Source organism: Motacilla alba, chromosome 2 (assembly GCF_015832195.1).
Source record: "Motacilla alba alba isolate MOTALB_02 chromosome 2, Motacilla_alba_V1.0_pri, whole genome shotgun sequence".
NCBI lineage: Eukaryota > Metazoa > Chordata > Aves > Passeriformes > Motacillidae > Motacilla > Motacilla alba.
Genome location: NC_052017.1, coordinates 51,469,501 through 51,605,155, shown reverse-complemented (window position 1 = coordinate 51,605,155; position 135,655 = coordinate 51,469,501). Strand labels below are relative to the sequence as shown.

General features: G+C 42.3%; 2 protein-coding genes across 2 annotated transcripts; one reads left to right on the top strand and one right to left on the bottom strand.

The window, feature by feature from the left end:
• The first annotated feature begins 32,013 nt into the window (after nt 1-32,013).
• Nucleotides 32,014-93,838, top strand: VOPP1 (VOPP1 WW domain binding protein). Its single transcript, XM_038125941.1, has 5 exons — nt 32,014-32,470; nt 75,715-75,773; nt 88,876-88,953; nt 90,951-91,087; nt 93,358-93,838. The coding sequence occupies exons 1-5, from the start codon at nt 32,420-32,422 to the stop codon at nt 93,537-93,539; spliced, it is 507 nt and encodes a 168-aa protein (XP_037981869.1). The 5' UTR covers nt 32,014-32,419; the 3' UTR covers nt 93,540-93,838.
• Nucleotides 93,839-98,234: 4,396 nt separating this feature from the next.
• Nucleotides 98,235-131,420, bottom strand: LANCL2 (LanC like 2). Its single transcript, XM_038125929.1, has 9 exons — nt 130,427-131,420; nt 120,246-120,363; nt 115,686-115,893; nt 113,321-113,468; nt 112,557-112,703; nt 108,739-108,921; nt 106,303-106,479; nt 102,933-103,005; nt 98,235-101,192 (listed from the first exon to the last, which is right to left on the bottom strand). The coding sequence occupies exons 1-9, from the start codon at nt 130,625-130,627 to the stop codon at nt 101,077-101,079; spliced, it is 1,371 nt and encodes a 456-aa protein (XP_037981857.1). The 5' UTR covers nt 130,628-131,420; the 3' UTR covers nt 98,235-101,076.
• Between the last annotated feature and the right edge of the window lie 4,235 nt (nt 131,421-135,655).

Here is a 135,655-nt window from a genome sequence, read left to right as displayed (position 1 = left end):
AAGAAGGCTTGAAAGCTGTTCAGAATGCAAGTAGCAAGACATCCAGTCAAGAAGCATTAAATAGCTTCTAGGAGCATTGTGTGCCAGGCTAAATCATGTGAACAGATTCCTGCACATTATGCAGCACATAACTCAGTCCCATGGTTACAAGCAGGATATAGAGAAGCCCAGCATGGGGATAGGGAGGGAGGAAAGCATTTGAGTCCATAAACCACAATGGGCTGAAACCAGGCAAAACAACTAACATGAACTGAGGGAGGAAAAAGGAGTGCTTGGTGGTCCACCCTACCCAGGAGGAAGGTGGGCCCAAGGACTCATCACCATGCTCGTGGCAGTGCTGGGTACTCTGCATGTTTACAGACTGTGGAAGTACATCCAGGCTGTATTGTACAGGTTATGTCCTCCACACATGAGAGCAGAAATGCACCATGGAGTTTGGGAAGCTCTGGATGCCTTGTATTCACAGAGGGGTGGTACCTGGACATGGTACTCTAAGGTGCTGGAGAGTGCATTGCTGGCAAGTGATTTACCTTGGTGAAGAGGCCCCAAAGCATCTGCTGGATGCAGGATGATGCCTGGGCTACAAGGGTTGAAGAAGGCAACAACAAGGTAACCTGAGGTGCAGAGTGTGTCCAGTGTGTGGCATAAGCCTGCTGACTTGGCTGCTGGGGGTTTTGTTCAGCAATCAAACAAGTAACACAGGTGGTAGACAGAGTCCTTGGTCACAAGGTCACACAGTGTTCAGCTGTTGACCTTTTGCTATTTCTGCTCTGGAAGCTGCAGGTCAGCAGAAGTGAGTTCTCCCTCATCTCTGGTAGGATGTGACAAGTTAATGAGCAGACAGCTAAAGCAGTTGATAGCCTAAGGAGTCTACATCTCCACAGAGATGCTACGAAATTCTGCTGGTTAGAGCTACCCCACACATGCTCAGAGTATCTACTGTGTGCAGTCATTTAGGGAGCTTTTTCTAATAAAATGACATTATAATATTGTTGGTCATTCTCATGCACAAAGCTGAAGGCTTAGAAGAAAACCTGAAGAAATGTATGGAAAGCAGAGATCTTGAATCCCCTGAAGGGATTTGGAAGTTCCAAAACACTGAGCATTATGTACAAGAGCTTGTTGGACAGTTATGAAAAAACAGGAATGAATATTAGCAAGGTTTCAGAAGACTGATGTACAGAGAGAAAGTGGATCATAGAGGTGAGGACGAAGAAAAGATGGAAGACTCAGGAGGAACACTTAGAAAATTAGCTGAAGACTGATGCAAACTAGGAAGGATTTTTAATTAACAAAAAACAACAGTAAAAGTAGGGAAATAAGGGATTTCAAGAAAGGAGGTATAAAGGAGGGCTGTCATGTTAAGGAGGTATCAATTACAGAGGGAAACCCTGAGACTGATCCCAGAGGACTGTGCTCCTACTGTCAGCTTGTACTTTTGGGTTACTTTACCTAATCAATTAAAATGTTACCCGTACCTCATTTTCGCAGTGAACTTTATTCCAAAAACTGTCCCTCCTGCTCTTGAAATAGCACCTGCAGGCTTGCCAAAGCATAGTTTCTTTTCACAGGCCAAGTTCACCCAAGTTTGTCCTCCAGTTGCAGCTGGCTGTTTCACCTCCAAAGCAGCTCAGCAGGGTTGCATCCACTTATTATACCTGAGCACCCTCCTGGCCTGAAAGTGCAACACCCACACCTTAGTGCATCAGGACAGTGCTACAGAAAACACTGCTGGAGAATGTTTGGAGAGAGATTTTCGTAGAGAGGCTTCATGAGCCTTTGGTCTCCTCCATGCCGTCTGTCTCACGTGTTCCAATGGGAAAGAGTGCCTCCAGATAAGCTCTTTGCTCCTCTGGGAGAGGCAGAAACTGCTTTGTGACTCCTTGGTGGTTCACCCATTAATGGAAAAAACATGAAAAAACATGACCTGGTCAGTCAAAACTCTGACCAAAGCTCAGTAATTTCTGTTTGTACACTAGCAGCTACCAGGGAAGGAACTAAGGCAAATGTAACAATTCAGGGTATGTTTTTCACCCTAGCAGCATGGACTTAGCTTCTTTTCCTGGGTTTATGGCTCTGAGAAATAAATTTCAGGCCACTCTTCATTTCTATTTAATGCTATTTGTGTGAAGACTCTCTCTGGAGTCTTGTATTAGCTTAACAGATGGAGCCAGGGCAGAGATTCATACTGCGATGCTTATTTATTAATACAGCTTTTCCTGAGACAGGGAAAAAATATGTTTTTGTAGGAAACCTTTTCCCCTTTTCCCGGAATGGAAAAAGAGTGACATCTGGACCTCTCCTATTCAGCTGTGCTTGGGATACATATTTTCACCAGATATGTATTTCTGAGTCTCATGACGATCTGGTTGCTTAGAAGTAGCTCCAGTAGCCAGCTTCTTTTTCCCACAGAAATCCGTTTGAATAAAACAGCACTTTTGTTCTATGTCAGTGCCCTGTTTCTTTTTTGATCTCAAGAAACTACTGCTCTGGTTTATCTATCCAAAAAATAAAGAAAAACACAGAAGAGTAAAAAATGTGTCAGGGGCAGTTTTTGCTCAATGGGTGCAAATTTGACTTTGTGAGGAAAGGGTTTGAAGTAGGTGGAGGAACATTTAGATAGGCAAGTGATTCAAATTATGACATTCATTTCTTAATGTCTGTTTTAAGAAAGGCAGAATGAAGGAACATTGCTGCAAGAGCCACTGTGAACTCACCCTTCCACTCATCAGGCCCTGTGAAAAAGATGGAAATGTCCTCTTTGGCTCTTTTTTTTTTTCTCCAGGCAACCAACCCTCCCCCTTCTGACTGGTGTTCTGCATCAGTGAGGTTTAAAATAAGCCAGAGGGGTAAAGCCCAGAGTCAGGGGACACTGAAAGGGTAGGGAATAGGGAAAGAAGGACAACACAGAGGCTGCATTTATGGGTAAAAATCAGATGAAAGGCAAACCTGGAAATTTTTTGATATTTTGCTCCCCTCGGGGCCCAATTTACCAGCTTGGTACCACTGTAGAAAGAAAATGATTAATCAGGAGCAAGGTATCTAACAGACCCCATGGAGCACAAATCCTGGGCTAATGACTAAGCCAGTAACTTGACTTTGCAAAGAGCACCAACAACCATTTTACCAGCCCCCAAAATTTTTGGCCTGTAGAATAGTAGAATTTTGGCATTCAAGGCCAAGTGTACTAGCAGGCTTCAGACATGAAACAGCCCTCACTGTCTTATGCTTTGCATCCTCATTTTAGACTGTGGGCCAGCATGGCCCTGAATCTCCTCTTGGGCCTGCGGGAGTTCAGATCCTGATGCATAAAAACCCATTTTAAAAAACCAATTATAGGGTTGGCAGATGACAGTTATTGAATTGGCATGTAGAAAACAAAGGTGCTACACTGTGGAAGCCCAGCTGGCTCCATCTCACTGCAATTTACAACTGAGATTAATGGAAATACTTTCATTACTACTAAAAACTGGTGACCCATTCTGCTCTGTTAGTTGTTCCAGCCAGGCATTGTGTGTACACACGGAGCAGACTGCTCCTTGGATTGCTGCTGACTTCAGATGCTACTTTAATGACCCTCTTGTCCCAGTTTGATTGTTCTTTTCCTTTTTTTTCCCCTGGGGAGAAGGGAAGGGGAATCAGGGGAACTGCACAATGCAGGAAAACCAGCTTTTCCTCTTCCCTATCACATGCAACATTTCACAGGTGCATTTTTTCTCTTCTGAATGTGTTCAATATCTGAGTCTCCAAAGTACAGAAATCAGAATCAAAAATCAGAAAACATTTTTGAAAAGCCAATTGTATGCAAAGAAATGCTGAGGTATTTCCTTGCTGTCACCTATGTAATGTTGTATTTCAAAATGCGGCAAAGTGTTTTGAAATCAGAGTGGTCTAGAAAATCTGTGAGGCCAATACTAGGCTGATGAGAGAATCAGAACAACATCCTGAATGCCAGGGAATCATGTAAGGGTCCATAGCTTTCTTTGCACCTCTAAAGATCTCAGGCAGGTTAGGGCTGATCTCAGTGGCCTCTCTCTGTGCTCCTCTGTGAGACAACTAAAGCACAAGTCTTGAATTCTCAGCTGAGTAAAGTGTCATTTGGACAATCTCAGGTCAGCAGGTGAAGCCTTCATTAGTCTGTGCAGTTAGAGATTTGCTTCTGTCTGTCTCAAACTGTGCCCTTTCCTGGTGTTGGTTAAGGTGATCCTGGACCCCTTAGAGTGGTGAGACGTATTTCTGCAGGTTTTAAACAAAATACTCTTGACCCTATCAGCAGGATATACTCTCAGTTATTCAGGGTTCTGCAGGAAAAGAGCATAAGTCAGAGGAGGGAGTGACATGCATAATGCAAATAATAAATGATTTAGGCCAAAAGAACAAATCTGGTGTGTTAATCTTTGAAGGACACATAAGAAGATCTCTTCTGTGGTTGAGACCACAGGAGGGTTGAAAGGGCAGCAGGCTTACTAAGGCCTGGCCTAGCTCTGCATCAGATCTCTCCAGGACACTCTGTCACAGCTGCAGGCAGCTGGGGAGAACTGGTGGTTGCACCATCCAAGAAATAAACCTGATGGTCCAGAACAATCCATGAGGACAGAGGCCATTGCTAAGGGATGTAGTGAGCCTATAGCATACCAATTGTTTTTCCTCCTCTCATGCACTGCAGTATCTCATGGTAATTGCTTATCCTACAGGAAAATGTTATAATACCACGGATGTGCAGCATCCAGAAACCTGATGGTATTGATGACAGAATCCGTGTAGAAACAAGTGGCTTTGAGAAGAGGAACAATACCTGTCTTGTGCCTACGCTCAGCAACGTAGATTTTGTCTGAAAGCCTGGCATTCTTCCAGGGCATGCTCAGCAGCCCTTAATTCTTTTAGAATAATTTTCTCCACTTTTCTGGGATATGAATATAAATGGCATTTCTTGCTTCAGGGCATTGGGACAGCTCCACATCGATTCAAAACACAAATCCATTGTAAACAGTATGTCTGCCAGAGCTCATGAGTGGAAGTTCCTCTTGGCTGCACCTGGCTTTTCACTGTTTTATGTTAGGAGGGTTGACAGAGGAGTGTGTGTGCCCTTAGCAAGATGAGGACCATGCTGCAAAGCAGCCTGGCAATTCATGTAGCAGCACTCATGCAACATTTCCACTACCTCCAGGAACCATCATAAAAAATGGTTCACTAGGTGTTCTTTTATCATATTTTTGGGGAAAAAAACCCTAATGCCTTAATTAAGTTTTAACAAGAATCAGTTTTGTTTTCTATCAACACAAACCTAAGGATGAAATCAACCAAAAGCAACAGAAGTCTTTTAAGGGCCTCCCTAATTATTTCCAACTATTTGAAACACAAGCCAGCAAACAAAATAGTGTTGAGGCCTAAAATGAGGAAAGTTGTGAGAAGTAGCACTTACTGTATTGCATATTCTGCGAGTATTCTTTATAGGAAAAAAAAAAGGGAGAAAATAAAGTGCCAACTCACATGATCAATACAAACTGTTAAAACTGCCCTATTTTTCTCTTTCAGCCCCTTTGAAAGGCAATTATTTTCTTCACTTTCACAGTTGATTTCCTTACCTAAGCTATCTTTTGGATTCTTTTATGTAACAGCAAGATAAAAATATCCCAATATTCAAAATGGTTGTAGAGCATGATTTTACGTGTCAGATAACATGTAACTGAACAGCCGCTAAGCCTCCCCATCTTAATCTCAGACTTTTTGTTGAACTGAAGGTGTCATTATCCGCTGGATAATTGCCCAGTGTCAAATACAAGTTGTTCTATGAGCAGCAGAGCTAATAAAGCCTGCTTTACCGCAATGTTTGTGCCTTTTGTTCCTTAATTCCCTCTTATGCATGAAAAGTTCATTGTAAAATGCTTCCCACAAGAGAGGCCAAGCGTGCTGCGCTCTTCAGTTTCTTTAGCCCACTGCTGTTCTCCAAAACTTGTAGGACTCCAGATACGTATGAAGTGATTTCCTCTCCTTTTCAAATGAAGAGGCTCAATGGCCCACAAAAGCATTGGGGTTGCCAGGAAACACTAGGCAGAGGCTCATCCCCAGACATCATCCCCAGACTAGCCCGTTCCTGTTGGTGCAAAGTGCTCTCCTGGCACCACCCAAGATGCATTCTGCTGAGGCAGAGAGCTGGGTGGGCCCTGATATTTGCCTGATGGCCAATTATTTATGTCCTGAAAAACTATGTGAATTTTCATTCACATCAGCAAGGATGACATACTTGTTACTTCAGATTCACTTTTTTTTCTTCCTAATACAAGAATTAAAACTACATGCAGCGTGAAAGCAGCTCTCAGGATTTTAGAAGATGTAAGTTTCAGTATTAAGAAGATCCGAGTTTCAAATTTGTTTAAAAACATGAACAATATGTTAATTGGGAAAAATACCAGCTGACTGGAAATAAGAAAAATAATAAGAAAAAATTAATCTCCTGGATAATTTAGGGTCTAGGGTCTTTTAAGCTAGAGAGAATTAACATGTTTTGAATTTCTTTTCCTGGGTTTTGATGCTTTTAGAAAGACTTGCCTGGAGCTCTTTGTTTGAGAAAGCACAAGCAGTTGCCCTTTCATTTCTTCTATTTGTGAATATTGAAGGGTTACTTGGAGAAACTGTGCACCTGCCAATGCCACGGCCAGGGCTGCTGGGTCCTTCTGTGGTCTCAGGCATGAGGAACACCTGCAGATTTTGGAGCAGGAGAGAGGGACTGAATTGCTCTGACAGGCACAGCAAAGGCCTTATCTCACAGAGGGTTAGCACAGTGGTGCTCAGCTTCTTCAGGCTGAGTTTTGGGATCCAGCTGTGAAGTAGGGGCTGAGTTTTTAAATAGCAGCCTGATGCAGTCCTGGCTTCTCTAGCAGCCTGGCAGCTGGCTGCAGCAAAGGAAAAGGAACTTTGGCCACATCACTTGTATGCTGCTGATATACAGTGAACTCATTTAAAGCCAGAGGAGAAATTCTGCTTAAAGAGCCTGAGACAGAAGATGGTGGCCTTCGTATGATTTGACTGAAACAGAAAATATTTTTTTTTAAATGATAGTGCCTTTTGTGTACAAGAGTGCTTGTAAGTCCCCTGGGACTTGGAGGATCAATGTCTACAAGTTGTTCTACTGGAGGCCACCTGAGAAGAAGTTTGAGGTGCATTGACCAGGTGATAAATACAAGACAGGCAGAGATATTAGGCACCGAGAAACGATCAGTTTACAGGATGCAGAAATCCAAACATTTCTCCCAAAGTTAGAATAAAAGGAAATACTTAATTCTGCAGTCACTAACTTGGCTTTCCTGTCTGGGAATAAATCCCAGGTCTTCCCAGCAATCAGGAGGGAGCCGCTGCCAGGGGTGAGGAGGCTGCAGAGGCAGACATATAAACCAGACATGGAAACCAAGCTTTGCTAGTGCTGGAAGGGGTGAGCCATGTAAAATGCTCACAAACAGAAAATCACCAGGTCAGGCCTGACTTCTACTAAGCATCAGAGCCCTGTGTGAGGAAAAAAAAACCTTTGCTAAGCCTCTCCCTTGGGTAGTTAACTCTGAGCCACACATATGACAGGTAAACCATGGGGTTATATATCATGTAGGCATGCCAGCTACATCTTCAGTGCCACCCTGGAAAATAGTATTCTGAAGACCACCACGAAGAAAGCAGCAATGTGTGCAGTAATCAATATCCTGAAGATCAAACTCTATACAGTATCTTGTTGTGTTGGTGAGGGGCTATCATGTTTACAAATAGAAACTTTTGGATTATTGAAATGACTTTCTACTATGTATGCTACCAAGATGCTACACTAATCAAAAATTTTTCCTCAAAAAATAACCCTCTCAAAAGATTTTATCCTAACCTTGAAAATAGTGGTTCAGACCACTGTGTGCTGGAGAGGTGGGTGCTGTTACTTTGGCATCATGTGTGCCTCTGTGCAAGCACACTCAAGCCAGTGAGAGTGCATCTCAGCAATGGCAGAGGGAATCTCGCTGGTGGGGAGCAAGACATGGGAATGATACAGGACATTCTGCTCGCATCTGCTCAGCTGGCACATATAAACAAACAGGGCTCCCTGCCTGCAGTATGAAGACCTTGACAGAAACCATAATGCTCCACTATTTTACAGTGGAACTACAACTGAATTGTGGCTGTGAGTCGAACATATTTACGTACTATAAATATATTAATGCTTTTTATTTTAAGGATCTTGACTCCCCATGCTGCTTCCTTCTCTGTCTTATCCATTTTCTTCAATTCTTGCTTTATTTTTTGCCTCTCCATACTTTGCAGGTCCCTTCTTTCTAGTGTGCTTTCCATCACAACTTCCAGAACAGATTTCACCAGTATCCTTCCCCTTTCTCTGTTTTAGAGGATAAAAAGTTAAATCATATTGCACATAGTGTTTCCATTTGAGACCTGCAGTGCAAAGCAGCAATGAGAAGCTACTCAACCCACAGGGAAGGTACTGTTTAGAGCCCATGACCAAGTTGTGTTACTGTGCTGGAGATACTTGCCATGTTCTCTGAAGATATTTCATTTTCTGTAGTATTCTCACTCGGTAGCAGCATGCTATTTTGAAATAATTTCAGGTTCTTCTTGTTGCACTGTTTAACAATAGCAAAAATGTTTTTCAACCATCTAGAAACTACCAAAGGTTATAATAATGATGGATCTATGCTCCCAAATGTAAACCCGGATCTTAATCATTCAAATACTTACCTTAGTAGTGTGAAATTTATCAAAGACAGGTTTTCCTTCTCTTGTGTATATTTTAATTCAAGCTGTGGACTTAAATATACTTTTTAATTAATTACAAAAATTCTGTAAGATTTTCTTTCAGCCTTATGGTCTCCTTAGTATAACATACCTAATTAACAGCCAATTGCAGGATGGAAGTAAGCTCCCTCATGCACAAGTTCATTTGGAAGTAGAGTCTGATCTGCTACATTTTTATGTTATTGACAAAAGAATCACCAAGAGTCAGGCTGCTCTTAGATTACAGAGTGCATTTGTTATGCTTGCAGCCAAAGGAAACATGTTAGTTGTAAATGGAGATCTTGCCTGAGAAACTGCTAACATAATAAATATGGAACTTTGTGTCACCATTTATGAAATTATTTATCTAAAGTTGTTTGTTCCTTATGGTTCCGAAAAGAAAATACAACATTTTGTATTAAACAATGTAGGTAAAAGTCCTAGAGAAGAGATCTTCCAAGCATTTGGATTGATTGGCATTGGTCCATTTGAAGTAAAATCTGGCAGGATGGGGAGGGAGCAGAGTCTTGAAAAGTCCATCTGACATCACATATTGTCACTATAGAAAGAGAGGGTTTTACTTCACCTGCTTTTATAGAGTAAAAAAGACGATTAAAAGAAAAAAATATGAAAAAACATTGCTTAAAAGGTTGAAAAGCTTATATGATTATCCCACTAGGCATAATGTAATAATAGGATTGGTTACCAGAAATACTTTCTCTTTTAATGCAAGCAAAACACCTGTCAAATTCTTTTAGCATCTTATACAAACACTCATGAAATTTTCAATAAGAAGACAAGGAGAATGAAGAGGATAAAATATATATGTAATATAGGTAGGGCTTGTTTCGCAGTGGGAGAAGCTGGAAGAATAGGAGTTGAGCTGGGAATATTTGTTATTTGGGGTTAGAGAGAGGCAGACATCTATTGATTGAATGTGGTGTGATTATAACTGATTGATTAAAAGTTGTGAGTGTGTATCTGGCATGCAGATGGAGGAAAACCCTCATATGGAAGATGCAGACAAAGAAAGAGCTGTTATTTGGACTGGAAAATGTAGGTTTCTCAAGCTACAACACTGAGTTTGGAGTGGAACAAAGTACAATAATGAAGTATTTGATGTGCCTGCTACAGGTTTTAGCATAGCAGCCCAAGATTAATGTCTCAAACAACATGAAGCTGGAATTAGTTCTGACAAGCTTACCAAACTGCCTGCCAGTGGCCAGGTGGGGTTTTTAAAAATTATTTTATTGGGGTTTTTTTCAGGATGATGACATTTGGAGTTTGGACAAAAATACTTAGAACTGAGAGACCATTAAATGTCCTGTATAGAAAAGGAAGCTGTCACTGGCAGAAGGTGGGGAGACAGCTCTGACAGAGGCTACACACAGAAGGCTTCAACACTGAAATGTCACAGGCTTCATGAAGGGCTCTGCAAGAGCATTTCAGATACAAAAAAAGTTGGTTAGGATATGGGTCAAGATATTCTAACGGCTCCCAAAGAGTGGAAGAAACCATGCTATTTCAGAGTTGGAGCTTCGCACTGAAGAACTTTGATAGCGTTTTTAGGAAAAGCTGCAGTGCAGAGCAGCTGGCTCAAGTTTGGGATTGACCCTGTTTAGTACTCAGCTAAGACATGAAAACAGAGATGCTTGACAGAAGAGTGTTTCTTGGCTAAAAAGGTACAGCATTGCTCCCTGGAGCCATATGTGTACAAAGAGGGACAATGTGCCTATGTGTCACAAACACGAGGATTCACAGTATGGTGTTCAAAATGGAGGCAGATGTAGGAGCAGCAAAGCTCTTGACTTTCAAGGATCCAGAAGGCAGTGGACAAAGACTCTAGGTCAAGCTTTAAGTAAATGAGCATGATTTTACAGCACCAGAGCAAAAAGCAAAGCTTAAGCAGCCTTTTTGTAACATAACTTATCCAAGGGTATTTAGACGTAAAGGTAATGAAATATAAATTGGATTCAAACAAATATGCTGGACATGAGGAACGCTGAAAAGAAAAATGTGGAGCTATATTTAGGGCAGCCACATACAGATAAACTAATTTTTGAATTCCTCAAATCTGAGTTTGAGGTACATGTGCTGCAAAAGTCTGGCAAAAAGTATTTGGATAAATTGTAAAAGCGGAGCATAATTGCATCTGCGGCATTTATGAAAAGGGCTGCACTGATTGCAGGTACTCCAAAGAGTAATGGCAGCTTAAGGTGCTGTGGGTGCAATAAAACCACTGTAAATCCCAGCTGAAATGAATCAATATCTTCTTCCTAAATCTATTCATTTGCAGGACCTGGTGGCTGGGCAGAGCTTACTAAACTATGCTCACTTTGTGTGTCTTTAGAGGGAGAATTGGAACTAGAACTGAACGCATTTCTAAGAGCGAATGCTCATGAGCGACTATTTCAGTGTGAGCAATTACCCTATAGCATAGTCGGCGCATTTCCTCATATCTAAGAGTAATGGATTCGTGACTTCCAGTATAACATTGCTGCCTGGTGTTTCATGGCATTGGAGTAAAGGAGTCTGACTTTTATGAAATTGAGATGGAAGTCCTGCATTTTGCCTCACCTCAGGAAAATATAAAGTGTGTGTGGATAGAAAAGGAAAATACGATGCTTGAAGAAGTGCTGTTGCAGGGAAGAATAAGCAATTGTACCAGGTGCTGGATGTTGGATATTCTTGCTAGCCAGAAATGGCACATATTATAAAGGAAGTTTTCCTCTAAAATTAGCTGAAGCAGTATCAGTTATGAGTTGCCAGCACAGTTGCTTTTGCTTGAAGGTCTACAAAATACCTTTGAAGTGTGACAGATATTTATACAGCATGGGATATTTAAATTGGCCTCACGTTGGATAAGAAAGTGCTTTGTACATGCTCTGAGAAGGGCATTATACAAAGGCAATAGGAATCCATCAGTCCCAGAGACTATTCCAGCAAAGAGATGCTTATACAGTGGGAAAGGGTTTGATTTCCTTCAAGTAGACTTAGCAAAGGACTCAAGGTGAAAATGGCAAATAGAAAAGAAAAAAAAAAAAAAAGACTCATCTCCCCTCGTTTTGCTGCACAGAGCAGATATGCTGATACATGACTGAAAGGAGGGAGAGAGAGGTAGTAAGCCAGCATGGTAGAGCAGATACTGGAATGGGTGACATATTTAGAAGTGGAGGAAAGGAGAGATAAGAAAGAGGCAGTTTAATAACTGCCTGCAGATAAAACCAGAGGATAGTTACAGAATATGCACGCTGACATTATTAAAAAATGGTCACAAGCTTTCATAAGCTGCATGATGGAACAAGGATGTGGCACTGGGAAGTAATAAGCATGACGAGATGAGAAAGCATGTTTGCAATCATCGCAGGAGCCAGAGAAAGCAGCCTCATGCTTATCACACCTCCCAGCACAGCTCCACAGATTTCTGTGCTTAGCACAGGCACATTGGGCAGGCAGGGCTCTGGTTGGGAATACATTCCCTCTGCCTTCCTAGGGAAGGTCCTACAGTGTATGGAAGTGCAGGTGGGATGCGGATGTGTGTCTTGAAAGGGGAAATATGGCCAGCCACTCTGCCAGGCAGTGCCACGCAGAAAGGAATGAGCTTGGGTCCTTCTAAAGGGTGGCTGTGGGGCCTGGCATTCCCCAAAAGCTACAGCTCTTTTCATATAATATGGATGTGAGGAGGACTTGAACACAGACATTGTGAGTATATTTTTCATTTTAGATGCAGAACTAGATGAAGAGAGGGACACTTGAAAGTAATGGCCTCAATAAAAAAGCAATAGTAAGCAGTTGAAAGAGCAGTTTCTCCTCTGACCAAGTGTCCCACAGTAGTTCTGTACAGCTAACCTGTGGGGTTTTGCAGGCAATAAAGTTTTCTTGAGAGACGATCACCAGCAAATGCTGTGTTAAGCCCCAGACTGCTTGCTCTGCCCTTGCATTTTGGCAGAAGCCTTTCTGCTAGATGAATGATTTGCAGAGCAGCTTTATGGACTGGATTTGTGAGGATGATCTGGTTTAAAAAAAAAATAGCTGAGGGAAAATAGAAAGTTATTTTTAACCCAAACCGGTTCATTATTCATGCTTAACAGGAGAGCTTTACCAAGCCAGGAACGCACTGCAGGCAGGAAGCACGCTGCAGAGCAGAGTATGGTCTCAGCTGCTTCAGGTGGGGCTGTGGGGCCTGGGTTTTAGCCTCTGCTGGGAGCTGAGCCTCTGCAAACATGGCAGGTTTCACTCTGCTCCAGGGCTTTTATTTTTACAACTCATTGTTATGGATTTGAACTGGAAAAGGTAGCTGTTTAAGGCTGCTGCTTTTCCAGGAAAAGTACTCCTCCTCCCTCCCTCCCTCCCTCCATCCCTCCTCCCACCAAGGGAGGCCATTGTAGGAGTAGAAGGTAATGGCATTCTGCATTCTGACCCTCTCACAGCTGCCTGGGGTAGGCTAGGCTCAAGGCTTATAGGGTAAACAGCAGAAAGATCATGCACAAGTAAAATCCTGGCTTTGAAATCAATAATTACCATGTTTCTTTATAATTTAGGGTGTCACCATTGTGCCACAACATCTCCTTGTAGCAGTGGGATGACCAAGCGCAACAGGGACAGTGCCCATCTTGGAAGGAAACAATGAAAACGATGGATTTGCTACCACAAAGGCACTAACCAAGGCAGGCTGAGGCACATCTTGACTAAGGCCAGTCATCCTCCTGCCCATGGATGTCTTTTGTAGGAGCTGAGAAAGCAGTCCATGTTTTCTCAAGCCTTGCAGCAACTCCGGAAGTACATAAATTACTTTCTCCTCTTCTTTCCTTGATTTCTTTTATTCTGTGAGATTACTGAACTGAGAGTCTGCCTTCTCATAATGAGGCCAGAGTACACTGGAATTATCTGTGGGCATCGGTTAATAAATAGCAGCAGTAAAGGCAAAGAGCTGGCAGGGCTGATGCGTGCCAGGCCGGCGCAGGGCAGCAGTCCTTTCTGGGCAGGGCAGGATGAGCGGGGGCAGGAGGGTGCAGCTCCTCTGTGTGCCTACTGCAATTAAACTAAATTGCCTGTCTCTCCTATCCTCCCCCTGCCTCAAAAAGCCAGGGTATAAATTGCTGTCAGGATGTGGCTGCTAATGAGACGGCGCTGCACAGTGTCCCCTCTGCTGTGCTGGAGGAGGGTGAAGTGAGAGAGGGGGCGTCCATCCGTGTGGACAACAAAATCTCACAACTCACTCACAACTGACTAAGGGAAAGCCACCGGTTCTTATTTATTGCTTGACTAGCTGCAGCAAGGCATTAAACAGTTAACACTCATCATCTCAGGAGGAGATAGGACCAATGTAAACAGAAGCATTATTTACTCGGTATTCCTTTTTTTATTATTATTTCATGCAGAACTTTTGAGGTCACTTATCAGTAAGGTTGCCCAACATTTTCCTTTGGGAAAATCTGTTTGCAATTGCTTCTAGCAATTCTTAACTATTTGGACTGTAATTTCCCACACCAGATACTCGGCTCAGGCCAAGTAGGCTTGGAATATTTCCAAGACATTGTGGTTTATGGGGTTTTTGTCCTTTTGTTGTTTTTTTTTTTCTTTGAGGCATTACCTGGGGAACATGCATTCTTTTGCCCATGATAAAATTTAAAATCTTAAAATGTGTTGAAGTGGGAAGTGGGAAGGTAATTTTTGCTCTCCTAAGATGATCTGCCGAGATCTGGCAATATTATAAAACTATGAAAAAAATATTTTTAAAAATTAGAACTGAGCACCGTCCTTCCCCTGCCAGCTCAAGGGTAATGGGATGTTGTGCTCTGAGAGTAATTGAGCGAATAATTATGTGCTGTTTGTTTGCTGAGTCTGCAGTTCAGTTTTCAGGACAAAGCTTGAGGATTTCTGTGTTTCTACACGTGCATGTGTGGCAAAGGTGAGACCAGCTTATTAGATTCTACTCCAAATGCAATAACAAAATATTTTCCTTTGAATAAGAACTGTAGGGTTTGGCCTTTGAGTGTGTAATTCAAACCTCTCTGTCTCTAATACAGGATTGTATTTATTTTTGACAGACCTTGGGCAGGAAATAAAAACATGGAAATCACCTTTCACTCTTCCAGAAAAACACAGCAATTAGACAAAAATAATTTCTATAGAATGTCACATATCCAGGTATTCCTCTAGTTGCAATCTTGTGACATTAGCAATGCAAGTAAAATCTTGGCTTTTCTTCTATTTGGATCAAGGAACCTAGAAACAGTGACAGTCTATTTATTTTTTTATGGTTACTGAACCTCTATTAAGAGGTATTATTCATGGTGTTTGATTTTTCTGCCTTTACATCTTCACATCCCCATGGTTACTGTTTGATTAAACTTTGATCAAAGAAAAGACAAATTATGTTGTTAGTTATTTGACCCTGTGTGGAAAGGGCTCTGTGGGTAAATAAGTCAATTCTAATTCATACAGGCAAATTCTGAAATATTTTTGAAGTAGAATTCCCACTCATAGAAGAAAAATTAAAGTAGTTTTTAGCAGACTATGCATGATATGGTCTTTTATTTTGTTCCTGGTAAAAACTTGTCATTGCTTGTTTGTTCATCTTTTGACTAGAGCTGCCGGCTTGAAAAATGAAAGAACACTCTAAGGCTGAAAAAATACCCTTGCATTCAATGTTAGTGACATTAGGCAATCAATGCTTGATTAGAAAATCAAAGCCACTTCCTTTTCATTCTTTGAAAATGTTTGCTTATTTGCATCTGTTCAGACTGAACATCAAAGGTGGGATAGGTTGGTTATGTACCTGCAATGCTGAGCAACTTCAGTGTGATAGAACAGGGAGAAGAAACCCCCTGGTAAGAACAGAGCGTGTGAGCAGCCCTGCATGTGGCCATATATATATACACAGAGTCCATATTGGGCATCTCAGATTGGACCAGCTGAGAAATGCTCAGATGGATTTGAGCAGCAGCAGCATATTTTTCTGATCCATGAGGAGCCAGCTCAGGTTCAGTGTTTTGCACTGTTTGCAAGGCTTCATTGAGCAGCTGCACATGTGTCCAACAGCGCCAAGTACAGGGTCAGGGAGAGATTCCCTGGGGGCTTGGCCTCTGAGGAGACCAGTTTGAGTGTTTGACTGAGCCTTTAGAAGTACATCTTACAGTGGGACACGGCTGGTTCTTCTCTGTACTGGGATGAGTGGGGCAGTTAGACCAGCCTAGGGAGTGACAGAGGGATTGCATGTAGTTTAACAGGCAAGTGTAGCTGGAGACAGGCTGTGGAGCTCAGTGTGGAAGTCATGACAAGTTTGGTTTTAGAAGCCTGGGATATTCATCACAGTATTTTCACTGGCAAGAGGAGAGGAAACTCCTGTAAAAGTAAAGCATATAGGACCCCATTACAGTCAACGCTGTAAGCGCAGGGCTGTGCCAAGCTGGGTGGAAAAGAGGGATTCTCATTTGTTTAATGGTGCCTGAGGAGGCTAGAAAGAAGTGTTAAAATTGGTTAAAACCAGGAAGCTGGCACTCAGAAAAAGCAGAAATAAGAAATTGAGGTAAATGCTTCTACTGTGACAAAATTAGTCACAGTCAGGAGGATTGCTTGAAATATAAAGTAGTCCTGGAATAAGCATCACAAGCAATTAGGGAGAAGTCCTTCAAAATAATATGGAAAATGGGACAGAGACAGAAAGTAAGGTCTTGCTTAAGCTGAAGCAGGTAACAAACTTGATAGCAACCCAGCTAGAACTTGGAGCCACGAAATGCACAGGAGTTTTGGAGTTTTATACACATAGATTAATGTGACAGTACTAGGAGAACTAGAAACAAACAACCTATTTATCTGCAAGAGGAAAGAGTGAGTGGGGATTTTGAGTCTGCTGAAAAAAAGGAAATTGAACTAGGACAGTAGGCCTGTGTCAAGTGAGAGAGAACATTTGACAGACAAACAGTCGATCTGGACTTCATTAAAAGTGAAAAATGTACAAGATAGAAATGCACTTGAGAACCATATGGTTTGTGGCAAGTTATGATAGCTCCCTTAGTCCTTACACAAATCAGGAAACAAATTCTTTATTCACTTTTACATAACCAGCTGAGATTCATTAATCATCTTCTCCAACAGCAATTGAAGACAAAAGTATGTGGGAGGTGTCTCAGATGAATTACAGCTAAAATTTGCTATGAATTCAAACACAAGAAAGTTGTTAAGATATGATTTTGATAGAGGTGACTCTCAATCTTTCTTCTTTGCTCCTCTGTCCAGATCAGCTATGGATTACTTCCCAGGAATGATAGAAAATGGCATTTAATTGCTTAAGAACTAACTTGTGGGATGATTCAAAAAATTAATCAAGCAGGGCCAAGCCCTCTAGCACCCTCAAACCATTAAGTTTTAACACCACATGGGATATAGTATGCAGTTGTCTGCATGATGAATTTCTCTCTTCATGCCACCAGAGGCAGCGCATTAGGAGGAAGAAGAATACTGCAGTCTTTAAAAGGGGGAAAGCCCCCATCAAGAGGCCATTTTAGACTAACTCCAGAATACAAATTGAAGTGAGTGGAACTTCATAATGCTCAGCTAAAGACACAAATGTATCATACCAGTTCTTTCTCTGGTTCTTACTGATCCATTAGAGTCATGCTTTTTTCCTCTCTTCCTCCTTTTCCCAAATCTAAGGGCATAAACTTGCTGAACTAACGAAAATGCTGCTCAGTCAAAAGTGTGTCAGAAAGATGTCTGGATTATCTGTGTAGCTACTCACCAGTTCTGGTCATCAGGAACTGAAAGAGGAACAATAGGATATAATTTTAGAGACTTTGATTGATATTAGAACTTCTTGAAATTTATGTAACTGCAAAGTATTTTATTACTCCTCTAAGCTTCCTACCCAGGTGTCATGCAGTTCAGTTGCAGATTCTTACCAGATGGATTTGCAAGTGTTTCTTGTTGGTTAGCCAAAGGAAAATGACAGAACAAGTCATAAAAATGGCTTAGGCTGATTGTGCTCTTCCTTTCACACCATTGCTGGAAAAATGTGGGAGAGAGAACAACTGAGAAGCAGACAGCAAAGGATTGTCAATGTTAAAAAAAGAAGTTGAAATAAAGATAATGAGAATTCTTGGTAATTATTATCCTCTCCTCCAAGAGTTTGATGCACCTGGACCACAAAATATGTACATTCAAAATACACTTACAAGGGCTACTCTTGGCTTTCTGGAACATGGCCTCCTCCTGCTTCATTGCTCATCCACTTTTCTCCATCCTCCTAGGAAACTTTTGCAAGTTCCTCCACTTCTCTCTGCCATATCCTGATTCATCCATGCTCTGACACTGCACTTGGGTCTCTGCTTCTTTCCAGAGTCCAGAAAAGATTTTGGTTCTTCTTTCCAAACTCAACACTTGGATATGCTGCTAAAAATACAAGAATGGTCCTTAAGGGGACATTGCCAACAGCTCCACAGCAGAATCAAAATGCTTTCTTTCTACCTATATCCTAGCTCATGCTACAGATGTGAGTAGGAATATATATATTTACAAATGGTGAAAAAAAGTAATAGAATTCTGCAGAAAATTTGATCAGACACATGAGAGCTGGGACAGTAAAAGTTGTGTATCACCCATGATCAGTAAAGAGAGACTTTCCACCATTAGAAAAAAATGCAAAAATGCATGACTTGCACCAACTCCCCAGACACTCACAGCATATACGCACAGGGCTCACATCTTATCATAAGACCTTTGCCAGTATTGTAAAGAACATTGTAATGGGTTACAAAAAAAAAAAAAAAAAAAAAAAGGGAACCCAGAATTTACCACAGTGAAAAAAAGCCTCTTGAGAAAGTTTTCATTTTAGCTTACCCACAGTGAAAACTACTGGGTGAAGATTTTAGAAAGAAAACACATAACAGACTGTGGGAAATCTCAATGCAAGACCTCAAACACTTCCAGAGAATGGAAAATGCTTCAGCTTCCTGCAAATGAAAACTGATAATGCAGTGATGGCAGCTCAGATTGAAAGTGGGTATGATAATAAGGAATTCTTTTGGTGAATCCTGAAAGAAACCTTGAAAGAAACCCTGAAAATAGTGGATGTGAATGAAGAACTCAGAAAGGCATCTCCTCTCAGTTATCTGTAGCAATGTTACATGTAACTGCTGTAAGCTACTGGGTAGTGCTAAAACAGGTATGTTCTGGACTGTGGACTACAGCCCACTCATCCCCACCTTGGCTGAAACACAGGTTGGTAAAATCACAAAAAGTTGCAGGATGTTAGTTTGGAAAGATAATTAAGATTTGAGGCGACTTTCCCAATAGATACATATCAAGTGATGAGTTTGTACAAGGTTTTTAAATTAAATTTCTTCCCTGTTTTTCAACATAATTTGATTAGAGGAAAGATGTATTTTGGTAAATGTGTGGTTGAACTGAGTGAGAGTCTTGAAAAAGCAAGAAATTAGGTTTGGTGATTCAGGAGATCCCTTTTAGATTAATGGTTGTAGCCCATGCATACTGGTAAACCATAGCATTTAAATACATAAATGACTTCTGGTTGATGTATGAAGCCATGCTAAACCAGACAGTGAGTTGTCTTGAGAGCTCCTTCATTTGGGTGGATGATGCACCCTGAAGACCTGTGAGGGCAGACAGCAGGTCTGCTGATGTTTAAAGTGTAAGAGCTGCAGCTTATTTGCCTCATTTGGGGCTAATGTGGGGTGCTGTATGTGGCAATGGAGACCTTAGATCCAGAGGCCAAATGATTGCTCTTTCAGGCCAAACAAGTCTCTTCATGCAGAAAAAACAGCAGGGACTGGGAGAATACCAGCTAAAAGCTGACCTAACCAAAGCCACCTGGGGCTGAGCATGGCTGGATGCAGGTGAGTGTGATGGAGAACAAAGGGCAAGGAAGGTGTGACCTTGAGAGGGAGCAGAGACAATTTCTTGGTCTCAGCACTGATGGAGGGATAATCAGTAGTGAGAGCAAGCACACTAGAGGAGGCAACTTTTTTTGCTTTGCTCTGGAAAGCAATCTCTGCACGCAGGGGTGCAATAAGACTAGATTGGGAATACTTCTGCCCAGTGTCAGGTAGAAAGCTGTTCCTTCATGTACATCCCCGTGACACCCATATGGAGTGGCTAATCACATTCAGGTGAAATGAGGCAACAGTGCTTTCCATGTGTACCCAGACTACAAGACTATATGCTTTCTGATGACTCTGTTTCTTTGTTAGAGATGAAAATCTAAAAAGTGCGTCACATACTGTGTGTGGCTGCCAGGACATGGAGGAATTTTCCTTGTAGTGCCCCTCATGTGCTTTCCACATAATTTCTCTGGAGAGTGTGTCCCCCTCCCAGAGACAGTACTATTGCAGGAGCTGAATACCTTATGAAGCCTCAGCAGAGCACCAAACATCTTTCTAATTACTTCACTGCATACACAATAATTATTGAAAAGAAGAATGAAAGCCTAAATGAAGTAGAGAGGCCCTTGAAAAAATTCCACCAGGTAAAACACTGCTGCCATCTCCTTTTCCTGTTGACCTGTCCTTTCATCTCAGCATTAAATGCTCACTTCCTTTAAACAGCTTTTTATCCTAACCAACTCTCATAATTCACAAAGCTTCTTGAAATTCACTTTTGCTGACTGCCTGCAACAGAAAGCTTTAATGTTTCATTCCTTGTAGCTAAGTAAGCTTTCTGTACTCTGCTTGTGTTGCTTCAAGCAGTCAGGCAATGGTCACCTGCCCTGACAATGCTAAATTGGCATCTTCAGCCAGAAACAAAACAGACTCTCCATGGGTTTTGGGTGTAAGAAGTGTGAAGAATAGTCACAGTAAGTAAGACATGGTCTGCAGGGGAGAGGGCATTTCAGTAAACACAAACAGGGAGAATTTTGCCTCATTTACCTCAGACTGAGAAAGCTGCTTGATATTCTCCCTCCTCGGCAACAAATGACAGCACAAAAAGTGATCATGTTATTAATTCAGATGAATAGCACCACACATCCCGGCATTATAGAATTATTTCATTGAAGTGAAGGATCAGTTTAAAACATCATTAAAATCTAACCAGCCGAAAATAATATGATTCCACTGACATTTGATTTAATTAAAATCTGAAAGTTAGGAATATTGCAATAAGTATTAGCTCCAGAGAGTCTCTGGAAGAAGCAGCATCAGGTACCTTACACGTGCTTCTCAGAGAGCAGGGAGTAGAAGAAGAAGCCAGGAGTTCTTGGGGATCCCAACTCAGTAAAGATCAGCAAAGCCACCATTAGAGATGAGCTGTACACAGTTTTTCTAAACATCCTCGAGTCAGTCAAGCAGGCTTTCCAGATTATCAGAATAAGTGTTACTCGTTCAATTCAGTCTCAAGAGTCAAAGAACCAAATTGATTCTCTGAACTGCGAGAAACAACCGCTCCAAGCCAAGCCCGCTGAAACCAAGACAAAGATCCCCTGCCGAGTTCAATAGCTTGCTGGATCTCACCCAATTCAAGTAATTCCCTTTTTCTTTCGAAAGTGAGTTTCTTTTTCCCGTGGCAGCTTCACACAACATTTCCTTTGTGGCTAGCTTTATTCAAACACTGCTCTTCTCTTACTTACAAGTTTAGATTTGTATTGTTTCCAATGCTTAATAAGTTTGCATTGTCAGGATACTTTTCTCCATGGTTTTAGAGAGTGGACTGACCTAGTTAAAAGTAAAGGTTGCCTGCATAAATAAGGATGGTCTAGTGGTCTGAAAAAGTGCTGTAACATGCTGTGCTTGTCTTCGTTTCCTTCAGTAAGAATAGCTGGGTGAAAAGAGTTATTAGAGTTACTTGGTTTACACTGTAAAAATTGCAGGTCTGATGATATCCTATTAGGATGCAACAAGACCAAATTATCAGCCATTTCAACTAGAAATATAATAATTTTGTTTTATTTTTAGCTATCAGATTTCACATTTCATTTGAAATGCGTACGAATCTAGTTAGTTATAAAGTAATGTTGCTTACTAGCAGCAAGGATATTTCTACCTTCTTATGACTGTTTATACTGGAAACTCTCAAGCCTGAGATAAAAAAAATCTTATCCCAAGCTTTGGAGATTGCAAGAAGTGGATAACTTGCTCACCATATCTTAGCACAGGCCCAAGGTCTCTGTCAATGAGCTACGAGTAGAGCAGACATCCGAAAATGTCTGTTCTACCAGCCTCATCTCCCAAAAACATCTTAAGTCTGACTCTTTCTAGGCACAGTGCAAACACTTTGATGCTGGAGTACCATCTGGCTCAGACTTCTTATGCTTTCCCTTAAACCTGTGGGGTTGTTTTTTTTTTTGTACAGTGAAAAGCAGACTAATGTCTCTCTAAGAAGGATATTGTCTCCTGTCAGTCCTATTGTTCCTGTAAATACCTCTCATCACTACTAAAAAAGGACAAGAGGATAATGGATATTCACCCTGAATGGAGCCCAGGAGCACTTCATCCTGGGAGCTGCATCACTCTTTGCAGGCAGAATCCCTGCAAATGTCAAAGCCAGTACTATTAACAATAATGCATAGATAATAATTAGTAAATAATTGATGTTGACATTGCCATTTGATGCTGTGTATGACTCTGCTGTGTGCATGACAAGCTGAGTGGTTGGCTCCTCTGGTAAAAGCTGCATTGCTCTTTGGCCTGTTGATATCCTGCTGTCTGTCACTCCAATATCTAATGGATGGGTGTGTAGTGATTGTTGTGCTGAGCTGCAGAACACCAACACTTCTCTGATATGTGGGAGCAATTCCCCACAACTCTGTATCAGACCATAACTCCTTCTTATCAAGCCAATTTTTAATACAGCTGCAGCCCAAAGAGACTCTCTCTGGATCCATTTTTCAATGTGTAAACTGCTATTAAAACTATTTTCTGCTCTTTTGCATGCTTTGCTGTTTGTTACTAAGAATTCAATCTATTGCTCAAAAATGCACCTCAGAATGGTTTTTGCATTGATTGTGGGATGGTTTTGTTATTCTGGGGGCAATGGCTGCATCTTAAACGTATATTGGGAGACTTCAGAGCTGTTATTTTGTTCCTTACTAGTGTATGGTCAGCTGCTGTTTTGAAAAGAGAGTAGGGAGAAAGGGATGGGATAAGTGAGGATGGAAAGGCTTGTGACAATGAACAGGGAAATAGTTTTTCTTGCTTTTTCTTTTGAAGCAACCAATCTTGTGTTTGTACCGTTTCTGTATGGCTGCAGAAGAAAGTTTCTGCTTCTCGGTGCATTATGTATGTATCATCTTGGGTTTCTGCCTCAAGTGTTCCATGAACTTATGCTCCTGGGATATCTCTGTGTGAATGCCATGTCGTTCTTACAATCAGAGAAAAGCACTAATGAGATACCCATCCCTCTTAGCATCCAGCATTGTGGAAGAGTGGTTGCTACAGAGTGCCTGGTAAGATTATCAGCTTCCCTTGGCTTTTGGAAGGACCACTTTGTTTTCATGCCCCTATCCTAGCAGTGCTATTTCTCCCCACCATGTTCTGTCCCCTATGCTCCAGAGCTTGGTTTCTAGAGAAGAACACAAATTTCCTCTTCTTCAATACAGCAAGCCTAGGAAATCCAAGTCTCCTTCCCTAAAATGTAAAGACACCCTGAAGCATGATCATAGAGGGGTTTCTCAAGTTGGGCTAGCTGGAAAAGGAAGCATTACAAGAGATGGGTATGGGAGCACAAATACAGATTTTAATGAGGGGACTTGACTGAGGGCCAGGCAAATGTGTGCTAACACAAGGCGAGTTGTGCAGTTGAAAAATCTAACATAGGTGAAAATAGAACAGCTTGAAAGTTATTTAACAATGCAGAGCACGCTGCGGTTCAGAACAGCCAGGAAGGAGTGTCTGAGATAATAAATGCTGTAGTGGAGTTTAGGTAGGTGTGAGATGTTTGTCCGTGCTGAATAGCATTAGCAGCTTGTTAAGGCCAAGCAAAAAATAAATCACTGACTTCAACAGACTTTACTGTTTACTAAGTCCTTACATTTAGATTTACACAGTGAACCAGACTGCCAGAGTGCATCTTGAGTTAGTGAGCTGGTGCTCCTCAGCTGAAGGAATTATCTTGATTTATGTGATAAGCAGTATGCACTCTTAAAGAAAACCAAGGTAGTTTCCTCATGCAGGGCCTTACAAGGTTCAGTGCCTGCACATATGCTCCCTTTTGCACTTTTGCCAGGGAGGAATTCTTGGCTCTGGTCCTCAAGTTTCCTGAAGAAGTTATAACAGACAGGTTGGAGTTATTTTTTCCTTTTAAGGGTGAAAAAAATCATACCATCTAGTATTTCCACTTAAGAGATCTTACACCTACTGAATCTATAATCCTTAGGGCTTCTTTCTTCACTCTTGACATAGAAATCACCTCACTGTTCATATTCCAGAAAACCCAAAACCTTCTTGTCCACAGCCTCTCAGGATCCATTTAGACAGCGAGACCTATTCAGATGCCAGCACTCATATCAGTACTGCATTTTGTGCTTGAATGGTTTAGCACTATGAAACTTAACTCTGAGACAAGCACTTGAAAACTCTGCCCAAGGGACAAAACTGTACATTCAACCTCCTGTATTCCACATTTGCCTTCCTTGACTCATCATCTCTCTTGAAAATTTCCTTGCCTGTCAGTTTATTACCTCACACGAGCATATGGTGGATGACCCTGTGCAGAGTTTAAAGTACATGAGTCATGACTCTGCTCTACCTCATGCTGTCTATGTCAGCCAGCTTTGCAGATCTGTCTGCCCTAAATTTTTTATTTAAGCTATGCCATCAAGACTGCTTTACAACTTTGGTTGGTAGTTAGATTTTGTATTATTGAAGGGCTCAGGGTCACCCCATTGGCACACCTGCAGACCATCACTCAAGTGAAAAGGAAAGGTTATTCATTTACCACCAGCAACTTTCTGTCTTCTATTTTAGTCCCTGAGGAATTTTCAGGAGGAAGGGAGATATGCTTGATTCCCTCTTTTGGATTTGTATGCAACTGTGGTAGTGGAGCTGACAGAATTAGAAGTAGTAAAACATGGGAGCATATGGGCATGGAGATGGCACTGGGGGTACCAGTAAGACAGGTGTTTCCTGCCTAGCCATGGTAAGTGTGTGTGTGTGGGTATGTGACTGTAGATGGAGACAGCACATCTCCAAGAAGGTTGATGAAAGGTTAAATAGTCTTTTAATAATGGCTCTCGTGAGTCTCTCTACAGTTACTACAACAGACTAAGTGAACAACATCATTGCACAGTTCTTTTAACAACCCTTGTATTTTCCATCACTGAAAATTATTAGTTTTACAGGTCAGATGCCCTATTAGTATTAGGATTTCTTGTCATTCTGACATCAATTGCATTTTATCCCTTGTGATTTCTAGAATATATTCAGTGTTGATTTTTTTTTTTTTTTGCAGTACAGCAACAGCTTAATCCTCTTGCTATCTCATTACAATATGAGAAAATTGAGATTGCTCGGAGGACATTAGTTAATAAACCCATTGCCTGTAATTCCCAGACTGCTGATGCACTTTTCCATCTTTATTTAATGGGATGCTGTTTTTCACATTGAAATATCCATGCTCTAGCAGTGAAGAAATGCTACAGATAAATTCACACTGAAGGGGAAAAAATCCCTCCAGAAATGGTTACTATTTTAAATGAAGAAAGAAAACCCTTATTAGGCAACTTCATCTTTTTGTTTGACTTAAAGCTGAAATCTAAAACCTGAATTTTCACTTGCACTAGTTTTGTATTTGTCTCATTGACTTCAGTGGAATTAATCCTAATTTACACTGGTATGAGAAAAATTGGATTGCTGAGGTTTCACTATTCCAGACTGTAACCAATGACCTTGTAGAGCTTTTAATTTTCTAGCCAGGGGGAGGCTGTAAGAGTTGAGAGGTTGTTTGTTGCACAGAGAGGAAGATGAGATAAGACAAAGCAAAAATAAAGTGCTTCAGACCATCTCATTCCAGGGGTCTTGTCCTCACAGGCCACAGGGGATGGCTTTACATTTCCATTAAGCCACCATATTCTTGGAACTGCATTTCCCAGGCATTTTCTCCAGAGTGCTAAGAGAACTCACTGTCAGAGTCCAGATGCACAACATACTCCTGACAGTGATCAGTTCTTGTTCTTAGTCTCTGCCAACATCCCTTTGCTCTCCTCATCCCTTTTATTTTAACACTCAGGGAGAATAACCATGTTTTTAAATCAAGTGGCTTCTCTGCGGAAGAAATTAGTGATGAGCAATGCAGGAAGCAAGCAAGCACTGATGGGGACATATAGACATTCAGCCAGACCATCCTTTCTTCCATTTGCAGTTTACTGTGCAGCCTGATAAATACTCTGGAACAAAAAGCAGCTTGGTATAGTACATATTTTCATAAATTACAAATGGCTATTCCACCTCAGTGATGGCAGGCAGTAGCTCTTGGTTCTCTCCTTGGCAATAATTGGAGAAGCACTACCTCCTCTTCTCCTACTCTGCCTCCAGAGAAGGCTCTCACATTCCCAAGGGAAGACACAAAGTGCATTTATCTGCCCCACACCACTAATTCTCTAGGGCTTGGAGGCCATCAGTGGTACACACATCACCACTTGGAATCTCAGTCTCAGTCCCTTTCCACCCTTGTGCACCACCACCCTGCTTATGTTCACTGCATTCTGTTGTGCCACGTATTCCTCTTCACAGTCCCACCCTGCTCTGTCTCATCCTCTCATGGCTTTCAGATCCTCCTGACAAAATCTTACTTGTTTTCTGTCTCTGATTCTGCCTGGCCAAAGCCAGATTTTTTCATCTGATCTCCCTGTCTCCTATATGTGCAATTCAGCCCTGTCCTCCTCTCCTGGTAGGTTTGATCACCTGTACAGAAGATCTTTTTCTTCAGTCTCCTTACAAACTGTCTGCAGGCAGGTTAGAAAGTTACTGCTCTAATTTGACAGCGTTTGGTACTCACCATGCTCAGGCCGGAGGCAGTGCACACTGCACCTAGATTCAACAGCATGTGTTTAGACTTCCAACTATCCACTGAAATCAATAACAGAAGCCCAAATAGGAATTCAAAGCCTAAATGTTCCATTGGCGATGAGCTTTGGTGCTGTAAGGATACTCTGAATGAACTTAACCTTCCTTAATCCTTCCAACAAGCACGTTTGTCTTCTCACCGTGGACTGCAAACAAAGAGTTTGCATTTGCAAATGATCCATCTTCCCGGAAAAACATAATCCCTTTCAGCTCCTGAGTTGTCTAACACAAAGCATTGATATCTTTGCTGAGGGGATAAAACTTCATTCTTTATTGATAAAACTGAACAAAAATGCATTTGATTTGATTGACACAGCTATTCTGGTTGAATTGGGTAGTATGTTTAATCAATAAGCCTTGCCCTTCAGAATACTAATGCTTATCTCGTAGTTGCTGCTTCTCAAAATACTGTTTGCTATAGAATTATTTTTTTTAATATGATGGACAAATATCCGACTCCATCAGGAAATCCTGAAAGTCAGAGTGTGTGACAGTGGAGCTGTTCTTTGGGAGCCCAGATAGAATAGCTTATAGAGAACCACTCCACCCTTTATTTCTTAGCATATCTGTTAAATGTGTTATATTTTCTTTCACGTGGACATAGACTTCCACTGTAGTAGTGACTATGGTTACTGTGGACTTTTATTTGGAGGTCTCAAAGCATAATCCAGTAAGCAGCCATTCTGTCTCAGTTCAGGGAGGTGTACTTAATGTCATTAGTTAAGGAAAAGTGACTTTTACATGCAGTTTTCAGATATTAATGAAGATCAATGGATGTAATAGAATGCTAAAATACAAACCAGGCACATTTTTTTTTAATCAGTGCCATGTGGTTCAGTAATAGCATTCCACACAAAAAAATAAATTGTAGGAGGTAGAAACTCTTACATTACCACTGGAAAGAGGGCTACTACATCTGGATCATCTCTCTAAACCTCCACAGACTCTTACTGAAATATAATTATTGAAGATAGAGGCATTGGTATCAATGTGCTACTGAAATTGGAGTAGGTTGTTGAAACTTCAACAAGTCCTGAGTCATATTCCCTTTAAAGTTTCATTTAAAGTCAATCACAATGAATAATTACTGGTGCAAGTGATGAAAAAAAATTAGCCTTTATTTTGGGAAGTTGGACTATATTTAACTATTATTCTGCCAAGACACTACACCTTTGTGTAAGCTGCTTGATAGTTAGAAAACAATGGTGGTTTTTTTTTCTTTAAACACACCCTGGATAAACAAATTGCTTTGAACAAGATACGGAAACTGCAGAAATATAATGTTGTGTTTGTCTTGGCTGGCTATTGCTGTATTCATGAATATTTTTCTTACCTCTTTTAAATGAATAATGCTAGTGTAGGTTCTCAACAGACACCAGTGATGATTTTTGAAGGCTTTAGACATTTGCTGAATATTTTATGCACTTTAAAAGGGCTTTCTTTAACCTATTGATAAAGGCTATTGCCATTTACATAATCATAAAAAAACTCCAAGCCCTCAAAATATATTTAAGGTGATCCTACACTTTAAATACAGAGTTTGGAAAACAACTAAGGATTTGGCTAATTTTTAACAGCACCCGTGAAGAAGGTAGTGAAATATTTAAAATACAAAATTGTAGAGGTACATAATTATATACAGTTCATGCAGGGAAGCAAATGAAAATAATGTATTTGTTTGTTCATAATAAAGTGGTTACCTGCTTCACACACAGCCCTTGTGGACTTGAGTATTTCTCAATAGTGTTTGAAAAAACACAACTGTTTCAACAGAAATAAGGAAGTGTTCAATACAACCAGTTTATTTTTTACTTATTTAAAAATATTCAAGTGTTCAAAATAAATAAGATCTACAAAATACACGCATCCATATGCACTGTGGGTGCCCCCTAGGAATTTCTATACCTGTTACTCAGTTTGAAAAAGAAAATTTGATAAAGGAGTGGCAGTCTCAAAAATAATGTATGCTCTTACGTTTCGGGAAAGAGAGGTAGCTGAGTAAAAGAAATATGTTAATATTGGCAACCACTGCTGAGAGAATTATGGCAATATTATTGAGGAACACCTAAGATTCCACAGAGAAGCAGCATATTATGAATATTTCAGCTGCAGTACAAGCCTCAATCAGATAACATAAAGCTTTGTTACTCTTACTGCTTCTATAATAATTTTATTTCATGTAAAAAAATATATTTGTTTTTATACAAAGATTCTGGAAGCTCTGCAGTTTTAAGCTTTTTGAACACAGTAACTGAAGAGAGACTAGAATCTGGATGTGAAGGAAGAGGCTGTTTTTTTTAGCTAGGCATCTTGCCTCCCACAAAAGCCTTATCTTGTTTCTTTGTTGTGTCAAGCTGCCTTGCCATCAAGCTGCAGCACGGTGGAGGGAAAGTGTTCACTTCTCGCCTAGACAAGCTCTAAGGGGCTCTGCTGCAGCTCGCACTTCTGCTGAGAAAATGCCGCATGCTGAGCCGAGCTCATTTGTGTTTGAACTCCATTGAAGCTAATGGGCTTTCCCTGGGGATGAAGATGGTGTCTTGAAGCTAGGTATAAATGAAAGAAGACATCACTAAGGGGAGCTGAGTTATGATTGAAACAGAACATGAAACTTTATTTTGAGGTCAGGAGATGTTTTTCCTTTTTCAGCTTATGTTGGCCTGGAAAGAATTTTATAGCTTGGGATATCCATACCTTTATCTAGGCTGGATAATAAACTATGCACTGGGAAGCACATACTTCCACACTGGGCAGCTTCCTCTTCCTCCAGCCCACTGCTGCTTCAATCTCACTCTTGCTAATCTGTCTATTGATTAAAAGCTGTTAATTATTTCAGCCTTTCTTGCCTTAGCTGAAATCTTCTTTTGAGAAAAAAAATTCAAACACTTTATTAGTTCTCAAACTGAAGTCAGTAGTGACATATGTGTTAATAATTAACTGAAATGTATTTTAGAGCTTGCTCTTTCCTGGGCACATTTGATAGTGGGCCATCAGCTGAAAATTTTGGCAGGGTCAGCTTTCAAGGGTGGTTGTGTCTTAGGCTGCAGGACTCCAGACTTCTTTCCTAAGTTTTATTTATGGCTTAGTACTTTTTCAGTTCTCCCAGAATTTGTGCTGTCAGGATTTCTGCCTGTCTCTGGGCTGCCAGAGCACCCTTGGAAACACAGCAGCAGCACAGAGCACTCATGCTCAGCACTGATATTCAGATTCATTTGACGTCCCTAAACATCCTTGTGCTCTTCTTCATCTTCTCTATGAAGAGTCATTGAGTGTCTCCAAAACACTGTCTCCTAGGCCATGCAACACAGAAATTAGGAACGGGAAGGGAGTTTAGGGTTAGCAATACATCAGGACAGAGGTCTGAAAACCATCCGTTTCAAACTTATATAAATTGGAGCCTTTTTGAAGTGATGCCTGACTGAATTGGTATGTTGAGACAATATAAGCTGATCCCTCTGAGGTGATACCCAGTGTAGAATGTGTCTTTTTCAATATGCCAGATGTAAGAAAGTGTAACTTTTCAAGTCAGATTATATAGACACCTGTGTGTATAATTGCCTTATTCAGACTTCACTGCTGGACAAAGCTATGGCCATGACATTTCCTTAGGGACCTTCCAGCAAATTGAACTAGAGATGTAAGCTTTCATCTGAAAAAGTCATCTTACAGCTTCTGATTGGTTGGCATTGAACAGAGACAAAAATAAGTACCAAAATGAGTGGCTCTCAAGAAGGACTTGTGCAGGCTGCCGCTGAGTACGCAGTGTCATACAGTGTGCGGGAACCTGTACACAGTTACTCCTTACTTAAAGCATATGACCCAGGCCTGAGAGCACATATGATTAATGGTGCCAGCTGGAAGACGCTCGTAAACTCACCCAAAGTTCACTGTATGGAAAAAATAACCAGCTGACAATGTTTTGCTGCAACGTGGCATCAGGAGATGGCAAGTTTCCTGCTTGAGCACTATGATGACAGGGAAGTGGTGAACAAAGGAGTTGTAAGTTGTGAGGATGTGCTAGTAGTTTTTTAATAGGTAACCCACAAAAGGACAGTGGGAGGTGTATCTCCTTCAGAAATGCTACTGGGAAAGGTCTGCCGTTCAAAGGGAAATGGGGCAGTTCTCCCCCATATCTATTTTGATTTTCCCCTGAGGAGTAAGTTCCTAGCTTACCTCCAAAGCAAGAGCACGAGACCTCCAATCCTCCTAGACCAAAGAAGAGATGTGCCTTCCTCCAACTGCATACAGTGTCCAGCTGTGGTGAGGGTGCAACAGGCTTGGAAAAGGAGGCTCAAAGCACCAGGAGAAGGTGGTCATGGTAAAGGAAACACCCAAGGCATAACTACACCAGCCACCTGCAGCTGGAGAGATCAGTACTGGAGTTGGAGAGTATCTCCACTCCAGTTTAGGATTTGTCATGAGACCTTTACAGGTAAATATCCCGGGGCTGTTACCAAGCATGCTGAGGAAATGAAGGACCAGATCTCTTCTCTGAAATGAAAGGTTACTGCATGGGCAAGGGAGGATAAGCCTAGACACACAGCTCATGTTCCCACTCACCAGGCTGGCAGAGGGAACACCTTATAGAATCACAGAACCACCGAATTATTGAGTTGGAAAGATTATTTGATGAGGAGGGGCACCTTCCAGAAGACCAGGTTACTCAAAGCCCTATTCAACCCAGCTTTGAACACTTCCAGAGATAGGGCATCCACAACTTCCTGGGCAACCTGGTTCCAGTGTCTCACCAAGCTCATCACAAAAAGTTTCTTTCATGTCCAACGTAAATTGACTCTCCTTCAGTTTCAAATCATTGCCCATTGGTCTATAGCTACAGGTAAAAAATCCTTCCTTATTTTTCTTATAACCCCCCCTTTAGGTACTAGATGGCTGCTTTAAAGTGTCCCCAAAACCTTCACTTCTCCGGGCTGAAGAGCTCCAACTCTTCTAGTGTTCGTAGGAGACATTCTCCAGCCCTCTGCGCATCTTTGTTGCCTCCTCTGGTTTCACTCCATAAGATCGCTCTTCCGGGGAAAGGGGTGTCGTGGTCACGGGCAACCCGCGGACCGCGCGGCACCAAGGAGGAACCCGGTACTGTCCCCTCGGGCCGGGGGCAGCTGCGGGGGAGGCGACAGGAGCAGGGGCAGCTGCGGGGGCAGACGCGGGGTCACTCACCCGCCACCACCGCCCCCTCCCGGCCGGGCAGCGGCGCGGGGCGGGGCCGGGGCGGGCCGCTCCTCTGCCCGCCCTCAGTGGCGGCGGCGGCGCTCGGCCTCTTTGTGCCGCCTGCCCCAGCACCCGGTGGTCCTCGCCTCACTTCGCCTCGCCCTGACCCTGCTTCGCTCGGCTCCGGCCGCCGACGCTGTCGCTGAGGGGATCGGCGGGTCAGCCCGCCCTCGCCCTGCTGCGGGGCTTCCCCGCCTCCCTCCCCGCCCCGCCGCCGCTCTACCCCGCCTCGTCCCTCTGCCCCCAGTGCGGGCTACTCGCGGCCGCCTCCCCCGGCTGCCTGTGAGCCCGCCGTGCGCGCTGCCGCCCGGAGCTCCCCCGCCGTCGGGGATGGCGCGGCTGGCAGCGCCCGTGCGCGCCTGAGGCGGAGGGGCGAGCCCGCCGCCGTCGCGGGAGGAGGAGGAAAAGGAGGAGGAGGAGAGATGAAGCGCTTCCACCCTGGGGTCGCGCTGCTGCTCTCGCTGCTATGGGAGGTGAGGTGGGCCGTGGGGGGAGCGCTGCCCTGCCCAGGGCCGCGGGGGTCCGCCGCGGGGGTCCGCCATCGGTCGCGACCTGGAGCTGCGCGGCTGGCGAGGGCAGCTGCAGCCCGCACCCAGCCGGGGGAGTGCGCGGGAGGTGATTTATTTTGGGGTAATGTCTTTGCCGGAACGGGCTTGGCTCCACAGGCATCGCGCGGTCAGGAGTGCGGGGAGCTGCGGGGCCGGGCTGGGCGAGACCCGGCGCGGCTGCGGGTGCGGCGGGCACGGGCGTTCGCGGCGGCCGGGCTCGCCGGGTGCCCGGGGTCTTACTGCTGGAGCAGAGGAAGATTATCCGCGGTGTGACGGAGCAGAGTATCAAGGGACCTGTACGCAGGGGCACAAGCTGCTGGAAGCTGCCTGTTCCCAGCAGGCTGGCAGACTGTCCAGGGGACACGAAGCCTACGCCTGTCATTAGACGGAAGGCTCATCTCTTATTTTCATTATTCTCTTATTTTCATTTCGTGGGCAAAGTGTCCATTGCGAGATAGGTAGAGGTGCGGCGGCATCAGCTCACGAGGAGTCGTGACGGCACCGTGCAGCGTGGTTAAACTTCTGGGAAAACCTGGATAGCGCAGCATTCGTACTTACAACAACCAGACAAACAGTGAATTAGGAGCTTTCGTTAGTTGAAGGGGGGATTTGTGCCACGCAGTTCTAGAATCATGGAATAGTTTGGATGGGAAGACACCTTAAAGATCGCCTAGTTTAAACCTCCCTCCCGTGGGCTGGGATGACACTGGGTCAGGGGGTTGGGAAAGCAGCTCTTTTTGTTCAGCGGGCGGGTGGGCAGCTGTTTTCCGGGGCCGAGCTGTCTCTTGGTCTGTGGTTTACCCTTGGGGCTGGGGACGGGCAGGGGGGCAGCAGTACCCCCTGGGGCAGACCCGGGCGGGCGCGCTGCCGTGTGCAGCTCCCGGTGGCAGGTTTGGCAGCGTGCTGGAGTTCATCGCCGGGACACGTGCGGTGGCAGCGTGCCGGGGTGACTTCGGAAACACCCGTGGGCTTGTCTTAGGCACATCTCTACATTCATAAAGCCCAGAGGCAATGTAGCTGAAAGTGACAGAGAGGTGAAAGAGCTGTGCTGCCTCGGTGATAGCGCAGTTTAGACAGGAAATGAATTAATTTTCTTATAAAAACGGCATGCCACCAAACCCATGCATGGAAACCAGAGTGCTGGCTGTGTAGTTACTGCTTTTGGTAATGGATATAATTCATTAAAATGATGTTTACTACATGTTTATGCCACCTACGTAGATGAATGATTTCTGGTGTGTTGCCCACTGTGCTATCCAGCATCATCCCATTAAAACACTCAGATCAAAATCATCACTTAATGTAAATAAGTGTAACTCTTTACAGGTTAATTGATTTGCAGCTCTTTTCCCTGGCTGTAAACCTGGCCTTGGTTCTAGCCTGCAATTGCTCTTGACTCCACAGCAGCTCTTCAGAAAGCAGGAATAGCAAAATGTCGATTAAATGAAACAAACACCACCATTTCCCCGAGGGATTGTGTTCATCTGAGACACTGAAAGGTTTCGCCCCTCCAGGATCTCTTTGATTAGATGTGTCTGCTCTCTAAACGTGTGTTCTGCTGAAAAAGATCATTTGTGCCTGAAAAAAGTAATTTGCATAAGTCCTCATTGGATCTAGCCAGTGTTGCTGTTATTTAAGATTTTGTACTGGTTTTAATTGTGGGGATTTATCCCCCTTTTTCCCTTTAATCTTGAATATTTGTTTTGCCATCTGGTTTTGTGGGTTTGTTTTTTTACTTTCTTGGAAGTTCTTAGGTTGCCTATTAAAATGAGATGGCTGTGTAAATAAGGCTGTATTCTGCATGCCCAGAAACAGAGTGCTGGGGGTTTAAATAACTTAATTGGAGACATCTGGTTGTTTTGAAGATTTTTGGTTCATGAAACTTTCGCTGTCTTCTGCACAAAGTTCTGTACTGGCTATTATCTGAAATAACATGGTTGCAATTGTTTTAAATCTGTTTGCAGCTTCAACATGATCTTAGTTATTATTGAACAGAGCACGAGCTGAGAAATACGGTTTTCATTCATCATTTTGCAAAAGGCTCTGACTTTTACCCAGGTACTGTGGGGAGGAGCTCATTTAGTCTGTCAGAGCACTGTGCAGTAGTTTGCTAGTTCTAGCTAGGTTTTCCTTGGGTAGATTACCCAAAATACTTGTTGTAAAATGTTTGTGTATTGCGAAACCACTGTTTGTGGTCATATTGATGGAAGGAGTGAACTCCTTCACAATTAAGTATACATCAAGTTCATGATGGGTGTGAGTTTGGATGTGGGGAGTGTGTGTGTTGGTGGCTTTCAGCTGAAGCCTAGTCAGTAGCTGGCTGTGGCAGTCTCCCACAGAAAGTGAGGGTTTGCTGTTCCTGATGTAAAGGCAGAAGATGCAGAAGACGGACTTGAGGGGCAGGGGAGAGAGCTTCCAGATGCTGGTGGGTGGTTTCATGAAGGTGATCAAAAGGCATCACCATCGAAGCAGGATTTACACATAAGAAATTGCTGGCTCTTGGTGCAAAAATGCCTCTCCTTGTTCTAGACAAGCTTGAGATGCGCTAATTACAGAAACACCCAGAGCACTCTGATGGTGGGAGAGGGGAATTAAGTTTGAGTTTTCTTGTGTGACGAGGGTTTTTTCACTGCACCCACAAAGACCACGGTGGAAGAAAAATCTCCAACCCCAGGACCCAGAAAGCTCTGCTCTGAGAAGACATTATTAGAGGAGAAGAGCTAAAGATGTCATGTGTTTTGCTCATGACTTAATTGCAGTTGAACAGGTTAGCAAGTAAGGTAAATGAAGTGGACAATTTGACAGGTAATTTCGGTTCTCGTAGGAAGAAATGAAGACTGTCGAATCTTTATCTGTCTTTTTAAAATTAATTTGGCTACTTGGAGATAGCAGTGTGTTATTAACTGCAGTTGCTTTTAATGCCCTTTTTCACCAGGAGCCTGAATGACTGGTATGCTCACAGTACTGGGGTATATGATTTCTGCACTCACAAATAACCAGTAGTCTTGCTTGCTAGCTTGGCTTGTGGTTCTGTCAACAGGACTGTATTGTGTCTCAGCTGGCTCTCAGTTTTATAGAAAGATTTGAAGAGGTCCTTGAAGTGATGACTGTTTGGGGCATATTTATCAGGATTTTCAGTTTCTTTTTTATCAGTGATCCCAAGGGCTTTGGTTGCCTGAGCTTAAATGTGACTTTAATGAATAGTGGTGTCTTTGGAATGGGGAAAAAATAAAACTAAACAGGCAGTCCCCCCACCCCCTGATGAAGCAAGCTTATTTTCGGCTTGAATGAGGGCACCAGTGTCTCTGTGGGGCTTACTTCTCAGACTGAGTGCTTACGCTCTCCCTCACAAGCTGTAAAAGTGCTGGATGGAGGAGAGCTCAGTAGCTGAAGCTCAGCTCAAGGATGGGGAAGCTGAATAGAGCTGTTGCAGGCTGACAGAGGACCTTGTCTGTGCTGCAGTGATAATAATGGTGTTTTATTGTTGCTGCTGCAGAGAAGCTTGCTGGGCAGCCTCAACTTTTAAAACTGTCAAGTAGTTTTAGATGCCTAAACCTCTGATTGGCCACTGTATTGAATCCAGGAGAATCTAGAGATCAGTAGAGTCCTCTTGTTAATTTGTCAGATGCAAGATAATACGCAAGGGTCAAGTGCCTTTTTTAAAAAGAACAAGAAAATGGACATGTCATAGGAACGGCAAAATGTGTTATCTTGAAAGAAAATTCAAATACTCCTGACAGTCTGTCATACAAGATTTGTTTAAGTGAAGGCAAAGTTGGCTGGTACTCCTCAGTTGGTTAACTGCTGTGCTGAGCTTTTTAGGACTGTTTTTGTAAGTGGGCTTCAACAGGAGAGATTTTATGAAATCAGAGAAACCAAAAATTTCTGTTCTTCCTGAAGAAGTTTGTTTCTAGTTTTAGTTTGATTGCTTGTGGGGTTTTTTTGGTGGTTTTTTTTTTTGTTTGTTTTTTAATTAAATCCTTGTAGGAACAAGAATGTTAAGATGAGGAAAGCCACCAGTCTTAAAGAAAAAACCTTCACATTTTAATAATGGTAGGCACAGGTGGAGCTCAAGATTTGTGAGGATTATGGGGACCACTACATCCTCCCCTCCCCTGTCTTTCTGGTATTTTTTTCTATCTGTTAGTGGTCAGGTTTTCCTTTATATAAAGTATGGTAAGAGTGTATGTACCCTTGAATGTATAAATGTGCATGCACACCAGTGTTGTTGTCTCTGTGATGTCCCTCTCTGTGTAATAAGGATACTGCCCTGTTGATGTTTCAACTCTTGTTCTTTCCGTGGGGACTGGGGGGAATAAGGGGAAAAATCTATCCCAAAAATTCTGCTGCAGAGTTGTTAACGTAGATGTGGCCACTAACCCTCTTCTGCTTTTTGGTTTTGGTTACATAACAGATTTAACAGCTTAAACAATTTCTGGTGGGTTTTTTCCCTTACCCTCCTGCAGCTGGTTGCAAAGCAGCTATTGCATTGCTGAGTGAAGGCAGGAAAGAGCTTTCTTATGATTTGTAGTTTGGAGATCCAACTGGTGCTGGCAAGCCTTCCCTGCCTCCTGACAGCAGTGAGATGGGCTGTGATTTCCAGGCGGGAGGACTGAGCTCACACACTTTTCTCACTTTGCTCCTGCTGAGGAGGAGACAGATTCGTGTTGGTTGTGGGTAGGGAATGGGTGGCCAAGTGCCATTTGCATCCTCTAAGAGGAGGTGCAAGTGGGGTTTTTTGGGCTTGATTGGTGTGGGGTTTTTTTGTTTAAATTAGAAGAAGCATCTCTAAAATCTGTTTGTATTTTCTTATGGCAGTCAAAAATACGTAGCACTTTCCGTTAGCTTTCTTCATAAAAGGGAAGTTGTCTGACTCTTTTTCCTCTTGCTACTTTCCACTCAGCTAATGCAGGTGGCTGGAAGGTTAAACTTGGCCAAAGCAAGCCCTTAGACTTCAGGTGCTCCTTTAAAATGGATTTAGCTAAAATCAGTAAAAAAAAGGGGTCAATTGAAACTCTTTGGTTTAATACAAATTCATTTTGGTTTTCTCCACTAAGAAGAGGCTTAGAAAAACTGCAATGAGTATGCCCATATAGAGGCTTGCTCTGGTCATCAGTGTAGGCTGAATTTACAGGCAGAAAGAGATTAATGCTTAAGCTTATGCTACAGAATTTAAAATAAAAAATATTTTTAATATTTAAAAATACATCTTGCTAGGGCAAGGTGGCTACAAATTTACTTCAAATTTGTTGTGATATAAAAAGGAAAGTCCATGTGAAAAACAATACATAAAGCTAGCATATTTTACTTTTTATGTCTAATTTTTGACAACACTGTGTTGCTTTGTATGCTCAGAAATGCAGCTAGGTTTGTTTTGCTGAAGGTTTTGTTGAAGTCCTGTTAGAGTTTGTTATGGCAAATATAAACTCTCTTTGGACTAGCAAGAGGCAAAGCCTTTCTAAAAGCTTTTTTTGTTTGCTTGAATAGTGTTTTTTGGGAAATGAATCTTAGGTCTGTCTGAAGTCTGGGGACACAGCCTGGGATCTTGGCCATTAAATAGCAGTTAAAAGATGAGGGAAAACTAAGGTCTTAAATAGTGGATATTATCACCTTCCTGATATCAGAACAGCAAGATATGAGATGAAATGCCATGCCTGGTATTTCAGAAGGGCATGAGAGGAAAATCTGGGTTTTTTGAATGCTTTTTTCCTTTTTGAGAACAATATATCTTGACAGGTTTCTCACATATTAAATGGAAGGCATCACTGCTGAGTTAAAAATGTCTTTCTTCAGAAGTGTGTTTTCAACTTCATGCTAAATAGGTGTTAGCTACACCTGTTTTAAATAGCTCAACTAAGAATCTCTTCCTTCTTTCTCAATGACTCAGCTTTCAGTCTGGTAAATTTTTTAAAGGAAAGGAACTAGCAAGAAGTGGTTGTTTCTTATCTGTATCTCATGCAGTGAAGGTGTGGGTTGTTGCTGGCAAGGGTGGTCTTTAATCCCTGGTTTTGCCAGCTCCTGCAGCTCTAGTGACTGTGGGACCACTAAAGGATCATATCAACCCACTGATGCTGTGAATGACTAAGCCACAAAAAAGGGTCTGGGGGAAGAAAGTAAGAGGGAATAGTTTTACATTGGTTCAGCAGAGGTTTGTGCCGTGGTATAGCATCATAAAACTTGCTGCAAGGGAGGAGAGAGAATGTATGGCTTGGAGCAGGACTGCTCATTTTGGTAGCACACTTCTTGTTTCAATACATTAGGTATCTCCTAATGGGAATCATGAAATCCTTTTGGTTGGAAAAGACCTTTAAGATCATTGAGTCCAATGGTAAACTTAACACAGCCACATCCCCTGGTAAACTGTGTCCCTAGATGATGCTGCATTTGTACTGGAGTGGGAGGCAATCATGGAAACCTTTTCTGTGCTCTGTTAGAAGGGGAAACTAGCGGAGTGTGATTTTTTTTTTTATCTTTGCCTGAAAGATGCCATTAGATACTATTCTGGAAAAATTAGTCCTATCCTTTTCCCAAATCACCTGCCACGTGTCTCTCAGAGCAGAAGTGCTCAACCAGGAGCTGATGGCCTCCCCAATCTTTCCCATCTGTGGGGCAGGAGAGGGTCATGGATGGAGACTGTGCTTCTGGGGAAGGTCCAGCATCAGTTGCAGCATGGGAGGGACTGTTGTCCTCAAGTGCAGCCAAGGATAACTGCAAACACAGCACTCCTCTTCTGCACCCTTCACTCCACCTCTCTCATTTGGAGGTCTAAAAAAAATACCCAAAACCTTGGCCTTTCATTGAAACTGACTGTGAAGTGATCTGAGCCTTAGTTTCAAAGTTCAGAGGAACTTTCCAGAGGAGTGGAAAGTGACCATTTGTGAAGGGTGATGAAGCAGGGTGATGGGAGTGTAGCTAGACTCCAGTCCTGGCTGCACACGAGCCCTCTGTAAGCAGCTCACTGTTTCCAGCTGGAGTAGGAAAGATGCTGTGCCAGCTGGCTTGGTCTCCCACCTCTGACATTGATAGGCATCAGGCAACTAAAGAGCTGGCAATAGTTTTGAGGATGGATCCTTCCTTCCAAGGTCTGGAATAAGATGTGAGGGCTGTGAACTCCAGGAATGTAGCCAATACCTCTAAAGATTTGTCCTTCTAAGGTAATTACGTTTTATTTTCTTATGCCTTTCTAGTTACATGCATTCCAGTCTGTTTGGATCTTCCCTAGGAGTATGAAGAAGTGAAGAACCCTGAAATGAAATTAGTATGAGAGGAATGTGAGCTTGTGGGAAGGTGGCAGGGATCTCACTGACAGCAGACTGAAGATGATGGGTGTCACGTGTTATGCTTGATGTGAGAGGAGCGTTTTGTTGTGCATGTTCATCTTTTTGGGCCTCAGTCAATGGCACAAACACCCAAGGGAGCGTGATGCTTTTGTAGACCTACTCTGCTTAGCTTGGTCTTGCAAGCAGTATAGTTAGAGTGACAGGCTTGTGCTGCTATGAGGTTAAGAGCAGGTAGTGTGTCTGTGATCCAGAGGGTTTGGTTGTCAGTAAATTAGGAGCTCTGTCAGGGAGCATATACTAGCAAAGAAAAATAAGATCAATGAATGTGGTAGCAAAGATGGGCTTCTTTTGAATTGCTGCAAACTTGGCGGTGTTTTGGCTGGCACAGTTGTGTCTTGCTGCATGCATGTCTGATGGCTGTAGGTAGGCCAACAAAATTCTTCTGTGTGTCCTGGTTGGAGTCAGTTTTTCTCCCTTTCTGGACAGGAGATGCTCCTTGTCTAACTAGAAAAGGCCAGGTGTTTATACCTTGCTGGTTTTGGTACAGTCCTTGTAGTGTCAACACAGGAGATTGATATCCAGCTGTGCAGCACTGTTTAGACATGGTGATATGACAACAGACAGTGTAAGGGTCTGTACCTGGGGAATTGCTCAGGTGCTGCTCAGTGTTTTGTTTCTCCCAATTTTATTAAATCTCTTCACTAAAGTGGATAGAAAGCCTGTTAACTTAGTGAATTCTTTTCTGCTTTCCTCATTATATCTGGAAATGTAAATTATATCTGTAAATGTGGCGTTTCTCAGTCTGGTTGGTGGGTGACTGTAAGTGCTCCAGCTTTTGATGCAAAAACCAGGCAAGGATGAGTCAAGCAAGTGTTTTCTTTCATTTCTGCTCCTTGGGGGGGAAAAATACATTGCTCATCGCTACAGATAATTCTCTCAGTACTGGTGTGAGATCCAGGAATTTGCTGCTGGCTCTCTTACAGTGTGAGTTCCCAGCTCAGGGGCTTATTTCCCTGCTGCAATTGAAGCCAGGGGTTTAATCTATTACAGGAAGGGTAATGGGTATAAAAATAAAAGTCCACCTTCGGTTGTTCAGGTGCCATTAAGTTAGGCAGAATCTCAGTCCAAAAGAGAGGACACATGATCTCTGAACATGCTGCTTTAAATGGTCAGACAATTGTCTAGCCTAAAAAAAAAAGTGGGGGGGAGGATGAGTGCGTTAGAAGTTTTAAATCTACTTTTTTGATGTCCGCTTTTCTTTTTCAGGCTGAGATAAGAGGCTGAGATAAGATGCTCCTATCTTGAGTGCTGTCTTGCCTATCCGAACATTTATCAGTAATAATCATGATTTTCAATGTTTTGAGCAGCAGTGGTGCAGAGGATGCCTGCTGATCCTGAACTATCAAGCAGCGCTGCCATGGGCTGCACCGTGTGCAGTGGGGTTTTGCATCAGGGACCCCAGTTCTGCTCTGATCTGCTTCTTGACTAAAGCAATTCACATCTCTTGGCTGTGATACAGAAATACTAATAGCATATGGGATTAGGTTTAAACTCTTCAGAACTGGGTCATCCTGTAGTTCAAGATAGTGTAAGATAACGTTAGGCTGCTTCTTCTTTTTTTTTCTGTAGCTGAAACGATAGCGGTCTCTGTTCCTAAACTTGCGTGCGTGTGTCCCTGCATTAAGTATGTTACAATGCTACACTAAAGCTGTATATGTTTGCCTGCATATTTCTTAGGATGACCTGTAGTTCTAGGCAGCAGGGGAGGCATAAGTGGCTAATAATAGCCAGATACTACAAGTTGCATAATGTTGAGGAAAACCTAAGGCAATTTGAGGCTTTCGCATAATGCCAGCACCATGCAACCAGCTGAACTAAGTGCTGAGCTTGCAGCATGGTGATAGAAAAGTGTTTCAGAATCTGCAGGTGATCTGTAGATCTTGGAGCTTCTGTTTTCTGAAGTCCAGGTCTTAGATTTGGTTTTTTTCATGTGCTGTGGGTAACTTCTGATGCTGACTCCTTAAAGCCCAGGGTGGATATTACAAGTTGGGTCTCACTATACCATGTATGTGGCAATCATTTGAACAGATCTCTTCAGTGTTCCTAGAAGGCATTGCATGGGATCCTGAAAATGTTGTAGGAGACACATTGGAATATGCCCAAAACCTGTCTGGTGAAACTTCCTGGTGTGGCTTTGCTGACCCACACTGCCAGACAGACATGTATGCCTGTCACAAGGCGTCCTGTGGGAACACATTTAGGTTGCAGCTTCACCTGGTTTTCCTTGTGGACAAAAACTATGGGCGCAGCTGTGGCACGAAGCCAGGGGGATTTGGATTAAGCTTGTTTTAATTCTGTAGTAATCTTGACTTCCTATTTTTATTAAAGCCCTAATCCTGGGCTCCATCCAAAGGCCATTAAAAGTCAATGGAGATATCCCACTTGCTTCCAGTGAGTGCTGGGACAGGCTGCCTGGAGGGTGCTGGGTGCCTTTGGTTTTGCTGTCTCAACCAGCCTGAGGTGCAGGTGACCTTTGCTCTGTGCAGCTTCTGCAGCCCTGTGGGCTGAAGGCACACCGACTGAAGAGTTTGGTTGCCTTGAAGCAGCTCTTGGTGTCACTCCTCTGTGCGCCTGCACTGTGCAGCACTATGTCCACCCACGGAGCTGCCGGTGTAGTTCTCCTTGGGAAAGCAGCTACTTCAGCCAGCCACGGCCACTGTCTATGTTGCATAAGGAGAAAAGCATAGTAGTGATTATATAAAAGAGATTATGTAACTGGGTAATTTGGTAATCGCCTCTCTGGTGAACGCTAAGAATAGCTTGTGAATATGCATTTATTTCTGTGATAGCCATACGCAATGATGAAGAGCTGGAAAAAGTGGGTGCTGGGCAGTGGCACAGGGTGAAATACTTGTGCCTGCTGTGTGTGTGTTTGCAGAGACTTTGCAGCTCTGTTGCTCCTGTGCTGCTGTGGTGAGACACATCAGCTGTTAGTCCCCCTGCCCCACGGTGTGGTGTGACCTGCTCCACAGGTGCATTGAAGGTATCCAACTGCTTTTGATAAGCCTGTGCCACCTGCCTGTGGCATCTGTATGAGGCTGTGCAATGCATAGGCAGAACAGATGATGGAGGAAGGAACACATGTTGCTTCCCCATGAATTGGGGCCGTTTTTGCTTTCTCTTGCTTCCCAGAGCTATCTGTTTTTCATGCTGAAGTTGTCGGTACCTCTTTCCCCCCACCCCACCCTGAGGAGTGTCTGGGAGGTGCTGGACAATTTCCAGCATCCCGGTGAGGAGCAGGAAGGCTCATTTCCTGCTTTGAGACAACTGAGAAGACCATGTGTGCTTAAGCCCCACTCTTACTTGCATCTCTGTTCATGGGTTTATTCCTCTCTTGCAGAAGGGAAGGTGACTCATAAAAAAAAAAAAATGCTGCCAAAGCCAGTGAGAGCTCTCTGATGCTAATTGAAGTCAAGGGAGAAACTGTGAAGGAGATGGGTGCTGTTCCTGTAGTCTCTTAGTCCTGAGAAGGCTGTGCTGGGGTGAGCTCAGGATAGCTTGGGAGAAGGCAGGAAGCTGGATGAAAGGCTGTGGCAGGGGAGGAAGTGAGCAAAAGAAACTCTCTGAGCACCAGTAGTTCATTTGGGAATGTCGGTCCTGGCTCCGAAAATGTTCCTGTGGTTTTCAGATCAGCTTCTGGAGTCTGGGTGGCTGCTTGCTTTTTGTTGTGGATTTGGGTTTATTTTTAAGTTTTCTTTTGTGTGATTTCAATTTGCCTTCCCATTCACTGTCCTGAAGGTACAGTTTGCCACCTTTTCTCATTGCTACAGCTGCGTCTTCTCTACCTTGATTTGCTTTTTCAGCTCCTCATCTCTTGCTGCCTGAAGCTCAAGCTCTTTAACCTTATCTTCAAGCTGCCACATAATCCTCTCTCCACCTACAGCTCTGACCTGGTTTCTTCCTCCTCCTCCCAGGCTTGCTCTGGACTGCTGTTCCACCCTTCTTGGCTTAGGATGGCTTTCCTCTCTCTTTTCTGCATTATTGATTTCATGATTTGCAATAGTTTCCAGTTCCCTGGCTGCTGAATTCCTGTTCTCTTTTTAAAATTGTTTTTTTTCTGTGCTTTCCTCTTTTATTTCTTTTCTAGGCTTTCTTCAGTTCCATCTATGATTCAGCCCTGGCACAACCACTTCCCACGTGGGTTTTTCCTCTCCTGTCATTTCTTTACTTTTCCCTACTTGCAGAAGGAAAGGCTGTACCATCTGCCCTTAAAAGTGCCTTATAAATTCATTTCCCACATACTGTAGTTGGGTGTTGGGTGCAGATTAAAAAAAAATTTGAAGTCCTTTTCCCTTGAAAGAAGTACAGATTTCCATCCTGTCCCTTTTGCCTGAATATCTGTTTCCTACCATGATTTTTCTCATTTTTGTATGCTAGGCTAAAGTTTTGAGAGTTCAGTTTGCAGCTTCACCCCAGAATTCCCTTTGTGGTGCGGGTGATTCCTTGTTGCAGTTGGTGGTCTTGTACAGACCCCTTCTTCTTGGTATTTATGCCTTCTGTTTTTAGTTGAGTATTAACCCTGGAATATGCTGCTGTTGTTGTCAGGGCAAAAGAGTTTTAGGGGAATGTTCTTAATGAACATATGGTTGTTGCCTAATGTAGATGGAAAGTAGGCAGAGGAGACTGCACGTGCAGCACCCTGTGAACTGTAGAGGACAAGGGCAGGCACAGACCATGGATAATATGAAATTATTTTGATGTCATATAAATTCTCAGATGCTTAATGGACCTAATTTTTCAGTCTCAAATCACACATCTGGAAAAAGATGTGACTGAAGTTAAGAGTGCAAAAGCATGTAAGGAAGTGTTAGAGCTGTTACGGGAGCTTTTGTAATGTGAAAACTGTTTAATTTGTAACTGTACAGATAGATTAAGAATAATGCTATCTGGACTGATAGGCAAGTGTGAAGTAGTGAAAAGATAAGGAAGCCGAAATTCATGTACAATGTGAACTTTTTAAAACCAGTGAAACTGAAATGGTATCTCATTTGCATTAATTGTAATGAAAGGTATGTGTGTAAACTCCTGCCTAGCATCAAAGAAAACCATTAATTCTTAGTTGCATGAGGATAAGATGGTTCAAGGTGCGTAAGTATTGTATAAAAAGGTATGAAGGGAGTTTTTAGATTTGGTGCAGAGACACCATACAAGATTTTGCTTTACTTTTGTCTGCTTTGCCAGTGTCACATGCAGCATGCATAATCTGATTGACTTTAGTAGTAATGTTACCTTCTTTGTTCTGAAACCTCCAGAGGCAGGCTTTCACCATGTGGGTTGTTAGTGTGTGACAGAAACCCTGGGGTTCATCTGGAGCATACCAGTTGTATTGGATGTGAAGGCAAAACTCTCACTGGTAGGAAGGAGCAGAATGGGCTCCATGTTTTGGAGTTTGAACTCCAATCCTAATTGGTTATCTGTTCCTTTTGAAGAAAATAGGCTGGGAAGATACTAAACTGGTTATGGAGGTTCAAGTTCAGTTAAGTAGATTCAGTTAAAGATATTTCCAAAAGCAAGTCCAACGGAGGAAAAAAAATGAGCAGTGTCTGCAAATATCCTGCTGTCAGGAAGTGCCTGATGGAGCCAAATTAATAACTTTTAAGATGTTCCCTTTCAAAATGTTCCTGCAGCAAGCTTTTAAAAAAAGATCTAGAGAGGCTTGGAAGCAGGAACCCTTTGTAAAAGGTCTTTCCTTCAAGCAAGAACATTTTGACATGACATGAAGCAAGGTTATGAAGGGACAATTAGTACTGGGTTTCCTGATACTGCCTAGAGAAAGCTTGGCAGTCTTTTTCGCTGTGGTAAGGATACACTTAGGGATGCACTTGTAAGTATTTGCAAGTGTTACTCTAGCCCTGCTGGTGACTTCCTGGACATCTCACTGAAGGTGACTGCCTCCTTGTGTGCGAGGGTTATAAACACCCAGATCCTGGGGAAGGACTGAGGTCTGACTCTGAAGCCGTCCGCAGGAACACATGACTCTTCCAAGGGAATTGATCTCATGTCTATGCCAGATGTGTCTGGACCTGGCTCTCCCTCAGCCTGACAGGTGTTTTTGCAGCTATTTGATGGCAGGAATGTACCACCTTTGTGCCTGTGGTGACAGCTGGCAGGGCTGGCATCCTTCTGCTGGGCTGGCTACAGCTCCTGCCCTCCCGCTCTGCCTCCACCTGCGGGGACAGAGGTGCTCACACTTGGATGCTTGTTCCTAGAACATGGGCTGAAAGTGGCAAAACTGCATCATGTGCCTGACTTTAATACCTGGCTCTTCAGCTGCTGAAAAAAAATCACTGTTCTTTTCTCTTTCAGTGCTTTATGTTATTCTGGAGGAGAAATTCTTTCTATATATCATCATATATCAGTCCTAGACTGATATATGTTCTGTATTCATGGTAACAGCTTCTCTAACTATCCCTCTCCCAAATTAGATTAAATCTATTTGTACATTTATAGTATTTCTTCATACTTTATTCAAACACAAGTAATCAAATAAAGAACAATTCATGCTGTTATGATTCAGAAGTCCTTGCCAGTACTTAGATTTTTATGGGAAGACAGAATTTTGCAGTTGATTGTAATGACAAAAAGTATGCTTGTCTGCCACCTCTGACAGAAGGATTTTGTGTGTACTTAACCAATATTAAATATGTCATAGCATGTTCCAGTCACATCCAGTCCAGATGCATAGCCTTGTGCAGATGAGTAAGCGGGCAGAAAGTATTGAAAATGTTGTGCAGCGTGTTTATAGCAGAATTAGAAACTTAAGATTTCTGATTCGTGGTTTCCTAGTCCAGTTCAGTATAAGGCAACTGCTTTGACTTCACTATAAACGCTTTGCAACATGTCCTTCTTTTTCATGAAGTTATAAACATGGGAATTTTTTTGGAAGTTCCAAGCAAGGCATCTTGTAAGTGGCATGAATCTCTACAGGCATGTGAGTGGTCTGGAGGAAAATTTCCTGGGTTGGACTCTACTCCGTGTGGAATTAACAAATTGTAACCATTATGTTTTTTCAGTGTGTCCTGTTAGTAGTGAATCTGAGATCAATAGATAGCTCCAGATTCTTACCCTTAGTCTTCTGTTTTATGCATTTGCACATTTACCAGTCAACTTTACTTGTATTGGGATTGTCTTCTAGACTTAATGACTTTCTGATGATCTAATTAAACTCAGCCTGTTAGTGATGCCAGTATTTATTTGTGTAGAATATGAATTAATGAAAGTGTCCACCTGTATCTCACCTCTTTGGATAGCTGACTAAATCTGTTTAACTTACTTATTGTTGTCTTCATAGTGCTGCACTCGGAAGTATCACAGAAACTAAAGCTTGTGTGAGGTTCTTTGTTTTCCTTTTTTTTTCCCCCTCTCCTTTTTAACTCATCATTGACTATGCAGTCCTAAGACAGTCTAATATTTTACAAACTTGGGTCAATGCCACTGAGTAGATTAGGTGAAAATCGAAATAAAAGCACATTAAAACAGTATCAAACTTGCAAAGGCTGTTTTTGTTTAAGCACTTCCAAAAGCTAGGGAATTGAAAGTCCAGGTTTACAATGTGTGATGAGAGTGGAACTTCTCAGAAAATCTTGGCATCCACCCAGGGTGTGGGAGGCCAGTTTTGTCTCCTTTGTGTCCTCTGGATGAGTCCTTGAAAGAGTTCCTACCCTAGATGGGTATACTAGAATTGATTTATGTGAATTGTTGACATTATCTCTCTTTTCCACTTATAAAGGAAATATGTGCTAAGCTAGGTGGAAAGCTTCGCCATCACTCAGTGGTTTAGATGCTCTTTGAAGAGAGACCTGTGTTTGCAGCATTTATTCCAATTATACCCCTTCAGAGATTGAACATAGAAGCTGAAAGACAGAAAAGGGTGAGACATTAGGTCTGTTGGTTGCAACAACACAGCGTGGCCTTGTCTTGGGGAGTGCTTACATGGGGAATTTTAGGCATCTGCTTGTGTGTGTTGGAGAAAGAGATAATTCTGTCCTTGCTGCTTTTTTACACAGTATCCCAAAAATTTTGCTACTATCTCCTGATAGAGTTAGGATGCTGGTGAAAATAGGTCTTTGTACCTATATTTATGTATTTCATGCAAATGCATAGAGTGCATAAATACATGTTTCTGTTTCAATGTTGAAAAGAAACACTGCCAGCACAAAAATTTGAGGTTCTGTCTCCTCCAATTGACTGAAGTTAACTGTTTTTCACTTCCAGTAGAGCGAGAGAGGCTCGAGTCCTTATGGGTGGGAGATTAGAAAACAGACTTGCATATCCTGGCAGAACACATTAGCTGGGTTGGGTGGATCTTGACTGCAATTGCTACTGCACCCTTCTCCTTATATGTCTCTGTTCTGCAGATGTGTCCTTTCGGACACCTAACAGATGTAAAAAAAACCCAAAGGAACATTTTTGTTTTGTTTTTGCTTTAGGAATGCAGGAACCACAGTTTCAGGATCTGAAAAATGCAGTTATGTGCCCGGCCCCCTAATATGAGAGGGCTTCTCCAAAGATTTCTCTAAGAGTTTCATATCAAGCTGGCACTATCTAGAGTTTACCTGCTGCTACATATGTAATTCATATGATGACATGAAATATTTATATTTAATAAACAGCTTATAAAATCTGTCTACCCTCCTTTTTGTATTGAGAGCATCTCATGGCAATGTCCTGAATGTTGCACATCCAGGCAAGGGCTGTGGCAATACTGGAGAGATATATTTCAAATAATCACCGTTCCTCTCCGGTCGCTTGGAAGATGGGAAGGTGGTACAGTGGAGGATGCTGAGAGGGCAATGCCTAGTATACCTTTTCCAACCTTACAGACTGTTCTAAAACAGATCCATAGAACTTTAGGCTCAGTATTGGCAGTATCTTTTCTATGCACCACATTTTTTGTAGGGCTGTTGTATTCCTGACATTCCTCTGCCAGTTCATGGTACCTTCCTCAGCTCCTTCCTGTCTGATAGGGACTAGGTTAGGGAATTCATGCTGAGGCTGGTTTTGCTGCTGTCCTTTTCCTTTAATGAACCTCTTAAGGCAGTCTTAGATACTTATTTCAAATTTTATTTATGTGAACTGATGAAATGTCCATGGAACTGGATGTTTGCTACATTAAATGGTGAGTTTATACATTCCTAAGTTTGTCTTATGTTTGCTGCTCTAATTTGCTTTATTTGTGTTTTTTTTTCCCTTAATATTTTTAAATAATCCAATTATTTACATTTTTTTCTGGATAATCCAGTTTTCCAGTTTTGTATTTCTGTGGCTTGTGACAGGGCTGGTAAATCAGGATTTATTTAACACTAGCCACCTCTTTTGGTGAGAGAGACCATCCAAGTGATCTGTGCAGTGAAACCAAAACAAAAGCGATCAAGAGTTTTCAAATAAAAGCATGCTTATCAGCAGCATCAGTCCTACAGTTCCTTGTGCCAGTGTGTAGAATTGGCACTCTGGGTTTCTTGTTGCAGACTGTGGATTTAAGCTTGGAGGAAACCCTGCATCTTGAGCCTCTGATCACAATTTTATGTGCATAAATAGTGTTGGATTTTACAATGTCCCACAAGAATTCTCTGTTCTGCTATCAGGCAGCCTCAAAACAAGCTGCCTACATGTGTGCCTTGCAAATGAGCCTCAAACCTGACCTGGAGGGAATACATCTGTGGGTGGATACACAGCCCAAGCTCCCCACCTCTTCAGAGCTCTGCTCCTCAGATGAGGCTGTTGGCAAAGTTGATTATGAATCCTGATGATGGGGATAACTTTGTTTGATGCAGAAGAACCCAGTTTTAACTGTTGTTAGAAAAAAACCATTACTTCTTTAGAGGTTGTCTTATGTTAGAAATAATCAGTTTTCCTCATTCATGACTTCATGTATTTGAAGATTTTTTTCCATCCAGTGTGTTTTGGTGATCTACTTTATAGGATGCAGTATGGCCTCATGGCTTAAGGCAGTGTCACTTAGGAAAGTGGGGTTCTGTTGTTGGCTTTGCTGTCAGGCATAGGCACATTTCTTTGTGATTTTTGTACCATATTCTTCTTTTAGTTTGAGAAATTATAACTTCTATTTATAGCTAATCTTAGAAGCTGTGGAGTAAAGCCATGGATTAAAAGCCATAGGAAAGACAGCTAGGTTTCAGTAGATTGAATTGAGCAGATCGTACCATTAACAGAGATGAGGAAGAGGGATCTCTGGTATCCTTTTACTGAGTACTAAGGGTCATGACCAAGTACCACAGAATTATCTCTTGCCATGTAACATGTTTCTCACATTAAGCAGTGCTCACTCTGACTGTGGGCTGGGGGCCCTCTTTCACTCTGTACTGTTTCATAGTTAGAAGGGTTTTTTTAGCTAAAAAACTAAAGGCCTTTAATAAAACTTAGTTTTTAAAAAAGTAAAAAAGATCTGGGTATCAGTTTCATTACCTCTATTGAGAAAGATTAACTTCTGGGATTCTTTTTTCTGCTTTGTTTAATGGCCTTGATCACATCTGCTTTCCTCTTGGCCTGAAAAGCCTTGGGCAGTGCTTGACTTGTGATGCAGGTGGCATTGTACCTTAAGGAGCTACAGACGTTGCCATTGTGCAGTGTTAAACTTTCTTCCATTATTTGCCAGAGCTGGGCTATCCTGTTCCTCCTGCACCTTGATTCTGCAACCTGGGTACATAATTTTGCAATGAATAAGTAAGTTCTATTTAAATCCATGCAGTTTTGATCTGAGATTTGTCTTCAAATGAATTGTAACTCCAAGCAGTTATCTGGAAATGTTATCACAATGTTATCTAGAAATTATGGATTCACCATGGTTTTCCAGATGTTTGCCTAGGTTTGTCAGAAAGTGTTATAAATGAGAAATATCTTCCAGAGGTTTTTACTTCTCTGAAAGCCACAAAAAGTGTTTTGTGTTTCATGCCATGGTTCAATCTAGCTGGCTACTAAACACCACACAGCTACTTGCTCACCCTCTCCTGGTGGGTTGGAGAAGAGAATCAGAAGGGTAAAAGCTGGTGAACTCCTAGCTTAATGGGGAAAGTGGAGCAGGGAATTTATTCACTGCTTCCCCTGCACAGGCGGGTGTTTAGCCATTCCCAGGCTCCATCACACTTAACAGTTACTTGGGAAGACAAATGCCATCACTCTGAATATCTTCCCTTTGTCCTTCTTCCCACTGCTGATATTCTGAGCATGACATAATATAATATGGAATATGCCTTTGGTCACTTGAAGACAGCTATTCTGGCTCTGTTCTCTCCCAGCTTCTTGTGCATCCCCAGTGTCCTCTCTACTGAGGCAGTGTGAGGCACAGAAAAGGCCTTGGCTCTGTGCAAGCACTGCTCAGCAATATCTGAAATACTCCTATGTTAAAAACAGTGTTTTCAGCCCAAATCCCAAACATACCCTATAGTAGCTACTGTGAATCAAATTAACACTATCCCAGCCAAAACCAGCACATTCTGTACTGCTGATTCCATCCCATTTACATCATGCTCTGGTTCCACACTGTCCAATACATCCTCATTAACCCCCATCACCCTTCACTCGCATCCTTTGGTATAATATGTAGATATCATTGCCTTAGTCAGTGAACTTTGGGTTCATTTGGTCCATGACTTAGGGGTTCCATCTCTTATAGGGAGCACTCAGGACAGGAGAGATGGTGTGGAGTTACTTGCATGGAGTTACTGGGCACCACAACCAGCTCAGGTCGGATCACTGCTACATTTGCACTGTTCCTTATAAGGCTTGTCCTCTGTTGGTTCGGGTAGTTTCTGCTGTTGTAATTCCCATAACATAATTCTGGTCCCTTTGGACCAGACCTTGGGGTTTAATAGTGCAATGAACTTGACCCTGCTACAGCGTGGATTTATCCACGGACTGCAGTTCCTTAGGGTTGTACTTGCTCCAAGTGGAGCCTTATCTATGAACCAGGGTGTACCTGCTGTAGCATGGACTTACCCTTGGGCAGAGTTGCTTTGAGATGTGCCTGTTCCAGCATGGCTTTTTATCCATTGGCCACAATCCCTTTGGAGGTACACCTGCTGCGGCCCAGACATAAGCACAGCTACAGTACCTGCTCTGGCATGGGCTTATCTGCAACCACAGGCACTCTGGACTGTTCTGCTCTGGTGTGGACTCATCTACAGGTGACAATCCCTTTGACTTGAGTCACGCTGGAATTCCAGCCTGTCCAGCAGAGCAGAGATGCTCTGGTCATCAGCCAGCCCAGGCATATCGCCACGGCTGTTATCAGAATGTTCCCAGGCCCAGCAGAGTAAGATGATAAGCAGTACAGGAAGCAGTGAAAGCAAAAAGCAGCCAGAAATGAGCACCAGACCCTGACATACAGTGAGGCAAGCAAGCGGTGCAGGCACAGGGGCCTGCTGATTAATGGCCAAACAGCAATAACAGCTATGAATTCTATCTAGCCCCTTCCAATCTAATCTCTTGTTATCTCCAAATGTTCAAACCTCAGGCTCCTGACCAAAAGGATGACTGTGGTTAAACTCCAGCCAGCAACAAGGCACCACACAGCCTCTTCCTCACTCTCACCCAGTGGAATGGGGAAGGGAATCAGTGGTAGAAGTCAGAAAAAAGCATGGGTTGAGGTAAAAGCTGTTGAACCAAAGGTTGCGCACACAAACAGAGCAAAATGAGGAATACATTCACAGCTTCCTGTGGGCTGGCAGGTGTTCAGCCATCCCCAGGAAGTCAGGGCTCCATCACACATAGTGGTTACGTGGGAAGATAACCGTCATCACTCTGAACATCCCCCTCTCCTTCTTTCCCCAGCTTTATATGCTCATCATGACTCAGTATGACATGGAATATCCATTTGGACAGTTAGGATCAGCTGTCCTAACTGTATCTTCCCAAGTTTTTATGCACCCCCAGCCTTCTTCACTGGCATGGTGGTACAAGAAGCAGAAAAGGCCTTTTGAGGCAGTGTAGGTGCAGCTCAGCAGTAACTAAAACATCCCTGTGGTATCAATGCTCTTTCCAACCAAATCCAGACTAGCTACTGTGAAGAAAATTAACTCTACCCCAGCCAAACTCAGCACATTTGTTCATGATGCTTTCATGAAAAGCACCCTCAGTAAGCTACCATACAGACCCATCCACGTCTTATATTGCTCTTTTGGAGGTGTTGGTCAAAATGGAACACCTTTCTGAATCCTCATCTAGCCAGTTCTCAGGCCATAAAGTTCAGTGGAACATCTGCAGAGGTGAGAGGTGACAACCTACTTGTCATGGTTTTGTGTTTGATTGGATGGTCTGTGTCTTGCAGGCTTAGGATGATGATCTTAGTGGTTGTTTATGGTTTTATAGATCTGCAGAATTGTGGGGTTTGTATTCTTTGGCTGAAGCTATACAGAGGAAGTCTGAATATTTAATGGAGTATTGAATACTGCATAACTTTTCCATGTATGGACTTGGAGAAGGTGTATTGATGGATTGGTTGGTTTGCTTCTTAAACTCTGTAGGGTCAGAGATCATGTGTCTGGAGTGTTTTATATGTCTTGTGTAGGTTTTAGGTGATTAATATTTCATGCTTGCCCCCAGATATGTGGTAGTGGTTAAAACTCAGTTAAGTGGTGATTATACAGAATGATGAATATTTCATGTATTTAATATGAAATAGGAAAAAAATTATATTGCTGCCATGCTGGTTTTATTTCAAAAAACTTTAGCAAGATTAGCAAGATTGAAAATCTCCTTAATGTTCTGAATTTATTCTGCTGAAAGTATGCAAGTATTTATTAGAGGACTTTAAAAATGGATTCTGTTGTCCTCCTTTTTAAGGATGTTTCTTCTTGCATCTTTATAAAAGCTTTTGCCTTGTTCACCTTCAGTTACAGACCAAAATATTGTTCTGTTCACACCATTTATTAATTGAGCTCTTGGTAATTGTATATTCAGAAATATGAGTGTCTGCAAGACTGAAAGTAATCAGATGGGTGAGACAAGTGTCTGTCTGTGTCTGTACTCCCTCTTGGATGGTGGCAGGTGCTGTGCCAGGAAGGGCCACAAAACTGCCCACTGTATGAAGTCCATTCCTTTCATGCCTCCCCAATATATGGACCACTTGGATCAGAGATATTAGGGTGTAGCTCCCTTTTTATTAGGTTTAATTACTGGTTTGGATCTGTCTTCTGTGGATTTGTCTAGTTCCTCTTGAATTTGTCTTCTGCAGTTTCCTGCGGCAACAGATTTCAGATTTTGTCTGTGTGCTGTGTAAAAAAGTACTTCTTAAATGAATTTCCTGCTTAGGAAAAGGGACACTCATTGAAACTATTGTTACAGGGCTTGGCAAATAATAGTTCTGTACTTGGCCTCATTTGGCTGTGCATTCAACCTTGCTTTTCCTCATCACCCATGCATCTGTTTTCCAAGTTGAAGACTCTCAAACCTTTTAAACCCTTCTTGAAAGGCTGCTGCTCCATCTGATTATTCATTGTAGTTTTCCCTCCCTGTACATCTGATTTCTAGCTAAAAGCACTTCTTGGAAAGCAGAAATAAGAACTAAGTGATGCATTTTATAATAGGGGAGAAATTGGTGACTAGTATCTGCTGAAAATTTGGGATTCACCTCCTGTATGGAAAGAGCTCAAACTGATCTTTAAAATACAGCTAATTTAAATTTCTAAGCTTTTAAGGAACTGTAAGGAAAGTAACTCATTGGTTTGAGTTGGATTCCAATAGTGTTACTGACTTTTAGTTGCCCTTATTCTGCAAGGAGTTATTAGTGGAGTAAAGGACTTTTCAACATGGAGAGCTGAAGAACATGAAACCTACCAGAAAAGCACGTATTGACTCGTGCTTCCCGAAGCTTCACTGCTTTTGATGGGGCTGGCTAAGGGGGAAATTATTATGTGCTCACCTCCTCTGAGAGAAACTAGTCTAGTTGAATTTTCAAAATTCAGTGCTCAGAGGCTTGCTGGAGTGTACCTGTAGGAGGAGATGGACAGATTTTAGCCTGAAGGAGTGTGGATAAGTGCAGCTGTCAGAAGACAGTTGGAATACACATCCTGCTTCTGCAGCCAACGCTCAGCTCCCTTCTGCAGCATGAGCATAAAGGCTTCTCATCATCACAGCTGGCTCTTTAGAGCTGTATTACATAATGGAAATTTTATTACATGGTTTGTAGCTATTATTTAGGTTTAATTTTTGTTTCACATAGCTGTCCTGCCACTGCTGTGGTGGTTTCTTCCTGTGGTGTAGCCAACAGCATGGCCAATATCTGTTCTGGGTCCTCTTCCAGTGAGCTGAGTAGTTTTTCATATAAGAGGCTCAGTTTTGTATCCTATGAAACTTCGTTGTAGCAAAGGAGAGAAAGTAGAATTTGTTTTGTTATGTTTGAGGTGGGGAGTGAGTGTCTGGGTTTGGGGGAGTCAGGATGAGGTGTTTGTCTTCTTTTCTGTCTTTTAGCCTGAGTTGTTGAGGGAGTACAGTTTGATACTTGGTGCCTGTTGGATTTTCTGAGCCACTGATGCCTTTATGGTGTATCGCAAACATCTGTTAGTGCCACAGCTGGACTGAGAGATGGCAAAGGTGCCCATGCCAAGACATAGGCCACGAGATGAAGTTGAGACTTCCAAGCTGTTGATGTCTCTTAATTGTGCTCTGCCCTTGAAATGGTAGGCAAATTTGACCACTTGTGGATGTATATGGAGAGTCAGAGATTAATGGAAAATCCTCCAAACACATTCTACTTTGCATTTTGCCTTCCTTATCTAACCCTGTCATCCCAGTAGTGCCACTGTGGTCGGAGTGGTGAGATGCAGGGGGAACTGAAAATTATGCAGATTGTTAGCATTCATATCCATGTAATTTTCATCCATTTCAGTATGGCTGTAAATAAAGAAAATTGATCGATCCTTTTGAACATTAATTTGCTTGTCTGGACTCAAACTGCCGGTGAAGGAACTGGATTGTAGGCTTTGTTCTGTGTTGTACAGTTGGGCTGTTAACAGCTAATGCTTGAGTGTGTTTTACATTAAATACTGCAAGTCAGAGTTCAGCTGCTACTGATCTTACCTGGTGGGTTGGTTGCTTTTTTTTTCAGCTCCAGGTGCAGGCCTAGAGTAACTGTAAGTTTGCTCATCAGCACAGAGGCTTTTTGATAAATCATATGCCTGTGATTTTAATGTTCCTCATGGAAAACCATAAGGACTTTGGGTGCTGCTTTCTCAGAGACGTGTTGCTTCTATGATTTGCAGTTTGTTTTTCAATTCAAATACATGCAGCTGGGTTCCCATAGGTCTTGGTACATTTTAGTGTTACTACATTTTGCTGATGTATGACTAGTAATTTTTTTTTTTTTTTGAGAAGGGCAGTTTTAAGCACATCTGATACTTAGAGTTGGTGATTTGTGCTTTCTGTGTCATGTCGATGAAGAGTGGCTTAATGCTGTTCCTTAGACCTGAGCTAGTTGAATGAATGGCATGTGAAATTCAAGCACAGTAATCTTGGTTCAGTCACAGCTCTAAATTCTTTTGAGAATTTGAACCATGGGTACTCTTTTTGTTTTGTTATGAATGGAAAATAGTATTATATCACCAACTCTCTCCTTAGTTCCTAGGTTTCTTCAAAATTGTTCCTCAAGTTCAAGAATGTCACTTAGAAGAGCTTAAAAAAAAAGAAGAGGAGAAATTATTATGTGACAGCCTGATGCTAAAATAACAGTCTGTTTACATGGGGCCAGAAAATCAAGTTGCAAACCTGTCAGTGTAGACGGAATGTAAAAAAAAAAAAAAATTAAAAATTAAAAAATAAAATTTGCGGTTCTTGTAGGAATGTGAGCAGTGACTTGTTGAGAATGAAATCCCAAATAAAAATATTTGTAGACTTGCAAGGTTAATGCAATTACTGTGGGTATATGGTATTTCTTGACTCTACACTCCAGGGAAGACTTGCAGAAACACAGGGACATCAACAGTAGTGTTTAGTTTGGTTGTTTGCAAAAGAAACTGGTTTGCGATTCCTTGATACATCTGATGGTTTCCTTAATGTTCATGATGCTGCAAGATGGTCTTGCTTTGCTCCTGCTTGGATGAAAACAAATAGGTAGTCAGAATAAGACTTTCTGCATCTGTGTACTACTGTCCTGTTCCTAGTGTTTTCTTCCTAAATTCAACCTAGCCTTCAAATAAATCTGTGAAATTCTTGATAAGCCTCCTTCGTCCTGCCTTTTTTCCAAACACTGGGAAAGGCTTTCAGTAAACACCTGCAGTTTCCTCCTTTGTTTATCTGCAGCTCCTGCCATGGACTCCCTGCCATGAATGCAAAACATGGCAGCAGTTAAGTGGCTGTATCGAGACCAGTTGCTGTCAGGACAAGAAATATTGCTTCATTGTTTGCTTTTACCCTGTCTTTGCACCTTGCTTTCTGTTGTGTCTTTCGTTTTATACTTTGATAGTCCCTATTCCTTTTCTGTGTAGTGATTGTGCAGCCATGTCCTGGTTCCTGATATGGGCTTCTGGACGCAGCCAATGATAAATGTGCAGTAGCAGTCATCGTGCCATACTTTCTGTCAATCTCTACTTCTGGTGAATTTATTTCCCTTTTATTTTTTTTTCCTGTGGTGCTAAGTACAGAAAGCAGCTGTCTACCAGCAGAAACTCTGGAGAACCAGCTTTCCCACTGTTGAGTTTTCCTTCAGTCCATATGGATTTCTCCTTTAGAGTGAGGGGCAGATGTACTTTGCCTGTTCAGTTGTATAACACACCATTGGTTGCTTTTCTGCCCTGAACTCATAATGAAGTAACCTAAATGATTATAAAAGCTTTAGTATCAGCTTCATTTCATTTTAATAGACCAATAAAAGCAACCAGTGTGCAAGCTGCTGGCTCCAGTACTCCTGCATAAACCATTAGCAAAACAATATTACTGGCTCTTGACAAAGGAAAACGGCAGTGACAAATCCAAGAATTTGCTCTGAAAAGAAGTCAACCGAGTGCCAGTGAATCCAGAGACCCACTCATATGCATACTGGCTGCTGTGAGCTCTTTGTTTGAGGTTGAGAAGTCGGCACTTTCTCATAATTTGTTTTACATTCTGGCTTTGTCTTCTGTAAATATCCTTTGCAGTGTTTCCAGCAATGCTGGCAGCTGCCTAGGCACCAGAGGAGCTTTCCAGTTAGCTTGCAAGCACAGAGTTCTGACGGGTTTTGCATTTTATGCATGAGACTGGCTCATCTGGCCGCCTCCTAAGCTCTTGCCCTGCAATGCTAGCAGATTATGTATTTGCAGCACTATACCTCATGTGCCAGATATGGTATGTTGGCTTTGAAGAGCGGGAGTCTTCCCCACAGGGCCCAAAGGAACCTCAGGATGTCTCTGCTAGAATGCCTCTGGTTACCTCACCAGTTGTGGGGGTTGGGGAAAGGAGCATCTCACGGGGCCCAACACATGGAGCTTTCTGCACTGAGTAATAACAACATCAACAACAAAAATCCTGTGAGCCTTCTATTCACCTGAGGTTTGTTAAGTGTGCCTTGAAGGACGCCTATACAGTTGTTATACTGGGTGTTTCAATGTATGCAGAATCTGTAAAACTACCTACCAACCCTCAACAGATATAAACTAGTACCATCTGCTTATATATTACCCTCTAGTGTTTTGCTGTGTCAGATAAACAAAAGCACTGCTCACGTTTGGGTACCTGCATGGGCAGACAGGGGTCTTGGTTTCAGACATAGCTGCCTGTGAGGGTGGCTGCACCCTGGCACTTTCCACTGAATGGTAAACCTCCCAGATGGGCAGGTCAGAAGATCTCTGCTCTGCTGACACCCTTTTTCTGGGTGTTTTATGTTTAGGCTTTGTCTGAGACCTCTGCAATAGCAATACAAGATTCTGAGAGCTTTGGTCCCCTCTTCGTGGTCTCTTTCTTTGTTTTCCTTCTTTAAAGCTGAAAACAAAAACTCTGCCTTTTTAATTTTACTTGCTGAATTTAAAGATGTCATGATCATTCTTTTCCAGGAAAAGCTCTCAGCACTTCATACTTTCCTAAGATGTGCATTGAGTGTGGATGCTCCCCAAAATGTCTGGTCAACTGAAGAAATTTTAAAATGTAGTATCAGCTAGAATTAGACAGATGCTGGAAGAGAGATGTAGATGACCTCAGGGACAGTGAGAGTATAGGAGAGAGGATTAAATTTTCCTAAAACAGTGCTCAGACAATATTAGTATCTCTCTGTTATGTGCTATGTTCTGGTAGTTTGTGCATTAACTCTAATAAGGGAACTGAGGCTTTCTGTAAGCCAGAACAGCACTTATTAAGTTCATATGGACTTTTCCTTTCCATCTCTCTGCTTTTGCAGGAGTGGGTGAACAGCACAGCATCATCACCTTTCTTGCTTGTCCAGATATTGTTTCTCTCTTAGGATTTGTTTCACTGTCCCTGTAGCACATCTCTCAGTCATCTAGATGGAGGTGGTTGCATGTATATATTTTTTAAATGTAATTATTTTTTTATTTCATTTGTGTTCATCAGTGTCATTGGCAGCAATCTGAGAGTTCACAATCTGGTGTCCTGGCATCATGTGCTTCTCTTCTTGCTTCTTTTGATGGATCTTTGTATTTTTTCAAAGCTGTTATACTCTGAAGGATGTTTGTCCTGTTGTTTCCAATCTCCTGATATTTTTTCTGGTTTAAAGGAGATGTTTCTAGTCCATTAAGAATGCCTTTACTCTGATAGCTATACTTAAATTTGCAGAGCTGATCTGAAATAGAACAGGAATTTCCAAATGATCATCCTTAGTGTCTTGGTGCATTGTGGGTTTGTTATTTTTAGTAATCTTTGCCATTTAGTTGTCAGTCTCACATTGGTGATCTTCCTTTTCACTGCCAAGATCAGCTGCTAGAGTCAAGGGGTTATGATTGCTCTAACAAATGAGCAGGGAGCTTTGTAGTCTGATGGTTGCAGACAAAAAAGTTTGATATTTCATTCTCTTTGAACAGAGTTATGGAAAGTCAACACAAAAACATGTGAAGGATTTCAACAGTATATCAACGCAAAGCCCTGCTGATTTCAGTTTCAAAGTGAAAGATTTCTCCTGATGGTGTTTTCTTTCTTTTCTTCTTGTTTAAATGGACGCTGTACTGTTCTAAGAGCAATCCATGTGGATGTGCCTGGAATAAGTCATCGAATCATCTCACAGATCTAGTCATTCTGGATGTAGGGTTTTATTTTGGCTTTTCCCCTGCAGTGAGGTGTGTCTTCTTTCCTGTTTTTTTTTTCCTTACCACTTCTCCTACAACTCAAAAGAAAACACAGTTAGCCCTTTAGTAGTTACCTGGTGATGTAATTGCAAGCCCTGAAATCTCACTGAGAGCTTCTGGCTGGACTCTTTCTCTGGTCCCTAGGTTTCCAAACTGTCATACAAACGCTACTTGTGCATGTTCATATTGGTGTAATGCCAGCTAAGTTCTCCTTCAAACCCTCTGTATTAAGTGGTTTGCTGGGGCTCAGCGATGAACAGGGTCTTGTTTCACCCATTCCACACATCACCTTCATGTTGCAGTGTGTGCACGAGCATTGCTGCGGTGCCAGGTGTGTGATTCTCTGTTTCTGAAGGTTTCCTCAGTTTCCCTAATTTATCTAGTTTTGCAATTTCTCTGTTGCCAGGTAGGTGCTCACTCTGTTGGTAGCTTTAAGACTAGATTTAAAAGCTGAATAAAATCACTTCTGTGATCTAGTTTCTTTCTTTATAGGGAGAATGAAATATGTCAGGAAGCTGATACCTTCTCAGAGAATATGCAGTGAATGATCCCTGTCAGGGACCTCTGAGTAGCAGCCACTCCTGCTTCAAACAATGAAGGCTCTGTCTTTTATGACGGGGGACTATATCCTGGCTGGATAGGTGCCTGTATGCCTTGATACATTTACTGTCCTGTGATGTGACCTATTGTGTGCAAATATCATCTGTCATGGGAGCAGCCATACGTGCAGGGACTGAGCTGTGGACAGCCAGAACAAGTATTTAATGTGAATAACGAGTTCAGCCGTGTCACTGCTGTCTCTGTAGGCACCAGAGGGATATGGCTTTGCTCTGTTAAACAGCAGGGGGAAGGGATCAGGAAGGACACTTTGCAGGATGAAGTCAGGGAGAGCTCAAAAGCCTGGGGAACAGTTGGACACCAAGCTCTCTCCAACAGGTTCTCCATAGCTCTCACCATTGCTTTGTCCCTTTGCAGAAGACTCCACCAAATCCAGCTGGTTGCTCCTCTCCACCCTGGGCTGAGGGCAGGAGCACAGTGCTGTTGGCCCTGTGTGCCTGCTCTGCCTGCTTTCAGGCGCTCAGCAATGATGGCTTTGCCACATCTGCGTTTTCAATTGCCTTTTTAAACGGGATTTAAGCTAATCTTACCATTCTTTATCTGCAGGAAGGCATGGGACTATGTATGAAACTATTATTTATGTCTGCTTTTCAACCCAATCAGGCGATGTTCTTCCCCACTTCAGTCACATTTGCTGGGCAGTTGATTTATATAGAGCTACCTGAACCTAAGTCTCTGATCTGTTGAGTGTTGGATTGAGCCTTTGCTTTTGCGATTATTGTGCCAAGGGTGGATTGTTGAGGCCTTTTTTTTCCCCTCCCTTGAGTAGATTAAAACCGTATCTGAGCATAATAGAAGGCTCTTGGCAATGTTACAAGCTTTGACTTACTTTAAAATTTCTATTTTCCCCCCTCTTTAAAACTGTAACTTACCACGTTTTAAATTTTGCTCTTTCAGTGAGCCCTTAACAAGAGGAGAATTTTTTTTTTCACTTGATACTAACTCCTAAATGCTCTGGCTTTATGAACTCTAACTGTGCCTTTTTGCATGGGAATGAGGCAAATGAAGCCAAACGAGATGGAAACTCTGTATTTCCAGGAATAATCAGCTGTTTCCCAATTTCCTTGTCACTTGTGAGCCTTTGAATGTTAATCCTATACATAAAGTCTTAATTTTTCTTTTGTACTTCATTGCTGTTGTGTGTGAATTTATAGGCATTGTCTCTTTGCTAATTCTGCTCAGTTTGGTTTGTGAGTGGATATCCATGAGAAGATGCTTAGCAACTGAAGGCAGAGCTTCAAGAGGTGTAACTAAGAAAGCATTTCTGCTGCATCTGACTTCAGTGTTTTAAAAGTGGTTTTAGTATTTAGATTCTCCTTGCCAAGCTTAAGAGGCATGTTTTGTTTAATTTCTTTTCTTTTACAAATACCAAGTACTTTGTTGCATTGTTCTGTATGAAATTTGGGAAATCCACTCATCCAGACCATACACAAGTTGGTTTATTCAGGGAGATAAGTGAGCAAAACTTCCCTGTGTAAATCATTTCACACCAGAAACACCCTATACTTAAAATAGAAAAATCAGCTCTTCAGCTGTAAAAATGTTCTCCACTTCATGAATTTTTATTAGGCACATTTTTTTTCCTGCTAAGCATGCTAGTAAGTCTGCAAGCCTGGTCTATCCAGCTGGGGAGTCAACTAATAGCATTAAATGAGAAACAAAAACCTGGAGAAAATGTTTGGTGTGGACATCCAGTGGTTTACATTGTGTCCTCCTTCCATTTCTCTACTTGCTGTAGTCGTTGACTTGCCGTTGGCATTCACATGAGCTAAAATATCTGCCTGCTGCTCAGATAGCCTTGTGCCAGGACTGAAACTGGCGCATATTGTTCCATCATTAAACAGGCAACGTTGAATACTTTGGAAATTAACAACAGCTGCAAGTTCTTCAGCTATTTTTATTTGTACTGTGGCTCTAATTTTTCTAGTGTGTTTGTGCTGAAGTCAGACGAGGAAAGGAAAATAGATCCCCCAAGAGGCTGATTTTTTTGTTTTTAATTAAAAAAAAGGGCAGTGCCTAACAAAAGCATCCATAAAACAAATAGTACCAAGGGTTGCCTAGCAGTTTTCTCAGTGTTGTGTGGGCCCTTTAGTGTGGTTGCTGGTATGAATTTCTATGGACTAAATTTCTGAGGACTAAAATGGCACCTTAGTGCATGGTGAGGTAATTGGCACTTTCCACAGTCAGCCCTCTCCTTTAAAAGTCCTGCCACTAATAGCATCTGTCTTAGCCTTTTGAAAAGATTGCTGGCAGCAAACAATTTTCCATTTTATTTATATTTTATGCTCCTAGTCAGAGATATAAGCCTCAATCCCCTACAGTGACTCTGTTTGGTGGTCTTTGGATGATGAGGTCCTGAAATCAAGCTAGGAAAGCTTTAGAGGATTGTTAAACAGGATTTCTTAAGTATCCTTCAAGAGTCCAATGGCTTGAATTTCTTCCCATAAGTCTCATGATCATGTGTCAGGAATGACAAGGCAGAGCCTTATCCTTTCTCAAAGTTCTAGAAAATTCTCCATAGAGCAACTGTGGGAACCAGGCATAAGTGCATTGTTTCTTTATTTGTAAAGCAATTTAGCAAGAATGTATTTTTTCCCTTTAACTGAAGAGAGAGGTGGTCCAATTCTTTGCTCTGGTTATGTGACTTAACTCATGGCCGGAGATATTTTCATTCGGATGGGCATCATTTTAGAAAATGGGGAATTCATAGGCATTCCTTTAAAAGTGTTGAATATGGGTTGGTATATTTCTGGATTTTAGTGGAAATTAATAAAGTGATGGTTTGCTGTTCACATTCAGTAACTTAAAATTTTAGGGGAGAGCTAAACCTGTTCCCCCTAACACAGGTCTACTGTGAATAGGAAGAAGAGTCTTCTTTGTATATGGAGCCCTATTGACATATTTGAAGGAGTGAGCCTTTATTCAGTGTCTGGTGTCTGATTTGGGAGTCTCTAAACTGGTGAAAATTTCTGCTGCTTTAGATGAAAGTGGCTTTATTGACATGGGTTAGCATCCTTGCATCTAAGCTGTTAGAAGTTTTCATCTTCTCATTGAAAACGAACCATCGCAAGTGTGAGCCAAAGGCAAGCAGCTTCTCAATGGTGAGGTGCTAGGCTTTTCCCAAATTAGACACTGAGCACACTACACAAAAAAGGATTTATTTTTTTGCCTGGCACTGTGGGAAGATCACAAAAAGATTTCTGCCCTGGGCTTGCACGAGGAGCTGTAGCTAATTCATGGTGTCATGCTTTTGTGTTGGAAAGGACTCAAGGAACAAAGCTTGATTGTAGGTGAAAAATTGGAGCTGCTGCCTTGCATGGAGGAGAGGTGCACCAGGTATTTGTCTATAGTATAAAAATGACAAAGCCAGTGGAGTTGTCCCTTCATCAGTACCTTTGCAAGATGCTGTCATTCCTATATAGTGGCCTGTAATTCAGGGACTACCTCTGTGATTTCTTTGGCTGCCACCCTGTTGGTTTCTGTCCTCTGAAGCCTATTGGGAAACATGCTGGGAAGAAGGCTTAGCTGTGGCTCATAGTCAGTGCCATTTATTCCAGTTGGCCCTAGATTTTATCCCACTTCATATTTTTCTGGTTTTCTTGGATACATCATTGTCTTCCTCGCTTCTCTGCCCTGCTGCTCCTATTCTTTCTTTCTCTCTCTCATCCATGAGTTTGCATTTGTAGTTACAGTATAAAGGCTCCTTTGCCTGAGCAGAATTGCCCTGGAGACATGTAGGAGTATTAACGCCTTTGTACTGCAGTGCTGTTTCCCCTCTGAGATGAACCCAGCGCTTGGAAGAGCAGCTGGCAGGCCTGTGTAGAGAGGGGCAGCAAGCCAAGCCATATCCTGTGAAAGCAGAAGCAATGCCCTTGAAATCTCTGGAATTGCCCACTACATGCACAGGGATTAAATTTCTCCGAAAGTTCAGTTTATGCAGCATTATCAACACTGACCAAAATATGCAAGTGTGTCTGTGCTCATCTCTGAGCTCTTGGTGCTATTTCCATCTCTTAGTGTGGGCAGGCACTATTAAAATCCTCAGCACTTTCAGTCTAGTTGAATAATTTTCTAGCTGCTAGGTTTATAAATTAAACATTTATGGCCATATCTCATGCTATTATCCATCCATAGCAATACCTCCAGGCAAGGATCTTGAGCTTTTTTGGAGTGCAGGCCATGTGTTAAAGAAGAGTGAATGTTTCATTTATGCCTCATCTTGCTGTTGCGCTTCTCAGTTGCAGAACATCCCTGAGGTAACCTCAGATATTTCTTGGGAGGAAATAACCTTAGTAAGAAAATTTTTGATGTCTGTGTCAAAGGAAAGAGCAGAGTTCACTGGAGCATCCCAATTTTTTTAATGTCTTTTCAAGGAACTTCCCAACACACAAATACGATCTATCATCTGTGAGCTAGAAAAAAGAAAAACATCACATGAACCACAGACCTCAAGGGTGGTAGCAAGAGGTCCGGCAGTGATAACTAGGACGTTTGCATTTTAACTGTTATTAATGGAAGCTGAAGGCTTGATGGTGTCCCAGAAAAATCCATGTATATGGACAGATGTTTGAACGCGGGGCATGCACTGATTAACAGTGAGAGGAGGCATGTAACAAGCTACCCACATCCTGCATGTCCTTCATTACGTTGTGAAGTGAGTAGTTTGAAGGGTGAAAGGAAGTGAGAGCCAAGTTGTGGCTTCTGTTCATAGCCAAAGAGGTTGTGTGAATTTGTCTGGTTATGTGTATCCAGTATCTCTTTCTAAACAGTCTTTTTAAGAATATATTTTTTTCTTCTTCCAGGAAGCTATTTTGAGTGTGTTAAAACTCAGGTGATAACTCAAAGTAAGGTTCCATTTAGAAAAATGCTGAAGCTTGTGTGCTTTTGGTTTAAATGAAGAGCTTTGTCACATTCTTAGTGGTTTATGTTGAAATTGGATAGTCTGGGACAATGTAGATTATTGTTTAGGTACATTCAGGCTACTAATAGAAGAAAAGCAAATATTAAGTTCTTATGTAGGAAGTTACTTCATTTGGAAGAATGCTTTACCATCAGTAGTCATTGTTACTTGCTTGGAAGGGTTATCTCTTTATTTGCTATTTTAGTCCTTTAACAGGAAATACTCCAAGGACAAATGCTTAGTATTTCTTCCTGTTCAGATAAGTAGTTCTGGGGTACAGCTGTTAGATTTGTCTCACTAGAATTTAATAATCATATGCTATTGCTATGGTAGTGTATATTGGACTGTCTGAGTAGGAGTCCATTTAGGTTATTATTTTAAATTAAAAGGCATTGATGTTTCAGTCTACCTGGTGAGTGTCTGCCTAAAAGCCACAACACAGCATCTCCCAAAAAGCTTGAATTGACTGTTAAACAAGTACATTGAGTTAACTCTTCTGCTGTTTCTTCCTGTGAGGAGGGTTTTGGCTTGAGACAGAGATGTGTTTGCTGCTGATCAGTAGGAACTCTCTAAGAGACTGTGTACAAGAATAGAAAAATGTGATTATTAGCCTGAATGAACCCAAGCCCACAAACTCCTCCCAGTGTTCCAGTAACTGAGTCCCGGAGCAAATGGGTTTCTGGACTGTGACATGGAGATGATTGTATGACAGCCCTGTTTGATGAGCCAGCCTTGCAGACCAGACCATGCCTGCCTTTGCTGTGCTCCTATCTGAGTATCAGCATTTACTGCAAGGTAGTTAGTCTAATGTAGCTGGAACAATGAACTAAAGTTTCCTTTAGAACTGTTTCTCCAGTCCCAGTATGGTCATTAAACCAAATTGGACCTGTACAATCCATTATACATCGTTGCTTTTCCCTTGAGAGACTGAGTGGCCTTGAGAGGGTGTGAAGGACACAGTAATGATGGCTGTTATTGTAAGTGTGTAGGTACTAATTGACTTCACTGTTAAGCAGGTGGGAGTTGGCCAAAGCATTCAAGTAGATGCTTCTTCTCATAGAAGTACCTGGATTCTGATTTGCCAGGGTTTTTTAGAAACTGGCTTTTCAAATATCAGAATGTTTCCAAGGTAACCTCTTTAATCTCCACTGTGTTCAAATGCTTACTATTTTAATATACATATGACGTGTGTAATCTGATTTAAAATTAACAGATGCTCCTAAAAACAATCCAACACTAAACTGATGAGGTTCTAGAATAACCTCTTCAAGGTGAGAACTTGCCTTGGCATTTCTTACCCTCCAGGTTACAGGAACAGTACTTAGATAATATTTCATTATTATTGATTTCTTTTGTTCCCTGCACCACTGGGTGTGTGATTGCTCATGGACTCTGCTTTTTTTTTTTTTTTTTTGAGACTGGAGATTTGATATCTTCTTCAGTGTCACAGATGTTTTCAGGACTTCTAAGCCCAAAGCATTTTGATCCAGTATTTGCAGTTTTGGAATAAGTACCTCAGGAAACTTAAAAGATAAGAGTCTTAGTTGAATAAAAAAATGTTTTGTTTTCCAATAACTCCTCATAAGAAGGATCTGAGGAAGGTGTGCATCCCTGGATTAAATGTCAAGAATGAAAAATAAGGGTATTAGGGTGTGGAGCAAGAGTTCCTGTGATTATACAGCTGCACTCTGTCCTCTCAGCTCGCACTTTCTCTCTCTGTGGAACAAATGAGCACGTGGGGGCTGCATAACATCAACAGAGCACAGCCTGGGAACTCCCAGAGCAGCTGTCCTATGTCCTAGGGACCATCCAAGAAATCCATTTTCCTGCACCCTTTGAAGGGCTGTCATAATTTAACTAACCAGCATCTGTAGTGCAGTGTTTTTAAGTGCCTCAATCTTGTCTGCACCGCAGATGACTAAGAAAATTGAGTCTGAATTAATCTTCTTTTGCTCAGTCTTTCCTTGCTTTGGTTTTGTTAGTTTGGTAGGTGAAAGACAACCCCTGAGGATTTAAGTACTAGGTAATTTAAGGGCTGTTTCCATTCTTGGGATTGTAAAGTGGAAGAACGAAATGCATGTAGGAAACAGGCAAATTTGCCACTTCAGCATGGACTGGCGTAATTTTAGATAAAAACTGGGGAAACCTAAAACTAGACTTTTCCCTTAGTAGTACCCTAAATAGCATCAGTTCCCTCCAGCAGGAAGGGCCCATTCAGGGTCGAGGCTGGAGATGGACCAAGCTTCCAGTTCTTAGTCAAAGGAAAGCTGGTTTGGTGTCTGTGTTCATGGTGCTCATTAGAGGCATAAAAGTAAAAACATTGTACCGCTGAATCATTTTATATGAAAAATTTCATTTAGGTTTGTTTCATTTTTAAAGAGACTGAGGGTGGAAATAGTGATGTCCTCACTCTTGGCATGGTCTTCCTTTCAGTTCCTGACAAGTGATCCCTTCCTCCCATGCACCCTACTTTATGGGTTGTTTTATGATGTGACTTGTTCTGTAGTTAAAGAATGCAAATAATAGTACCCTTGGTTTTATTTCTCATGCACATATAAAAGGAAAAAGAATAATTGCAGAAGCTAAATTCAATTTTGGAGCTGTGGAACTTGTCCAGTACTATTTGGAATGGATCAGCCTCTGCAAGTGGAATTGGGAAAATGTTACATATGTTTCCTTGCAGTTGGAACAAAAAAAGTCTGCCACTACCCCCTGGAAGCTGCAGAGGCTCCACTGGAATGTTAAGTCTGTTTTGCTTTTCTTGGGTGAAAATGCCTTCAGTATTTGTGGCATGGCTCATGCTTTCTTGCAGGTCTAACATTAGAACTTCCAGCGCTAGGTCAATTCCACCAGGAAGGTTTAAACTCCCCCACTCCCCACCATTTATGTTTGTGCAATTATTGCTGCATTCATGGGTGTAGAAATGAAGGAAAGAAAGTAAAGCAAGTCCTAAACTTCTCTGATACTGAGGCTCTCTTGGCACTTTTGTAAGCATGTGGTTTGACATTCTGATGTAGAACTGAGCTGGCTATTTCATACAACTATGGCAACTGTCATAACTATGCTTTCCAAACAGTTTGAAAAAGACTGAGCACAGCTGTTCCATCCAAGGCAGTCTAATGGTGGTTTGGGTTGATGTGAAGTTGGATATGAGTCAGCAGTATGCCCTGGAAGCCAAAAGGGCCAGCTGTGCCCTGGATGCATCAAGCACAGCATTGCCAGCTGGTCCAGGGAAGCTGGTCCAATATCCTGCTCTACACTGCATTGAAAGGTGTGGCTCCACCTGGAGTCTCATGTGCAGTTTTGGGTGCCACAATATTAGAACATAAAATTAATGGAGAGTGTCAGCAGGAGGGTGCCTGAGGTGGTGAAAGACCTTGAGGGCACGACGTAATGGGAGGCAGCTGGGATCACTGGTTTGGTGGAGTGTGGAGAAAAGAAGGCTGAGGGGTGATCTCATGGAAGTCTGTAACTTCCTCAAGAGGGGTAGTGCAAGGAGGGGTGTTAATCTCTCTCTGGTGACCAGCAGTAAGACGTGAGGGGATGAAATTGCATTGGCAGAAGTTCAGAGTGAGCATTAGGAAAAGGTTCCTCACTGAGAAGATTGCTGGAACAGCCTATCCAGGGAAGTGGTTGTGGCACCAAGCCTGTCAGAGTTCAAGGAGCATCTGGATGATGCTCTCAGCCATATGGTGTTATGTTAGATAGTCCTGTGAGGAACAGGGACCTGGACTAAATGATTTTTATGGGGCCCTTCCAAGTTGCGATGTTCCGTGATTCTATGGTAGTTGTGCTTATTAATTTCTCATGGAAGTGCTCACACATGCAAAGAGATAATTAGTAGATGTGGCTACTGTTAGCAGGTGTAGGTGAGAGCGGAGGGAGAGCTGAGAGCTGATGTGTTGGGTGAGGTTTGCTATAGATGATTTGTTGCCCGGGTCGGGCTGTGTGGAAGGTGCAGTGGCCCCGGGCCACTGCAGGGAGGGAGGACGCTGTCCGCGGTGCTGAGCGCCAGCCCCGCACCCTCCCTGGCGTGGCCTCTGAAAAATAAGGGTGCCTTGCTTTGCCTTTTATTTCTTCCTTTTTTTTCCCCTTGTATGTAGATGAAGGAATTATATTCAATTGAAATTGTATTGTTCTGGGACTGAAGCGCATTTGCAATTTGCTGCATAATGGCCAAAAAAAAAAAAAACAAAAAAAAAAAAACCAAAATTAAACAAATAAATGAGTCAGGTTCCTGAAATGAAATGGTGAACTGGAACAAAGGGATATTTGTATTTCCTCTCTGGAAAAGGTTAATAGATCTAAATGTGAAATAATGCTTTGTGATGGGAAGCTATCTAATGCTAAACCCACATTAATTCTAAATAAAAATATGATGATTAATACATGTGCTCTGAACAGCACAAGAAGTAATAAGAATTAGATGTTTTGCTGAAATTTTTTGCTGTTGCAAAACACACACTGATTAATTCAAGGTGGAAAAGTTGTTTCTTTTATGAATCCTATTATCAGAAATATTCGCTTCCTTCTTGGAGAACAGACAAAAAGTCTTAACCAAAAGGTTTTAACCAAAACCATTTAATTTCCTTATGAAATATATGAAAATAATTATTTATACTGTGAATTACATGACTTTGTAATCTTGGCGTTGGCGAAAGAGATGTACAGCCGAAATAGTATTTGTTCTGTTTACTGTTAAATGGGAGGGAAAGCTTGATAAAGGATTGACATCCTTTTATACAAGAGCTTCCTGATGTGTTGTCATTACTTCATTAAATAAAAATACCCTAACATAATCCTGAGTTTTAGTAAAAGTTGCTCCTGTCTCTTGCAACAAAGATATATGTTGAAATCACTGGTAACATGGCTTGCTAACTCAGTGTCTTGGAATAGTTTTGCAGATGGGCAACTTTCACCCTCAGCTGTTAGCATCACCAGGGAAGAAGTAGGAATGATTTTTGATGGATTCAGGAAGGCTAAAACAAAATGTGTTTTCTCTAGCAAACTGTTTTCACCCTTAGGCTGCACTTTCCAGATTCAGGATATGCTGTCTCTTACTTTAATGGATAGTTTGCCCTTTTCTTGGCAATAGAAGAACAGGATGCCTCATATTCTTGTGTCTGCACATACAGTCTTTCAAACTTTCAGCACACAGAAGTTCTTCTGATACAGCCCAGCTTGTATCTCATAATGCTTCCAGCTCTTGTCTAGGCACTGAAAGGGATAGTGTTCTGAAAACTGATGCAGTTTTAAAGGTCAGATGCAATAAAACATTGTGATTTGGAGCCAATAATGTGACTTCTGGAACTGCTTATTTAGTCTGGAGTTGCACCGTAGACTTTATCTTCATTTTGTATGGGCTTCATCAAGTATTTGCCACATGCAGTGGCCAATAAAACCAGGGAAGAGCTGAATTTTTCAAGTGGCCTTCTGTGAGAGAGGCAGCAGGTATAGATAGCTGTTTCTCAGATGCTGTGGAGCCATATGGTGAGAAAGGTGTTGTCCTTCCCATTTTCTCAGTTTTTAGTTGTATCCAGCAGTATGGAAGACAGAGTTCTGGCTCAGTGTTGGAATAAGATTGATTGATGTTCAGAAACAATAACCTACTTCTAGCATTGTACTTGTCAAATATACTTCTAGCTCCTTCTTCCTGTTAATCTGTGTATTAATCCAAGCTGAGCCTCAGAGGCTGTAGCTACAGACTGGCATATGGATCATATTGAACCCTAAAAATGTATAACATATACTCAGCTAAGTGGCAGGTTACAGCCACTAAGCAGGTCACCCCAGAATACCAGAAGCCATATCCATCATATCAGTATGGCAGGTCACTGTTAAATACTGTTTTTGTTCTTCTGAATCTGTTTTGGATCCTTATAACTGTAATGGAACATAATGGAAGAGAAAGGCTCACCCTCAGTTGCTGGTAACTGGTAGGTTTTCATCGGCCTTGTGACTGATAACAGCCTCCTCCAGAATCTGGCTTTGAGCAGATGTCACAAATTCACTCTGGATGTTCCTTCAGCATACAGATAGCAATCGCCCTCCATCTGCCCTCCACAGGCATGGCTGTCCACAGCAGGCTGCTTTTTCCAGTGGTACCCAACAGAAATGGACTGTACACATGCTGGAATATGCATATGGGGCTTTATTTGCTTTTACTTTTTTGTTATTAATTTCCAAACCTCCACTGAAGGCACTGGCTGTGAATCTCTTAATTACAAAGAGTAATTAATTGATCGGATCTATTTTCTTTTTGTTGTCCTGTGGGCTGAGAGATGATGATGTGCAATGTGGAGGATATTCCTGCTAGAGAGAGTATTTCTGTAAATCCTGCAAAGCCTATCTGTGGAGTACCACCCGACATTCAGTGAGCAGGCTGCCTGCTGTAGCATCCCCCACACCATGTGCATACATATGTATTTTGTGTTCTGTATTTTATGGTGTGATCAAAACCAGTCTTTGGCTAACGTTTTAGTAACTCCTATTTCTCATTGTTCTTACTAGCAGCCGTAACATTTGCAATATCAATCTGTGGCAGGAAGCAGGTGTCCTTTTTAAAAGGAAATCTGAAATAATTTAGAGGCCACAGAAAAGGACAGCTTACAATTCACATTGCAACAGTCTTGCAGAGAAAACAGGCTACAAGACACATGCTGATTTATTTAAAATCAGACGAACAAAAAAGCAAGTCTTGTGTTTTTTCTCTTTCTCTCCTTTTCTTTGCAAACTTAAGGAATGTATTCAAGCATCTGGCTAATTCACATACCATTAATTCTCTAAAGATTACATATGCACACCTAATTAGACCTGCATAATTTGTTTTAAAAATGAATGTACTCTCATATTTATTTTTTATAGCTGTGCCAAATTCTTAAAGGGCATATAGGGGAGAATTTTATAAAAGAAATGTGCCGTAGTCCTTTCCCTAGAAAAGCTGGAAGTATCAGTAGGGCTGTACCTAATCTTAGTTATAAAACCGTAGACACGCTGTTTTGGCTATTAGTGAATGGGTAAATGGCTTTTTAAATACATGAATGAATGCTTGTTAGAAAGTCTGAGATACAGCCTGTCTTCATATGGGAGCTGGCAGAGTGGGCACCCATCCTGATGTGTGAGGTCCTATTGTATGGCAGCAATATGACTAATCTTCCCTTTGCGTCTGGTTTGTGGGCTGCAGTGAGTTCCTGCCAGCTGTGGTTTCTTGAGGATTTAATAGTCTCCCAACAACTACAAGGACATGGCTCTCCAAAGGCTGAGAGCCTGATGCTGATGGCATATGTCTCCTCTTACTCTTGTGTGGCTCTCCACCAGCTTAGCTGTTGAGGCCAATACCACTCAGAAGAATAATTTGGGTCTTGGCAAGAGGCGGATTATCATAGCCTTCTTCAGAGGATGTGTGTGGGGTGGGAAAAGCTAATCTGTACCCTGACCCCTGTTCATCTCTCTGGGGCCTGAGTGCTAAAGGCACTCAAATCCTCAGTGGCAGTGACATTCTCGACTGGTTCTCAGCAGCGAATTCCTGCCAAGTCTGCTAACCAGCAGTAGAGAGGGTGGTTAGTAGCCGCCTGCTTTGTGTCAGGCTTTACTGGAGTAAAGTTGCCATGGAGATGGGTGGGAGTTTAACTGAGCAGGGAGCTCGGCGGTTTGCCCTTGTGCGTGTAAATCTGTCTGACATGTCATGTGGATCAGATTTGGCTCTGCTGCTCACATTTGAGGTCCACTTCATTTTTTTTGCCTGATTCCCATGTAGGAGAGCTGAATAACTGCCATGCAGTATTCATAGCACTGTGATATTGAAAAAAGGCAGAACTGGGATTGGTGCCTGCTCTTCCAGGGCCAATCTGGACACTAAAGGATGTTTAGAGCAGGTATCTGAGCCCTGTAAGCTGGAAGGAACTTTCCCAGGCTGGAGCCTTTCTTGTGACAGCAGTAAGCATATTGGCTGTCTGAAAAAGAGAATTATTTAGGGGCAGAAACAGAAATCTTACTGTTAGGGAGATGTTGGAAGGTGGAATCTTCCCAATTCATTTTAGAACTTGTAAAGCAGATTAAAATATGGGGGGAGAGTGCTGAATATAAATGTCTGCTTTACACTTACAGAGGGTGTGCAGGCTCCACGTGCTCAGAAACATTTCTGGGAAAACATCAATTAAAATGCTTGAGACTGACAAAAAGCTTCAAGGCTGTTGAGGTAAATGGTGACTCATACTGGGCGAGAAGCAGGAAGGAAAAACATTTAATGGCAGCGCCGCCCCAAGCTGTACTCTGAAATGAGGCTTCCCAGGGGGTTGACCTGCAGACACTGGGATTTTAGCCAATGTTTGCTGATCTACAGCCTTCAAAGGTGAAGAGCCAAAGTATTTTTCAGTGACTTGGCAGCATGCCTACTGGGTTTTTCAATGCATGTAGGTTTGCATGGTGTTATGGAGAGAAACTTGACATATTTCTAATTTTACAGTAAGAGGAAACAGCTGGGTGGTGAAAATATTTGGAAGGAAGGGTTAAAAAGTTGGAAGCTTTGAAGGAGGGGGACAAAGAGGGAATAAGGGCGAATGCAGAGATGGCTCTCTGAACACCGCTTGCTCCAGTAGAAGCTAAAGAGTCCTCCTGAATGTACTGCCTGGACCATGGCATCAGTTTGAGAGGGGAACAAGATTTCTGCTGTGTTTATCCTAGGTAGAGAGGACTGATCCTTCCAGCATAAGCTAAAGCTTGTGCATCTCCAAGACTGGTGTGAGCCTGTTGTGTTTCTAGAAGAAAGCCTCATCACATGCATCAAAAGCATCTTCTCCTCCTCCCCCAATCTCCTGTACCACTCTTAACAATTTAATCCATAGCAGTTCGTCTTCACAGGCTGTAATTGATCTGTCTGTGATTTAGCTCATCAGACACTCATTAAAGAGTTTGCAGCCTTTTTTATTCATGAAGAGTGAGACTCAAGGATCTAAAACTACTTTGTCTTTGTCTTAACTGGATTCATTTAGTATTCTGGGATTTGGGAAGGCTAATAAACTTAAACGAGCTATTATTTAAAGGTGAGCTGCCAAGTGAACATGAAGAATGATCCAAACGCTGGCAGCGTGCCAATGGCTCTCTGTCGTTGGGTGTCAGGTGTGAGCAGCTGAGGGAATTGTTGCTAAAACCTCAGATACTCCTCACTGCTCTGCAGTGGGCGTCCCACAATGCCCTGCCCATGAGTGATGGGATAATACAGCTTGCAGGGGAGCTGCTCAAGCTGTGTCTGCAGTGAAGATGGCATTTTGTGCTAGTGATGTCAGTGGGACACACAGAAATATTTTGTGCATTTTGTAGAGTTTGAGCTTGACGTACGGTTTTCTTTATTAGGGGCTGCTGTTGTTTGGAGCTGCCACCTGTGCTCTGGCAGTGCCCGTAAGGATGAGCACTTCTCATGTTGCTGGCACACATGTGCTGAGGAAATGCCTGTCCCTGTCCTTTCACAGGGATACACCAGCAATCTGCAAAAGAGAACAATACCCCTGAGCTGCAGAAAGCAGTTTCCTTTCCCCGCTACTTTAATGAACACTTGAGACATTTCCAAGCTGTAGGAGATGGGATAGATGGTTCTCCATTCTGTTCCTTCCTGAGCCTGGCTCTGCATGCCACACACTTCCAGAAAGATGAATAATTCCCTGTAACTTTTGAATTTACTGTGTAGTCATATGCATAGTATCATCAAATTGCTTGTGCCTTGGATGTCACGTAAAGGGCTACAACTGCCACGGGCTCTTAAGTTGTCCATGGTTTTAAGGCGGCAGCTCTGCCAGGGAACACACGCAGCTGGATCCTGGGTCTGCGCCAAATGTACTGACTTTGTTCGGGAACTGTGGGAAGCTGGTGGGGCCCTGCAGACAAAGCCCTGTGTGAGGGATCTGAATCCTGGCAGGACATGCTGCCATTTATGTGAACCAACTTCCCACTTGCTGTGCGTATCTGGATTGAGAAATCTTTGGGAATATAAACCTCTTCTAACTGCTTGGAGTCACAGTATTTATAAATACTCTAAGCTTGTGTTTATAACTATAAATCATCCTATGTAAATATTAATACCATATTTTTCTTTCTTTGTAGTGTACAGAGGCCAAAAAGCATTGCTGGTACTTTGAAGGATTATATCCTACATATTATATGTAAGTAGTCATTGCTTTTCTTTTTCGAAAGAGAATTAGATTCTGTAGGCTCTTAGACTGTAACTCTTCTACTAATTATACTTTTTCTATAACTCATCTGAGACTTTTGCAGATTCAAAAATGAAGATGCAGTAAATTTCCCTCCTTCCCTGTAACCCGTCTCTTTCCCTTTTTCCTTATTAAAAAAGTGTACAGATTCATTTTGCTGCACACCCCTGATGACCTTTCCAGCTGAAAACAAAACTCAAGTACTTGAACAGCTCTTATTTCAGAACACTGAAAGGAAACATAAGTAGACCAATGTGAAGACAATTCTCCCTTTGTTTTGAGCAAGGACAGGTAATCAGACAGAATACCAAGAATGCTTTGAAAGTAACTTTGTCCCTGTGCTAGTACTGTTGTTTATTTTAGAGAGTTGAGATGATTTGTTGTCCATGGCATAACTGTCCTTTTGATGAGTAGCATCTACATTCACATCAAGCTTGGGTATGAACCAAATGTTAGTGACCTGTAGGCATATGACTGAGGATCTCCCTAATTGCAGTTTTCTGTTTCATATTGCCCACAGCACTGACAGAAAAAGTGGAGGAAACATGTGGATGGGAGGTACATTCGATGTGGGTGATAAATGTAGTAAACTTTCTACCTGGGTTGTATAACTTTATAATTGTAAACAACTGCAAACATAAGTTTAAAAAAAAAAAAAGCAAAAAGCGAGGTGGAAGAGCATTAGGTTATCTGTTCCCTGAGCAAGCTCTTTCTTGCTGAAGGATTGGAAATTACTGTAATCCTTGAGCTACCCAAGAACTTCCCTCCCTTTTCTTTTCCACCTCCACTTCATCTGCTAGAAGCTGGAGAGAAATGCTAGAGACAAAAAGCAGCCAGGAAGCCAGTTGCAAAACAAAGCCCACAGAAAGAATGAAACACCATGATTTAATCATCTGTGATCTGGATATTAACTGCTTAGGAAGTGTTTGTGCCTAGAACTGTCTTTTTTCAGGTGACTGAAATATGGAGAATTACTCATAAATGGTTGGCCAAAACAGATGGGGGAATTTAAATAAGTTCATTTTCTTTGTATGCTAATAACAACAGGTCTTTGGTTCCGCCTACATTTTATTTTGCTTTTCTGCAATGTGGGAAAGAAGCTGGGATGTCACAAAATTACAAAAATCCCACTGTACCTTGACATTCAGGAGTCATCATCATTCAGTGTTATTCATCATCACCTTGGTGTTTTGCTTACGTTTCTGCCCATGTGCTTTCACAGATAATGTTTGTCTCCCTTGGCAATACAAAGGGGTGCCTACTTGGAGATTGGGTATTGGTTCAGACCCTTTGTGTATACACAGATTCCGTCAAAAGAAAGGGCCTTAAAAAAAATCCTGTTGTGTATTGACACTGTCAAGTCAATCAGAAGACTGTCACTAGTCATCGTGTGTTTTGTGGTACTTACTGCAGCACCGTGTTATCCAAGTCATTGCATGAAAGTGTCGTGCTTGCCACTCTCCTGAATAGTGCAAGTAAATGGAAAAGGGAAGGGGGAAGGGGCAGGATGTGTGTGCTCAGCCATTGTCCCGATGGTGATGACGGTAATGCTAATGGTGTCACGTTAATGCTAATGTTGTTGTTGTGATTATGAGTTTAAGTGGGCAAGAAGAAACACTAGGGAAAGACAATAAGGATTTGGGGATGGTAAATCTCAGAGGACAGATACTATGTGTGACAAGTGAAGGAATGGGTAAGAGGGTATTTTGAGTGCACGGGAGCCCAGTAGGGTTAAAGGGGGGATGCATCAAAGCAGTAGGAAGGTCTGCATGTCTGCGATGCCTGGGCTGTTCTACTTTGTTACTTCTGCAATGTCAGTTTCTGTTGTTCAGGGTCCCCAGCTGCTTCCTACTTGTGCTGTCTTTTCACACCTTTGTGGTGGAGGAGAGGCACAACTCCAATCTCAATATCTTAGGGCGAAATCCCATTGCTTCAGCACTTGTTTGACCCTTCACTGAATTAATTCAATTTTCTAATCTCACAGAAAGTTGTTCATTTTAGCACATTCGAGTCAGTGTTGAATCAGCTTGGTATAGTTTTTGGCAAACACTGGTGAAATGGGAAGAAGGGAGTATTCTGCATATTGTGGGGGAGGAGGCATGAATAGCATCGTCTCCATCACCATATGGTTACATGTTAAATTATCTAAAGGCGTAATACATAACTTTGTCCTGACAGTGCCTCCTTGGTAGGAATCTAGGTCTGGGATGTGCTGTAGTGAAACGGGTTTTATTTTATCTCACCATTTCTGTAGCAACAGTCCATACGAAGCAGATATATTTAGATTTATATTTAAAGGAGTTCGCATTTGTTTCTATCACTGATTCTGTGAGCAAACTTTTTTCTCCCCAGTTAATATATGTAGTCTCTCCTTTCATCTCAAGACTATCTTTGGAGACTTAAGAAACCCAGCAATGGAATCCTTTTTAATGATTTTTGTGTGATTTCAGTCCCATGCTGGCACTATGTCACATCTCTCACAGAGACAGTTGGTATTATAATGAAAAGGTTGGCATGTCAGCTCAGAAATGCCAAGTGCTGTGTGTGTTCACAAATGCACTGTGGCATGCTGGGACCGAGGTATCCCTGAACTGGCCCATCCTCCTAGACGGTGCCTGCCTCTCTTTAAATTACCCAGAGTAATAGAAGTCTGGTGGACTGTCACATAAAGTAGTGGTTTGCTTTTCTTGGAAGTTTAAAGGCAAGATAGCTGACTTTATCTTTCCTGTAAAGGCTCTACTTCAGCCATCCAAAGACAGATAAGAATGTGTCTGCTAAGCCAGAGGAATAGTGTGACAAAAGAAGTGTTCTGGAAATTCAGCTAGATTTGGGTGGGTAAAACTTGAAATTATATGACAGTTCCTCTTTTGGAGCCTAAGTTTTTTTAGGTTTTTTTTAATTCAATATGCCTTCCAGTATAATAATTTTTAAAAGAAAAATCTGTTAGAGATATTGTTCAAAACTTTCTTAAAACTTGTCTTTTATGCCTTCCCTCTTAACAGCTAGGGCAAAGGTTGAAGATCACAGTTCCAGAACTAATGATGCATCTTTCTGTCCAATTATTTAATGGTATTAGTATTTTTTAAAATTTTTTTTTTCCAATGAAAATAGTTATTCTGTCCTTCATATATCATCAATAAGCTTTAGTTTAATTCAAGCATGTTTCTTCCAAATTTAATTCTATTTCTTAAGGCTAGACTGAGAAATTGATAATTTTCCAAAATCTTTTCCCTCTCCCATGGGTGTAAGGTACAGCTTATTTCAGACCAGAAGTGAACATGGAAAGCTTACCAAGAATTTGAGAGACATGTGCTGGTCTTCTGTCCTTAATACAGACAACTTCTAAGACTGCTTTTAACTTATTTCCCTAACCCATCCAACCATTTCTCCATGTCCTTGTTGCCTTAGTCACCAGAGACTGTTGTCAGTTAGATACTTTTCTACTACTTCAGCAAAAAATTTTTTTTTTAATATGACTTAGAAAAATAAGTAAGCAAATATAAAGCAGAGAAAGGAATTAGTCATTGGAGTCTTATTGTTATCCTTTGGAAAAGCAGGGAGCCGAGTTGTTCCTGAGTTTGCTTAAAGAATTAGATCATACGTCTCCTTATGTAGATGCACAGAAAGTGATTCAGAATTTAAAGCTGTCTCAAGAGACTTGACTGATGCTCTACAAGTATCCTCATCCCACTCTCACTTAAGTAAGCCAGCTCAGCCTTATCTCAGATGTGCTGATGGTTGGGAGAAGAAACAGTCAAGGTACTTTTCTTCCATGGCAATGATGTGAATAGTAACATAGAGAATGCATTAGATTGCAAAACCACCTTCCCTGTAGGCAGATGCCAGCAGCACTTAAGATACTCCAGTTGTTTTTCCATTTCTAAATTGGGCATGAATAGGAGAGGGAAGGCTGCTTTATGTTTTGCTGATGAGTAGTAGTTTGATTGGAACGGTTGTGAATGTTCCTCTCACTGCAGGGTAAAGTGTATTTCCTGGTATGACTGATCAATCCCATAGGTCTTTTCTGTTTATTTTTCCTTCAGTTGTTAGCTACCATCATACTGGGGCTTTTAATGAGGTGATAAATTCCAGATGCATGTTTCTAATCCTCTCCTTGCCAGGCTTCATGGCATATTTATAAAACAGCAGGAACGTTTTTGAGTGAGAGTGGTAGGCATGTGTCCACAGCAGTAGATACGCTATGGCTGGTGCCACTGGGTCAGTAAAGGACTCACCTGTAGGGAGGGACACCCATTATCCCCTGCTCTCTGAGCCTCACCATGGTGTTTCTGTTTGGGATTTTTTTAACACATTTAGCTGCCTGTCCAGGCTGTAAGGTGTGCACTTGGTTAGGAAAATGTTGAGGGAGACAGTGTGGAAAGCCGTGCTGAAGCTGGGGTAGATGACATCTCCCACTCTCTGTTTATTCCCAGATGGCTTCCATAGTGTGGAAGCTCTTCTTGCTGGACCCGGTGTCCCTTCCAACTACTAGTTGGCTTTTCACACCTACTTGTATATGTGATGATTTTTAAATGCCTCCTTGGTAGCCTGTATCATCTTCTACCTCCTGAGTACTGACTTTTTGCATCTGAGTTCTGCCCTGGGTTCCTTGTCTTAGGTAGGTCTTGACTTCTCAAAGGTATGCTACTCGGTGAAAGACCTCCAGAAAGAAACATGAACATTTTCTCTGGAAGGAAGTGTTAACCATTGCTGTTGGTAATTATGTGAAGAACAGAACAGAGAGGACTGGCATCTATTATTATCTTCTAATTCTTATCTAAAGCAGGACCTGAATTAATGTTGAAAGCAGGTGGAAGTACTGTATTTTTAGGCTAGTGTATTTTGGCCATAGAAACCAGTTTACTGCATGCAGCAGACACATACAACTGCACATGTACACATTTGTGTTGATGAAATCTGTTTAATTTTTCATTTAGAAATAGTATAAGACCACAAATGGACACCTAAAAAATAAATGTTTGCTAGTATTCATCATGTTTAAGACATGTTCCTACCCTGCATGAGAAGAGTAATTTATTTTTCTTATTGTAGAGAGGAATGAGGAATATATTAAGTTTGTTGTTTTTCATGGGTTTTGAAAAAAATTTTTGTGCATTTTCACATGCTTCTCTTACTTTGCTGATTAATTTTTGTTGTATTTATCACATAGCCATACTCATCTGTGTTTTGAATGTGAATCCTTATATTCTTTGTGGCCAGTCCATAATTCTGTGCACTATCAAGAACCTGCAAAATGTCCCAGATTATAACATTTAAAAAGTGTTTTTCTCTTGCTGTAGCTCAGATAGCTCAGAGGGCAGTTCTTCCATCAACATGTGTCCAAGAGGCTGAGAAACCACCCCAAACCAGACACTGGGTGTGTTGCATGATGGTGTCTATTGTCTGTGCTCCACATCCTTTTGTGTTTACTGCTGTTAATTAAGTTGGCTTTCCTGATGGTACACGTAGCTTTCCATTGCAATTACAACTGCATGAAGTGTCAGCAGGTGTGTGCTTAGGGAAGTAATATAGCTGCTGATTTATCCTTCCATTTGATTTGAAGCCACCAGGGAGGAGGGAGAGGGGAGGCAGTGTAATAGTTTTGCATGCTTTCAGGCGCCTTGAATAGCTGGCACTGTACAGGCACAGAGACCTGGATTCACGCCAGGGCTCACTTTTGCGGTGAGCAGCCCCAGGAAGGGCCTGTTTGCAGAGGTAGTTCATTGCAAGAACGTAAGTGCACGGTTTGTGTCGAGAAGGAAGACAGCAGTAATTATCAGGCCACCTGTATAAAAGGCAACAGAATCCCACCACCATTGCTCAGTCCTTTGCGGCCTTAAACAGTAGCGATGCAAAAAGTCAAAGCTTCAGAAGTCAGCGCCCTTGGAGGGGCTTACTCCTTGCTCCAAATAAGAGCCTAGAGTTACCCAGCAGTAGGTGCCTTGCCACAAACTGGAATTTCCTTCAATGGATCGATTATCTAAAGCAATCTGGGGTGAATTAGGCTGCCAAATTAACACCCAGCTCAACTTGCTAAGAGTAGGTCCTGGAGAGGTGTTTAGTATATCAACCTTCACAAGCCATCAAACAGGTGATGGACCTAATTTCAGATTTAAAGGATGATTTTGGAGTTGGGGGCTGCTTCTCTAATTCTGAAAAGGTCAGGGGAAAGAGGGCATCCTCTCTCTTCTAGTGGGGCACTCCTCTGAGACTAGACCCTTCCCTGGCTGAGGTGGAGCAGAGAACCCAGTCCCATCCCCATCTCATTTCCAGAGGATGTGATAACCACAGTTGTGATTTACTGTGAGTGAGCCTCACTTTTTCCTGTGGAAGGTGTTTGATTTGAAATACTCATCAGGTCTTAATTCTTCCATGTCCCAGGCAAGAACCCTAATGAGAGACTGAGAATCAGTTTCTTCTGCCTTCCTGTCAGTGGGAAAGGTTACACCTGGTTGGAGCTCCAGTGGACAGTGTCAAAGTGCATCTGATGCCTAAGTAATCTTGTAGTTCTAACCCTTTCTAAGTAGGGAGACCCTGAATTAAAGTTTAGAAAGACCTGATGGCACTTAACAGCTGGCCATTTACTACACAGTCCTTCTCTGCATTTGATCCTGCAGTGGCTTGGTGCAGGAAAGAAAGGTTTACTATGCTTTAGTATCTTAAACTGAGGCAGACAGCAAATTCCTGGATACCCATCGCCCCCTGCCAGCAGACTGCTTATGATTTCTCAGAGCAGGGATGAGATGCAGTAGGACTGCCTGCCCACTGGGAGCAGCTTGAGATACGAAGAACTAATCATCTGTTTAGTAAGGGGCCTGATGATTAACTAGAATTCCTTGTTCCTGTTGAAACAAGAAATTTACAATTCCACCTCCAGAAAATTCAAACTTGTCATGCACATTATCTATGGCTTACTTTTGTCAGAGCCTTAAGCAATGCTGTTTCTCTGCTTTGTTCTGTGAAAGAAAAGCCTGCAGCCTGTGCTGAAAAATGGCTCGTTAAGGCTCCATATTCTGCCAAAGCCCAAGCCACTGCAATTCTTGCTAGCTTCTGCCACAAGGGGAGCAGAGAAAAATTCTAGATGGATATGTGCTGGCCAGAAAGCCACGTAGTGGTACTTTCCAAGACAACAAAGAGAGTTCCTCTGCAGGGTGGCTTTCTTCTTGGGATCTGGAAAGAGAGGACTGGGGTTATAGTAAACCATTGGGTAGCAGAAGATTATGAGAAGGATTGGTTTGATAGGAGCACCTGAGCAAATACTTTTCATCCCATCAGAAGTGGGGGAGGATTCTGCTGAGTTCTTGAACAGAGATGGTATTTCTAGGCTCTGCACCTGAAGAGTAATTGAGAAATAAACTCTTTTTCAGCTTTTGCCTGCTCTTGTTTTTCACGTCTGTGTGAAGGACAGGAGCCAAGTATCTTGTCTTATAGGATATTTTAGTTGTGTCAAAGCAGACAGGACACTAATCTGAGTAAATACTGTTCTGTCTCAGTTGTTTCTACTCTGTAGAAAAAAATCACCTGACAGCCCTTTTCCTTTGTTTTTGGCTTACATTTCTTACGTAAGGGCTGTGTGATTTACCAAGTACCTGGATAACTATCTCTCTAGTGCTCTCTTTGGTACCAGTAGCAGTGATTTTACTCTTAAGTACAAATGCGCGCTGAGGTCACAGCTCCATTCATCTATGAAGCAGCTGTATTTATTAAAATAAACTTATCTATTCACACATATCACACCTGTGTTTGACAAGGCACTGTTACTGCATATGCTGAGAGATCACCTTTGCTATTTATAAGAAGATAAATGCTTTTGGGTGCTGAGAACCTGTAACTGCAGGTGACTGTTGTGGAATTGTGTCTGCTGAAAATTAGGCCAAGGAGACACAGATGACCCTAAGACCAAGGCCGGAATACAGATGTTCCCTACAGCCGAAGACCTTGCCTGTCTTACTGCTCCTCAGGCACTTGAGCGAACGCCAGGGGAAGGATGTGGCTTTTGTGTTGCGGCATCTTTCTGGAGAGAGATTAAAACACTTTGGGACTCAGAAATAGTTGCTTAGGTGGGACTCCTGAGTGCAGAGTTGGACTTTCTATTTCCATGTTCTGTGGGCTCCTGAAGCAAAACAGATTCTGTGGGATAACCCCTCCATTGTGTGGTGGTCTTCCCCATGTCTGCGGCCAATAGTCTGTGTCTTTCCTTAGACAGCAGTACAGACAATGGGTTTGCCTTGAAGACTGCTTTTTATGGAAAGATGGAAACGCACTTACAAGATGTCTGAAATGAATAAAAGTTACAGTAAACTTGGTAGAAAAAGAGCACTTTCTCAATTACATGGTACACCTTCAGTTGATCTTCCCCATTTTTTGTCTGTCAGGTCTAAGTCTTGTGGCAGTGTACCTCAGTGACATCACTCTTCATTGATAGCACAGCCATGACGCAGAGCTTCATCAGAATTGTTTCTGCTAGTCACTTTGTGGTGGTGATTGCCTGCTTTTTCTTTTTGTTTCAAGCCTTATTTGTTTTTTTCTCTGTTCCTGGCATCTGAGTCACAAGCAGATTAGATTATTTTATTTTTAAAACATCTTTTGTCCTAGAACAAGTAAATGTGTATGCACACTTCAGCTGTCTCCTGTCATCTGTTCCATGGGAGCAGACCTGAACCTTCTGACTTTGAGGGCTCAGCATTGAATCTGCCTGGAGATGACCCAGCCTCAGCAGTTCATCCCTTACAGTTCTTATGAAGATTCCTTCTGGTCTTTTGCCTGTGCCAGTATTAGGGCTGCATCCGGCACTTCCTTAGCTTCATTTAATGCTACAACCAACCCCCAAAATGTTTCCTTTGTGTTCTTAGCTTTGGTCTACTGCTATATTTTCATTTACACAGTTCCCTGACTCCCTTTAGTTATCTTCCCCCCCACTGCCAGTGGTTCTTGTGTTTCAATGAATCCCAATTTGTATCATAGAATTTACAAATACTTGCAGCAATCATTTAACCTTTGACTGGTATGCAGCCTTTTTTTGGAATTCATGTCAGGCTTGTCTTCAGAGCAAGGTGAGGTTAGAGATGATGCAGTTTACTGTATCTGGTTGTTGATGTGGGGTTGTGGTTTTATTTCACCCACTCATCCTCTGTCTCTGTGTCTACAGTAGTGTTTCTGCCACTACATGTGGATTGACAATTTGTCTTTTGTTTTTACTCTTCCAAAATACATTACTAGTCAAACATTTTAAATGTTAAGTCAGATTTTGGCCCATATGATGCAAAACGTCTAGAGAAAAAACCTAAGAATACTACAGCTTCCATGTCAGAGATGTGGTGGTGGTAGGAAATGCAGCTCTTTGCTGCAGCGGCTCTCCTAGGAAGGGAATTGTCCAGCTGTGTAGATGCAGGTATAATTGGAGAAGAGCTATTGGACCATATTATTGAGCAGCTATTATCCACAGAACACATGCAAGTAAAGAGTTGGTTTGTAAGGTTTGGGCCATACCATATACCTTTATGACAAACTATGCTTTGCTTGTCCATAAAGGAAGGAAGTTCAGTGCCATGATTAAAATGTGAACCCAGAGCAAAACTGTGTCCCTGTGACCTGACACGCTGTGTAACTTTGATCTGTGACACAGCAGTTCCTTGGTGTGCCAGCAGTTCAAGACATTGGACATGCACATACAGTTCTTTTATTCCACTGAATTATGAATGAAAATATATATCTTCTAAATCATAAATCGCATTGCACACAGTTTTTGAAAGGGAGGCTGTGTTCTTGGTGAAGTTGCAGATTAGCAAAGCAACTAATTATGTCTTATCCTGTGTCATAGGTTAACTTTTGATCAATGAAATGAACATTACTGAATTAGGGAAATGCAGTTTTTGGGATCATCACTGATCTGTGAAAGAGGGTAATTGACTTTAGAAAAGTCTTCTGGAAATGGGTTCAGTCCACTTCTGATAGATAGTAAGGCTCATTCTGGTTCAACTGGCATTAGGCACACTGGTCCTTCCTTGTAAAGCAAAGCCAAAGTATGGATTCCATTTAAAGAAAATGCATACCTATCAATAAATACATGTGCATGTGCTTAATTATGTTTTTTTTTAGTGGACCAGGGTCTTAATTCTGCTGTGATTCTTCTGCCATCAGGCAGTGAGAGATAGTACATCAAAGACTGATTATACTTAAGCTTGCATGTTACTCCATTAATAAGCTGATTTTGTTGTTGACTTTTGCCAGCTAATAAATACGGCTTTTGTAAGTAAGTTAATTGTCATGTAATTGGGATGAATATTGTCAGGAGTTGTATTGTTTTTCCACAGTGCGTAGAATCAAAAACAAGAGATCAGCAGAGCTTTTGCTGTAGCCTGATGGCAGTATCAGCAAATGGAATATTTGCTCTTCCAGTTGTTTTTGGTGCTGCTGTCAAGTGGTGGGGAGTACAGACAGCAGGTTGGCATCATCCTTGATCCCAGCCTTGATTCCATGCTCCTAAGTATGGGTACATGTGCCCATTCTCAAGGGCACACAGAATAAAGCACTTTTTTTGGTTTTATGGGTAAAAAGAGATTAAGTTACCAGTGTCAGATCTCAAAGGGTTGTGAGGGTTGTTATACTGGTTTCCTTTCACAGACCTACCCAGCAAATGCAGTGGTCAGTCTGGGATGAGCTGACTGAGCTTACTGGCTTTTACAGTAAGAAAGCTTACTGACTGCCAGGAATTGGAGCCACGATGGAGGAGTCTCTTCTCCTCCATCCTTCACATCATTGTTTTCAACCATTTGAAAGTTCAGTCACCTGAAACTTCACTCGATGCCCTGTTTGTTTGTCAGTCAGTGGCCTCAGGAGCTTCATAAATATTCAGCAGTGTAGCCTTTCTGCCTTCCAGCTGGTGCTTCAGCCTCTTTGGCTGGAATAAAAGCTAAGCCTTTGAGACTTTAAAAATGGTGCTGACTCGTAACCTGGATAACTTAAAGATAAAAAACAGATCGAGGTACTATATTCCTCTACAGATGCTCCTTTAATTTTTGTGGTTTGAATGACCATGCTTATGTGTTTTAAAATAGCTATTTCCCATCTTTTCTGGCTCTGGAGAAAATGGGTGCAAAGTAAGCAAGACAAGGGTGGGCATGGGGGAGGTATGTGACCTCTCTAAAGTCACAGTTTTATTACAGGTGAAGCTCTTGGGGCTCTGGAAAATGGGGCCTCCACTCCCCGTCCTATGTGTGGTCAGATGTAGATGTCTGGACTGACAGAGCCAGTGTGTGGAGGCAGAGATAAAGACTGTTCACATTCCTAAAATCCTTCTTTTTCTTTTTGTCCTAATGGACTCAAGAAGGGTTTCTAGATTTATGGGCTCAGTTTCTTCCCTGCTTTTTTGGCCCAACAAAATCTTTGCTGTGCAGCATCAGCCAGGGGGGCAAGTACGTATCACCACGGCTGAAGTGCTCCAACCAAAGCATGTTGAAGAGCAAAGGGGTACCATAAGCACTGGTGTAACAGAGGACAGCAGTTCCCAGCCCATTTTGTAAGGAACCTGAATCTGTCCTTGACTTCAACATTTGTCTTGAAAGCTCCTATTGGAACAACTGTGGAGACCTAATTTCTTGGTCCCAAGGGGACTGAAGTTAATGCTGACTTGCTAAGTCTTGTTAGTAGTTATGTGAGGTTTGGTAGCTTTGAGTATGAGCAGTTGTCAGGGTCTTGGGAAGCTTTAAAGAAGAAAAATTGCAGATGGGTTGCTTTCATATTCAGTGGCAGCAAAGTGGGTGTTTTCTCTTTTGGCATGAGCAGCTTCCTTGGCCCAAGTCTCAAACTGGGTGCCTGAGTCTCTTAATGAATCTTGCCGTGATGATCATGTCAGATCCTCCGGCTTGCCTGAATAAATCCTACTTACTTGTCATCAGAAGAGCATGTAACTGTTTTCACTTGCAAAACAACTGATTATGTATCCATAGAACATCCTCCTCTGGCCCCACTTTGAGGCTGAAGCCTATGTGACAATGTATTTTCTGAGTGAAGCCTTGTTAATTGAGCATGTAAGTGTGTAATTGTCTGTGCAATTATTCAATTGACATGGTTTTAGTTTGCATACAAATATGGGAGCACAGTCATGCAGTTGAGCAAACTGTCCAAGATCAGATGTTTGAATAAATATGTGCATTCTGCACACAGATGTGAATACCCTTAAAAAGATCAATTCAGTTGTAATCACCTCTTCTTTTCTTTTTCTGTGTGGATATGGTAATCTTATTGCTATATGCTTATTTTCATTCAAGTCTGTAACATACCATAGATTCTGTGTTAACTTGGTCATTTTCCCTTCTAAGTAGGTTTCATTGGTGTGGGAATAGGAGTTACCATAGGAATTTTTTAGGGGTTGCCCTTAATGTATGTGCTTGCTTTTCGTGCAGTGGTACCTTGTGCTCACAATGACGGGTGATGCAATGCCTTTGAAAATGTTCTGTGCATGTGAAATATTAATTTGAAGTGTGGGGTTTTTTTAGAAGAAAGGCTGCTTTAATAATGGGACTTGCTGGCAGTTGCAGTCCAGTGCAACTTCTGAGGAGAAGAAAGGGCATAAAATTTGCAAATAATGGTACAATTGGAATTTTCTCTGCACTCAGTGGTTTCTCTGCTTGGAAGATACTGATTTCAAAGGAAGGGTGGTCTGGCAGTTTTGTTCTGGCAGTTCTTGTCCCTGTGAATAAAACTCCAAACATCTGTTGAGGTCTGCAGTATTCATTTACTGTGAAAGAAAACACAATGGTACTGCTTTTCTTTATAACTTGTCTCTTTTTTATATAGAATTGAACACCATTTTCGGTCTTTTAGAGGGGGTTTGAGATTAAGTATATAGGAAGTTAATTTCAATAACATGGGAGAAGTTCCTGAATAGGGATAAAGCTGTGCCGTACATATGATTGACAGCTTTATCCAGCCAAGGGTAGTTTGTTCTTAAAATAATGCTTTGGTTGGGGGTGTGAATGGTGTCAGGGTTGGGGATGCCATTTTAATCTGAGTGACAGCCACTCAACACCCCTGTCTCTCTATTTCTCCGCAGATGTCGCTCCTATGAGGATTGCTGTGGCTCAAGATGCTGTGTAAGAGCTCTCTCTATCCAGCGACTATGGTATTTTTGGTAGGTGAAGGGCACTTGGGAATTTTGTGTTTGTCCTCATCTTGCTGGTTGGACTTAAATCAGGATATTGCCAGCCCTGGTATTTTAAAGTACAGTAGGTGCAAGTATGTAGGAAGGTGTGTGTGTACATAGAAATGCACAGATTTTGTTTTTTCCTTATAAAATTCTCCTGATGTAGTAAGAAAACACTGGAAAAGGAGGTTAATCATGTCAGGCTGACCTTTCCTGCCTCTGCATCCTGCTGCTTTGTACAAGCAGCGGTTCCACTTTTATCTGGAATTGCTGAATTCTTCGTGCCTGTCCCAGCTACTACCAAACAGCAACATTCTTCCTGGTTGTTTTGGGCACTCAGTTTTAAAAGTGGATCCTGTAAGCAGGACTGTGCTTTTAGGCAGGATGTAATATATTCCTGCCAGCTGAATTGAGGCTTCAATTAAAAAGGAAGAGAAGTACATTTATGACTGTGAGGATTTCACTGGAGATGACAGCAAAGGAAAAGAAGGCAGAAAGATTGAGCTTGTGAAACCAGCAGCTCAATAATCTGGATAAAGCTTAAACTAATCACTGTTATATGCATAATGAAAAAATAAGGTAAATTCCTTTTGGAGTGGAATTTAAGAAAGCACCTGAATAAAACCTTCTCATTACAGTTGAGAGAAAGGAAAGGCTCCCTAGAAAACCTTTTCTCAGGCAGATTGATTTTTAAAAAAGCCTTCAAAACTGAAACAAATAAACAGTGAGAAACAGAAGCCTGATGTATACCATAATACAGAGATTTCCCAAAGCTGACTGTGGGATTTCAGTGTACAATCCTTACTGATATAAGTGAAGAGCTCTGTATCTCAATCCCTGGGGTGACGTCGGAAATCTCTGTTTTTCTGTTCAGAAAAAAAATCCTTAGCAGGAACACTGCCAAAGGGGAATGTATAAATATTGGCTCAGGGAAAAAGAACGTCCTTCTGCTCTCATTTCTAATGTAGAAACAAGAATAGAGTTTGAGCCTTTGCATGAAGTAACTCTTGCTGCCATGCTGTGCCACACTCTTCCTCTCAGCCACCTGGGAATTTTCCAGAGATAAGCATGGTGTGTAGGCTTGCCTCTGGCCAGCTTCCTTGCCTTCCAAAAAAGCACAGTTGTCATTGTCTTCCAGTAAAAGGCCCTGAAACAAGACAGCAATTACAGGCAGAAGAACCATTCATATTTACAAGAGCTTGCATGAGTCACTGGAGTGTCTGGTAACTGAGCAAGGAAACACAGTGAAAGCCGCTGTCTGAAGACCAAGATCTGATGTGCCCTTGCTGCATGTTCCCGTTTCCACCGCACCAGGGCAAGGAAATGATGAGGACAGTTTAATTAGGTTGGAGAAGATGCTGTGAGAAGCAGAATGGTAGCTAAATAATGTCCTTTTTTTTATGGAGAATGTAATATCCTGTGTAGGAAGCACAAAGCAAAGCTTGTTGCTGTCAGTACAGAATGCTTCAGTCTTCTGGCTTGAACTTAAGTGCCAGCTACCATATTTCCCATGGGAGTTGAAATTAAAATGTTGACTTAATTCAAGAATATCTAAGATTCTTCTTTTAATGGCAAATGCAGAATAGTATTCCTCTCTGTACTCCACAAACATCCTGAGCAGCCTGGATGCTGTAAGCCTGGGGCCTTGCATCTAAGATGCGCAGTTTGAAACGGTACGGACCTGGAATTTCAGTTTAGCATCCCAGTGGCCAAGGTCACGTGTGAACCTGAACTTTTGAAAAGTTCAAGTGTGTTTTACTTTTGGCTACATGTCAGAGAACACTGACAATAGTACTAATCACTGAAGATGTCCATAAGACATCCATAAGTGCTCCATGAGTGCTATCCCAAATGACAGACTTGCTCTCAGGAGGCAGCCTGTTTAAGAAATTAAAAGTTGTAGGCTGATGTATTCTCTGTAAACTGTCTGGATTTAAATGCTGCCTGAATGTGCAGGTTTTGACTTCCCTCTTCTTTTTGCCTAGGTTCCTTTTGATGATGGGAGTTTTGTTCTGTTGTGGAGCTGGTTTCTTTATCCGAAGGCGGATGTACCCTCCTCCGTTAGTAGAAGAACCTACTTTTAATGTGTCTTACACCAGACAACCAGTCAACACTGCATCAGGTCAGAGACTGCTCATAACAAGTTTCACTGGTTTCTTACTTTGGCCAAGGCACTAAAAAAGGGTGGGTTTTGAGCTTTTGTTTCACTGGTTTTTGGACACTGTGCAATTTGTACAAGGGATTGCACTGAACTCAAACATGCATCCACCTCCTGCAGTGAGTGATGTCCTCAGCCTTTCCAACAGCATAATCAGCTGCAGTGTACAGAAGTGCTTTTGAAACACATGGCATGACAGCACTTTCTGTTCTGTTTCGGTTCCTAATACCTTTACAGGTGTGTGTTCGTGCATGGAAGGAGGCTAGCAAGCTCTCCCTTTGCAGTGTAGACAAAATGATAGGTGTCCAGATTCAACAGTCTCAGGAAGAAAGAGTTTTAAATACAGTTGATAACATCTGGCAGAGCTGAAGGAAAGCCTAGCATTTTGTTCCACAATCTGGCCATCTTGCAGCTATTTTTGATTTGCCTTCAGTGTTCTGTGCTGCAGCCTTTCTATGCCAAAGTGGGTTGTTTTTTTTTCCCTTTGATAGTCTGATTGCTGTCTCTCTGGTAAGTAATTACTGTGAGCATCAGGAGGACCTACCTAGTGAGGGCTCCTCTGCCAAAATTGCTTTCTAAGTTCGTAATTTCTTCCTGTAGCTGGTAGCTAGTTCCGGTTGGGAACTCTCCCAGGCCTAAATGGTTAAAAAGATGTTACAGACACAAACTGACACTTCTTTGTTTAAATTCTAAGAGTTTTTAGGGCTCCCATTCGACATCTGTTTTTCTCCTGAACTGAACACAGAGTATTTTGCAGCTAGGGGGGAGCCAATCCAACTAGACTAATATTTTTAAGCCTGAAAAATAGCCTGGAGTGTGTGAACAGGGAGTGTTTTTGGCTGGATTGGTAAACGCCAGATTTAAATTTAGAGCACAGTTTTACTCTTTCATGGTGCTTCATGGAACATTAATTGTGGGCAAATATAAAATAAGCACAAGCTCTTTGATTACCTGATTATGGCACCTGCTTCCAGATGGTTACTACTGTTACTTAAAAGCTTTGGGCTCTGAGCTAACCCCACAATTTATTTTATTCTTTAGTTTTAGTTTTTCCACTGTTCTAGAAATATTTAACAGCAAAAGCAATGAGAATTAGTAGTCAAGCAAGTTCCCATTTTCCAGTAATTACTCTTCTGGGTTTGGTACCAGTAGCCAATTCCCTGTTGAGGTGGAGCCATCAAAATGTGGCTCATTGCCTGCCTCCTTCCTTCCCTACAGAGATAGCAGCAGCATCTTCTGCCATTCCAGCAGCATCTGCTGAGAGTGCTTTTCTGGGAGCCTGACTGGGAGAATGGAAGGGGAAGATCTGTTAGAAACTGTGTCATTATAGGAAACACAGACTGGCACCAAAAGAAGAAAACCTGTTGCTCAGCCATGACTTTTTTTCCCAGTCCATCTTTATTTAAACAGACAGAGAGAAAGAAAAATCTTGAGATAGTCTGTGACTTCAGTTGCATTAAGTCATCTTCCACCACCCACTGTGATTTCTGAGGAGGGTTACACACCAGCTTTATTCTTATGGCAGCAATCTTTGTTACTCCTTATGTGTCATAGCCAAGGAATTTTGTGTTTGGCCATATATTTCCTTTCCTTATCCCTGCAGGCTCTGATGTCGTTTCTTAAACTGAATCTATGCAAAGCAATCTTGTCCCATTGTGTTAGCCAGCAGTAACTGACTACAGCTTGGCTCCTTGCTTTGTACAGGTTCACCTCTAAACTAGGTGCCTAGGAGGGCACCTGTACAGTGCCTAGGAGGGAAATTATCCATCTGAGCTTCACTCTGGCTTATCAGCAGATCCAGGACACCACAAAATAATCTCTGAAGTCCTTTTGTAAAACTTGACACCTGAGTCAGGGCCACAGTAGAGACTCCTTTGTCCATCTGGGATCCCCCTCCTCTCCTTTCTGCAGACAGAAAAGCTTTTCTGTCACAGCAACTGAACAGGGCTCACTGTTTTCCCTTTGAAATGGTAGTTGCTTGGGGCACTGGTGCCCTTTGCTTCACTAAGTGATTTCTGTTGGATGCAAAACTGAAACTTTTTGGTAGTATCTGAAGAGGTGAATGCAGTCCTTCCAGCCTGTTTTTTTTCTAGAAGGGAGAAAGACTTCTTGTCTTTGCTCTGATGAACACTGTGAAAAACCTTGTCTGAGTATGCAGAGCACAAGCCCTGGGAGAGCACAACCTGATGCCTCTACTGTTGCTGATACCTTTTCTCTCCTTTTCTTTCTTTCAGGGTCACAACAGCCTGGAGTGCCGTATTACACAGATCCAGGTGGACCTGTGATGAATCCCATGGCCATGGCTTTCCACGTCCAGCCCAATTCCCCACAAGGAAACCCGGTTTACCCACCCCCACCTTCCTATTGCAACACACCACCTCCCCCATATGAGCAGGTGGTGAAATCCTCCACATGAGAACTCTGGCTCTCTGACCTGACTGTGTGAGAAGAAGGTGCAATTGCAATATGACCAAGATGGAGGGCACCTGCCCTTTTGAACACTTGCTAGTTCTCCAAGTCTTCTCTCCTTCTCTCCTTCCCTTCCCTGCACCTTTCCTCATTAAAGTTACTTGCAAAAGGGTGATTTTAAAATTTTTTTTCTTTTTCTTTTTTTTTTTTTTTTTTTTTTTAGTAGAAGTGGATTTTTTCTTTTTCTTCAAAACGAGATAAGTTGTCTTTGTAATGCTTTTAATGGAAACCTATATTTAAAACCTGTATGTCTTTCTCTTTATTTATTGTTTGTTTCAATCGAGGTTTTAATTGCATTGTGGCAGGTTACTGATAGCAGTTCTTGTGACCCCAGTGATGTGCAGCCTCCTAAGACCCCACAGCAGAAATGCCCTCAGCTAAGGGAAACGACAGACAAAGAAGATAAAGGTAGAAGCAGCAGGGCAATGATTTTACCAGAAATTGTGACTACCATCTTTCACTTTTACTATTTTCTTTTACAGTTTAGTTCTGATGTATAACAGAAAGATGCTCTGAGAAAGGTCACTGTGACTAGAGTACCAGTATTGGTTGAGTTGTGGCAGGGGCTCTGCCAAGTGCCCTAGAAAAGAGTTGTTACTTTAAATGATGCATCCAGAATTAAGGACTGGGACTTGAATGCTTCTTGCCCATCATGTGAACTTGGCTTGTGTGATTGGCATCTTGGCTCCCCTTGTTTTACCAGCCCTGAGATTGTATGAAATAGACAATGACCTACATGTTGGCACGAGAGGAAGGTGTTAAAAACTCAGAGCTACTTGTGCCTTGTGACAGAACAGTCAGAAACACTGAAATACATAAGTTTTCTTCCCTAAATTGGAAAATATTTACAGTAAGAAGGGATGGGAGCATAGGTACAAGTTTACTCCCTTAGGCATTGATGGGAGTTTAGTCCCTGAGAAATAGTATCTTCCATTATAGTCTTACTGCTGCCACAAAGAGTACAAGTAAAGCTGTCATCCTAGGTGATAGATCTGTAAATCTGCTCTCCTCTCTAGGTCAGAAAAATAATAACTTTTTGGGACAGGTTCTTAATAGCATTCTTTGACCTGATGCACAGGTGGTTTGGCTTTCAATATCTCTTAGCTCTTAATGTATTTTGTTGTGAGTGCTCATGGCCGATCCTCTGAGTGACCACAAATGAACATCTTTGAATAAAAACAGAGCCCCTTTGCCTGTGAGGGCTCTCACACTCATCCATGTCTAGCAAAAATTTGAAGTTGCTCTGAAACATGACTTCATACTAATGAGACCTTCTCCCTTTGTGCATATTCAGTCACGTCACCTAGCAGTGACAAGAAGATGCCATTGCCTCCTGCTGCTGAAGGACCTGCAAAAATAACATAGCTGAGGGTTAAGAGTCCCATGTGGTCTTTTGGGTACCAAGTGAATGCTCCTGTGTGATGCCAGCCAGGGCACAGAAGTTTCACTGCGGTGGTTTGGAGTCATATGAAGACCTATATTGCACAGGGAGCCAAAGCTTTATTGTGCTGTTCTATGCCAGTGGCTTCTGAGAAATTGTTTCTAGGTGTCAAGCTGGATTTGCAAAACATCCCTTTTCCTGTCAATATGAGTGTCTAACAGAAAAGCTTGTAAGGGCCACTGTTTCTGCTGGTGGAATCAGTAGCCATCTGGAGCAGAGCTAAGAGTTGTTCACTTCTGCATACCTGACTTGGGTGAAATTGTAACCAAGGCTTTCCCTTACTGTGCATCATAATAAGGGACAAAGCAAAGTACTTCTGTGTGTGCAGTCTTAGCTTGAGGGACATTTAAGATAACAAAAAGTACGTTGTATAGATGAATATGAGGTCCATCTGCACATCACAACTGTATCTATTTTCTAAATCAGCTTGCTCTTGAAGTGTGAAAGCTGTGTATGTCACCGAGTATGGTTGTATTTACAGAACATATTTTTTTAAAAGCAATTCCAACCTTTTTCTGTCAATAGAAATGACAACAGACCTCATTTTAATAGATAGATGTTGTTAAGTCCTTTTATATTATAAAATGTATCTGTGACAACTGGCATTGTCCTGGACGCATCGAATAGAAGCCTTCGTACAGTGAAATTCAACTTCAGGTGAAGTTTTCCTGAAGTCTGGCTCTTTTATTTCCTAGTGTTGATGGATGACACTACCTCGTACAACACAGGGAATTCTCTGCTAGCAAACCTGCTTGGTCTTTTCTTGAAAACACACCACCTGCGTGGGCATCCGCACGTGTTAATTGCAAATTGTTTACATGCCTTTCCTCCAGTTGCCTCGCCAATTCCAACAGGACTTTCCTTGGCAGTGGCCATGCCCTAGGAGCTGCCAGCTGCTGCAGCTTTGCTAATGTGAACTTCCCCATGGGGGTTTGGTGCTTTATCTGCTGGGATTCTCTGGGTGCAGCTGTTGTGTCCTCTCTCAAACACTAGAGAGGTTTTGGTGCCTCCCTGAGGCAGAGTGGTGTTTTGACTGCAAAATAAGGTTGCTTGTCATGGCTGGGAGCCCTGGGGATCTGTGGGGTAGTCCCCTGCCCTTTCCCAGAGGCACTGGACCAGTGTGCAGCTGGCTCCCAGCAAGCCTTTGAGATCTTCCAGTCTACCTCAGGAAGGTGATTTTTGTGTCTTGTGCCTGTCTGTCTCCTGGTTCTTGCAGTGAGGTTTGATCCAGGGGGGTTAAACCCCTTGACAGGGCTTGGGCAGATGGGAGCTGCTTTAGTGGAGCCACTGAACCCAGGTGGGGAGCCAGGAGCATGAACAGTGTAACCCCTCAAGTACTTTCTTCAATTCTGCATCCCCAAAATGTGTCTGGTGTACCTCTGAGGAGGCAGGGACCAGGCAGGGAAGGACCCTTCTGCAGTCTCTGCCCCTGTGACCTGGCAGCAGAAAGAATGAGAAGGGGGTCAGTGCCCTTCTGCTGAAATCTCCGGCTGTGCTGCTTTATGAGAAGAGGCAGCACCAGGGACTCTTGTGGGGCCTGTGTTTCATCACTTTGGGAAGTGATAATGTAGTAACAACTTTTTACGGTTTGTGGGTGTTTTTTGTTGGTTTTGTTTTTTTTCCTTTGGAGCCTCTGTGACAGCTTACACTGCTGTAAAAACAAACAGCTGGAACTATATTTTCCAAAAAAGTATTCAGACCATGTGATGAAGCAAAGGAAGTTTTATGTCTTCCCTGCTTTAAAAAACCCAACTCCAAAACCTCAGAAAGGTTATCTTCATATGCATGTATATCCAAAACGTCACTTTTTGGCACACAGCTCAGCCAAGAAGCCATAACACTTTTTCAGATAGTGAAGCCTATCTTCTTTTTCTGATCTAACATTGCTAATTGAGTAGGTGGAACAAGATGCCTTTGTAGGCCCTGTGGCTGTGGGAACCCTCCCCTCTGATGCCCTGTCACCAGGAGCTGAGCTGCCTTACAGTTTGTACTATTTGGCAGGGAAATGACTACAGAGACACCACGCAGGCCAAGATCCAGCGTGAGACAGCTTTTACAAAGCAACTGCTAGATAATAAGGCAATTAAAGATGAGAGGTGCAACTGGCAGCCACCGTTCCAAGCTGCCATGTGCTGCAAGGTGAATGTGACAGCAGAGAAGGCAGAGGGAACAGTGACAAATTAAGCAGCCTTGCCTTCCTGCACCAGTCTGTTATTCTTTATGCAGTGAGAGGAGTCACAAGGATGGATGTCTCTTTACCTGTCCCACTCTGCTTCTCTCCTGCTGCCTAACCCTATCTTCCCTAATAGCTACAAGCTGGATTTACCACAATCCACTTGTAGATGTCAAGGAGAAGCAAGCAGTGGTTTAAAGTCAGGTCCCTGTGCACAAATCACACTGGCCCTGACTGGGAATCGACGTGAAACCAATGAAAACCTATGGGAAAAAGTGAACAGTTTCACTAGGAAAGGCTGCTGCATCTAACACCCTGCTGGGCAGGGCTCAGGCAGCACAGTGGGATGTAGCTGTGAGGTGACACACAGCACACATGCTTCTTCCCATGCATCTCTCATGCACTATTTACAGGTTAGCGATCTGCTGTGCTAGAAAAAGCCCCAGTGCCGTTATCAACCTACACCTGAATTTGTACAGGTTGTCTACAGACCAGAACTGATCCTCTCCATCCAAAAAAAGCAGTTTCTCTTGGTGGCCAAGATGGCCATGAGTGGTACGAGGGGCTTTGTGAAACAGAAATACTACCCTGTGCTTGCAGCATACCTGATGTTTCCTTCTGTTATAGCCTAGCTAGAGGAACATTTCATACTTCCTCAAAGGTGGGAAACAGCTGTTATTCAGCTGAACAGACAAATTTCATACATGTGTTTAAAAAAAACCAGTTCATCCCAAGTCTGGCTTTAGCTGCAAACTCTTCAACTGGATCTGTGTGGCCACAAAGGAAAGCAGGGCTTTGCACTAAGCAGCATACACTAAAAATCATCTGGGAGCAGCAGCAGGAAAGGCACCTGCAGTACTAGGAAAATGGGAAGGTTACAAAAACAGCAATCTGCCCTCTTTCTGGCATCCTGCAGGACTATGAGATAGGGAAGCAGCTCAGCAATCAGATCAGTGGGACAGCTATCACCACAGTGCTGGATGGAAGGAAGGAGAACCACAATGAAGAAAAAAACAGACTCATACAAATTACCACCACATAGCTTGATCTTTACTAATAAAGCCAAAGAACAAAACATCAGCATATTTTCCTCTTTTTCTGCCCAAAGAGCATTTCCATTTTTAACACTACTGCTTTTTGCAACAGGTTTAATAACACACGGACAAAGCAAACCAGGGATTATTAAGACATTTTCTACATTTGTAGTTTGATGTCATTTCTGAAGACAATGCCTTGGTGAAATGCACTTTTTCACCTTCACACCCTATCTTTCCTTAAGGGGCCACCTAGATATCACAATGCTGTGACGAACAGAAAGGAGCCACGGGGAAAGTCACGTCAGGAAGATGAGGCAGATGCACTGTCAAGACACTTCCCAGCTCGATACATTTCCAGTCCTACTCAGTTGGGAGAGGATTCTGCAGAGAAAGATGGTGCCAGGCCCCACCATGGCAGAAGGCTGGCTATGGTACGGAAGAGCAGGTAGCTGACTTGCTCATTAGCTTGACAGGTACACTGCAGCATCTTGGGGATCTGCTCGGCATTCAGCTGTTCTTAGTGTGTATATATCTGTGTATTTTTAAAACTAGCAGGTTTGAATTCCCTTCAGGCCCCAGCCAGCCAAACTCACCTCCCACAGGAGGCATTCCAAGCACAGTAGCCAAGACCAATATGCATATAATCACTAAATGAAAAACCTACCTAGTTAAACAGTCCATACAACAGAGGCTTGGGATTTGCCAGGGTGACCAGTGTTTGCAGGCAGTTCCTGTAAATGTGGTGAGTCTGTTAACACACCCAACATGCTCTGAGCTGGCATCTACCTCTGTTAGCATTTCTCTCAGACTTCCTGGCCAAGTTTCCTTCCTGGCTTCTCTATGGGCAGGATGAGGGATCCACAGGCTGAAGAAAGAAACAGAGTTAGCTCTTGGCATGGAGGAATCTCTCATCGAGATGTTTCTGCTGGTACACTACACGTTGCCTCCACGATCAGCTCTTCCTGTTTCTCACTAATCCCTCACGTGAATAACTCCTTCTGTTCCTCACTTTTCTGCTCTGCTCCTGTTTGCTTCAGCCCAGCTGCTTGCCATGCAGCATTCCCCATTCCCACTGCCTTTCAGCATTTTCCCCAATCTCTGGCTGTAGAGATGCAGCTGGGTTTGTTGCTCTCATATCACCTTCTGCCTTTGCCAGAGGGGTGGAGAAGTCTCTTCTGCTGCTCCCATGTTTTAATCCTCCCTGACAAACCAGCAGAGAAGCTGCTACACTGTGATGTTAAGCTGTTTGTGCACTTACACTGCTGCTGCTGTCCAGCAGAACTGAATGGGGAAATTATTAACATCACAAGGGATTTGGCAACGGACACTGGAATGTGCTCAAGGAAGTCACCTGCAAGGTGACAAATCAAGACCGATTTATGCAAGAGCAACAATGCATCTCCAAGCCCAACGTCATACACTGGCACTCAGCAGATGGCCCACAGGTCACAGATGTCCCAATGTGAGCCCAAAAGGTCAAACTGTGCCATCTGTCACACTTGCACCTGACAGAAGATACCAATTAAAATCAGCACCTGACTGACAAGAGCACAAGGAGACCTGGGGGAGGATGACCACAGAGCCTGAGTGACTGGGAGTGCGCTACACTTCAGGTACTACCTGGACACATAAGCCTGCTCTAAGAGTACATGTGTTCTCCCAAACCAATGGCCTGATACTCAGGAGCACCTGGAGGCAAGTCTGGTATTTCACAACCCCACCACACTACAGGGGGAAGAAAAGCCCTAGCAGCATTGAAGACTATGGGAAAAGAGCCTTTTCTGTGTGGATTTGAAGATTAAATATACTTCAATTACAACCCCTAGCAATGGCTTCATATTGCTCAATAATCCTCTGCAGCTTCCAAAAGCTTTATTTATCACTCCTGTACTACTACTTGGGAGGGGAGGCACCCTCCCTTGCTCATCTGTGTATGAGATGCTGCAGGAGAGGTTTATTCCAAATCGAGGTCTAAGAAAGGAGAAGCAGTTATGCTGTTCAGGTTCTGCTGTTGGTGGCAGGGGGAGGTTAGTCTGAGTGACTCCACCTGCAGTTTAAGCTCATGGCATGGCGTGAGCTCATGGGGCTTTGCAGCAGTGGGGAAAAGCATCTCCACCCTGCTATAAGCACCTAACACACTAACCAGCTGCAGGTATCAAAGGGAACCTCTCTTTCAGACTTTCAAAGAAGCCTCCCACAACAGCAGCAAAAGACAAGTCAGATCCCTTCCAACCTGCTAACTTTCTGAAAATGGAAATGGCCTCATGCCTCTTCATCAAAACAGGCTGATCTCCACCAGCCTAGCTTGTAAGGACTGTGGAGAAAAAGGCAGGAAAAAATGAACACAGAAACGTTTTTCATCTCTTTGTAGAGCTGCCAGCACACCAGTGAAGCTGGGCACCGTCCTGCAGCGAACTCTCTCTACGGGTAACCACGCTGCAGAAAGCAACACTGCTCTTGTGAGTCATGCACGAAGGTACAGGACAGAGATTCACACGGAGACCAGCTTTTGGCTAACAACAAAAGACTCGGATCAACACACAACACCAATAAACGTGCAGAGCATGGCAAAGACCTGAAGAAGACAAATACAACAGAAAAGAGAAAGTTCAAAACTTGACTTCTCTGGTCCTACATCTGAAGGTGTCACTTTAACAGAACTTAAGTGTCGCTTCTCCTGTTCATGCTCTTAATGACTTCATGGTCCTTTGGGGCAGGAGGGGTGAGAAAAGGGCTTTATCCATCTGTCAGTTCAGCGTCAAGTTCATTCGCTATCAGAGGCACAAAACAGTCTCATCTCTTTTGGCATCAGTTTCCTTTCAAGATGATGGTTTTAGCTGTCCTGTTCCACTTTGTTTTCCCTCCTTTGAGGTCTAAGTTCAAACGCTGGAAACTGGGAAGTCTCCGGTACTGTAATGTCTGAGAGGAAGTGAATAGCTCCAGCCATACCTAAAACATAAGAAGGAGATCATTGTGCACATTAAAATAGCACAGCTGACAGCAAAGGCAACAGCACCTACTGGAACACCTCCCTCGCTAGGATCTTTTTTTAAAGAGGTGAACTTAGGCCCTACGGAAAGGCAAGTTCATCTGTACTTTGCCCAAGAAACCAAATTTTGTTTGAAAATATCAAAGGCAAGAACCAAGATGTCTCTGCTAACATCTCTTCAACTTAACAACCTCAATGCTATTTCAAATTAAGAAAAAGTTCATCCAAGCTTGGACTGTCCTTCACAGTTTGAGCAGCTCTTGCTTTCCTTTCACTGGTTAAAAGAAAAAGCCAAAACTTTAATCTGTACTTCACAAGTGCAATAATTTCCTCACTATCCATGAAGAGGCCATCCAGACCCCAAAGTGCATCACCCAACAGAACTCATAGGGTGACAGACAGGAGAGGCACAACAAGGAAATCATACAGATACAAGTTCAATTTTATGATCAAGCTAAAACCCTATTTTATAAACAGCTATGCATATATATGAAGGAACCTTTCTGAATTACAGTATCTGATGGAAACAAAACAGGACAATTCCGTAAGATGCACATGCAACTTCTCTTCCAAGCATGCACGTACAGGCAGAACTGGACAACTGCAAGCACGATTTTGGCTACAAAAAGAAACAAAGCCCCAGTTTAAGAGGTTTTTCAATCTCAAATATGAGATTTCTGTATTTTTCTTTAAAAATTCCAGACAATTAAAAAGCAAAATAAAAGCTCCATGTCATCATTCAAGCACAAATCATCCTGCTCTTTGCACTGTTTTACCTTCTCAACAAATTTCAAAGTTTTATACAACAGATTGTATTAATGCTCTTTTCCCTCCCTACAAGAGCCTGCAGGGGTGCTCTCAGGAATAGGGATACTTATGCTTTTCTCCTTTAAGCATTACGATAATAACACTGTATTTAGATGGGCTGCATAAAAACTTCTGCTCTCTTGTGTTCATTCATGCCCTGGATTGTTAATTTGCAAATATCCCTGCTAGGCTGCTGTAATTTCAAATATCTGCGGCAGGTGGCACACGAGGCTCGTTGCTCATGGAGCAGCCGCGCTGCTACCTTAAATCCCACTTGGACCTGTAATTCCTTGCTACTGATTCTATAACATGAGGATGATACAAGGAATAGAAAATAAGCTATATTAAAAAATACAAAGCTCTAGGAAAGTATCTGGTAACATTTTGGAACTTACAGATAAGCCCCTAAGAATTCTGCACTGCTCTCCTGTTCAAGTGATTTGGGTTCATATTAAAACTACCTCTTCCTTGGTTGAGTATGGCAGCAGAGAAGCTCTAGTTCTGACAGCCAGCAGCTAGTTGGAGACCTCTTACCCATAGCTGCTCCTCTGCCCAGTCCCTCTGAAAAACCACCTGTGACAAAACTCTTGCCTGAACTTCATTTGCTTTAAACCAAGCTGCATCAGCACAGTAGAATTTTATTCCAGAGTAACACTGCCACTGGTTTTACATTCGAGCTGCTGAAATGAAAGCAGGAGTGAGAGTTGTGATAGTGAATGATTTTTCTTTGTCCTTTTCTACTCCCTGCCTTTTAGGCAGAGATGATGGTATAGGGGGGGGTTTAATAGTGAAGGAACCCACCAAAGACTTCCCAACTCCTACGCATGTGCCAAAATTGCAAGGATGCCACTCCTTCCTGTAGTACAAGACCATTTGCAACACCATCACTTTACCTTCAAAGAGGGAATAAGGTCGGTCAGGAATACGACATCCATGTGCACCATACTCCAAACACCATTCAGCAAACTGGGGAACACATTAAAAAAATACATTTTTATTCAAGATTGTTAAATGCAAGCTTGAGTATCTGAATATCATTAGTAGGTACAAAAGGTGAAGCAGTGTAAGCAGACACACAACACATAAATCACTGAGATCAATTTGTCCTCCCTCAACCATGACAAGGCCTGCAATCAGGTTTTAAAATATGTATTTGCACAGAGTGAGTTTCAGTTTCATAACGATGTAATGGTGGGCTAGACATCTGCTTTTTGTAAATCAACCCTGCTACATGCCAAGGAAAAATGCTGTAAGAACAGATAAGCTCAGTCAAAATTTTACTAATATTGTATCAGACTCTTATCTCTCTTGGTGTTTAATTTATCCACAAACTGAGGACTTACAGCTGTTAATTGCATTTTGGGTTTCTTTCATTTCTGTGCCAATTACCAATTTAGAGTATTAAATCTTCAGCTGTCATTAATTAGTTTCATTTATTTGCTCTTCCCAAGCCTTATGAAAAATCATTATAAATACAGTTAGACAATTATGGTCATCAATGTTTTGTTGCAGGAGATGGATTACCATTAAAAAGAGTTAACAGTGTCTTTCTCACATGCGATCAGCACTGCTGCAGTAGCTACATTAGACACACATGATTTATGAACCGCACCTGGATCAATTCAGTAACAGCCAGCTACTTCTCCTTTATGGCTCCCCAGAACATTAGGGGGGCACAAGTTCCCCTGGAATTTCTGTGCTTGCATGCAAACCACTGCTTGTTCAAAATACATGCAGAGACTCCTGCAAAGCAAACAACTGAAAGGTCTCTCTCTGCTTCTCCTGCAATTTGGCCTACCTGCTAGCAAACACATCAGTCTAACTAGAGGATGCCCCTGCCCTAGAGCTGGGGCTTTATGGGGTCTAAGCATGGCTCCAGAGCCACCAGTCTGTTCATAAGAAGGAAATGGGTGGTATTTCCTCTCTCCCTCCCCTCCCCTCCCCACTCTGTTCTGTTTAAATATTTAGTGGAGGATGATGATCTTCTCTTGATAGAGGTATGTGCATATGTGCGTGTCTTCAGGAAACACAAGGAAAAAACCACAAACACTGTGATTCACACTGTTATTAAGAACTGATTAAACATTTCTGGGCACCCTCTGGGTATAGATCTCCAAACTATGGTTTAATTCTCCCATGTAATCCTGTCTTAAATGCAAGGACCAAACATGTTTATGGCATGTTTCTAAGCTACAATCAATTCTTGCAACATCCACATCTGATTGCACACTAGCCTTGATTATTACTTCCAGCCTGGGAACTGCAACAGAAATTTGAAAAATGCACCCTAGGCTACTGAAACACAACCATCATTTGCAAGTTCACAGCTTCAGCACAACTGCGATCCAGTAAGCCACAGGATCTTTGTTTAACTGGTGGGGGGAGAGGGGAAAGAAACAATATCTTAGGAAGACATCTGACATTATTTGTCACACAGACTGGCATGCTTGCCACCAACAGTGGCAATCACAAGGCTGAACAGCACAGGGCTCAATGCTCTGTTACCTGGAGCCCAGGATGCCACAGCCCCTGTCTCCTCTTACAGACAGGCCAGCTAAGAGTGCCTCAGCTCCTGATAATTTGAGAGAAAAGCTGTGAAGATAAATCGTGAAGCACAAAACAGGGGTCTCCTCTATTCAAGTTCTTGTGGTTCATTTGTGAAACAGTTTCATGGCTTTCGTGAGGTAACCAGGTATTCCAGGAAAGACTCCTTCCCTTGGGATTGATGTTTTTGGTGTGAAGAAGCACCACTGGGAGGGCAGCCATCTCATTCTCTCAGTTACAGGCCTCTAGGTACCAACATAACTGCATGTTTGCTTCCCTGCACACTCTGGCTCAGAAAGAAAAGATTTCAAGAATGCCAGACAAAGAAATTCCTCTGCCTGTTTCCCCCTTACTCTGCCTGTTGTCTCCCCACTCTCCCACTTAGCATCTCCAGCATCCCCTTGGGGCATACTGGAGATGCTATGTGGCAGAGTGGCTGCAAATCCACTGCCTGACTGACGGGCAGCTCCAGCAAACAGTCTTTGGCCACTGCATCACAACCTCCTTCTCAAAGGGATTTCAGGTACATAACAGAGCCTCTGCCTTTTTCTGGCTTTGAGACAGATACGTTAGCTTTTCTCTAAAAAGGTGTGGACAAACACCAGGGCTCTCTTGGGCCAGAAATGCAGCCCCACCAGGAGCTGCCAATGCTGCCCAGAGCTGCAGAAGGTGTGCTAGCATGGAGGATGACAGGGAGAGTTGACAGCCATGCTGCCAGCAATGCCTGCAGGGTGCTGTGGCTCACACATCAGCAGTGGGTGACTCCATGTGTAACAAAGTCACACATTTGCTGTGGGAGTATTCTAGGGTTTTATTTCAATCTCTAGGATGCAGGTATGTCTACAGGTGTCCTCACAGCATGATGCTTTGGTAAATGTGAGACAAGCAGCAGATTTTTAAAGCTCTGCTGAGAGAGGACAGGCTGACTGCAGAGATGAATACAGTAACTTTACATATGGCCAATATTCACTAAAAAGCACCTAGGAAGCAACTCATCAAACTTAATTTGCAATACTGTGTAAAAGGCTTCAGCTAAAAAGCTGTGAACATAATATGAAACCTCATGTCAGTGAATAAAACTGAAAAAAAATCCAACAAACCAAACCAAGGTCTTGCAAGGTAAGGAAATAGGCAGAGAAAGCCTTCTCCTTCAGTTAGTGATAGCACAGTCAAGACCTGAGAGTAGAACTGGGACAATTCCAGTGGAAAAATTCTGAGTGTGTCTTTCTCTGCAATTAGTATTAATAAAAAACTCTTAAGTGAGCAATTTAATAACTGCAGTTCAGGGCTCTAAAAGCCCTAAACAGGCACTAGTCTGAAAACAAATAATTACAAAATACAAATACAAACAACTTGAGGACCTGAGGAGGGCAGTGGAAGTCTCAGTGGAATAATTAGCACCACATAACATCAGTCTGTTATTGTTCAGGCAGGCTAATTTTCAGGCTCTTATTTTCTTCTGAATACATTTAGTCCCTCCCTCTTACAAATAATTTGTCTGTTTCACTCTGCTTATTCAGACAGTGCTTGCCCCACCTACACAGTTGAAGTCGTCCAGTCAAAGTGAGTGAAGTGCAGCAAGTGATGGGCCCTGTTATCCCACCCCATGTCCCAGCCAGCCCCAGTGCACATCAGCCCACTCCCACCCCTGTTTACCCTTGCACAGGCACTGGGATGTGAAAGGGAACAGTGATTTTGCTGGGCTGCTGCAGAGCTCACCTTGCAAGCTCGGTAGAGGTACTTTCTGTCCTGAGTTAGGTTATAGAGAGACAAGAAGGAGTAGCCATTGCCAGCAGTACCATGGCAGATCCCATACCCTTTTCTCAATAAACCTCTCTGCCAGATGACATCACTGCAATCCATAGCATCTTTCAGGTATTTATCCTCTTTAAAAGTCTGTGGAATAAAAACAGAGCATAAACACACATCAACTGAAGTACTAATGAAAACAAAAAGGAAGCTGCTCCTGACAGATGTTTTGCTGTTTGTGTAGGGTTTTTCCATATAAAATTTATTTTGAATTTTAATAATCTATTCTTCATAGACTTTTCTTTCTTTTCTTAGTAAGCTGCTTCTCCTTTCCCTGCAGGGTAAAAGAAAAAACTTTTCTGATTTTTGTTTCCAAAATCAGGACCCCCAAAGAAAAAAACTAAAGTTCAGGGCCTTTGGTTCTAAAATCTACAATGTATTTGAAGATTATGAGGTCCTTTTTTCTTCATTTTCTATTCCCAAACCAGAATTTGAAAATACAGAAATGTGATGCTGCCTCCAAGAAATGTAAAACAGAATAATGGGTATCAAATCTGGTCCTAAATTGCTGTTCTGGTCTTCATGACTAATTCTTCCTGGTTACTCACTGCCTGCCTTCAATTCCATGTCAAAAATGCACAAGAATATCTCTTTGCATAGCACAGGGTTCTTTTCGCTGTCACAAATACAAGCAGGAACCCTACATTGCCTTTATGAGTACTTGTGCTGGAATATTTGTATAGTATATACTCAGAAGCAGTAGTCAGTTTGAGCAGAGGAACACTTTTGCAAAGTTTATTGCAACTGAAATGCACTTTAAACATCGAGGGCTCATGCAGAAAGAAGCACACAAAAGCAAGTAATTTAGCTGATTAATACTAGAATTCCATCTTAATAAAGGCACTTTGTTGCTCACCTTTGCCTAAGTCACTTTACAGATAAACAAACAAACCACCAAACCAACAACAAAAACCCCTACCAAAATAACCCCAACAAAACAAACCTGATGCACTACTGTAGACTTAGTCCTTTAGAGATGGTACCCCCTGCCAAACTATTTTGTAAGATAAAAGAAGCAACTAACATGCAAGATTCTTAAATTCACAAGCTTGATACGGGAAGTGCCTCTCTCTGAACAGGGTTTGCCAGCTGCTTAGCTGTAACATTTTGAATTCAGGCCTGGCGACAGCACTTGATTTCCAGGACAAACACTGCTGTGTGTTATCACAAGTCCTGTACCTGGTATGAAAGCATAGCCAGCAAAACACATGCCAATTTTTTTCTTTCAGTGCTTCAAAAAGAAGAATAGAAAGAATAATAGAAAAACATATGTTTCACCACTTTAAACACAGAAAGAGGCCAAAAAAGGAGACTGCTAATCAGAACTGGGTCCTATCCCTCTCACCTCTTGCAAAACATTTTGTGCTGGGGAAAGCATCACATTGATAAAAAAAGGAGAGAGTGGAGAAGTGTTAAGTCAATCTCCTACCACAGTCCAAAGAAAAGCAACTGCAACTGCCGTTACATGCAGCAATGCTGTAAGAAATTTAAAGTTCACATTTCAGGTAGCAGCATGAGTAATTATTCCATAAACCAGGCCTGCTTTTCATCAGCCCACCCAGATGCCAACCAGGGAATCTGTCAAGGAGGGCTGTCAAAAGCAAGAATCCATTTGCATAAATTTAATTAAATGGCATACTTTCAAATGTCATGCAAATCAGAAGCACACAAAAAGTCAGGTAGCAAACCTAGTTAAAATTGGAGAAGGGCAAACAGCAGGCTTGTGGTAGCTCAGCAGTATTATTTATGCCCTGCCTGAGATCTTAGCTCTGATGTTAAGTTCTCAAGAGTTACATCTTAATAAAGGAGTAATTTATGGAAAACATTCTTTGACAAGGCACATGAACCTATTTTTGAAAACCAACATAATTGTTAAAACTCTTGGGATGAAGATTCAAAGAATTTAGGTCAAAGTTCTCACACCCAGGATTCTGATGCCAAACTCTTTATGTCTCTTTTCCAAGAAAGCTTAGTAACTGCTAGTGTCCTGAGAAGAAATCTTACCCACTTATTTTCTCTTTAAAACATATCAATGTAAGTTTTCTGAGATTTTTAGGTGTCTTGCTTGGGGTTCTTGTTCAAAAGCCTAGATCTAGAAAGATACTATATAAAGTCTTGCAAACAAACAGGCTTGCATATAAGTCTCTCTGTAAAGATAGAGGTATATATATATATACACACACACACACAAATATCTAAGAGCTTGGTGCTAATTACACCAAGGGTGTGGGTTTGGTCCCTGCTTGGGCCACTCTCTTAAGGGCTAGACTCAATAATCATTGTGGGTCCCCTCCAACCCAGAATATTCTGTGAATCTGTGAAATCTATGAACACAGAATGATTTACCTTATAAGCTTGCATGAGCATGTGGATGACTCCAGGGGCACCATGGCACCAGTGAACCAGCCTGTCAGTCTCATTGCTCAGCGACGATGGGTAATTCCCAGATCGGAATTTTTTATGACGCACGTAGTCAATGCTTGGTTTCACCAGCTCTGTCAGGGTCTCCTGGTCCACATTTGCAATGGGCTGAGGAAAACATTAAAATAAACATCACTAAATACATCAACAGAAGTAGTAACAAATTATGTATCAACACTTAATTCTACAATCTGTTTTCAAGTATCCTACATATGTGCCCTTGATCCAAATACTGTGAATCACATCCTACAGATTTAATTAATGCCTGCTTATTACACCCTTGCTAAGAGCATTTTTGCAGTCATTGCAGAGACAAAGAAATTGGGGCACCAAGTTGTTACCTGTCTTAATGGAGGTGACACAGAAAGATTATGGAAGAACTGAGAGCAGAGTATGACGACTCGTAACTTAAAATAGGGAGAACACTTACATGAAAAAGACAGTTTTGTACACATGGTGCTTACAATACAGACTTCCAACATATTGGGTTATACATTTTGTTTTAAAAATAACTATTTCCCAACAAATGAAGAAAAGTGTATAGAGCAGCATGCCTGGCAAGAGATTTATGAAGATTGAAGTTTTCCATCATAAACAAAGGTCCCTGAAGCTATGGGCTATAAATCTGCATTTCCAATTTCAGAAGCAATAGCTACCTCACCAAATATCTAAACACCTTTGTACTACAAAATCATCCTTCAATTGCTCTTAGGAATTTCCTTTCTAGTTTTTTTGTTTAATTTACATCCTTGTCAAATGGAGAATACATCCATCATCCGGCATGTTCCTTGTAACTAAAAATTTAGAAGCCAAGTAATTGTTGTGTCTGCAGTTGCTCTTGGTTGGCATTCCCTCCACTACCAGCCCATTTTCCACCATTTTAACAGCAGAGCTCTCTATTTTTACACAATCTATATGATTTCTGGAATTTCTGCAAGCTGTGGGAACAACCACAGGCACTGGAGCCTATAACAGTGAGTGAGCTAATTTTTTTCACTCACTAATAAGTGAGCTTATTTTTTTAAATAACTTGTCTTTATTATTGATTCAATGTCATAAAATGCCACTGTTTCCCACCAGCTCCAGCACATTTGTATTCAACAGGTGAGCACACTCCTAGAATTCAAAGACTGACAGCCAAATGAATGAAAACATTCAATAGCTATATTTTGAGTAACCTGAAGAAATGAGAAGCCTCTATTTCCCCGCAGCCAGAAGACCTCTGCCAGACTTTATGCAGCAGGTCCCTAAAGCAGAATGTTCATGCTGCTCATCAGAAGTACACCTGAATACAGAGCAGCTTGTCATGAAAAACACGCCAAAGCTACTCAGCCCTCACTCAGAACCCTCCCTCTGTGGTAGGGAGGCTTCACAGGAATGTTTGCTTTGAGGCTCTTGATTTCACAAGGCAATCTTGCAGAAGAACGCAAAAAGGATGGGCACCAGCAATAAATGCCTTCAGTCTTGAGCTGCGCAAGGCAAGCCCAGCCCAGCTCAGAAATCCTTAGGATGTAAATACAAGAAGAGCAGAGCTCTTTACAAACCTCCTTACCTTGTGCTTCCAAGAATATTTGTGTACAAGTGAGTTTTGTGCCCAAGTTGCTGAGGTTCCCCACACTTACTTCAAAAAGCTAAAGAGTAACCTACAGGTGTGTGTCCTGACTTTCTGGCCAAGAGCAATGGTATGCTAACAGACACTTTTGCTTCAGGGTGAGTGGAAGGATCTTGGAGTAGAGACTTCCAAGCTAGCACTTCAGAATTCCCCCTCTATCTCATAGATGAGTTATTTAACAAGGCTAAGCTCTTATTCTTCCAGTAGCCTGTAAATAACTCCAGCAATACATGTTTTCTCCAGTTTAAGAAGTGTTTGGACAACATTCTGGGAACATAGTATGACTCTTGTGGTGTTCTGTGCAGGGCCAGGAGTTGGACTTGATGATCTTGATGTGTCCTTTCCAACTCAGCATATTCTGTGACTTTATGATATAAGCCTTGTACAGGGATTACCCTCAGTAACCTTCATATCTCAGGTGCAAGGTTCAAATACCATTTTTTTATTATCAAATAACCACTCAACAAACCATCTCTTGAATTATTTGATGAAAATACAGCAAAATTCACCCCATTTGGCGTGGGAGGGATGAGGAAAGGATGGGACTCTGATATGCCATCTTCTTCTGCAGTGGATGACTCAACTTTGCATGACTCACAATATTTAACATACAGTGACAAGATGGTAATCTAATGCTGCATAAACAATGGTTTTCTGGTAATTCTTAAAAGCAGCAATTATATGTAAAGGAAAAATAACTAGGATTTTAACATGTAGACAAAGTATCTTCTGCTCAAACCAAAAAGCACTGTGCAATGACTTCTGTTACTGGCCTTAATTAGTAAATGAAGGATGAAGCCTTTAAAGAGCCTTCTTTAGAAGACTAGATGTTCCTCTGAAAATCTAGCACTATCAGGGAAGGAAAAATAGAAGCCAGAAAGCTGAAGGAGCTGAAGGAAGCAGAAGAGGGTGGACAACCTTGTTGAAGAAAGCAGCAGGTAAAGATAGGAGCACGGTAAATCAGAGCAGCCTGAGGCCCCAGTGGGATAGTCACTGCAGAAAATGGGTGTAGTAAGGTTAAGACACACCCCAGGTAGCAGAGCAGTAGCTACTTCTATAGCAAAGTCAGCTGATTTAACCAGAACTGCTGGTGGAAATGGTGTAAGGTAATCTGAAATGCAGCATTTTTTCGAAGCAAGGAATGGCTGAGCAGTGGCAGCACCAAATACCAGCTCAATCACTTCTGCAGTGAACATTTGTACACAGCTGCAGACTGTGAGGATGTACAGTCCCTCCATTTGCCTGAAGAAAACTCCTTCTGCATGGGCTGGCAAGGAAATTGATATTTACAAAGATGTAGAGGCTGGTAGCGGCACCTTCAAAAACCAGAAACAGGTGCAATAAAGTTTTGCAGCTCTATGGCAATCTTCTATAATGAATCTTAAGGCTCTTTTCCCAGACTGTAGAACAGAAATAATCATAATCCTATTGCAAATCTCAAGACAGGGGGGAATTGATTTAAATATGGGAAAGAGGAGGTTTACAGAAGAGAGGAATCTCACTAAGGAAAACAGAAAGAGGAAAGCAGGGGTCATAAATACACTAAAGTACATCAGACTGTCGCGTGAGAAATAGGGGAGCTAAGGAAGAAAAAAAAAATCTAAATAATAAAAGCATACTGAAGACTAACATGTGATTAAGGATAGTCTTCCAAAAGCACCAAGACAGCAAGGGGAGAAAAAATCGCTACAGAAGAGAGGAAGGGCATGGAGGACAGGAGGCATCAGTGGTGCAATCATTTAAAAATAGCAAAAAATTGAAGAGTGATGGATAGTGAGTAAGTGAATTTTTAGCTGTTCGAACTGCAGGCACCAGAAGAAGTATGTATGAAGATGAGAGAAAGCACTTCACTGTCTTTGCTGAGGACAAGAAACCAGATCCTGAAAAGCTGGTGCTCTGAACCACAGCTCAAGAGTTAATTCATTCTAACGTGATCATACCCTAGTCACAGTTTTCTTCTGCTATCAAACCCTAAGGCAGCACTTCAGCACAGTTCTGTGCTGCAGTCTAACTCCACATTGTGAGACCCTGATCCAGCACAACACTGCACATGCATGAAAGCTGAAGATAAGATGCCTCTGATCAAAAAAATCACTGCTACTTCACCCCAGCCAGCAGAAGATGCTCTTACCTGCATGAGCATGTAATAGATCCCAGCCACCCCATGGGCTGCTCCAACATACTGCTTCCTGTGCCACTGGTACAACAGAGGACAACGGTCTGTTTTCCGCTCCTCCTTCGAGAAGTTTTTCCCTGACTCAATAATAGCATCTATTACCTAAGAAAAAGAACACACCCTGAGTTGCTTACTTCAATTCAGAGGGTTTTGCTTCTGCACGACTTGCTACACATGACTAAACCCACAACAAACAATAAGCCACAATACAGTGATAGGGCAACAATATTCAATTCATTTGAATTACAGTGCTGAGAGAAAAAGGTATTTGCCTTAATGATGAACTCAATTATATTTTAAGAGTAGAAATTTAATCTATCAATATTTCTAATTACTTTTTTCCAGCCCTGACTTCTCTGGTTCTGGAATCTGCAAAACAGTCATGCATGTTCCCCACACTAAATTTCCTTTCTCTTAAAATACTTCCACACTTCTGCCTTAAGATTTTTTTTGTAACAATGTCTCAAGTGGCCAAAAGTAGTTACATATTAACTTATTTCCTTGGCTGGACACAGACCCACCCACACTGCCCTGTCCCAGCCCCAGCTGGACAGCAGGGAAAGGGGGAAGAGACTGGATGGACAGATGAGAGTGGGTTTCCAGCCCTAGGTCCCTCTTCTCTCCAGCATCCCTCTCTTAAATTGCTTGAAATATGTATGAGAGTGATCTCAGTTCAACCTCAGTGATCCTGTGATGCGGGAGAGAGAAAAGTGCCTTACCTCTTTGATAACAGACTGTGGGACAGTGTCTGGACCGATTTCAGTGTTCAGGTACAGCAAGGCATACAGATAACCTGCTCTGCCATAGAGCAGCTCGTCTGGAAGTTCGGAATCTGTGCTGATGACTGTCCTTTGGAGTTGCAACAACCTGCATCAGACAAGGAATGTGGAGAGAGAGTATGTTGTGTAGAGACCACTCTGCATTGTACAAACCATCAATCCAACAGGAAGCTGAACAAATGGTGAAGCCCCATCAACCCTCTTCAATCACTCCCAGTCCAGCTGGCTGCTGGGTTCACATGCTGGAGCTCTGCACACCTGCCATCTTGGAGATGGGAAACTCTGAGCCAGAGCCAAGTCAGTATCAGCACAGCTATCAGGATTCTGTGCGGACAGAAACAGATGCAGGATAGGAGAAAGGGAAGCCCAGCAAAGACAGAAACCTCCTGCAGCCTCTGGGAATTTCACCAAAGTGAGGAACACTTAATTGTACATGTTTAAGAGGGAAAAAAACAAACACACGAAAAATCCCAATACCACCACTCGTCATTCCCTCTCCTAAGAAAGCACATTGTCTCAAACACTTAGCACTGCATTTTTGAAAAGGACACTGCTACAATGCACAAGTGTTTTGCTTGCCTTTAGCAGCAAAAAACCAAGAAACAAGAAGTGCTGGCCATGGTAACTCTCATTTTCTCCAGAATGACTCTCTGCTAATACTCTACCAGTCTGTATTAGCACGGAGGTGGATCAGAGATTTGTTTTATGGCCACTCCCTCCCTGTCTCTTCCTATCTTTTCTGATTAAATTGATATTTAGATGAAACCATGGTGATGATCACATTTTTAAACTGGGGGAGGGGTAACAACAATCTGGATTAAGACCAAATTCAATTCCCAGATTTCCCCAGCTATTATTTCTCAGGAGAAATGTTAGCATTAATATCATGCCATAGCAAAACCACTGACCTCAATCATGTGTTTATGCTGTCCCTGCTTAATACTAGGGAAAAACCACTAAAAAAACCCCAGTTTTATATCTCCTTTCTCAGAACTATGCTTTGGGTTTAGAATTAAATTATTTTCTTCTAAAGTGTCCATGATTAAGTTTTATTGTTAAGTTTTATTATCGTAACTCATACAACTGGACAAGGTAAAAAGTTAAAAGTGAAATCACAGATTACATTTTGACATCTATAATGTACCACTCAGCTGGTGCTCATGTATATATTTGTAAACAAAAAAGTTATAACATAAACAAATAATCAAACTAAACTCCTTTTCACTACTCCTCACAGAAATTACTTTTCAAGGAGAGGCAACACTAAAATATTTACTGCTAATCTCATTTTACTATACTCATGCTTTTTGCCTTACAGCAAGCAATGCTGCTTTTTGAGCTGCATTCAAAATGACATGCCCAAGCTTACTACCAGTTGTAAAAGCAAAAAACCCCAAACCTAACACTCACTTCAAAACTGAAATATTCATTCAGGAACAGCAGCAGAGGTTAATCACACTAGGATTCTAGAATAGAAAGAGACTGATTACATTTCCAAACATAAACTAGAATGGAGATGAGGACATAAGCCTCGTTGCAAATTCTGCCAGCCTGAGGTGTGCTGCTGGACAGCTAGCAGATGGACTGTGGTGCTGAATGCAAACCCCACAGGATTCCAGTGCTTCCAGCCCTTGCTGGGATAGCAATCAACTCTGTACCAGCAAAGGCACAGTCAGCTCTCTAATGAAGCTACATCTAAATGGGATTTCTTGAGACATTTGTTACATTTAGCTTACTTTGAAGAAGGACTGGAATTTTTTCAGGCCACCCTTCGTACGCTCTGACCTAATTAAATTCTTTGCCTTTACAAATCTGCTCCTGCAAATACCTCCTCTTTGTTATATTAAATTTTTGTTACATATCAATCCAATACACCATGTTTCTGGTCTGCCTGCATCCAGATCTTGCAGCACACATGTTTTGTAATGAATCTACAATTAAGACCCACTCTTTACAGAAAGCATCACATACTGCACAAGCACTACATATTGCTGATGACAAGAGCATGGCTTTTGTTAAATGTCACTTCAATGTGACAAAATCAGAACGTGCGTGCACTACAGATATGCCCAGGACATCCTGTCCTAACAGCGATAGAGGACTCAAGATAACCAACTAAATATGAATCAAGTGCAAGCCAGCTTTACTAAAGATAAAGCCTATTTTGTATTCCTGTACTGAAAACTTATCAGGAGAGAAAGTGTCCATTCTTTAACCCTGTCCTCTAAAATTTCACTTGCAAAGTAACTGAACCAATGCTCTCTACAAATGAAGGGCATGACACTTCCCACCATCAACCACTTACTTGGCAACACATTCTTGAGACTCACTGCTGTTTTTCAGCTTGTGGTAAACCACTGCACCCACTGCCAATGGCCCAGCGTCACCACAGAGGAAAGTAACTCTCCTGCCATTCAGATTGCGAAGGATTCTCTTCACGTAATCAAGAGATCGCTGCAAGTGGCTCTGGTTTTTCGTGACGCGGTATAGTTGCAGATATAAGAGGGCAATACCTGAAATAAACACATGAAACAGAGAGAGTTCCACTTACTTTTCTTTCTAAGAGTACCATATTTCTCTCTTTTGTGCCTCTGAACCAGTAACTCAAATGTGAATAGATATTTTGGTAATAAAAACATGTCAGTCAAGTGTCCTAGCTTATGCAGTGTGAAGGCACTGGGCCACTATTTGGATGACATTTCAATGGGATCGTGGGAAAAATATAAATTATCAGCCTGAAGCCCACTGGTAGAGTCTCAATTTCCAAAAAGAAGAAGAAAATTCATGACTCAGGCCTCAACACTTGGCAAACTGTATTGGGTTTGCATAGCCAAGCCTTGGTAGTGGGGGGCTACAGGATTCTGTGAGAAACTGCTGGAAGCTTCCTCCATGTCTGGCAGAGTGAATCCCTGGTGGCTCCAAAGGCTGATGTGCCACTGGTCAAGGCTGGGCAAATCAGAAATAGTGGTAATGCCTCTGTAATAACAGATTTAGGAAGAAAAGGAAAAAAGTAATTGTGCAGCTATAATTGTGGCCAGAGAAGACTGGAGTGAGAACATGTGAGAGGAACAACGCTGCAGACACCAAGGTCAGTTAAGAAGGAGAAGGAGGAGGTGCTCCAGGCACTGGCGTCGAGATTCCTCTGCAGGCCGTGGTGCAGATCATAGTGAGGCAGCTGTACCCCTGCAGCCCATGGAGAATCATGGGAATGCCGCGATCCATCTGCAGCCCATGAAGAAGACTTATGGAGCACGCCAAAGCAGGCAGATGCCTAAGATGAGGCTGTGACCTGTTGGAAGGAGGCTGTGACCCCTGAGGAGAGAGGAGCCCACACTGGAGCAGCTTGTGCTTGAAGGAGGTCACCCCATGGAGGAGTGACCCATGCTGCAGGTTTGCAGGGAGCTGTTGCTTGTAAGATGGACTCACACTGGAGAAGTTCATGGAGAACTGCCTCTTGTAGGAGGGACCCCCGTGGGGGAGCAGGGGAATGACTCTTCCCCCTGAGCAGCAGGTGAAACCATTGGTGATGAACTGACCAAAACCACCATTCCCTGTCTCTCTGTGCTGCTAGGGGAGGATGTAGAGCTGGGAAGAACGGAGAAGTGGGAAGAAAGTGTTTTAAAGGTTATTTTACTTCCCACTATCCTGCTCTGATTTTGTTAGAAATAAATTCAATTAATATCTTTAATTCTAGACTGTTTTCCCATGATGGCATTCAGTGAGTGATCTCTCTCTCTCCTTATCTCAACCCATGAAGCCTTTGTTATATTTTTCTCTTCCCTGTCCAGCTCTGGAGGGGAGTGAGAGAGAGGCTTTGTGGGTGCCCTGCATTCAGTCGGCATCAATCCACTACACAAAGAGATCACTGAAGACTAATTATACAATTCTCATCTATTATATGCACGAAGTGACTTCCCATTTGATTTGTAAAAGATCTTTTGATGAGTTTTTGGATTCAAGTTGCCAAGTTCTCCATAGCCCCTAAAAGTATTTCGCAACAAGATTAGAAGCTTGTACAAGTCAAGCAGGTTTGTAAAAGCCAAAAGTCAAATCAGGGCTCTAAGAATGCCAGGAGGTACTATCAAGCTTCACTCCGTTAAACTCATGATTTAGTTTTCCATTAAAACAAACCAAAACCTTAGAAATAACAATGTAGGCTGAAGGAAGGGAAACAAATCCATCTAAGTGGATGCCTGTTGGCCAACTGCATGCATACACATGCAGAAATAAATCACTTATCTCCAGACCACACTGTAACTTAAACCTTTTTCTGAATGGAGAGAGCACTCCTGAGCCTCATCCAAAGCTGAGTACACACAAGGCCCACTTAGCTCACAGAGAGGCTACCTCAGTAGTACCAGAACAACAGCACCATAAGAGTGCTGGTATATCCTCCCATGTTCCCTAGGCAGGCTCTAGTGAGCCTTTCTAGGTGAATCTAAGAAGAAAGCTGCAGAGTTTAGGCAGCCCAGTTCAACATCATGGGAACCTGTGGGCTATTTACAGGGATTTGTGGAACCCTTTTTTATGCTATAACAAATGTGTAAATATCTTGGCTTGACCAAAGGATGATTAGAAATGTAGCCACAAAGTCCAGTTCATCTCATCCTTCCTAGTGTTTCTTAGTGCAACACCCTTAAAATGGCTTCTCCAAGAGGTCTGGCCAAGAAGTAAGAGAGGTCAAGTAAAAAAGTACTTGTATGAGTAAGATGGACTCTTACACGTGATTGCTACATGCCAACAGCAGGTGTTTCAAGATTTTAAAGATGTTTCACAAAATGCAAGCCAATGCTCATGACTGCACTGCCAATAAGATTTGTCTAGACTTGGTACATAAAAAGCAGAGCAGTTGTTTACAGCATTACTTTTACCTTCTGATTTGCACACTAGCAAAATGCAGCAAAGAGCATGTTTGGGGGAAAAGTATCTGCATTAAGTATTTTAAAAAACAGATCATTTAAATACTTTTATTCAGCACCATATCCACAGGAGCCTTGAAAGAAGTTAACAGCTTGGAATAGACGTAAATGGCAATCCTTCTACAGGATGGAAAAATCCCACACTCATTAGACAACGTCACTTGTTCATCTACATTCCTGTTTCAGCTAATGATGGCTGTGTTACTTTTACCTTATGACTCATTTTCAGTATGCTCTGGTTTATCAGCCATAATTTCAGTTGTCAGTCACTGTGCCAGAACACAGCTCCCTGGGAGCCATTCCGTACTGTCAGCATGAGAAAGCCCACCACTGGAGATCTGCACGCACTCAGCAGCCAGTCACTTTCAGACCCTGAAACACATCTATCTTTTAAGCCTGAGTTCTCTAAAAGTTCCCCACCCATCCACCTACAGCACCATCTGTACCAAAACATCAAGAAAAAAGCAAAGAAATTTTACCCTTTAATTGCCAGATTTAAGCCAAAGGATGGATGAAGTCTAGAGAGCTTTCCTAAGCTACTCCCCCCTCATGATATAGAGATAAAAGAATAGATCTCCTCAGACCACATTTCAAACATGTGCTGCTAAAAGTTTAAGTATGCCTGAAGCTTGAGCTAGAAGAGCAGGAACAGAATATGCCAGTCTATCCAGCAAAGTCACACTTAATAGGCCTAGATGGACATGTCCTGGCAACTTGAAGAACAGCGGCCACATGAAAACTGTAGGCTCTGCCTAAAGATCAGTGTTCTGGTTTCAGCTGGGACACAGTTAATTTTCTTCTCTGTAGCTACAGTGCTGTAGTTCAGATTTAGTGTGAGAATAGCACTGACAGCACAGTGATGGTTTAGCAGTTGCTGAGCAGTGCGTACCCTAAGTCACAGACTTTTCAGTTTGCCATGCTCTGCCAGGGAGCAGGTGCACAAGATGCTGGGAGGGACCATGGCCAAGACAACGGACACGAACTGGCCAAAGGGATATCCCCCTACCACAGGACATCATGCTGGGTACGTAAACTGGGAGGAGCTGGCCGGAAGCCACCAATCACTGCTCAGGCATAGGCTGGACTTTGGTGAGCAGGTGGTGAGCAAAGGCATTCTGCAGCACTCATTTCTCTTGCATTTTATCCCTCTCTCCTTTTCATTACAATTGTAATTATTATTATTGGTTCCATTACTATTATTATTTTACTTTATTTCAATTATTCAACTGTTCTTATTTCAGCCCATGGGTTTTAACTTTTTTTTTCCAAATCCCCTTCCTACGCAACTATGGCAGAGGGGATGTAGGAGAGGCAGGGTGTGAGTGTTCAGCTGTGTGATATTTAGTTGCCAGGTGAGGTTAAATCACACGAATTAGAAGGACACATTTACATCCAGACAGCACCAGCGATGCAATGCTAAATGAAAAAATGGATAGCAATAACCTATTGCTAGCAATAACCATCACCTGCATATGCCTAATTTTCCTCATGATCTTCACAGTCTTGCATCCATACCTCTACACTCCCCCTCCTCACACAATATTCCCCCCATCTACTCCCAGCAATTAGAAAATGCTGTTACCATTAGAAAACTGATAACTAGTAGCCTGCCGAACAGAAAAAGGTGAACAGTAACTCTTTTTAAAAGCAAATTTAAAGAAACAAGAGGTAAGGTAAAACAGCAACCTTAGAAAATCCACTCCTTTTGCAAAACAATGATATCCATATATCAATGTCAATTATCATTCTGTATCTTTGTTTGCTGAAGTCAATGCAAGTTACAGACAGTAGTAACCAAGGTTCCAGAGTTAAAAGAAAAACCAACTCACAAAAATGCCCATAACAGAGTATTTCTGCCACTTCTATGAGAATATCAGAATCTCCTGAGCATAAATCAAACTACATCATTTAACAAATACATTTCATTCAAATTCTAGCTTTCTCACCAGTCCAGCCAGTATAGGCAGAGCAGTCATGTGGATCTGCTGTCTTCAGCCCTTCCTCCATTTGTTGCAGAAGGTCCTTGATTTTTGCCTGGATCCGTTTTGAGAACCGAGCATTGACCTGAAAGCAGGAGACAGGGAACAAGCCAGAAAAGAAACTAATTAAAGAATGTGAAGTGCCTGCTCCACTTTCTTGTTTGGGAACAAAACCAAACCAAACAAAAAATAACTAGGAAATAAATAACACATACAGCAATCAGCAGCATCAAGGTGGTTCAGCTTAAGTGTGTCTCATGTAAATGCATTCTGATTACATTTTAGGGTTACAGGTATCTACATTCGACAAAAATTACCTGTGCATTCTTTAAAGTCACACAAAGAACAGCTATGGACAGACACTGTGACAGCATGTAGTTCTAATCAGGGTCCTGGTACCAAGACCATGTTATGGACAAACAGCACAAGCCCCATGTTAAAGGTGCTTGCTCTCATCACAAGGACCCTGCACACCCTTTGTAGCACTACAGAGCAGGAAACAGCCCAAGGAAAAGAAATGTACCAGCTGATCAGTCTTTTTGTACAGAATACTCAAGACAATCAAGCCAAAGAAGATGAGCAGAAGCAGCTCAGCATCTTCAGCTCAGGCATGAAGGCAAAGAAAGAAGTCCTTGATTTTACACACTGCTTGCTTTAACTTTTGACCAAAAAATGTTTATATAGATGAAATACATGATCTATAACAGAGGTTACTTTACCCTTTCCAACTTTTCTCTATCATTATGCACACTTTTAGGGAAGATATGTTACTGATTACTCCTTAAAGCCTATGGAACATGGAAATTAGCACAGTAGTATAAGTTCTTGCTTGACTACAGCACATCCCAAAAGTGGGGGGTTTGGATAAATTACAGGTCCTGGATGTCACCATGCAACTGATTACTCAAGACATACCACAGTTTGTACTCTTGTTCAGAGAGAAACTTCAAATAAAAATCAGTGATTTCAAATATCCATCCAACAGATTCAGAGATCAGAAATATTTGAGAATTGCGCAAGGCTTCTGACACACCAGAAATCTTCAGGATGAATAGTTCAAATCCATTTAAGGATAGCCAAGGAAGAGAGAAGGAAATTGAGAAGGAAGTATCTCACACGGAACACATATCATTCTAGAAACAAGCTAGAGACACCTTAACTTTCTCCAATATCTCTAGCAACCAAACACAGTAGGCATCTGAAGCCTGTTACTCTTCAGTGGTGTTCAGTACCTTTCTGTTAAGGAACTGTACTCTGCATCCACATCACCACCACCCCACCACCCTCCCTTTTTTGACTAGTACAGTAAGGTCTCAACACAAAGGAAAACCTTCCTCAAGGGCAGGGCTTCTCTCCTCCAAAAGACAGCTATGCTGATGCTAAGGCATATGGTGAAACAGCATGAGGATATTCATGTCGATGTATCTGGGCACAGAGCTCAGCTTATCTGACAAGAGTGAACTAAGGCTTCAGACTCCCCATTTATTTACCTACTGCACATCACAAGCATGCTGGTTATCTTTTTGTTCTGACAATACACCTGCTGTTACCAAATCAGGATATTTTATATCAAACACCAGATTAAATTACTAAGAGGTAGGAGGGGAATACTAGGACATCAGGACACCTGGGTTCTGCATTGAAATCTCAGTCCCTTACAAACAATTCAGCTCAGGCTGGTAATCCCTCTCTCTAGAATCTGAATTGTAACTTACTTGTCTTGGTTCAGTGCTTGGAAATGCACAGATTAAATGATATTTTTATTAATATTTTTATAATTATCTGTAAGTCCAAACAAAGCTACCCCCAAACTTATGTCATTATGACTAGGTTACAAGTGGCAACAAAGTTTTCCCCAGCTATCTACTTCTCTCTTTTTTTTCTGGTTGCTCTGAAGCTTTCACAAGCAAGCACTGTCACTGATCATTTTGTAAGATTCCCTTATAAGCTTCTAACAGATGCTTACGTGCACTAGAATAAATTAATTACGTGAAGAAATGAATGTTGAAAGGTGGCTTTAGAAGATTTAAAAGCTTCCTTCAAGGAATCTTGGGGCAGCATTACAAGCGAGCATAACACGCACACTTGTGTGGAGCACACACTGATTTTCATCAGAAGCACATTCATCTCAAGAGGATGTCTCCAGCTGGCACTCGGCCTTTGCTGCAGGTGACTTGTTATTCCTGTAGGGACAAACAAAAACCAGGAAGCCTGATCTCTGATATCCAGTGGCACATTTACTTCTGGTTCACAATAGACTGGGTAATAGCAGGAGCTGAAGGGTATCTTTAATCAGAAAAGGCTTTCTCCAGGAATTCAACTGCTGCATTACTCTTCTGCTGCTGCAGAGAACAACCTTTATCATCCCAAACACTGCTCAAGTTTTATATTGTCAAAACACAAAAAAAGGGGTTCATTCCTCATTATACCAAATAGAGCCTTGTGCCATACTGGTTGTGGTAACTAAAAAGGCTCATTATCAGCACAAAAGTAGTGCAGAAAAAAACAAAATATGTTGGTTTGCAAATTAATAGTTTTGTTATTTATTTGAACCATATCACTTTTTCCATTGCAGTGAGAGAGCAGGCAAAGCTACATCCCAATACAAAGTCTTCCAAAGCCAAACAAAAATGTAAAGAATGTGAGGACTTATGTAACATCACTCACCTTTGGCACTAATCACAAGATGTCTAAATTATGCCGTCCTTGTTAGCAATACATGTCTCCCCTATCTGCTTTCTTTCATTTGCAGGGTTTCTAAAGAGAATTTAACTCATCTACTTCTGTAAATTCAGCACTAGAACTACACACCTACATTAGAGCACAGTGCTAATAACACCAAGATCATGGGTTAGATCTGCATATGGGCCATTCACTTAAGAGTCAGACTCAATTGCAGTTACAGGTCCATTCCAACTCAGAATATTATGTGATTCTGTTATTATAAAACATTTTAATAAAATTTATATTTATATATATAAAATAAATAATTACATATTTATATTTATAAAATTTCTATAATGATGCAAATTAAAAGCTCCTAAAAACCCCAAACATTTCACTTGCAGTCAACATTACAATAATATACCAGTTCTTACTGACTGTTGCAGCCATATCCAGCTTTACGGCCATGGAGTTAAAACCAACCAGAACCAGGGGCAGATAAGGCAATAAGCAGTTGCTATGTATGTACTGTATATCATGTTTTCTGGCAGGTAAGAGAAGTCTGTAACTTTAAAGTCTTGCATGCGCATTTGGACCAAATATCACAGTGCTGATATAAGTCTGACAAGGTAAACCTGAGGCCTCATGGGACTCCTTTTGCCATTAAAAGTAACACTCTGGTTTGACGGGATGAGTAATCTCATTTGCAATTGTCAAAGACATTTAGACACCCATGTGTTGTTCAAAAACACCTCCTGGCACTTACTTGCTCATGACATCTATGCTAAGAACTTGAGCAGAGTCACAGCAGGGCAATGGAGACCTGAGCTCACAGCTTCCTCACAAGTTGCCAATGTACCAATCTTTCTTGCTACCACCAGCTCTCAAAACAACCATCTTGCTCTTAACCCTATTTTAATTCATCATGTTTTTGGGGATAGATGCTACATGCAAAACCAGACTGCAAAAGTAAGCAACTGATTCTGCAGAAGTAGAAAGGAGATGACCTACACACACAGTGCTACCTCCCAAACAAGCAGAATACACTTTTATTTCACCTCATTTTGCTGTTGGTGATGTGTAGAACAGAACACACAACACGGTGCTGTGTTGTCTTTGCCAAAGTGTACTTCAAAGAGAAGAAAATAGAGCTCAAGTTGGTACTGCAGCAAGAACTCATTCAGAAACCAAACTTGCATAGAAGATCGCAGAAAGGACATAACAGACACTGGTGAGGAAGAATGTAGTAGGGGAAAACTCACAGTTCTGCTGAAATGAGGAATCCTGGCTGTACTGAAGTCATTGGGAACTTTGCCACTGACTGTAAGGGAGCCAGGTTTCACACCCATGCATTGGAGCATGGGTCTATTGAAGCAGGATGAGCTCTCAATTCATCTCCACAAGTTCCTGCAAAAGCAGGCATGAAGGGATGGCAGTAGGATCCTATATGCAGAATCTAGCAAGGTCTGCTAGGAGGTGACCAGACTTTTTGTACAGAAGAACAAGTTCTACTTTATTTTTACCTAAGTCAAGAGACTCTTATGGTTCTAAGAGCAGTACCTTCTTCTCTGAAAATACCAGATACTGTTAAAGCTCACCACCCAGCCTCTGAAACACTCAAACACAGTTCTCTGATACTTCTCAGACAGATCCTCCAGAAACAAATGCCAGTTCTGCAAAACCACATGCTTAATATATGCTTTGAAACATTACTGTCTGTAGAACACATTGCACTGTTTTTTCAGTGATCTGCCACTTAGTGCCATACATGTGACAATGGGGGAAAAAAGTTAAAAAATAAAGAGTAAAAAAGAGGGAGAGGAGGAAGAGATAAAGAAATCAATAGCTGTAGGCAAATTCCTACAGTGCTAAAAACGCCAGCTTAGGAATAGGCTTTAAATACAGTCATCGCCCTGTCTCAGAGGATATAAGGGTGTGAAAAGCATCATTAAAAGGCAAACATTCAAGCTATAGAAAGAACTACTTAAGGCATGTGAGAAATAAGAAGACTGTCTCTAATGCATTTGTGTGTGAAAGAAGTTATATGTCTCACTGGTTATAAGACAGCAAAAATCCAAAGCTTAAAGATCTAGATCATCACAAAGAATCATCAAAAAGCTCCAGATTATTGGTAACAAAAATAAAAACGATTAACAGATGTCCTAAGTTTTGGGAAATGGAGACTGATAAAGCAAAAGAGCAATACTGAAAATCGCTGGTCCTCCAGGTAGCCTAACACCAACATGCAACTTCTTAAAAGCTGAGAAAATAAAAGTCCGAGTATGATTTACAGTCACTTACAACATAGAAGTGTCTAGCCCACCTGTGACATTTTTAGGTGGTCCTCAAGTTGCAAAAAAAGCTAAAACCTCTACCAATTCTGTCTAAGTTACCTCAATGCACAGAGAGCAGATACATTCCACATATTGAGCTTGACAGCAGATAAGAGCAGTTAGACCAAATTAAAATTTATTTTCATCAGGAAGCAAGTACGTGTTATTGCACTTGCCCACACAACTAGCTGGAGTAACAACTCATTAACATGCAGGTTTGCAAGATAAAACTAGAAACTGATGAAGAGTGGATGATGTGAGACAATTTAATCGGAACTTGGGGGCTTGATTTTACAAAGTATTTTCATTCAGAACTGGCTGACTAAAATCAAACAGGCTTAACTCTGTGGTCACCTCCTGAATAGCAGGAGAGGCTTTCACTACAAAAGCATCAGAAAAGCCCTAAGCAGTGTTCAGTGCTGCCTGTGTTGTAGGAAAGAAACAGCAGTTCTTCCTTTCTTCCTTTCCTGTGTAGAACTGCCAGGAGTTAGTGAGGGACAATGAAGCACAACAGACTGATTTTCAGGTTCAGTTTTGACCCAGACTCTCAAAAAGCAAAACAAACTTTCCTTCTGAAGAATCACAGAGAATACTGCAAACCTTGTTTGTTTCAGAGCCCCCTATGAAAATAGCACATGCCTGAGTTGGGGAGCCAGGAAATGGTCAAAAAAGTAAAAAGCTCAAGAAATGCAGCTACCTCATCCCACATCTCTGGAAAAAAAGCAGAAAGAATTATTTAGTGGCTTTGGAGGTTGAATTTTGCCTCCAATACAATAAGTTGTATAATTCCCACTAGTATAAGTTGTTGCTGAGTCAGTCCCAGAACACAGAGAAATTGCTGCTCCCAGTGAGACAACTAAAATGCCCAGTGAGACAACTTACAAAAATTTTTTAAAAACAAAACAAAAATCTAACAAACAAAAACCAACCAAACAAAACAAAAAAAAATCCCAAAAAACAAACAGAGAACACAAGTGAGGCTATGACAAAAATACATATACATATATATATATATGTGTGTGTGTGTGTGTGTGTGTCTTTAAAAATATATTTTACAGGAGAAGGAAGACTAAAAGCCACATAAAGGAATTATCAGAAGTAACAGGAGACTGGGAAAGCATTAGGAAACTAAACACTACTAAATCACCCAAATGATAAATCTAAGTAAATATTCTATATCACCATTAATATGTACTTGCCAATGAGCACCATTATCTTCAAACAGGTTCCCTGTAAGAAGTCCCCTGCAAAGCCTAATAAGGCATTGTATACATTTCTCAGAACATACCACTTTTTTCTAATATTCTTAGAACACCATAGCAAGTCAGGAAAAAACACATAAAGAAAAAATTTGCCTCAAAAAGAAGTTAAAAGTTTGGGCACTCTAGTGACCAATGCAAGAAGTTTGAATCTAATTTTGCTTCTGTCTTGTGATTCCACAACAAATTCAGACAATCTTAAAGTACGGGCTGGGATTGTGTTAATTTCTTGATAACAAGGATGCTTCTGGTGTTTTTTGTATTGTTTTGTTTTGTTTTTATTTTTTGCACAACCACAAAATGCAGATCATTGTCTAGGCTTCCACCTTTCCCTGGCTGAGCAGATAATACCAGGCTGCTTTTTTTTCCCATGTCACTGGCCTGTAGTCAGTGTGAAGGAGAATCCCAAATCACACCTGGCCATACTACAAATGCAGCCACAGGGCTGTGGTGGCTCTGAGGACAGGAGGCAATAGATCCTTGAACAAGCTACCACCACCCCTCAGGAGCAAGCTCTCCTCACCCTTTTCCTTCCCAGAAAATCCTTTAGAGCTTTGTAACTCTCTACCACACTAGGGAACTAAGAACTAAGGGAGTGTTCTTTGTTATGAGTCTATTAATTTCTCTGCCTCCCCTGACTATCTACATTTCCATTTTGAAAACTTTTGGACCGACCACTTTGAGATAATATCTATAGGTACATTTTTAGGTTAAGGTATCTCTATGGGGCCCAAATGAAAAGAAAAAAGGCTACAGGATGTATAATTGATTGAAATACTAAACATCACTTATTAAATACAGATTTATATTTAAAATTATGTTTCTTAATAACCTAGAATTAATGCTGTCTGATGAATTATTATCTTGGCTTTCTCAGACAAGTTACAGAAGCAATTTAAGTTCATGACACTTTAATGATTAAGAAATCTAGTTTTGAAAACAGTGAATTTCAACTACATGAGCAGAGCCTGCACAGATAGCTGCAGTGTTTTCTGTGACTACTTATAAGAAAGCAAATCAGCAACCTCAAATTCAGCTTCTCCTACTCCCATACCTTCAGGATTTCTGAACAATATTTTACCCACACACACTTCCATATGGAGATGTTTATATGGTGACTGTCTCACCTTTCAGACAATGCCCTGAAGAACGTCTTGTCCTTTTATCAACCAGGTGAATTTTAGATGGCAATCATGACAGACTAAGAAATTGAATGGATTAATAATGCATTGCCTTCCATGACAACAGCAGAGCCCCATACACCTCAGGCTGTCATTATGTGAGTCACTCAGCGCTCCTCACTCCACTCAGCAGCAGACGGAAGGCATTATGCATTGCACTGAGGCCTTCTGAAAGATGCTCTTGTTTTTAGGAAACCTGTGTGCTTGTGTACAGAAGTTTACAGAACAGACTTCCTACCCTGTGTAAAGTCCTTTTGTCTTCACTGGGGCTTTAGGCAAGCAAAGACATTTCTCTGATGGAAAGGAGTCATTAAATGCAAAAATAAAACACTAAAACATAAACTGAAAATCACAACAACAACAGAGGCGCCCCAAAAGTACCCATCATGAAATGTCACAAAAAGATAATACTAGCAGTGACAGCATGCAAATACTTCAAAGAATATAAATACACATAAATATTCTCACAGCTATATTCTAGCCCAGATATACATAAAATGACTCCTGAGATTTTGCAGATGCAAAACCAAAAGAAAATGTACATTTGCTTCTGCCTTCTCCTATGAAATGCACAGGACTGCTGTAATTACATGGTTTTAAGAAAGTACAGAAGATTTTTTTTTTCCAAAGGCACTTCATCCTCCTAAACTAAGTCTAGTCACCACCTTTTATCAAATACAAGACTACTCAGGTGCTCTAACATATTTTCTGAACACACCTGCACATATAGCTGCTGACTGCCACTTTCTAAAAAGGAATGTTATCCACCATTAATGCTGGGGAAAAACACATAACGCATACACTGTAAAACACCATTCTCATGCATAGGAGAGCATAACAGGCATTCCTAATGTGAACACAGAGCCAGAAATTCTTGACTAACTCATTTCAGCTCTGCCACAGAACGTCTCTCAATTTGGATTAATTTGAGGATCAAATCTGAAGTAGATTAGAGTTGAACTATTCTGCAATAGAGCTAGTATACTCTAAAATGTACAGATGTTCATCTTCTAGGATGTAGTGTTCATCTTCAAGGATGTTCATCTTCTTTTGATATCTCACCATTCTTCTGGTTATCTCACTTGAGAAAGCTTTAGACCATCTAGATCAGCAGTAAATGAAAGAGTATTTTCTGTTTTAAAATATGGATATGAAGTGTGGGATTCAAAGCAGGTACACAAGATGACTGGCCTACAAGGGACTCGGTATGTTTTTTTACCAATTTATCAACAATATATAGCTATAGCGGTTCTGCCATCTCCTCTCTGCCTTTATAGCTGAACTCATCATAATTGGATGATTTTTATAGACTAAGCCAGATACAAAAGAACAAAGAAATGACAGTTCTCTTCCACAAGGAAAAAAAAATAGTTTTACCAACACTCAGCATACTGCCAGGGAGCTGTGTACAAAACAAAGCAGATTTCACTTTTGAACCTATTCTTGGTTTTTAAACCTTCTCAAATGCTCTGCTTTTGACAGCTGCAATTACCTGCAGGAGTTAGACACTGAAGCCCCAAAGCATTCTCTTTTGTGCACTCTGCTTAGCCACATACAACTTCATAAACCTCAGTCATAAACAACTTGGTGAAACCTTTCATTGCCTTGGACTGATGGTGTCCTGGAGGTACTTACAATGGTCAGAGCGAATGTCCCTCCCACTGTTGGGCATCATCACCCTTGACTCACTCCATCAGTAAGTCAAGGTAATATTCCATATTGCCTGCCACAAGCAGGAAAATACAGAGCCGGTATCAACAGCTTTCCTCATCCCAGCATACAATCAAGAGAGTTAGGAAGCTAACTTCCCACCCTCAGTGCATTTGTGCTTGTCACCATGCAGTGTTTTCCATGCAAAAGATAAAGCTGCACAGTATTGAAGGATGAGGCTGCAGAGGGGCTAAATGACAGAAAGTCCATATTCTGGCATTCCTTCTGCAGATTAATCCGGCCTGCATGTTAACAGACCAGGCCAGAGCAGCTTCTCTACTTAAAACCTAAGACTCTCATAATATACCAAACAGCAGGACATGGCATCGAGGAGATAAACAGAGCAGAAAGACTGCAAACCTTGTGTGATCAGTCCTACCAGGCAGACCTTCTGCGAGCATGAGCCAACATGCCAGGCGCCTATCAAGGCGCACCTGAACCTACAAAAGTGCACGCGTCAGTAAATAAACACGTGAGAACAGTCTAGCTCCACCTAATGAGTGAGCGTTGCTGTTACCCAAGAATAAACTTTCCTTCTCTAGTTGGGCGTTCATCTTTTCCATTCCCCTATGCGTTTTCTCTGGAGAAACTCAGGCAACTTCTGCTGACAACTTCTTCTGAGACACCAAACCATCGCGGTATGAGCAGCTATAGCTGTTCTGCTATACGGCGTTCCAGCTGGGGCACCGCGTTCATTCCCGTACCGGAGTAAAACAAACAGCCCGAATTAAGAGCCGCTGCTGCCGACTCGGAGCCGTGCGGCCGGGCTGAGCTGCCGCTCCTTCCCTCAGTTCACCCCGCCGCTCCCTCTCCTCGGGCGCCCCCGAGGCCGCGGCGGCCGCCCCGAGCTCGGCCGGCGCGCAGGCCGCGGGCAGCCCCACCGGCCCCGCCGGAGCCGCCCCGGGGCGGAACCCAGCGCCGCGGAGCCGCCGCTGCAACCCGCGGGTAAGGCCGAGCCCGGGGACCCGGGACGCGGCGCCCGCCCGCCACCCGGGACTCACCTTCCCATCGGCGCCGAAGGGGAGGGACTCCTCCTCCGCCGGCGGCTGCAGCGCCCTGTCCCGGTGGGCGTCCGCCGCGCTGGTGGCTGCCACGGCTCCCTGGGGCTGGTAGTCGGGGTAGGGGTTGGCGAAAGCCCGCTCCTCCATCTCCGCTTCACCGCCCAGCTGCAGCTTCAGCCTCTTGGACATGCTCTCTCCCATCTCAGCCGGCCCCCGGCCCGCCTCCCCGCACGGCGAGCCGGCGGGGACACACTCCGCCCCGCAGAGCGGCTTTGCAGCAACGCGAGCGCCGCGGCCGCCCCCGGCTACAGCCGCCCCCGGCTACAGCAGCCGTCCCGCGGGCGCGGGGGCTGGGTCAGGAGGGCGGCCGCGGTGACACGGTCTGCGGCCGCGGGCCCATCGGGGCCGCTCCAGGGTGGAGGCGCCGCCGCCCCGACCCCGAGCCACCGAAGCCCAACTTTGGAAGGCGAAAGGGAAAGCTGCGAGGCCGCGGCTCTGCTCGGCGTGCCTGTCACCCGAGGCGCGGGAGCGGCGAGCGCGGCGGCATCGCAGCCTCTACAGGGGCAGAGCGCGGCCGGGGCCGCAGCCGGGCCCCCCCGCGGGAAGAGGCAGCCCGCCCGCCGGCGCAGGCTGGGTGGCACGGCTGCAAAGCTCGTTCCAGCGCCTCATCCTCCCCCGCCGGAGCGTCAGTGCCTCGGGCTGCCGCTGCCGCCGGCCGCACGCCGGGCGGCGGAGCGGGGCTGCCGCCAGCTCCTCCCGCCCGTCCCCCCGCGGCGGGGGCGAGCCGCCGCCCGGCGCATCTCAGAGGAGCGGCAGCAGCAGCAGGAGGGGCACGGACAGCCCCAGGAACAGGCAGTACGCCACCAGCTCCTTCGCCCGGCTCATCCGCAGCCGCCGCCGGGCCGCGCTCATCCGCCGGCAGCCCCCGCGCCCGGCGCGCCGGTCCCCGGCCAGCCCCGGCGAGAGGCAGAGACGCGGTCCTCGGCTACCGCCCGGCGGGGACAGCGCAGCCGGCGGCGACCGCCCCTCAGCCGGCGAGAGGAGGCAGCTCCCCGCGGAGAAGGGGGATGGTCTCCTTCCCTCGACCCGCCCCCGGGGTGTAATTTTGGCCTGGACGCGCTCACCGTTCGGTCGACGGGGAGCCAGTACCAACAACGCAAAACATACTAGAAAAACAGCCCCAAGCTCCCCCGAAAGACATCAGAAAACCTCAAAGCCCTGGAGGGGGCTGGCGGCGGTGGGTGGGGAAGGCCCTCAGAGATCGGCGGTGGTGGACGTGAGGGTGGGATCGCATCCCACCTGGGGAGGAGCAGCGTCTGGATCCCGTGTGAATCGCGCGTTTGTGTCTCGGATCCAGTCCTGGGAGGGGGGGAGCTGAATGCCAGGGCACTGTGTCACCATGAATTTAGCCCGTTGTCTTTTGACACCTCCGCTTTAAGCTAGGAGAAGAGCTTCAGATGAGAGGACACTGTACAATCACTGAGGATAAATCTTTTCTATTCACAAATAAATGGTACGTGCTGCCGATATAGTCATAGCCTTCAGGAATTGATACTGCGTACTGAAACATCGTTGTGTAGAGCGAGCCGGCAGAAAGCCTGAAATCCGGCCAAACGCTGCACACAGCATTGTGTAAAAATACAGTCAGGGGAGACCTCATTATCCCGTGAAATATTTACTCCAGACTATGCCATTCCTTTTTGCCAGTAATTGCAGGTCAGACGGACCATAAAGCATTAATTCAATAACTGGGCACTGTGCAGACTTATTGATCTTTAGTTTTATGCATTGGGTAATTTTATTGCTATCAAAATACATATTCAGTGTGTAAGATTAAATATAGGTGACATCTGTCCTGGCACTGGTTTCAGTTTACAGTTGCTTGTAGCAATATACATGTGAATAAATAGGACATTCTGTTACCTTGTCACAGGATGTGAATTTGAATTAATACTTGCTTCATTTTATTTATTTTTATAAATTAAGCTGATGACAAAGCAGAAATTCCAAGCAACCTGTCTGACATGAAGTACTTTGTATTTGCTCCGGAACCAGTCACTTAAAAATTAGAGTAATCTACAAAATATCCTCTTCTTTGATAATTAAAAAAATCATTTTATGCATCATGTATTCTTTAATGGGTAAGTCTTTTGTGCTGTATTGCAGTGCCTGAAAAGGTAAATTCAGAACCTTTTCAAAACATTTCTTGCCTCTGAGTAAATATTTTAAATAACATGTTTTCATCTGGGATGGTTTCCTACCTTTAGTGGAGACCGGCTGCATCAGCATAAGTAATGGCATTCCCATAATGAAGATGAGAGTTGAGCTTTTAATATGACTATGCGTGGTTTCTATTTTCTTACACCTTCTACTCTTGTTGAATCAAAATTACGGAAATATAAAAGCAGGATCATACCAATTGGTACCTGCTCAAGGCCTACAGGTAAGGAGAGAACATGCTCCCTGGTACCTTGCAAGAGTGGGTTCTTCCCTTCTTCTGCAGCTGTGGATTTGGGGGTTGCTGGGTTGGCATCTCTTCCCTTTTGATTATCTGCATGCTGCTGTGTTTAACACCCTGTTTTCTGGAGCACTTCTTTCATGTTCACTGTTCTTCACATTTGTTGCAATGTGGTATGTTTAGTTTCAAGCATACAAGGCCTTCTTTTGTTCTTAGCAGGTGGGATAGAGTTCAAAAGACTTTCAGGCTTCTTTCCAGGGAGTGTTTTTTCCTTTTGCTCTTTTACCTTTGGTGCATGTAGAGCTCTCATAGCCCAAATGTGAATCATGGATGAAGGAGGAGGAAAAAAGTTGGGCTGAGTGAGGCATCAACCTGTAAAATAAGTTTTAAGCAATAATAAATTCACATCTCTCATCTCCAGCAGTATGAAGCAGGAGGCTTTGCCTTCTGAAGTCATGATTACATTTGTGCTTTCATCCAGAAAATGTCTAAATGCTACTGAAAGCATTGAGCCCCCACCCTTACTTCACCACCCCAGCTAAGCACTCCTGTAACCTGCCTTCCGCAGCATTGGCAAATATGCAGCCCTGCAGCAAGCAGGGCTTTTCCTTTCTGTGATGTAGGTAAAATCCAACTAATGTCTAAAACAAAGCCTGATTCTTACTTAGAAATCAGTTTCTTCATGTAAATGATGAAAGTTTTTGCTTATCAGATCAATGGGCTATTCATTCTTTACACAAGAGGAAATCATAAACCCTTCTCTTACGTCCTTTCTGTTTCTCCAATCCTGTTCACATGCTGCAGTGTCTGATGCTCTGCTCATCATGAGACTAGAGCCACTTTTTAAATTGTAAAATAATGTATCTGTTACATTTTCAGTCAGGACTAAAAAACAGAATCCATACATAAATCATTAGTGATGCTGTGCTTTCCTATGCATTTTGCTGCTTGATTTCGAGCATGAGTTGTAAATTAACCTAACTAACAAGGTGGGAAAGAGCATCATATATCACAGAGTCAACCTTCTGAGGACTAGCACACAGCTGCCCTTCCCACTACACTCCATGGGAGCTATACCATGATGTGGTATAGCATGTGGCTTGTGGAACGAGTGTGAGCACCCATCAGGAATCTGCATAGCTCTAGCTGTGACATGTTCAGTGGTTCTTTCAGCATCTGTGATCATTCTTATTACAGAATAATAGTGCTCATTTATTTTCATGTACAAGGGCTCCAGATATGTGCAAGCAACAGCTCCATCCATGCTTTGCTCCATGGAGACAGGATGATGAGTATATGACTTCAGCACCCATGCTAAAGTGCTTTTTAAATTCTGGGAAACCATTGTAGCAGCTGGCATTAATCTCATTCTATTTCTGATTGTAGACATCCAGGTGAAATTAACTGAGAGAGGCAGGAGCTTCAGGAATGGACCCTGATGTGACACATAATGGAGAACAGGGCTGTGCACTGCTTTATTTAAAAGCAGTATGTGGAAAAACAAGGTATGGCAATTTCTCAGCAAGTGTCAAATAGGACAGCAGATCAGTGGAGATGGAGTAGTTTTTACCTGCTGCAAATCGGGGTGATACTTTTATTGAACATAAATATAGTCTTTCATACTTTCAGACAAAGCTTTTGCTTTTTCTCTGGTCATCTCTTCAGGCCACGCTCTGTCTGTGGTGTATCCTTTGTGCTCTACAGCAAACCTTTTATTCCTTAATCACTGCCATAGACCTATAGTAGCCTATAGGAAAGGATTTCCTAATTCTCTCTTCACCTCCCTTTATCTGCACTTCCTAGTTTCTTTTTACCTCCACCATTGTATAAGAATATATTATTCTACTAAATTATTTAAAGCTGTTTAGGTCTAATAAGCTATGGGGGGTTGCTGCTTGTAAAAAACATGATATTATGAAATCAAATCTGCAGGATTAGGTTTTGCATTTTAATTGCAAAGGACTTGCAGGCTTTGGATTAAGTTCAGTCCTATGTTCAGTCACTAGTCAAATAGTCTGTGTGAGATGTCATTATATTGTTGTCAGTAGTAACATTTCTCTGGCTGCTGTAAATAACTGATCTCTATTATTGTATAATTTTGCTATTTAAGATCTCAGAGATTCCTGTGAATCTGAGAAGACACTTTGCTATTCAACCACAAAATAAATGTTTCTCTAATACAGTTGTCTTCTTATTTTCTTTTCTTGTCTTTTGTTTTGTAGCAGAAAAGGCAGTGTCATGAAGTCTGCTGCACTTCTGTTCTGATGACTGCCTGCTAATAAATGATAAGCCTGAACAGCAGTTCTTGCACTTCAGCTTGTTTTAAAGAATGGATTTTGTTACAATCAAATGTTTATGTTCCTTATCCCCTTATTGCCAGTGGTTTTTGATTTGCACGTCCTGAGCAATACAACTAATGCTGCAATCATGCAAAGATGTCTGTAAATGTTCTTAGAGGTCTTTACCATCTGTGATGAAAATGGAGAGAGCTTGCTGCTGTTAAAATGTACCCTTTATAATAATTTGCCTAATGTTCAATTCTAAAAGGAGTTATTTCCAATCCTGACAAGATTTGTAAGTCTGGGAAAATTTCAGTTAGTAGAAAACATATGTAATCCTCCATGATTAGGAAGAGGTGAAAGATGTTGGAATAGCTGTGGCTGGCCAGTATCAATAAAAAGGAGCAACAAAACAAGTGTTGGACAAGAGGATTCCTTTTGCCTAAGAAAGCTGTTGCAAGCTGGACACCTTATTTCTTCTGATATTCTTTG

Bases quoted from the DNA above. Each gene is read 5' to 3' on its own strand.
- VOPP1 (XM_038125941.1), top strand. From the start codon at position 32,420: ATGAAGCGCTTCCACCCTGGGGTCGCGCTGCTGCTCTCGCTGCTATGG. The intron at 75,774-88,875 runs GTAAGTAGTCAT...ATTTCTCCGCAG, and splicing joins TTATATCCTACATATTATAT to ATGTCGCTCCTATGAGGATT. The intron at 91,088-93,357 runs GTCAGAGACTGC...TCTTTCTTTCAG, and splicing joins ACCAGTCAACACTGCATCAG to GGTCACAACAGCCTGGAGTG.
- LANCL2 (XM_038125929.1), bottom strand. From the start codon at position 130,627: ATGGGAGAGAGCATGTCCAAGAGGCTGAAGCTGCAGCTGGGCGGTGAA. The intron at 115,894-120,245 runs GTGAGAAAGCTA...TGTTTATTTCAG, and splicing joins TGCCTATACTGGCTGGACTG to GTATTGCCCTCTTATATCTG. The intron at 112,704-113,320 runs GTAAGGCACTTT...TCTTTTTCTTAG, and splicing joins CACAGTCTGTTATCAAAGAG to GTAATAGATGCTATTATTGA.